Source organism: Microcaecilia unicolor, chromosome 3, assembly GCF_901765095.1.
Source record: "Microcaecilia unicolor chromosome 3, aMicUni1.1, whole genome shotgun sequence".
Classification (NCBI taxonomy): Eukaryota; Metazoa; Chordata; class Amphibia; order Gymnophiona; family Siphonopidae; genus Microcaecilia; species Microcaecilia unicolor.
In genome coordinates, this window is record NC_044033.1 from 342921967 (window position 1) to 343066145 (window position 144179).

The 144179-nt window shown below is 41.2% G+C and overlaps 1 protein-coding gene across 1 annotated transcript; it reads right to left on the reverse strand.

Moving 5' to 3' along the window:
- Window positions 1-26888: 26888 nt before the first annotated feature.
- OPRM1 (opioid receptor mu 1) lies at window positions 26889-91160 on the reverse strand. Its single transcript, XM_030195504.1, has 3 exons — window positions 90859-91160; window positions 40626-40978; window positions 26889-27415 (listed from the first exon to the last, which is right to left on the reverse strand). The coding sequence occupies exons 1-3, from the start codon at window positions 91158-91160 to the stop codon at window positions 26889-26891; spliced, it is 1182 nt and encodes a 393-aa protein (XP_030051364.1).
- Between the last annotated feature and the right edge of the window lie 53019 nt (window positions 91161-144179).

A 144179-nucleotide genomic window follows, 5' to 3' on the forward strand; every position in this document is an offset into this window, starting at 1 on the left:
AAGTGTCTGTTTGTTTGCTTCAAACAGGCTCTAAACATAACACAGGGACATATTCAGTGAAGGACAAGTATGAGTGATAAGTATTCGAGGGAAGGAGGTTACAAAGAGCAAATGATGAATATTTGAGAAAAATACCAAAGAAAAAGAATTATGTGAAGGTGACCTTAGAGGTCAGAGTTGAAGAATACCAGATAAGTAAGAGAGAAAATATAAGTCATTAAGTGGTTGGACAAAATTAGGCTTCAGTAATCTTACAAACACAACTTGTGGCAGTCAGGTTTTGTTAAGTTTCCAAAGGAAACACAGAGAGAGAGAGAGAGAGAGAGAGAGAGAGAGAGAGAGAGAGAGAGAGAGAGAGAGAGAGAGATTTTATTTTCCTTATACTGAAGTTTGGACTGATATAAATAAGAATTCAATTTTCTGTAATACCGGGATAAAAGAATTTTTATTGTAACCATTTATTTACTCTAATAAATTTTAGCATTACTACAAAACAGAAAAACTGAACTCTAAAAGTGTTTTTCATTTGCCAGAAGGGCTTGCTTTTTTTCAGTCTCTTCTGTTCATCTCCTATACAGTACTTTGTGACCTGCTAGCAATGATTGATGTGAAAGTGTGTGAGTGTGAACGCCAATGTTAGGGGAATGTCAATTATATATCCCATGTCATTGCATGTTGTTATCAAATGAAAACGAGCAGACAAAACACAAAAATGTGTGTTTTATCATTCGCTGATAATAGTGCACACACTTTTGAGAGAGTGCACACTATTTGCAAAAAGGCTGCCCGTTGCACATAATGCTCCTTCTTCCAAAAGAGTGCACAATCAATTATAAAATAACAGATAAAACAAAGACAAGGAATGCCATCATTCATACATTATTTTGTTTATTTTTTAATATATCAATCTTTCCACTCCCTTTTCAAATAGAAGAATAACACTGTGATAGCTTAGGTGAGGCCTCAATCATTCTGAGGTCAATATTCAGACCGCTGAAGTTATACTGGCTAACTCCTGTGATCGGCACTAAGACTGGATTTTCAATGCTGGGCTGTTTCCAGTGACCAGCATTGAATATCCAGTTTAATTTGGGCCGGTTTAAAGATAACTGGCAATGTAGATATTCAGACTTAGCCGGTTATCTTTAAACCGGCTAGAGATATACCAGGTTTTCAAGTGGCCAAATATGGCCATGAAACCAGCTTTTAAAATCTATGGATAGCCAGTTATATCAGCTGATATAACTGGATATCTTCTAGTCACTAACCGAAGTTATTCAGCGTGGGATTGCCCATTTTCCCCTCTGAATATCGGTAGATAGCCGGTTAAGTGCTATTTAACCAGCCAGCAGCCTTTCCAGCCAGTTAAATAGCACTGAATATCGGGAGGGGGGGACTACATTTAACTGGTGTATTTTAGATGAAGTCTTAGTATTTTTATGATGTATTTTGGTGTGTTAATCTCCACAGATTTGTGTCTTAAGTGGTTAATCAAGGGACCCTTTTTCCTAAACTGCATTAAGCACTAATGTGTGCTTAACACGGGAAAAAAAGGGTTTTGATGTAATGTGCCTGTCAGCATCAGCTAATCTCATGCTACTTATTTTTTTTTGGGGGGGGGGGCAGGGGAGTCATAGGTGGGAAATGGGTATGGAAGTGTTATCCAGGTAACACATTTTCATTAGTGTGCGTTGATTAGCTAAGATGGAGTTAATGCAGGAGGACTTAGCGCCTCCTAAATAAGAGGCAGTAAGTGGTCCTGTGTTATTTTATTTGCAATTCCCAAACGTAAAGGGAAAAATCAGTGTGGGACTTTCAAAAAACAAATTGGAAAAATCCATAATATACTGCCATGGTAAATCTGGTCTTAGCACATAAGAAAGTCCAGGCTTAGCATGCTGTGGCTTAGTAAAAGGGCCCTTAAATTTGAAAATAAACCAAATGAAACTAAATGATAATCTCTCTCTCTCTCTCTTTTTTTCTTCCTATTGCTAATCACTCTTTTGCTTCCCATCTGTTCCAAATTCTCGTAGGAAGAACAAAGACATGTGAGACAGACAGTTTCATAATTTCACCATTGTTATTAGCTTGTGTGATAGTTATGTCAATTTACATAGCCTTTTGTTTACCCCTGTTCTGCAAGCATAACTAATCAGATGCAGTATCTGTAAAAACATTTGACCTTTATTAGTTATAAATATTCTTTGCCAGTGTTGTGAATGTTAACTCTTGGCCACAGATGAGGTAATTGTATAAAGTGGCTGCCAACATTTATCTGCCAAATATGTGCATGAGTGATTAGAATACTGGACTATGTGGGTTATGCAGCATAACACGAAGCAGACCAACCAATGTAGGAGTATGCAGTTTATTAAATCAAACACCCAACATGGCCATGTTTCGCCCTAAGTTGCTTCAGGGGTTAGAGCTAAAAGGGTTTGAGACAATTTTTCCCTAAAAGCTGAATTCAATCCAAAACAACAAAATAGCAGACACTCTTAAAAAAAAAAAGCAGTGCACAGGTAGAAGCAGTGAAAATTTGTCTCAAACCCCTTTTAGCTCTAACTTCTGATGCAGCCTTAGGGCAAAATATGACCACATAGGGTACTTGATTTCATAAACTGCCAACTCCTACTCTGGTTGGTCTGCTTCATGATGTGTTGATATGCCTTTTGCAGATCATTGCCTCTCATTTGTGTCTCTACCTGAGCTATGTACATGTGCACATAAAAGCTGAAAACTGGCTTAAGCACTATTCTGTAAATACGCTCATATCTTACAAATTGCGTGTTTGACAGGCGGTTGTATACATGGGCAGAATGTGGGCAGAGCTTAGATGGGTCTCACAGTTGCATGCATAACTTACAGAAGAACGGTACATGCAACATATCTCCGACATCTGGGTTCTAGCATATGGCTGGAGTGTTTGCACCTAACAGCTTATGTATGTATATACTTGGTTATATTAATATTTTATAAAGGAAAGTAGGCATCTACTTTTCTTTATAAAATAGGCTCCTATCAGTCACCCTCTAGGTGCTTATATAGACACACTGTTATAGAAGTGGAATTCTAAAACTTTCTAAGAATTTAGGTATAGCAGCGTTAGCAATTTAGTGAGATGATAACTAAAGATCCTTTAATTGCTATTTAGCTAATTCACGATTGGGGTATTTAGCTCACTCATGAATGGGGCTCATAAAAAGAAGGTTGAAAATAGAGAAAGAGAGATGGAAAGAATGGGTAAATGTGAATTGACTGTTTATTCTTTTGAAAACTACAAAGACTAGTGAACACTCAATGAAGTTAAATGGTAATACTTTTAAAATGAATAGGAGGACTTTTTTTTCACTTGATGAATTGTTATCTCTGGAACTCATTACTAAAGGATATGGTAACAGTGGTTAACACATCTGGGTTTTAAAAAGGTTTGTACAAGTTCCTGGAGGAGATAAACAGGGGCAAGCCACTGCTTTGCCCTGGGATTGGTACCATGGAATTCTGCCATGTACTTGTGACTTAGATTGGCCACTGTTGAATGCAGGATACTGGGCTAAATGGGCCATTGGAGGCAGTCAGTGTTTTTTCAAATCACTGACCATTGTTGGTTAGATTAGCCCCCGATATTCAGTGTTGGGCCAAGTGCGGAGGTATTGAGGGCAGGAGAAAACCTACCTTTCTCCTGCCCCTAGTAGCAGCATCTGGAAATTGGCAGCTGTGACTTCTTGCAGCAGCCTTAAGATATCCACTAGACCACTAGAGCTTAAAGGTAGGCATAGGGGAGCCTACTGAGATGGGGTTGGGGTAATTGCAGGGGGCTTAGGGAATGAGATATTTAAGTTTGCGGGTCAAAGGTCGAGGGGGAAGGATGGAGGGGGCATTCTGGGGTACCTTGGGGAGGGGGCTAAGATAGAGAAGTAGCCCGATGGTTAGCTGAAATCCTGGAGAACTGGGTTCAATTCCAACTACAGCTCCTTGTGATCCTGAGCAAGTCACTTAACCCTCCATTGCCCCAGGTACAAAAAACAACTTAGACCGTGAGCCCACTAGGGATAGAGAAAATACCTGCTTATAATGGGGCAGCTTGTGCTGTCTGTGTATAACAGATAACATTTCTGTATATTTATTAAGCTTTGTATTATGAATCAGGTCCCTGCTGTTCTCTGGTCCTCTCTGATTAGCCTTTATGAATATCCATTTGTAGCTCTCAGTATCTTTTTGAGCTTTGGTGTTTCTTCTTGCATCTAGGCATGCTGAGAGGAACAGAATTCCCTTCTCCCTCTGATTGCTCTCTTGAGGAAAATTGAGAGAAATGGTAGCTGTATCTAGGTCATGTAGAGAGCTTGAACTCTCCATGTTGAGGCAATAAACTGTTGCTTGTTTTTTCCTCTCAGAGTAGTAATTTATAGTGATTTTTTACCTGCTGTGTTTGCTGTTACTCTATTGCCCTTGAAACAGCTACAACGCAAGATGACAGGGAGAGCCAGCTTAATCACATTACCATCAAAGATCCTGCTCAGCAAGCAAAGCCTATGTGATATCTCATGTCTCAGTGCACATCACACAGTCAGAAGCCGACTCAGAGGAGTCCTCATATTCTGAGGAAGCATGTTCCTTTTTGTCACTGACTGGCTTGCCTGACAGAAGCAAACCTAAGGCCCAACATGACATAGAAGCTAAGTACCACCACAGTGATCCACATACTCGCACACATATGGACGAGCTACTACTGGCTCAGGTATACGCACCAAGGACTGGGCACAAGAAAGAGTTGGGCAGTTGTTCTCATGGAGAGATCACCAGCTAAATACCCTTTGCTCAAGCAGGAGGCACCTGATCAGCCACACCCCACCCCACAATGATTAATCATTCAAAGAGAAAGTCTCTACTTGAAACTTCAGAAAAAGAAGAACTAGTACAGTATCTGGCTTGCAAAAACCTGGGAGACACAAAGCTTACCCAGTTTAATGACTGTCCTGAGCGCTACAGGAGATGGATATCTGACTTCAAGGAAGCTATTTTAGATATGAAGCTCACTCCAATGCAAGAAATGAACATGATACTGGGAAAGGAGTCAGCTAAACATGTGGAAGGGTTGAAAATGTATATCTGAATGACCTTGCAAAAAAATTAAAACGGATTTGGGAAAGACTTGAACACTACTTTGGCAGCTCAGATGCTATAGAAGACACACTGTTCAAAAGAATGGGCAACTGTCCAAAAATATCTTGCAAAGACAACCATAAGCTTCTGGAGTTAGGACACCTTCTTCAAGAGCTAGTAGCAGCCAAAGCTGAATAAAGCTTCCCAAGTCTTGATCAGTTGGTTACATCTTCAGGTACAAAGTCCATTTTAGTAAAGCTACCATATGATATAAGAGAGAAATGATCAGCTGTTGGTACAAAATATGAAGAAGAAAACTATGGGAAGTTTCCTACCTTCACAGTCTTCACAAAGTTCATAAGAGGCTTAGTGAAAAAGAGAAATTATTCCAGTTTAATGACTGAGACCCCTGAAGCAGTAATTCAAGCCACTTCTTGAAGGAGAAGCCAACCACGGAGTATGGTAGCAACTAGAAGCCTGTATCTATCAATAAGACAAAGGTGTCACCCAGAGCATCTACACCATCTAATTGTCTCCTACTTCAGACAAAGTAGAGGATCCAAATTGGCAGTATTCTATACACAGGAGACCTCATTCTCTCAAAACATTTTGAGGGTTTAGGAAGAAACCCTTGAAAGAATGCAAAGTACTGTAAAAAAGTACAGAACATGAGTAGCCATACTGAGTCAGACCAGTGTTCCATCTAGCCCAGTATCCTGTTTTCCAAACAGTAGCAAGCCAGGTCACAAATACATGGCAGAAACCCAAATCGTGGCAACACTCCATACTACAAATCCCAGGGCAAGCAGTTGCTTCCCATGTCTGTCTCAATAGCAGACTATAGACTTTTTCTCCAGGAATTTGTCCAAACCTTTTTTTAAACCCAGATACACTAATTCCCCTGGCAAAGAGTTCTAGAGCTGAACTATTCATTGAGTGAAAAAATATTTCCTCCTATTTGTTTTAAAAGCATTTCCATGTAACTTCCTCGAGTGTCCCCTAGTCTTTGTGCTTTTGAAATGAGTAAAAAATCGATTTACTTCTACTCATTCTACATCACTCAGGATTTTGTAGACCTCAATTATATCTCCCCTCATCCATCTCTTTTCCAAGCTGAAGAGCCCTAATCTCATTAGCCTTTCCTCATACAAGAGGAGCCCTTTATCATTTTAGTTGCTCTTCTTTGAATCTTTTCTAATTCTGCTATATCTTTTTTTAGATAAAACAACAAGAACTGAACGCAATACTCAAGGTGCGGACACACCATAGAGTGATAGAAAGGCATTATAGTATTTTCGGTCTGATTCACCATCCCTTTCCTAATAATTTCTAGCATCCTGTTTGCTTTTTTGGCTATGGTGCACACTGAGCAGAAGATTTCAGTGTAATATCTACAATGACACTTAGATCTTTTTCATGATCACTGACCCCCAAGGTTGACCCTAGCATCAGGTAAATATGGTTCAGATTATTCTTTCCAATGTGCATCACCTTGCATTTGTCCACATTAAATTTCATCTTCCATTTGCTACAGATGTTGTTGTTCTTCAGACAAACATATGGCTAAAGATTGCAAAGTCACCATCAAATGTACAGAATGTGATACTGATCAACATGTCTATACCCTGACAAAGTTTTAAAGCTGTTCCTCCTGAAGCCTCAGCCCCTGAGTCAAGCCACAGTGGGGAGACAGGGACAGAGCATGGCATGTCAACATTTGATGTCACTCCAAATTGCACATGAGTATATGCAAAGTCATAAACCAAAATATGCTCAGTCAGAATATATCCCAAAGAGTATCCCAAGAAAGCAGTTAAGATGTATGCTGTCATAGACAGAGTAACAAGTTTCTGTCAAGGTCAGACTTGACTTGTTTGATATCTATAGAAACTATCATTCCTACACCCTCAGAACCTGTTCAGGAGTGGCAAGAGGGACAAGGAGAAGAGCAAGTAGGTATATCATAGAAGCAATGGATAGCAGTAACAAGACGTGGAGGGGCATAATCGAACGTCGCCGGGATCTATTTTGGCGGCGGCGCAACAGCTGGCCGGAACCATATTATCGAAAAAAATGGCCGGCCATCTTTTTTTTTTTTATAATACAGTTTAGCCCTGCCAAATGCCAGAGTTTGCCAGGTTTGAGATCACCAGTTTTGTTTTTCAGCAATAATGGAAAAAAATACCGGCCATCTCAAACCCGGCGAATTCCAAGGCATTTGGTCGTGGGAGGAGGCAGCATTTTTAGTGCACTGGTCCCACTCACATGCCAGGGCACCCTAGGGGGCACTTCTAAAAATGTTTAAAAAATACAAAAAAAACCTCCCAGGTGCATAGCTTCCTTACCTTGGGTGCTGAGCCCCCCAAATCCTCCCCAAACCTCTACTCATTACCATAGCCCTTATGGGTGAAGGGGGGGCACCTACATGTGGGTACAGTGGGTTTTTGGGGGGGTTTGGAGGGCTCAACACTTACCACCACAAGTGTAACAGGTAGGGGGGGATGGACCTGGGTCTGCCTGCCTGAAGTGCACTGCACCCATTAAAAACTGCTCCAGGGACTTGCATACTGCTGTCAGGGACCAGGGTATGACATTTGAGGCTGGCATAGAGGCTGGCAAAAAAGTGCTTTATTTTTATTTTTTTTCATGTGGGAGGGGGATGGTGACCACTGGGGGAGTACAGGGAAGTCATCCCCCATTCCCTCCAGTGGTCATCTGGTCAGGTGGGGCACCTTTTTGAGGCTTGGTCGTGGAAATAAAAGGACCAAGTATACCCGGTGAAATACTGCTTAACGCCACTTTTTTTTTTCCATTATCCGCGAAAGCCGGCCATCTGGTAGCCACGCCCATGCCTGCCCATGTCCCTCCTTTGCTTTGCTGGTGACACGCCCCTTTGAACTTTCGCCGGCGAGGTGACGGGAAAGCGGCAATGCTGTCAAAAAAGCAGCTTTCAATTATACCGATTTTGCCGCTTTTCCGAGATCGCCGGCGATCTCCCGATTTATGTCGGAAGATGGCCGGCGATCACTTTCGAAAATGAACTGGATAGTTATCTACTGTCATTGAGTGTAATCAGATACCCAATAACTGGGATGAAATTCCCACACCATAGGTTGCAAAGCACTACAGGTCAGTGCCCATGGTGACAATGAAGTGCTTTCAAACAGTATGGACTGTTGTCTGTCTGATAGATAGGAACTGAGCCAAGCAAGTACTGCTCCCTTGATACTGTTTCTGCCATTCATGCTACCAGAATATCATGATCCATAGTGTTAAAAGCTGCTGAGAAATCTATCAGTACTAACACCAATGTAAATCCCCATCTCAGTTTCTGTGAAGATCTTCCGGTAGGGATAGAAGCACTGTTTCTGTTCGATAATCTGGTCTGAATCCAGCTTGACATGGATCTAGCCAGTTTCTGTCTTCTAGCCAATCATTGTATAGAACACAGACTGTTCGTTCTATAAGTTTACCTAGAAATGGAATACTAGATACTGGCTAGTATCTACCAGAAGAAATGAGACAAGAATGGGAAAAATTTAAGGATTACCTAAAGACTCTTAAACAGCTCCAAATTCCACGCACATATATTCCTGCACCACTCAGAACTGCTAGCTGCAAGGAGATTTACATTTTTTTAGTTGCTTCTGTAAAAGCCATGACTGCAGTGGCCTACTTGAAAGCAACAGATGCAGAAGGAATATCTCACATGGGCTTCATCTTCAGCAAGGCTAAATTAGCACTACAGCCCAATCACACTATTCCATGCTTAGAATTATGTAGAACCAGTGGCGTTCCTAGCCTTGACGACACCCGGGGCGGATCGCCGATGCGCCCCCCCTCCCCGGTGAAATGACACCCCCCCCGGGTGCACGCCGCTAGGGGGGGCTGCCGCGGCACGCGCCTGTCGGCTGTGAGTTCAAATCGCTACGCTAAATTCTCTCGTTCGCTGCAGCTCCCTCCCTCTGCCCTGGAACAGGAAGTAACCTGTTCCGGGGTAGAGGGAGGGAGCTGCAGCGAACAAGAGAATTTAGCGTAGCGATTCAAACTCGCAGCCGACAGGCGCGCGCCGCGGCACCCCCCAGCGGAGTGCACCCAGGGCGGACCGCCTCCACCGCCCCCCCCCCCGGTACACCACTGTGTAGAACAGTGCTGGCAGTGGAGACAGCAGAGCTGATACCGAGTGAAATGGACATTCAAGTAGGCACAGCAAATTTTTACGCTGACAGTAAAGTAGTACTGGGCTACATCTATAATCAAACCAGGAGATTCTATGTATATGTCAGCAATACCTACCAATTAACCAAAATCCATCAGACTGTGCTACAAGAACTATGCCAGCATTCCAACTAATGGAGATCATATGGTTTACAGGCTCAGATTTTTCTTTTAAAGCCTGGTCACAGGTCTTCAAATGCAAATCACTCCTTTAAGCTCCTAGATCCTGATTCTGCCTCAGAGGTTCATCCAAGAATGGAGTGGAGGAGTGGCCTAGTGGTTAGGGTGGTGGACTTTGATCCTGAGCAACTGAGTTCAATTCCCACTTCAGGCACAGGCAGCTCCTTGTGACTTGGGGCAAGTCACTTAACCCTTCAAAGCTGCATTGAGCCTGCCATGAGTGGGAAAGCATGGGGAACAAATGAAACAAACAAAAAAAAAGAATAACTGCTCTTGCAACAATCATTGTTTTTGAAGTAATCTGGGAGCACATCAGTTTTCTTGCTTCTCGAGCTGGGTAACACTCAGAAGAGCCATAGCGCATCTCATACATACTGCATCTTCATTTCATCAACCGAGAAATGGAAGACCAAACACCTGTCACCAAAGTGTCATCATAGATGCATATTCAGAAATCATCAATGACAAATTAGCACCACCTCGGAAATTCAACACAAGACTCCCGCAGGAGAAAACAAATTTCTTCACCAGAGTCATCACTGAACCAGTGATCCACATACCTCACAAACAGACATGAACTCTGTGGACTGTTGTCCACTTCAGAGACTCAGATACTTGTTTCTCTCTTTCTTTCTTTTATGTTTTTTGTTTTGTGTTGTCTGTTTCTCATTTCGGCTCCTGCGAGACTGCGAGAAGAAGTTGCCTGAGTGAAAGAGAGCCTAAGATGACAAGAACAAAAGCTTTTCTCAAGCAACAAAAGCTTTTCTCAATTAACAAAAGCTTATATAGACTTGTATACCTAAAATATTGGTAAAGGGTTAATAGTAATATCTACAAATACCAGGCTGCCCCCATTACATCGGGCAGCTTGTACTGTCTGTGTATAACAGATTACTTGTCTGTATATTTATTAAGCTGTGTATTATGGACCAGGCCCCTGCATTTCTTTGGTCCTCTGTGATTCTATGATTAGCCTTTATGAACACCTGTGTGTTGCTCTCAGTGTCTTTTGAAGCTTTGATGTTACTTTCTGCCTCTGGGCATTCTGGGTAGAGAATTCTCCTTCCTTCTGAATGTTCTCTTGAGGAAAATTGAGAGAAATGGTAGTTGTCATAGATCCGACATATAGAGAGCTTGAACTCCCCATGCTGAGGCAGTAAACTGCTACTTATTTCTGTTTCTGTGGTCACTGTTGTTGCTGTGTTTCAGTATTTTATATTTTCCAAACACTGACAGGTCCTCCTCTCTAGAAGAGGGGCTAATTACAGACCATAGGCTCACTATGGGCCCTGTTTACTAAGCTGTGCTGTAGACGCGCACACTTTTTAGCATGCGCTAATGCTAGAGACACCCATAGGAATATAATGGATGTCTTTATCAGCACACATTAATTTTTAGTGCACGCTAAAAAGTTTGCATGCCTACAGCACGGTTTAGTAAACAGGTCCTATATATGTACAGAATCCCTAATCCAGCTCAATGCAACTGAAAGTGATTAATTTGTTTTATATCGTCATCAACTGGATTAAATGAATCATTTGATTAAGGATTAGCATGTCTTCTTGGCAATAGCATCCCAGGTGTAATTTTCTGAATAGATTCAGTACTTGACATTGAGTTAAGGTCAGAAGAATGCTATAAAATGATTCTTAGTAGTAGTAGTACTAGCTGTAAAGGTTGAGTCTTTGTACTTCAATAAACTCCTTTTACCAACATACATCTTCTAGTCTTTGGCAATCTTGGTCACCCTCCCACTTTTTTTTTGTTGTACTAAGGTTGCCTTCACCACATAAAGTTAGGACACCCTTTTTTCTGTCCAACCTTTATGTGGTAGATTCAAAATCTCTGCTGACTAGCTTGCCTTACTGCCCTATCTCCACCCTACTCCGTCCCTGCATGACTTATAAATCAACAGGTTTCAGCATGGGCAGTCAGTGGGTCCAGTGGCACTGTCCAGTTAAGTGCTACTGAATATTTCTGGTTAGCCCCAGACAGGTGATTTTAGCAGACAGGAGCCTCTCCTGGAAGCTTAAATCATTTTGAATATCAACCCCAAGAAGTTAACTTGTGATCTTAAAGTATTAAATATCTTTACTTCTTATTGACCCCTAAATATTATCCAAAGTACATTTGTCAAGAACATTATATTTGACGTTTTCATAGTAAACTTTAAACTTGTTTTTTTTTTTTTTTTTTGTGAATGTTTTAAAAAATGATTTTGAAATTCTGGTTGGAACATGATTTGTTTTGATATGGTATGAATTGTGTGGTCCTGCCTGCTTAAACCAATTCCATTTTGTAAAGGCCTTTTATCCACTATGGTAAAAGGGGGCCTTGGCGCCAGTCGCGTTCCTAGGGGGGGGTGGTGGGTGCGGTCCACTCCGGGTGCACGCCGCTGGAGGGGGGCCGCACGTGCCTGTCCTTCTTTCGTTCCATGCTCCCTCTGCCCCGGAACAGGTTACTTCCTGTTCCGGGGCAGAGGGAGCATGGAACAAAGGAAGGACAGGCGCGCGCGGCACCCCCCCCCCCAGCGGCGTGCACCCGGGGAGTTCTTTCACGGGGGGGTGTCCTTTCACCGGGGGGGGGTCACACTGCATCCGGGGGGGGGGCACTGCACCTGAGGGGCGGTGCGCATTGGTGATCCCCCTGGGTGTCAGCCCCCCTAGGAACACCACTGCTTGGCGCACGGCATGTCCATGCACTGATGCCACCACAAGGGTCCTTTTACTGCAGCTTGGTAAAGGACCCCTAAGTTTGGACAGAAAAAGTCTGTTTTAATTTTGGGGCTCCTTTTACCAAACTGCGGTATAAAGTGGCCTTATCATGTCCATATGCGGGTCATTCCTGCATGTTAAGGCCAGAGTAAAATGGCCATTTTTTCTATTTCCATATTATTTATTTTATTTTATTTATTTATTTGTTACATTTGTATCAACAAAAACGTTAATACTGCGGGTCTACTAACATGGAAAGTGAGACTAGAACAAAGAATGGAGGGAGGGGAGAGACCTCAGACTGGTGAAAATCCAGCACAAACGCTGGTAACACTCTGATTAGTGAATCACCATAAATCAATCATTGGTCTCGGTCCAACCATCTCCCTTTACATGGAACAAAATATATACAGTGGGGGAAATAAGTATTTGATCCCTTGCTGATTTTGTAAGTTTGCCCACTGACAAAGACATGAGCAGCCCATAATTGAAGGGTAGGTTATTGGTAACAGTGAGAGATAGCACATCACAAATTAAATCCGGAAAATCACATTGTGGAAAGTATATGAATTTATTTGCATTCTGCAGAGGGAAATAAGTATTTAATCCCTCTGGCAAACAAGACCTAATACTTGGTGGCAAAACCCTTGTTGGCAAGCACAGCGGTCAGACGTCTTCTGTAGTTGATGATGAGGTTTGCACACATGTCAGGAGGAATTTTGGTCCACTCCTCTTTGCAGATCATCTCTAAATCATTAAGAGTTCTGGGCTGTCGCTTGGCAACTCGCAGCTTCAGCTCCCTCCATAAGTTTTCAATGGGATTAAGGTCTGGTGACTGGCTAGGCCACTCCATGACCCTAATGTGCTTCTTCCTGAGCCACTCCTTTGTTGCCTTGGCTGTATGTTTTGGGTCATTGTCGTGCTGGAAGACCCAGCCACGACCCATTTTTAAGGCCCTGGCGGAGGGAAGGAGGTTGTCACTCAGAATTGTACGGTACATGGCCCCATCCATTCTCCCATTGATGCGGTGAAGTAGTCCTGTGCCCTTAGCAGAGAAACACCCCCAAAACATAACATTTCCACCTCCATGCTTGACAGTGGGGACGGTGTTCTTTGGGTCATAGGCAGCATTTCTCTTCCTCCAAACACGGCGAGTTGAGTTCATGCCAAAGAGCTCAATTTTTGTCTCATCTGACCACAGCACCTTCTCCCAATCACTCTCGGCATCATCCAGGTGTTCACTGGCAAACTTCAGACGGGCCGTCACATGTGCCTTCCGGAGCAGGGGGACCTTGCGGGCACTGCAGGATTGCAATCCGTTATGTCGTAATGTGTTACCAATGGTTTTCGTGGTGACAGTGGTCCCAGCTGCCTTGAGATCATTGACAAGTTCCCCCCTTGTAGTTGTAGGCTGATTTCTAACCTTCCTCATGATCAAGGATACCCCACGAGGTGAGATTTTGCGTGGAGCCCCAGATCTTTGTCGATTGACAGTCATTTTGTACTTCTTCCATTTTCTTACTATGGCACCAACAGTTGTCTCCTTCTCGCCCAGCGTCTTACTGATGGTTTTGTAGCCCATTCCAGCCTTGTGCAGGTGTATGATCTTGTCCCTGACATCCTTAGACAGCTCCTTGCTCTTGGCCATTTTGTAGAGGTTAGAGTCTGACTGATTCACTGAGTCTGTGGACAGGTGTCTTTCATACAGGTGACCATTGCCGACAGCTGTCTGTCATGCAGGTAACGAGTTGATTTGGAGCATCTAGTCTGTAGGGGCCAGATCTCTTACTGGTTGGTGGGGGATCAAATACTTATTTCCCTCTGCAGAATGCAAATAAATTCATATACTTTCCACAATGTGATTTTCTGGATTTAATTTGTGATGTGCTATCTCTCACTGTTACCAATAACCTACCCTTCAATTATGGGCTGCTCATGTCTTTGTCAGTGGGCAAACTTACAAAATCAGCAAGGGATCAAATACTTATTTCCCCCACTGTATTTTTTTATGTTTTCTAAAAAATGCTTGATTCACTGTGAGGGGCATAATCGAATGTTGCCGGCGATCTATTTTGGCGGCGGCGCAACAGCTGGCCGAAACCGTATTATCGAAAAAGATGGTCAGCCATCTTTTTTTTCAATAATACGGTTTAGCCTGACCAAATGCCAGAGTTCGCCAGGTTTGAGATTGCCGGTTTTGTTTTTCAGCAATAATGGAAAAAACTGCCGGCCATCTCAAACCCGGCGAAATCCAAGGCATTTGGTCATGTGAGGAGCCAGCATTTGTAGTGCACTGGTCCCACTGACATGCCAGGACCCCAACCGAGCACCCTAGGGGGCACTTCTAAAAATGTTTAAAAATACACAAATAGCTCCCAGGTGCATAGCTCTCTTTCCTTGGGTGCTGAGCCCCCCAAATCCCCCCCCAACCCACTCCCCACAACTCTACACCATTACCATAGCCCTTATGGGTGAATGGGGGCACCTACATGTGGGTACAGTGGGTTTGGGGGGTTTGGAGGGCTCAACACTTACCACCACAAGTGTAACAGGTGGGGGGGGGGGCGGGGATGGACCTGGGTCTGCCTGCCTGAAGTGCACTGCAGCCATTAAAAACTGCTCCACTGACTTGCATACTGCTGTCAGGGAGCTGGGTATGACATTTGAGGCTGGCATACAGGCTGGCAAAAAAGGTTTTTATTTTTATTTTTTTAGTGTGGGAGGGGGTTGGTGACCACTGGGGGACTACAGGGAGGTCATCCCCCATTCCCTCCAGTGGTCATCTGGTCAGTTGGGGTACCTTTTTGAGGCTTGGTCGTGAAAATAAAAGGACCAAGTAAACCCGGCGAAATACTGATTAACACCGCTTTTTTTTCCATTATCCGCTAAAGCCGGCCATCTGGTAGCCACGCCCATGCCTGCCCGTGTCCCACCTTCACTACGCCGCTGACACGCCCCCTTGAACTTTCACTGGCGCGGAGACGGGAAAACGGCGATAGTGTCAAAAAAGCCGCTTTCGATTATACCGATTTGGCCGCTTTTGAGAGATCACCGGCCATCTCCTGATTTATGTTGGAAGATCGCCGGCAATCACTTTCGAAAATAAACCTGTGTGTGTCTCAAAATTCAAACAACATATAATGAGTAAAAACCACTTAGCTCTATGCAGACTTGGAAACGGGGTTCCCCGCCCAACAGTCCCGTTTTGCCGAAAGGGCTTCTTCAGGGGAAACACGAAAACCCAGTCTAAAAAACGCTGCTCAAGTGGTGGTCACCAAATTATTTAAACAGCCTGACTCACGGCTGAAAAAGCTTGAATCACAGCGGGTTCCCCCACTTTTTTTGAATTTGTTATATTTGTATCCCACATTTTCCCACCTATTTGCAGGCTCAATGTGGCTTACATGGTACAGTAGAAGCAATTGCCAATACCAGTATGAACAAATAGAAAGTGAGGTTCTGACAAAGTAATGATCAGGTGTGATAAACACATTGAGGGTCATAAGGGGAAGAGTTAGGTTCTGTCCAGTACGAACTTTTATATTGTGTTGCAGGGTTAAGGCATTTAGGTTGGATCGTTGGGGTATGCTTTTTCGAGCAGGTTAGTCTTTAGGAGTATCCAGAAGTTTAGGTGGTCGTATGTGGTTTTTACGGCAATTGGTAGTGCGTTTCATAGTTGCGTGCTTATATAAGAGAAACTGGATGCATAGGTTAATTTGTATTTGAGTCCTTTGCAGCTTGGGTGGTGGAGATTTAGGTATGTTTGTGTTGATCTTGTTGTGTTTCTGGTTGGTAGGTCTCTGAGGTCTGTCATGTATCCCGGGGCATAGCCGTAGATGATTTTATGAACCAGGGTGCAGATTTTAAATGCAATACGTTCTTTGATTGGGAGCCAGTGTAATTTTTCTCGTAGAGGTTTGGCGCTTTCAAATCTTGTTTTTCCGAATATAAGCCTGGCTGCTGTGTTTTGAGCAGTTTGGAGTTTCTTTATGATTTGTACTTTACATCCCACATAGATTCCATTACAGAAATCTAGATGGCTTAGTACCATGGATTGTACCAAGCTGCGAAATATTTCCCTCGGGAAAAAAGGTTTCACTCTTTTGAGCTTCCACATTGAGTGAAACATGTTCTTTGTTGTAGCTTTCACTTGACTTTCTAGTGTGAGATTTCGGTCTATTGTAACTCCGAGAATTTTCAGGTTATCTGAGATAGGGAGGGTGTAATCTGGGGTGGTTATGTTGATGGGTTTGATTGTGTTATATTGGTATGAGAGGATGAGACAGTGTGTTTTCTCTGTGTTAAGTTTCAGCTGCAATGCATTCGCCCATGAGTTCATGATGTTCAAGCTGAGTTTGATTTCTTTGGTGATTTCTGTTAGATCCTTTTTGTAGGGGATGTACAATGTGACGTCATCAGCGTTTATGAAAGGGTTAAAGCCTTGGTTGGATAAGGACTTGGCTAGTGGGGTCATCATTACATTGAATAGGAGCGGTGATAGTGGCAATCCTTGAGGTACTCCACAGTCTGCTTTCCATGGTGATGATATGGTCGATTTCGATTTCACTTGGTATGTTTTAGTCATTAGGAAGATATGAAGCAAAAAAGTGAGGAGAATGCAATGGAATAAAATAAAAATGAAAATAATAAAAGTGAATAAGAAATAAGGTACAAAAAACGATGTGAAAATGTGTTATGTGTGATATTGTAGAGTTCCAAACTGAAAAATTTTTTTTGGAAGAAATATGCGACTGTGCAAAATTATTATGAAGAAATGTACAGTTTTTCTAAAACATAATGGTTGGATAAAAACAATTGGGACTGAAACTATATATCACAGAGATGGGTGAATGTGTTAAGATCTACACATATGGGAGAAGATCCGCCAGAAAAGCGGAGAACTCAAGCACCCCACGGTTAAAACAATGTGACAGAAAAAGTGGGAGAGCGACCAAGGATACCAGAAGCTGGAGGATGTTGAATGATAAACAATTTAATTGATAAATTTGAAGACTCGACACAACGTCGTGTTTCGGCCGTCAGGCCTGCATCAGGAGTCTCTGGGACAAAATATTACAAAATAACGTTGAAAATGATTGTTCAGACGTGAACGTTGTAGTCTTTAAAAAGACTGTATTTGAGAAAAAGTTGCCGTCAGATGCGCTGCGTGCGCTATACGTAATGCAGTTCGGAAAAAGGTTCATTGAAAAAAGCCAGCGTTTCTTGACATGGTTTTATTTTTTTGCTTATAACGCTGGCTTTTTTCAATGAACCTTTTTCCGAACTGCATTACGTATAGCGCACGCAGCGCATCTGATGGCAACTTTTTCTCAAATACAGTCTTTTTAAAGACTACAACGTTCACGTCTGAACAATCATTTTCAACGTTATTTTGTAATATTTTGTCCCAGAGACTCCTGATGCAGGCCTGACGGCCGAAACACGACGTTGTGTCGAGTCTTCAAATTTATCAATTAAATTGTTTATCATTCAACATCCTCCAGCTTCTGGTATCCTTGGTCGCTCTCCCACTTTTTCTGTCACAAGATCTACACATATACTTGTAGGGAACTGAAAAGGATTTTTTTTTAATCCAAAGATGCTGAAACATCAATTGTGACAAGAAAACGACCAAACACAGCTACATGTAATAACAATAAAAATATTATAAAAAGACATTATAATCAATTTCTGCATTAAGACCATTGGGATGTAAACTATTAAAAAAGAAGATAAATCTTTGCTCTTCTCTTAGAAGAGTTATGTCCAAATTGCCTTTACGCCATTTGGGGATGAATTTTCTGAGAACAAGGAATTGAAGATCTTCTATAGAATGATTATGTGACATCCAGTGATCTGTCAAAGGTGCTGATGTTTGGTCGTTTTCTTGTCACAATTGATGTTTCAGCATCTTTGGATTTAAAATAAATCCTTTTCAGTTCTCTACAAGTATATGTGTAGATCTTAACACATTCACCCATCTCTGTGATATATAGTTTCAGTCCCAATTGTTTTTATCCAACCATTATGTTTTAGAAAAATTGTACATTTCTTCATAATAATTTTGCACAGTCGCATATTTCTTCAAAAAAAAAATTTTCAGTTTGTAACTCTACAATATCACACATAACACATTTTCACATCGTATTTTGTACCTTATTTCTTATTCACCTTTATTATTTTCATTTTTATTTTATTCCATTGCATTCTCCTCACTTTTTTGCTTCATATCTCACGTTTTCGTGAGGGTTTTTACCTCCTGTTTGTTTTTCCTAGTCATTAGGAAGCCCTTGATCCAGTTAAGTACAATTCCACCAATTCCTAAGCATTCTAGGATGTTTAGTAGTATATTATGGTTCACCATATCGAACGCACTAGACATGTCGAATTGTAGAAGAAGTACGCTTTTGCCTGTTGCAATTTCTTGTTTGAATTTGGCTAAGAAGGTAATTAGTACTGTTTTGGTGCTGTGGTTAGAGCGGAATCCTGATTGTGATTCGTGTAGTATTGTGAATTTGTTTATGTAGTCAGTGAGTTGTTTGGTTATCACACTTTCCATCAGTTTGTCTACCAGTGGGATTGACGCTACTGGGCGGTAGTTGGTGATATCGTCTGTTTTTTTCTTGGTATCTTTTGGTATTGGAGTGAGTAAGATATTGCCGTTTCCCTTAGGGAAGAGACCATGTTGAAGCATGTAGTTTAAGTGGGATGTGAGGTCTGCTATGAAGCGGTGGGGAGCGGATTTTAATAGGTAACTGGGGCAGGTATCCAATTTACAGTGAGTCTTAGAGAACCTATTAAGCGCGTGTTTGACTGTTTTAGCAGTGAGGGGAGCGAAGCTTGTCCCCGTTTCTGACACAAATGAAACGGGCGCTAGCAAGGTTTTCCTCGGCTCCCCTGCAGCCACCCATGTCCAGCGAACCTCCTCTCTCCCCTGCCCCTCATGTCCAGTGACCCTCCTCTCTCCCCTGCAGCCACCCATGTCCAGCAACTCTCCTCTCTCCCCTGCCCCCCTCCAGCCACCCATGTCCAGTGACCCTCCTCTCTGCCCTGCCCCCCCTCCAGCCACCCATGTCCAGTGACCCTCCTCTGGACATGGATTAGCTGTGAGGCATGTTTTTTTTTTTCCCTGGGTTCTGAAGTTGACATCATAATGGCTACGGTGCTGTCAGCCTGATCTACGGAGCCTAGCAGACCAACTCGGAATGAACCACGGTCCCAGGCAGCAAGTCAGAACGTTGGAGGTGAGAATTATTATATAGGATAAATGTTTAAATAAATATAAGTACATAAATAATGGCGCTCATAATTCGGCACCACAAAAATTCAGCACTAAGCCCGATTCTAGAAAGGGCAAGCATACTTTATAGAATAGCACTTAGGGGTGGATCCTGCACCTACCTTTTTGGGCGCTGGACTTAACCAGCTGAACCCAGGTGTAAATGTCGATGTCCAAGTTAGGCATGCTTAGGTCAAATTCTGTAATTCCATGCACAATTTTTGGGAATACCCCCTAGCCATTCCCCCTTTTCAGATACACTAGAAAAATTAGGAATATATTAGATGATGACGACTGAATTTTAGCATTTCCAGCTCTCCATGGAGTAGAGGAGTGGCCTTGCTATCTAGAGGTAGTCTGTTCAAATCCCACTGCTGCTCCTTGTGATCTGAGGCAAGTCACTTCATCTTCCATTGCCTCAGGTATGAACTTAGATTCTGCACCCTCCAGGGGCAGAAATAGCCAGTGTACCTGAATGTAACTCACCATGAGCTACTACTGAAAAAGGTATAAATAAATTAAAATATGTTTTGTGGATTCACTAGGGATCTGATTTGTTGATTTTTTAGCGTCATTCCTGGTGCTTCTTTACTTATTATTTTTATATTTTTTATGTAGTCTTTATTGCACAGATATTAAGATAACAATTAGTTTCTTGACATGGTTTTATTTTTGTTTAATCATGTAGGACACTGTTAAATTTACTGGCATAGTTCATATGTCATCAAACAAGCTGCGAGGCAGAAAGATGCTATTGGCACACATTAGATTATGGTGACTGGAACACACATGAATTAGGTTTTTGAAGCTTTTTAAAATTAGGTTTATTTAGATTTTTTGTGAGCATGGGGATTCAAGTTTGCCATTTAATATGGATTGAGGATTTCACAGGTTGTCATTTGTTTTTTCAGTGTCTGTCTTTGCTCGTTTTTCTATTTCTTTTATACAGACATGTATAAAACATCTTTCTGTAAGATATTTTTCAATTTATTATTGTGCTTATTTATTTGACACCTATTGATTATTTTGTGTAAAATAGTATGTTTATAATGTTTTAGTTATCAATTAGCCTTTGAACTGGAAGGGGTGCTTAAAAACAACCAGTCAGACAGTACGCTGAAATGCTGCTGGTCAACAAGACAGGAGTAGAACAAGCTAGTTAGAGAAGTGTGTTGAAATTAAAATTTCCCGATTTGTCTCTTTGCTTCCAAAACAATTTTAAATGTAGGACTTCAAGGGGTTTTGTTGCAAAAGAGGTGTGTTGAGCAAGTTAATGTTCTGATTGGTCCCTTAAACCAGCTTTTAAATGCAGGAATGCAAAATTGAGACTAAAGCATTGAGTTCTTGTTGTTTTCTGTTGTTGGTGAAATGTTTTCAGTTATGTTTTTTCATCTATGTTGCTATTTATTTATTTATTTTAATTACGTTAATAAGGAGATTTATTATGTATGTTTTTATTTTGTAGTTTTTACCCCTGATTCAGCCTGTGGGCAAAACGTGGCCACGTCAGGTAACTGTTTTACTAAACCACTTCGCTTTTAATTTACTAGATCTGCTTTGTATTTTTCTATAACCTTTATAGAATAACACAGAGGCAGATGTGCACAGAACTTCCAAACAAAGCCAATTAACTACAATAATTGATTGTTAATGCTCAATTATTGCTGTTAAGGACTTGTTAATCAATTAAGTTACTTGTGCATCTTGGACATCTGTCCAAATTTCAGCATGCAACTTTGTGCTTGCTATATAGAGTCCAAGGATATATTTATGTTTTATAAGCTACGCCTAACCTTGACATTTTCACATATACGTTATGATGTGTGTGCTTATGTTTGTTGTATACATTGCTAACACTGTTTTATAATCAAATAGGGATTTATTGCATGAAATAATAAAATGGTGAAGTACTGATCTTGATATAAATTATAGTCTAGAGACTCAATCCTTTTATATTGTTGAAATCCAAATGTGTACTACAACTTTATTCTTTCGAAAATAGCCCAAATGGGATAATGCAGTAGGCTAATTAAGACTTTCTGTGAATAAAGTCCCAAAAGTGGAACCATGTAATCATACAATACAGAGAAAAGTCTCTGAATTGCCCTCTTACATGTTTCCCAGATGCTTTATAACTGCTTTTATCTAATAAAGTGGCCCTTTTACTAAAGTGTGATACATTTTTGCACTTACTGCAAGTTAGGTGCAAAGACTAGCGTACAAATAGCACAAAGGATGTGGAGTAACTGTTGGGGGGGGGGGGGTGTCCAGCATTCCGTATTGCACAGATAAGACTAGGGGTGTGCTGGTAAACTTTTAACAATGGGCTCTCTCTCCGGGCATAGTCAGCCCTGCAATTTGAGGATGGGGGGCAGGGGTGAACAAAATCTAAATAAATAAATAGCGAAGGACATCCTCAACTGCCGTCACAGGGACGGAGGCATAGCGAAGGAGGTTCTTCACCCATACTCAAAAAAAAAAGACAAAAGTTTTTAAAGCTGTTTTTTTTCAAGGTGGGAGGTGGTTAGTGACCACTGGGGGAGTATGGGGAGGTCATCCCCTATTCCCTCCGGTAGTCATCTGGTCATTTAGGGCACATTTTTGTGGCTTGGTTGTAAAAAAAAAAAAAGGACCAAGTCGGCCAAGTGTTCGCCAGGGACGCCCTTCTTTTTTCCATTATCGCTTGAGGATGCCCATCTGTTAGGCACGCCCCAGTCCCGCCTTCGCTATGCCTCCGACACGCCCCCGGGAACTTTGGTCGTCCCCGTGACGGGAAGCAGTTGGGGACGCCCAAAATCGGCTTTCGATTATGCCAATTTGGGCGACCCTGAGAGAAGGACGCCCATCTCCCAATTTGTGTCGAAAGATGGGCACCCTTCTATTTCGAAAATAAACCTGTATATTATTTAATAAAGCTGGGGCCAATGACTTCCCAACTATTGTCCTTATATTTTTATTGATTTAATTTTGTTCTGAACATTGAAACTGCAAGGAGGTGGTGTGATTGCCAATACAATTTTAAAAGACAATTGCTGTAGTTTGTGGTGGATGCAAATTTTTTTTTTCAAAAATGGATTGTAGCATTAAATTTTATACAATATTCTAGCTTTCTTTCTGGATTTCACTATGTGATAGTTATTTTAGTATTTCTGCTATTATGACTTTTCATGATCCCTACCACTTTCTAAGAACCCCACATGATTTCTGCCATTCATCATGAGTCCTCAACATATTTACAATTTCCCAGGTCTTGTTCTAAATATGGCTGTTTGGCAAATTAAGTTTTGCACTGTATTTTCTTATACTGTAACACTAAACAGGGAGAAGGAAATTCTGAAGTTAAGGCTAAGTGAAGCAAGCAACTAAAATAATTTACATGACATCTCATACTGTTTAGTATTGCATATTATTTGTTATATGTAAAAATACATTGGTGCTGACAGTATATACAAGGTACATTGGTAACTGTAACTTTGACTGTGAAAATGGCCTTGCTTGTTTAAAACATAACTTTCATAACAAGTCAAATAACTGATTTTTATGAGGTATTATGGCTTGGTAAATGTTTATAAAACTTTGAAGGCTAAAACAGCTTTTCAAACAAACAGCACAGTGTAATATGTTTGCCATCCTTATTTCACAAGGAATTCTTATACAAGCAGGTCATGTTACAAACTCTGCTCTACACTTGAAGCTTTTAATAAATAGAGATATAAAAAAGCCAAAAAATAGCCTTCATCATTAATCAAGCTCAAATGTGAAACACCTTATAAACAACAATTTCTTTTGTCTGTGAAATATAAATATATACATTTGCATGTATATATTCCATATATCTAGAGTAAATATTCATCCCATGAATTAGTGCAATTTTAATTTATAACAGGAAGGAATAGAAAGAATACACCTATCTTTTAAATATGTTATCTTTTCAAAAGCGTAATCCTCAGAGCTTAGAGACCCTTTTACTAAAAGGTTTGTGGTTAGCAATGCGGCCGCTGGCAGTAGTTCCAACTCAAGCATGCGCCATTTCTGGCGCTATGGAAAATAATTCTGTAATTTTTAGCATGGCTCTAACCCGGCGGTAATCCTGTGGAAGCTCTTACCGCCATGTAAATGGGTGGCGGTTAAGTGCTCTCCCCCCTGCATGGCCACGTGGTAAGAATAATCTTACTGCATGGTTGTGTCATTTTTAGGGGCTTTTTACCCACTGCGGTATAAAGGACCCTGGCACACGGCAAAAATGGCCCCCCGCCACTGCTGTAGGGCCCTTTTTATCACAGCTTGGTAAAAGGACCCCTTAGTGTTTACCATTGTAAAGGATAAAGAGTCATAGATTTGATATATTGCCTTTCTGTAGTACAACCAAAGCGATTCACATATATTATATGCAAGTATTTTCTCTCTCCCTATTGGGCTCACAATCTAAGTTTTTGTACCTGAGGCAATGGACAGTTAATAGGCCCTTTTAGTGAATTGTGTAAAGCACTAATGCGTGCTTAAGGTGGGAAAAAAAGGCTAACCACTAAATGTATTAAACCATTTTGTGGTAATTTGCCTATCAGCATGAGCTAATTTTGTGTTGTTGTTTTTTTTTTTTTAATTTTGTTCAGGAGGGGGTGTGTCATGGGCAGGAAATGGGAATGGAAGCATTATCCAGAAAGCGGATTCACATGAGCTCACGCTAACTGAATAATGGAGGGTTAATGAGGGAGCAGTTAGCACCTTCAAAATAGGAAACAGTAAGTGCTCCTGTAGTTTTTTTGCAAGTCTTGTCTGCTAATGGGAAATGAGTGCAGGACCTGCAACAAAAACAAAGACAAAGAAAGAAAAGAAAAGAAAAGAAAATCATTAAAATACGGGCGCCTTAAATATGTGCTTAGCATGTAGGAAAGTCCTTGCTTGAAACATATTTAGGGCCAACTTCTATAAATGGTGCATTAAAAATCAGCACTGAAAACCCATGCGGTTAGCGTGATTCTATAAACTATACCTAAAGTTTGGCGTAGTTTATAGAATATGCCTACGCACCATTCTTGAGACTAAAATTTAGATGCACCCATTTAGGCCACCTAAAACCAGGCCTAAATTCTGGCCTAAGTTAGGTGCAGAACAGGTGTAATTCATAATAGTGCGTATAGTTTTTTTGAAGTGCCCAGAACCCACCCATTCCATGCCCATGGCCACGCCCCCTTTTTGACTGCACGCATTAGAATTTACACACACCACGTTGTAGAATTGATCTAGAAAGTTATGTGCATAAATTCTAATTAAAGCTAATTAGTTCTGCTAATTGGTTATGTGTTAATTATTGGTGCTGATTGACTTGTTAATAAATTATGTTGTGTGCAGAATTTGAAAAAAAACTCTGGACTTGATTTCAGCAAAGCTCAACTAGATAATCAAATGCCGAGCTGAATCTTCATATGCTAAATATAGATTAAAATCTATGTATGGTGTGATATCTTTTCTTATTTATTTTTTCTATTTTTAATAAATTTTAATTCTAATCCCAAAAGAAATGGAGAAAAAAGACCTCATCAGTCCCAGCTCGACGATATTTTTATTCGATTTCTCAATCAATTTAATCGTCTGCTTGTTTTCTCCATTTCTTTTGGGATTAGAATTAAAATTTATTAAAAATAGAAAAAATAAATAAGAAAAGATATCACACCATACATAGATTTTAATCTATATTTAGCATATGAAGATTCAGCTCGGCATTTGATTATCTAGGTGTGCAGAATTTGGCCATGCGGCCTAATAAGCATGCACAACTTAAGCCGCCATATATAGAATTTGAGGATAAACCCATATTTTAGCATGTTTTATTAAAAGAGCTACTGATGACCAGATTCTATAAACGGTGCTCAAAATTAGACACCATAAAAAAATCATCTGCTATGTGCTATTCTGTAAAGAGCATGCACCCTTTACAAAAGTGCACTTAAAGGCAGATGTCATGCCAAAGTTTGGGCACCAGCTGAAACTTGGTTTAAATGCTGGTGCCCATGTTAGGCACACTTACCCAGTATTGTATAACTGTGCATGCAAATTTTCAGAATGTTCCTCCCATGGCCACACCCCTTTCAAGAGACGCCCTGCCTTATAGAATAGTGCATGTGCAAATTTAAGAGCAATAATTATTGATGTCATTGAGCTCATTGGGTGTCATATGTAGAATCTGGGGGTAAGTGGCTTTCCCAGAATCACAAGGAGCCACAGTGGGAATCAAGCCCAGTTCCCCAGCTTCTCGGCCCACTTTGCTAACCATTAGGCTACCCCCCAACACTTGCTTGTGTGAGTCCTCCAAATATCATGTATGCCAAACAAGAGGAAATCTTGCTTCAAGGAATTGCAAACTTAATTATATTGTTTCCTGTTTTGCATGACCAAAGCATTAATAGCTCTGCCACTTGGATGTGGCATTGTCAGGATCTCCCTATAATAATTATATTCAAGAGAGCTGATACCACAGATTTCATAGAATTTCTTTTTAAATTTTGTGTCTTACAAAAATAAACATAAGTGGTGCTCTCAGTAGACTTATTTTTAGGACATATGAACATAAATGCCATCACAATCACATATATATATATACACACACACACTTGGCCCCTCAGCTATATGGTAAGCAGTATTGTAAAGAAGCATTAGTATCATAGCAATGTTATTTGAATGTTCTAATTGTGTGCTTATTAGATATTCCATCGCTATATGCTTCCATTATGCTTATTATATCTCTGTTATTTGAGTTTTAGTACTGTTAAATGTGTATATTTTTGATCCTGTTTCATGGTAGTCCTATTATTAGGTCTCAATTTGCTGCTTTCAAGTTTTCCTCTTTAATTCTGTGCCTTTACTTGTTCAATTTACTATTGTTATGCTGTTAACAAAGTTGTAAGTTTGATGTTAAACTGTACCTATTGTACACCACCTTGGGTGAATCTCTTCATAGAGGCGGTTAATAAATCCATATATATATATATATATATATATATATATATATATATATATATATATATATATATACAAGTTTTATTAAAAGAGCTACTGAAGACCAGATTCTATAAACAGTGCTCTCTCTCTCTCTATATATATATATACATATACCGTGCATTACTTTTAATGTGTTAGTGTTTGTCTATAAGTATAGCTAAAGGAAGAGAAAATCTGTATATATACATAGAACTATATGCATAAATATAAGCATATAGTAATTCACACATATGCATTTGTTTACATATGTTTACAAAATCCACAAAAGCAAACAACTTGTGCAAACAGTGTTTTTTACTATGGAATCAAAGCCCTGTAGAAATCTCAGTAACTTCAGAATTCACATCATCCCCTGTAAGAATGCTTGAATCTAGTGAAGACATTTCAACGGCTAGTCATACCTGATGGTTAGTCCTATCCACAGTATTTGCAGTGGAGGGGTGGTCACGTGTATTGTGACGAATTCGGGTGGAGTTTTGGTGCTCAATAGTTGAAGAAGTGGGGATGCAGAATTCTCTGAAACATCTTTTGAAGTTTTCGTCAAGGAAAGCATACAGAACTGGATTAAGGCAGCTATTTGTGTACCCTAAAGCAATGCAAAAGTGCCAGGTGACAGTTTGGAAAAGAGAAGCGGGCACATTGATCAAGGCTTTAATAATGACATAAATGTGAATGGGAGTCCAGCACACTATGAATACAGCAACCACAACCAGGACCATTCTCGTTATTCTTCTCAGGTTTCTGTCCTTCTCCTTGGAACCTGATAGCATTCGGACACTTTTGAGACGTAAAATCATCATGCCATAACACACTGTGATGATGAGGACTGGCATTATGAAGGCAAAGATGAAAACACAAATTTTCAGAAGGTTGTCCCAGTACCAAGAAGGATGAGGGAATATAAGAGTGCAATCTGTGGAACCTAGAATAAATTGACAGAGCAGAATTAGGAACTGATGTCATCACATGTTCTGTTAATGATGTCATATACAATATACTCTGGGGTATGTTTACTACAGATCGTTAACCCCTAATGAGCGCTTAGTGAATGTGAAAAAGATTATTGCAAAATGTATTAAATCATTTTTTGGTAAGTAACCTTTTATGCGTATTAAGTGTGCGTTATTTATATATTTGTATTACATTTTTGAGGGGGCATGTCAGGGGCAGAGAATGGACATGAAAGTGCTATTCAGCTGAAAAATCAATAGTTGTGCATGCTAACTGGTTAGCATGTCCATAACACAGGAGTCCATACCATCTCTTAAATATGAACATTAGTGTATGACCTGAAAAGGAAATACAATACTTGAAAATGCCCTACTTCCTGGGCACACTAAAAATGGGCTTAGCGTATGGGAAAGTCCAATGTCAGCACTTGATAAGCCCATTTACTAGCACACTTTAGTAGACCTACCCCATATTTATTTATTTATTAGGATTTATTCCCCACCTTTATGAGGAAACTCATCCAAGGCGGTGTACAGCAAGAACATGGACATAAGCAATACACATTTAGGGGCCCTATTACTAAGCCATGGTAAGCTCTATGTGCAAGCACCCAAATGAGAGTACCTCCAGGCCAGCATGCCCTCCTGGCAGTAATTTCAGATTGGGCATGTGCACATAACGTGTGGACGAATTTATTTATTTCCTCCCAGAAGTAATTGACACTTAGTGCATACCAACCAGTCTCCGCGCATGTAGCGGGTGAGCCTTTACTGCTAGATCAATGGGTGGCATTAAGGGCTCAGGCCAGTTTTGGGCGCGCGCTGGTTTCATTTTTACCACAAGCCCTTTTCCCATCCCATTTTTAAAAAGCCATTTTTTGTAGATGTGGTAAAAACTGGCCCAGCGTGCACCCAGTACACGCACCTACACTACCGCAGGCCACTTTTTATCGTGGCTTAGTAAAAGGACCCCTTAAAGAGCAAAAAAATGTTCACTAGTTAGCTATGTTCTAAAATAATGTAAAAAAGGATGTCAGTTTTCTAAGCAATGTTTTCTCAATGCACGTTTGTACATATTGCACGGTTAGTTTAGAAACACGCAAGTGTAAATAGCAGCAGTTACACATGTATTTCTCAAATATGTGAGAGCAGCTACTTACACATGGTGATTCCACACCATGAAGGAGTGTGATTTGGGTGTAGAATGGGTATGGTTTGTGTGGCACTAAAATCTATTTTATAAAGGGAATACAAGTGTATGGGGACAAATGTCTATCTTGGTTTTCCAGCTCAAAAGCATGCAGGGCTTTACACAAGGGGTAAAGAAGAGTCATTTAACTTAATTCCATTTATTTAAGTTTTACATCCCAAATCAAATCAAGTTAAAATGGCCTCTACACATGAAGGTTTATAAAATGGGACAGCTACACATGTACTGAATTCTCCATGAGGAAGCTACCGGGTCTGTGCCATTCATTTTCTAAACCTGGTCAATAAGCAAAAGATGGTTATTCAGAGCTGGGCCCTATCCAAGCACTAACACTGCATATTTGGGTCTTTGTTCGCATCTGAAATCTATCATGGTATGGCTGTACTGATATAGATAACCAAGTTTAGTTATTTTACTAATATTATAAAAGTTTATTTCAGAAACATTTAGGTTGAACTTGGATACTTGTATGTTCAATTATGACTATTCTTTCTTTGCAACATTCCATACATATATTGCAAATCACTTTGAACCAACTGAAAAGTTATCCCAGAGGATAAAGCAGTCTATAAATGCTTTAGATTAGATTAGATTAAGACTGATTTTATGTAGTCCTATATGTCTGGCTGGCTATGTGGACACAGGTACTGAATATCCCCATTGCCTGAATAACTTCTGGTTCCTTTCTGACTCCGCCCTGGACCATCCAGCATTAGCCAGAAAGTGCCGCAGTGATCAGAATGAATATTGAGTGGCACTGTCTGGTTAAGTGCCGCTGAATATTGGCTTCTGGGCTGACCAACATGATTTAGCCAGGCAGGAGCCTCTCCTGCTTGGTTAAATCACTTTGAATATTGACACCAACATGTGTGTTTGTAAAATGGCTGCTTCCACTGAACATGCTAGCAAAAATGCATGCCTGCCGATATTGAGCCCATGGCAGTCAGCATTAATTAAAATGTTGACTACCGCAGGAAAATTTATCCTCAGATATTCAATGCCAGGCCATGTCCAGGCATTGGCACTGAATATCCAGGATTAAATGGATGTAAGGAAGCTGCTGGGGCTTATGTGGGTTCCAGCTGAATATCAACTGGGACCCACATGCCCTCTGTTCCTCTGAAGCACCCTCCCTCCCTTGTGACCTGATCCTTCCTCCTTCCCACCAGGCATGCCATTAAGGGCTGATCAAGGCTGCCTCTGCCCGAACCCCATCTCTGTTGCCCCTATGGGCCTACTTGTACATATCTGGTGGTCCAGTGGGACTCACTCGCTCCTACTTGTTGTGCCAGCAAGTGAAAAATATCTGCCATGGCCTCTAGTGGTAGCCTCATAGTACTTGCTAGTACTGCAAGGCTTCCACTAGAGGTTGCAGCAGCCTATTTACCCTGGCTGCCATGATGGGCAGGAGTGAGTGGCAACACTCCTACTCATACAACCATACTGGACCACCAGGTATGTACAAGTAGGCCCAAGGGGGCTTACAGTGGTGGGAACTGGATGGGGGCCCTCAGATGTCCCTTAAAAATGTGCCTGGTAGGAGGGAGGAGGGTTTGGGATATAGGAGAGGGAGGGTGAATCCGGAAGCTAATCGGGCACTGGCTGATATTCAGACCAGTGCCCGGTTAGCTTTACAGCTAAAGTTAAGATAGACTAATGGTTAGTGCAGTGGCCTGAGAACCAGAAGAACTGGGTTTGATTCCTCTGGGCAAGTCAAGCAGCCCTCCATTACCCCAGGTACAAAATAAGTACCTGTCTACAATATGTAAATCCTTTGACTGTAACCACAGAAAGGCGGTATATCAAATCCCCCCCCCCTTTTTTTTTTGCTGTCCTAACTTTACTTGCTTACTTAAATGATTAGCAGTCTGAATATAGCCACTAATTGGGTAGGTCCTGGCTCCTCCCAAGTACCACCCATGAACTGTGCTGGCACTAATTAGACAGTTCAGTGTCAGTCTGTGGTGATATTCAGTGGCACTGTCTGGTGGTCAGAAACGATTTAACCAGGGAGGAGTCTCTTTTGCCTGGTTAAATCACTTTGAATATTGGGCCCATGCACTCCTGCAATTAATTTAGAAAAGACTCTGTGACCTTAGATCCACAAAAATACAAGATAGCAACACGGAAGTTGATATTCAGCAGGTGATGCTCAGTGTTTTGCTGACCACCTCCAGTCTTATAGCCAGAAATTCAATGCCAGGCCATGTCTAGGCTCTAGCATTGAACTTCCAGGTATACGGAGCCAGTGAAACCATAGCTGGTTAGGTGCAATATTCAGCACTTAACCAGCGACAGATGCAGAAACAAGATGTTCTTGAAAGGCAGGTTGGAGGTACAAAACTGATTTTATTTAACGTCTATGCCCCCACTTTAGACTCAATATAGTTTTTTTTTTTCCAGTCTAAATAGTTAAGTGTTAGAATGAAGGTCATCCCAATTATAATGGGGGGGGGGGGGGGGGTTACTTTGGTACCTGATCGACAAAGGGAAAGGGAAAGGGGACTTGATATACCATGTTTCTGTGTTTTTTGCAACTACATTCAAAGCAGTTTACATCATATATGCTTAGGCGCCGACTCCGTGGGTGCTGTGGGTGCTCGAGCACCCCCAATATTTTAACCCACCGTCTGTTCCGGATCCAATCCCAGCCAGCCCGACCTGCCTGCCCTCTTCTCCCTCAACAGTCCTCCGTCCTCGTCTTCTTGCCAGCCAAAATTTAAAACTCATCTTACCTCAGGTCCCGGCAGCAGTGAAAGGCGAGCAGGCTCGGCTTCAGCCTTCCCTTCTCTCTCAGCTCTGGTCCCACCCTCATTTCCTGTTTCCGTGAGGGCGGGACCAGAGCTGAGAGAGAAGGGAAGGCTGAAGCCGAGCCTGCTCGCCTTTCACTGCTGCCGGAACCGAGCAAGGTAAGATGAGTTTTAAATTCTGGGCGGCAGGAAGGTGAGGACAGAGGACTGTTGTGGGAGAAGAGGTCGGGCTGGGGTTGGGACTGGCACTGTAAAAATAAAAAAAAATGTCAGCACCCCCAATCATTTTGAAAAGTTGGCTCCTATGCATATATACAGGTACTTATTTGTACCTAGGGCAATGGAGGGATAAGTGGCTTAGCCAGAGTCCCCTGGAGTTATAGTGGGAATTGAGCCCAATTCTCCAGGATCAAAGTCTGCTGTATTAAGCACTAGGCTACTCCTCCATGGGTTATCAGCTTCCATTTTTTACATCATAATTCCACCTAAAGGGATGATACAGTTTTACCCTAATTCTATAAACTTGCATGCTCAAATTTATGCCTAGTGCACAAATTTATAGAATAAGGTCAGTTGCTTGAGTAACTTAATTTAATAATTGGCTCTTAATTGGAGTTAGCTAATTTTGGCTTAAATTAATGTTAATTGGTGTTGATTGGCACCAATTATCAGTTGCGTGCCCAAGCGCCCTAAATCGCCATTCTAGATGTTGTGCACACAAATGCAACAGTGCATAAAAACAATTAAAAATTACCAATAAAACAAGGGCATATTAACCACTACATCAGAAGCATAGCAGCATGATGCATATGAAAACACTAATTCACACATTAACTACATATTGCTTTAAGGGGCAGGAACTAAGTGGGTCTTGGGTGAAAATGGGTGTGGGCTGCATAATGCGATGATAACACAGTAATTAATGCACACTAACTTTCATTGTGCAGTTAGCGTAGCTTCACTTGGTACCTCCTCAATAGGAGATACTAAGATCCATCGCACTAATTTTGACCAGGTTCTATGCATGCTAATACACATGTCCATGTTTTAATTTCAGAGGACATGCTGGGCATACCAGCAACAATTACCCCCTAAAGTCGTCAAAAATTGTGTATTCAAACTTGTGTGCATTCTTAATTTGCATGCTCAATTTAATTGGATGACAAACTAATTAGTGCAAATGATTAGCTTTTTAATAAGCAATTATTGGCACTAGTTAGATTTAATTGGCATTTGCGTGCATAAATTTAGGCATAGGATCTGTGCCTAAAATTTACAAGTGATATGGGAAAGGGGGCACGGAAATGGGAGGGTCATGGGTGTAACGGGGCCATTCTTAAAATAAACGTGTGTTGTTATAGGGATGCACGTCTAATGTATGTGCATACAGTTGCACCACGTTTCAGTTCTATAAACTGCGCCTAACTTTACATGTGGCTTATAAACTACCGATGTATTCAGCACTGACTTTTTTGGTGTCATATATAGAATTCAGCTCTTAATGTGCAGCCTTTGTACCTAACTTGCACTGATATTTACTGATAAGCTGTATTAAGTGCAAAACCTTAATGACTCCTTAGGTCTGTAGCCCATCATCTTCAGAACCAATGGAGGGATCAGAGCAGAAGTACTTGATAAGTTCATTTTGTTCCAGTGAATAATTAAGTGCTTTTTTGTAGTCCATGTGGTACTCCTCTCCAGTCTTTTATCTTTTTCCCATGGTCTTTTTTCTTTTTCTTTCTTTCATTGTCCTCCTAACCTTCTGTCTTCACTCTTTTAACATGGGATACCACAGGAGTAAACATGGTCATGTTTACCCCTAATGAAATTACATTGTTTACCTTTAACTAATTTATGAGCAAATTATTATGTGTGTCTGACTCTTCTTGGTAATTGGTGTTTTATATGTAAATTTCAAGGGGCTGGGTTCCGGGCTTTTCAAAATACAAGCAGTTACACCTAGAAAAACTGAAGGGGTCAAATTTGCCCCTTTGACATTTCAGCCATCTTACTATTTCTTTCTTTAAGGTGTCTGTGTGGGACTCCTTTTTTGTAACACTTCTCAATCGGGGTTGTTTGATGTAGGAAAAGTGATTTGCATGTTCTGCTTGTGCTGTTTGCAAAATCAATCCAAACTCAAGCCCACTGTCAAAGTACGTCCCGTCTAAACATAGTGAGTACCTTCCCACCAAGCAGTATTCTATGAGACCTCTTATACATATAAATGATTAGAATATTGCCATGTAGGCACATGCCTATCACCTTAAGCTGGGCAGCTCCTTATAGAATTACCCCCAAAAAGGACATATTTTTTATGCATCCATGTATGTGCGAATATCAGTATTTTATGTGTGAAAATGGTTTAAAAATTCCCGTCACAAAGGAAAAAAACTTTTATGGATCAATTTTCAAAGCCAATGCTCATGAGATTTATTTAAATGCCAGCCTGACCTTTCCTGATGGCTGGCCATTATCTGTATAGCAATCTATTTACTTTAAGATCTTATCATTTTTATGTGTTTATTTTGCTAGTATATGGTCAGCATTTACATTTATATTAGATATGTAAAAAAACCCAAACTAACATTTTGCTAATACATTTCTTTAATGACTGCAGATAAATGGGTTTTCTAAATCTATCTAATGAGATAAAGGGAAAGGGAACAAGACTTGATATACTGCCTTTCTGTGGATTTTGCAACTACATTCAAGTGCAGCTTAGTAAACGGGGCCCTAAGTGAACTGCCCAGAGTCACAAGGTGCTGCAGTGGGAATTGAATCCAGTTCCCCAGGACCAAAGTCTGCTACATTAACCACTACAGTGCTCCTCTATTACAAACCAGCAGATTGGTAGAAAGACGGATCCAATTTTATAATCCACATAAAAGCTAAAACATGAAAAACTCAGATGCTCGATACAGCCATGTTTTACCCTATCAAGGGCTGCATCAGGGGCTCCATAAAACTGTTAATACATACATAAAAATGAGTCAGTAAAACCATAACAGTACCAATGAAATAAATACATATATACATACATAAATAATTAAATAGTCAAATCATAAAACCACGATCAAGGAATATGAGTGTAGATCAGCAAGACATCCCAGGGAACCAGCTGGGAAAGATCTTGGCAAGTCCTTGGGAGATCTCCACAAGTTTTACAAGTTTTTGAACATGCTGGAAAACAATATAACAAATACATTTCCTTTCCAGTTGACAAAAGTCAACTGTTTCTGATTACACTATGTGGAAAGTTATTAACAGCACTTCTCTAGGAAGATGGATCCAACGTAATTGGAGAAACTCCTGGACCAACGCCCTATGCCTAATGTAAAGTTTTAAAAGATATACTGAAGCTGTAGCAAAGATATAGCTTCAAGATAACAACTCAATGTCTTCATTGCAATTTTATATGCCTGCCTACAGGCATGTTTTTCACTGACCTTATGCCATAAAATAGATTCCAGGAAATTTTACAATATGTGCAGTGTGACATAAAGGGCCCTGTTTACAAAGACAGTGTATCAAGGAGTAGGCAGTGATCAACAGTGTCAAAAGCAGCAGACTGACTGAGAAGGATGAGGATAGAATAGAGACCTTTGCAACTGACAAGGAACAAGTCATTGGAGACTTTTAGCAAGGGCTGTTTCAGTTGAATGATGAGGGTAAAAGACAGATTGAAGTGGATCAAGAATAGCTTGAGAAGAAAGAAAGTCAAGACAATGGTGGTGAACAGCATGTTCCAGTATCTTGGATAGGAAAGGGAAAAGGGAGATGGGATGATAGCTGGAAGGAAAGGTTGGGTCCAATGAAGTTTTTTTTGAGGAGTGGTGTAACTATGGCATGTTTGAAGGCATCAGGAACAGCTGCAGTGGAAAGTGAAAGATTGAAGACAAGCAGATGGAGAGTACAAGAGCTAAAGAGGTCATGGATATAGGAAAGTTTGTTGTAGACAGAGCAGGCTTTCCACAGAGCATATGAGAAAGGCAGAGAAGAAGAGGAGGAGAGGAACAGAAATTAGTTTGGATGAGAGCAGATGTGGAGGACAAAGATTAATATCCTCAGCGGAGAGCAGGCGAAGGAGCAAGTGAGTGCAGAGAAGAGTTAGGAGAGGCAGGATGACAGCGATGAAGACGAGATGTACTCAGACAGAATGGAGATGGTTGAATGAAAGGCAGGAAATGTTGAAGATTGAGATCTGAGAAGAATGGAGAAGACAAAAGGGATGGTGAGATGATGAAAGCAGAAGGTGGGGTTTCAGATGGAAAAAGAGATTGGGAAGGGAAAGTACAACAAGGAAAAACTGCACTAGAGCCTTAAGAAATAGCAGAGAGAAAATACAAACAGTATAGAGAAGATGTTTCGGTGCATGGCACCAGGAGCGAAGGCCCTGGGTGGATCAAAGTGGACCTGGGAGTCACTCCAGACTAGGCTATGAGAATATGCAGATAGGTTGCAATTCCTCAACAGCACCTGGAAGACAGCTGGTGGAAGCACTAGTCACTTGGAGCAAAGGCCCTGCATGAATCAGGGTGGACATGGGAGTCACCCTGGACTAGGCTGTGAGGATATACAGATAGGCTGCAAGTCCTCCACAGAACCTGGAAGGCAGCTGGTGGAAACACTAGGCACCTGAAGAGGAGGCTCTGGGTGGATCAGGGTGGACCTGGGAGTCACCCTGGACTAGACTGTGAGGATATGCAGATGGGCTGCAAGTCCTCCACAGCACCCTTGATCTGGCTACAATCCATGAAACAGTGTTGTACAATAAAGCTACCAACAAGAAGATTAATCGACATGAGTCTACCCTTCAGTTAGCTTTGGAGCTTCAACACCATTACACCTCCTTGAGAAAGCATAGGCTAGAAGCACCTGTTGGCCAAGAAGAATTTGAGAGAACTGCAAATAATACAAGTGCCAGATTATGATGTACAATGGAAACAAAACCATGCAAGTTTGTGGAGCATGCAAGAAGCCTGTATGTGGGAAGTGTTCCAGAAAAGTTGAGAAGCACTGTGTCTGTGTAGCAGGCATTCCAGAGTAACTGACATTTATAGATTGGCTCTCACTTTTGAAGCACCTTTGATTTTTACTTTCATTTAATCAGTTATTTGTATTTTATTTTCCCTAATTTCCATAATTGTTTGAAAAATGAATTACGAATGACTAACAATGAATAAACATTGGTTTTATTTATATTAAAATATCATATTTAATTGCAATTCTGTTCCATAGCTGTAAGTTACATCTCCTATTTTTGCATAAGAAACAATATTAAATTAGGGTCAAAATAACCCTGTTTGTCATTCTAGGAAGGAAAAATTATTGTTAAGTTCTAGTATTAAATGTCCATATCCAAAATGCTATTCATTTCCTTTTCTATATTGTCCTCTGTTATTTTTATTTTTGTTACATTTGTACCCCGCGCTTTCCCACTCATGGCAGGCTCAATGCGGCTTACATGGGGCAATGGAGGGTTGAGTGACTTGCCCAGAGTCACAAGGAGCTGCCTGTGCCTGAAGTGGCACAGGCACTTGCTCTCCCTCCGTTACTCAGTCTTTGCTGCAGCTGAGCTGGTAGCTCAACTTTTAGCTGGATAATCTCTTCATTGGCTTTTTATGGTGTGCTAAAGACATCCTATTATGAAGCAATTCTTCAGCATTCCTTCCAACTATCTACCTACAACCTCCACTCCTCTGTAATATTGTTCCCTCCATAAGCTTCTCTCCCCATGTCGAAACACTCTCATTCTTATTCCTCCATATTCATTCTGTTTCAGGCCCCTGTGGAAATGCTGGCTTCCATGCTTGGCATCAGATTCTGCAGGTGGCATCCATGACTAGCATATGTTTTATTGCATAGAGGGATCTATGAGCTGCCTTCTTGCTGACCCTCTGGTAGATGCCAGGAACACTGGAATGACATTACTTGGCAGAAAAACAGCATTAACAGAAGCAGCAAAGGTTAGTCTGCCAAATGTGAACAGCAGGTGCTGGTAAAAGAGTTTTTACAAACCACAGTGAGAACTTTCTAATGTAAATATTAACTCCTAACAAGCCGGACATAACAATATGCCAGTATGTTAGAAGCAAACTTTTTATACAGTAAAGAATTATTATTTTGCTTGATTGCATTCATTTTTTTTTCAGGCTCAATGTTTACTTTAAATTCCTGAACAATTCAAATAAAATAATATTTTTGAGTTGTTCTTGCTGTACATCGCCTTGAGTGAATTCCTTCAAAAAGGCGATAAATCCTAATAAATAAGGGGGTCCTTTTACAAAACTGAGGTAAAATGTGGCCTGCGGTAGTGTGGGTGCATCTATTAGGTGTGCGCTGGGCTATTTTTTACTGTGGCTGGGAAAAAGGCTATTTTGAATGGGCCGGGAAATGGGTCTGTGCTAAGATTAAAACTAGTGTGTGCCTGAGGGGCGGCTGACGGGAGATATGATAGAGGTCTATAAAATAATGAGTGGAGTTGAACGGGTAGATGTGAAGAGTCTGTTCACGCTTTCCAAAAATACTAGGACTAGGAGGCATGCGATGAAGCCACAATGTAGTAAATTTAAAATGAATCAGAGAAACGTTTTCTTCACTCAACTTGTAATTAAACTCTGGAATTCGTTGCCAGAGAATGTGGTAAAGGCGGTTAGCTTATCGGAGTTTAAAAAAGGTTTGGACGGCTTCCTAAAGGAAAAGTCCATAGCCTGTTATTAAATAGACTGGGGGAAAATCCACTATTTCTGGGATAAGCAGTATAAAATGTTTTGTACATTTTTGGGATCTTGCCAGGTATTTGTGACCTGGATTGGCCACTGTTGGAAACAGGATGCTGGGCTCGATGGACCATTGGTCTTTCCCAGTATGGCAATACTTATGTACTTATATTTATGGCCTGAGCCCTTACTGCCACCCATTGACCTAGCAATAAGGGCTCAAATGCTACCCGTGCAATAACCATGCAGCATGCACCAATGTAGGTGCACTGCCAGTTACCACCTGGGACCAGAGCTGAGAGAGACGTCAGAATGGAAGACTGACGCGCCCAGCGTGCATCTTTTTGCTGCTGCTGCTGCCGCAACCACGACCAGGTAAAACTTCTTTTAAAATTTGGAGGGAGTGAGGGGGGACCTTGCAAAACGAAGCGAGGGAGCGAGGGAGGGACCTTGCAAAACGGACTTATGGTGCTTTTAAAACTACATTTGGACTATAAGACACCCCCCCCCCCCATTTTCCTCCCAAATTTTTTTTGGGAAAAGTGCATCTTATAGTCCGAAAAATATGGTATGTGATGAGATAGGTAACTCACACAACTAGGAACACCCAGATATACAGTGTAAGTATCTAGCTACAGAGTTAACGCTGCTTAAAGAAAGAGAGAAAGAGAGAGAGAGAGAGATGAGAGAGCAACAGAGCACAGGAGGTTGCTGTGAGCAGAAGGCATTGTGATCAAACTGCAAGGCAAAGAGAGAGGAAGTGGCAATGTTATGTCTTTGTATAGCTTGAATAAAGTTGTGTGTTCAGTCTACATGGGCTATTTTGAAGCGACAGTATAATGACTTCAGCCTGTAACATTCCCCCCCGCTGCATCTCCAATCAGCTGATCATAGCTGAGAAGTGCAGGGGGGAAAATGCCCCTGTCTCCTCATCCTGTTAACTTTAACTGCTGATAGAAACACAGAAACATAGAGAAATTAAGGCAGATAAAGACCATATGGCCTATCCAGTCTGCACATTCAATACAATCTACTATCTCCCCTTCTCACTTAGAGATCTTATGTACTTGTCCCAAGCTTTTTTGAATTCAGATATAGTCTTCATTTTCACCACCTCCACTGGGAGGCTGTTCCACATATTCACCACATTTTCCAAGAAGAAGTATTTCCTTAGATTACCCCTATCCCCTTTCACTTTCAACCTGTACCCCTTCATTCCAGAGCTTCCTTTCAAATGAAAGAGATTTGCCTCCTCTACATTTATGTCATGGAGGTATTTAAAAGTCTCGATCATATCTCCCCTCTCTTACCTTTCTTCCAAAGTATACATTTTGAGATCTTTAAGTGTGTCCCCATACATTTTATGACAAAGATCACTGACCATGTTAGTAGCTGCTCTCTGACCAACTCTATCCTATGCGTATCTTCTCTGACCAACTCTATCCTATGCGTATCTTTTTGAAGATTGTATACAATCCTCTAAATGAGGTCTCTCAAGAGACCTATATACATGCATTATCACCTCATTTTTCTTCCCCATTTTCACAGCTAATGGGGGAAAACATCTTATTAATGCCCAGGTACTTCCAGCTTCACCACAGTGAGTGTTCTGTTTCCTTCTAAGGAGCCAGAACAGCTGATTAGGCTAGTATCACTGCTTTGACCTGATGGCCTTAAACACTGGACAGGACTTGGCTCCAGGTGACTTAGCATGTTTTCTGCATTTCTTAAGGCCTGCTATTTAAAGAGACAAATACAAAGGGGCAGGGCCCAATATTCAACCATCAGAAGGCAGAACATTTGCTGTCCACTGCCAGTGTTAAACCATTGAATATCTGGGTTTATTTTGGGTGCTATAATGTTAACTGGCTAAACCGATATTCAGCGCAAACTGGTTAATTTTTTAGTGGTCAAAGACAAGCCTGCTATTTAAGTGGCCTATTTTGACTGCTGAACATAGCCATCTCAAAACAATTGCAAGCAGGGTTATAGAATACACCTGCTCCATGCCTAACTAAGGCACTGGTATTTACACAAAGTTTTACTTGGAGTAAAAGATGTGCCTAGAGTTAGGCACAGGCATGGCTACTAGGCATATTCTATAAATCCCGTCAACATATTCTATAAACCATGCATAGATATAGGCACGGTTTATAGAATACACCTAGGCGGAAATTTTTTCAGTGCCAATTTTTCAGACGCCATAAGAATCTAGTCCTATATGAGTAATTCAAAATAATATGTAGTCAGAATATATTCTGGTTGATTATTTATACTACAAAACCTTCATATTAGTCCAAGGATTAGCTTTCAGTTTCACATTCATTTGGAGACTAAGGAATTCTTCCAGTGCTTTTGAACATAGAAAAATTGTCCAAGCATTTCCCTTCCCTATTAATTTATATATCGTTCTTAAAAAAGTTGCAAACTGACTTTATATTTACTGTACTTAACGCATGTCAAATCAAAATTAAAAACAAAAGAAGTCACTCAGCTGCCTCACCTCTTTCATATTTGGTTGTTGCCATGAACATCACTGGCAAACCTATGGCCGAAGAAAGAATCCAGTTGCAGACGTTGACAATTTTGGCATTTTGTGGTGTGCGGAAATCAAGAGCCTTGACAGGATGGCAAACAGCTATGTATCGGTCCACACTCATAGTAGTTAGTGTGAAAATACTTGTAAACATGTTATAGTAGTCTATGGATAGAACAATTTTGCAAAGGATGTTACCAAATGGCCATGTCCCCATCAAGTAATTCACACTCTGGAATGGCAAAGTGCTAGTTGCCAGAGCATCTGCCAAAGCGAGATTGAAAATGTAGATATTGGTAGCTGTCTTCATTTTAGTGTACCTAAAAAATGGAATTAAGAAATCAGTGGAGAAACATTCATAATGTTGTAATAGCACTTTCTTCACTATTGGTCAATTACAAGGTATTTCCAGTTTACTGCCATGCCATGCTATTATACAATTTTGGTTGAGTTCTTATCTTCTAACATCTATACCAATACACTCTGATGTGTGTTAAGACTGCAGTTACCACAAAGTTCACCTGCTCATCTTTCATTAATGAAACTCGTATCATTGTAAGCCGCTCTGGGGCTGCTTTACGAGGCAAAAAGTGGGGTATAAATGATCTAAAATAAATAAATATTGTTATTAAAAATGCATTAAACACATAACTGAAAGGCACATAAACAAATAAGAGAGAAACACAGCTCTCAGGCGAAGGAGATTATTTATTAGGCACCAAAATGGAGACCCGACAGAGGCCAGTGTTTTATATATATATATATATATATATATATATATATATATATATATATATATATATATATATATATATATATATACAGTGGGGGAAATAAGTATTTGATCCCTTGCTGATTTTGTAAGTTTGCCCACTGACAAAGACATGAGCAGCCCATAATTGAAGGGTAGGTTATTGGTAACAGTGAGAGATAGCACATCACAAATTAAATCCGGAAAATCACATTGTGGAAAGTATATGAATTTATTTGCATTCTGCAGAGGGAAATAAGTATTTAATCCCTCTGGCAAACAAGACCTAATACTTGGTGGCAAAACCCTTGTTGGCAAGCACAGCGGTCAGACGTCTTCTGTAGTTGATGATGAGGTTTGCACACATGTCAGGAGGAATTTTGGTCCACTCCTCTTTGCAGATCATCTCTAAATCATTAAGAGTTCTGGGCTGTCGCTTGGCAACTCGCAGCTTCAGCTCCCTCCATAAGTTTTCAATGGGATTAAGGTCTGGTGACTGGCTAGGCCACTCCATGACCCTAATGTGCTTCTTCCTGAGCCACTCCTTTGTTGCCTTGGCTGTATGTTTTGGGTCATTGTCGTGCTGGAAGACCCAGCCACGACCCATTTTTAAGGCCCTGGCGGAGGGAAGGAGGTTGTCACTCAGAATTGTACGGTACATGGCCCCATCCATTCTCCCATTGATGCGGTGAAGTAGTCCTGTGCCCTTAGCAGAGAAACACCCCCAAAACATAACATTTCCACCTCCATGCTTGACAGTGGGGACGGTGTTCTTTGGGTCATAGGCAGCATTTCTCTTCCTCCAAACACGGCGAGTTGAGTTCATGCCAAAGAGCTCAATTTTTGTCTCATCTGACCACAGCACCTTCTCCCAATCACTCTCGGCATCATCCAGGTGTTCACTGGCAAACTTCAGACGGGCCGTCACATGTGCCTTCCGGAGCAGGGGGACCTTGCGGGCACTGCAGGATTGCAATCCGTTATGTCGTAATGTGTTACCAATGGTTTTCGTGGTGACAGTGGTCCCAACTGCCTTGAGATCATTGACAAGTTCCCCCCTTGTAGTTGTAGGCTGATTTCTAACCTTCCTCATGATCAAGGATACCCCACGAGGTGAGATTTTGCGTGGAGCCCCAGATCTTTGTCGATTGACAGTCATTTTGTACTTCTTCCATTTTCTTACTATGGCACCAACAGTAGTCTCCTTCTCGCCCAGCGTCTTACTGATGGTTTTGTAGCCCATTCCAGCCTTGTGCAGGTGTATGATCTTGTCCCTGACATCCTTAGACAGCTCCTTGCTCTTGGCCATTTTGTAGAGGTTAGAGTCTGACTGATTCACTGAGTCTGTGGACAGGTGTCTTTCATACAGGTGACCATTGCCGACAGCTGTCTGTCATGCAGGTAACGAGTTGATTTGGAGCATCTACCTGGTCTGTAGGGGCCAGATCTCTTACTGGTTGGTGGGGGATCAAATACTTATTTCCCTCTGCAGAATGCAAATAAATTCATATACTTTCCACAATGTGATTTTCCGAATTTAATTTGTGATGTGCTATCTCTCACTGTTACCAATAACCTACCCTTCAATTATGGGCTGCTCATGTCTTTGTCAGTGGGCAAACTTACAAAATCAGCAAGGGATCAAATACTTATTTCCCCCACTGTATATATATATATATATGTGTGTGTGTGTGTGTGTGTGTGTGTGTGTGTGTGTGTAAATGAACATGGAGATAAAAAGTGTCTATATTAAAGAGGAAACATATAAGACAATAACACTTTAAAAGCATTACTAATATAATGAAATACAAGCCACCTTAAAAGGAGAAATGCTTGTACTCAAATAGTACCTAAAAATGTATCCACACAGGTTGAACACTATGGAAAGAAATATGAAAAAAGAAAAATGTAAAAAAAGAACACATACAAAAAAATCATGAAAGCCACTATTGAAATAAAGACCTGCTAGGGTCTTAAAACTACAATAAAACTTGGCCAGGATATAAAGGTCAGTATAAAACACCAGGTAAAAAGGTAGCTGGATACAGAGGTAAACCAGATAAACCAATATGTACTAACAGGTTATTATATTCATGGTTAAAAAATGACATTACTGCATAGCGCAACTGCAGCATGAAAATGCTGTTGAACCCACAAAAACATAGCGAAAACTGGAGGAAGAGGGAAGCAAAATGTCTGCAAACAAAGCCTACTGTGTGTGAACAATAAAAAGGAGGAGACTTCTACTAATAGATCCAGACAGACTTAACCCATGAAAAAGGATTAAAATATACCTTAGTGCAGCTATAGAGGAAAAGTGAGGGGGGGGGGGGGGGAACGGTCCTCTAGCTGCACAAAAAAAACAACTCATGTTAGAAGAAAGAGAACAAAATCTTACCAGTGTGAATACTGCCAAAATGCTATATTTGAAAAGACTGTCATCACACTGACATCACAAATAGTGGTTCCAGGATCAGAGAATTAGATTTAAATGACCAACCATAAATATGCAAGAGTGGATCATGAATATGGCTTATGGAGACTCGCAGACACCAATGTGAAACTTTATACTTAAGAAAAAGGGAACAATGCAGTATGTACAAACTGGACTTTCTAAGACTGTCAAAAATATAACCGGTTATAGAGAATGAACGGTTAAGGATGTGAAAAACTAAGATCAATAATTAAAAAATGAAATGACTGAATGACTAAAGAAATAAAAGTACGTAAAAGAACAATATAAAACTTAATATGCTCATAAAAATAGTCTTAAATCTATTTCTGAGTTCAAACCTGATGGTGTGCATGTATCAAGACATAGTGAATAACTCTCTGCTCCTCTCTTAGTAGACTTAAATCTACGTTGCCACCCTTGCAAGATTGTTGCAAAACCTTGAAAACCAAACATTTTTAGTCACTAATTGTATGTTTGTGTGTGTACCAGTGTTCTAGTGCTGATGTGATATTCCTGCTTATAATGCTTCTATGGTCAATAATTCTGGTTTTTACTGGATGTATATTTTTTTCCCACATAGAGACGATCACAGGGACACCTAATAATATAAATGACATAGGCAGTGTTGCAATCTGAATTGTGTCTCAATGGAAAATTCTTTTTTGACGTGGATGTACTAAAACATCGGTGTTGATGACATATGGGCAAACGCTGCATTTGCCGCAAGGTTTATGGTCCAAGATTATCCAAGAATCCTGAAGTGAATTTCAAGGAGAGCAGCTGGCACAATTTTTCTTTTAAATTCCTGCCTATTGAGAAGGCTACTACCAAATTCTCATCCCTGAAACATTCGTGGCCATCCAGAATCTTCCAATTTTTTTTCTAATTCTTTCTATCTGAGATGCCAAGTGAGAGTAACATAATGTACATACTATGTCTGGGGCTTTCTTCTCTCTACGTGCTGTTAGCAAATCACACCCTCATTTTTGTTTAGCCTTGTACAATCCTTCCTGAACACAGTTGACAGGATACCCCCTCTTATAGAATCTCTCAGCCATTATTGTAGATTGTTTCTCAAAATCTTCATAGTCAGAGCATATCTTCTTCAATCTTAGGAACTTACTGAATAGAGGTTCCTTTTAAAGGATGGATTGTGAAACTAGTATAAGTTAAAAAGGCATTTCTGTCTGTGGGTTTTCTGTACAGTGACATTTTGAAACCATAGTCTTTTTTCTTAATCTACAGGTATCAACTGATTTCTGATCTTTCAATCCAGTGGCGTAGCCAGACCTAACATTTTGGGTGGGCCCAGAGCTAATATGGGTGGGCACTGTGTATATAGGTGTGAGTAGTGTTTCTTGCTACAAAATAATGCATTAGAATGCACTTGATGATGGATTTCTAAGTAGTATGCCCAGCATCAACATATGGAAAAACCAATATTTTAAAATATAGTTTACACTGTCGCACATCTTAAACTTGACCAGGCATAAGTCTACTATAATGGCAAACATATCAACACACGACAGGATCCTACAGTATAATTTCAGAAATGATATCCTTCAAACTTTGCTTCTCTACCCCTTCATCCAACGCTGTAGCTCGGCATCAGCCCTTCTCATCTCTACCAAGAATTTGTGGCCATTCTTTCTCTCCCTCCAGCCCCGTGCTGCCTGGTATCATCCCCTCCCCCTAGTCTTCCAATCCCTCGAGTCGCCCCGCAGTTTCATTGAGAAAGCAGTACAAACACTGCTTTAGACCTGTCCCTGCCTGGAAGCCCTTCTCTCTCCTACAACTTCCCGCCTGCACGGGAACAGGAAGGGAAGTTGAAGGAGAAAGAAAGGCTTCTCGGGGCAGGTCTAAAGCAGCGTGTGTACTGCTTTCTCCTGACGCGACCGGGGGATTTGAAGGCTCGGGGGACGAGGGGGGGGGCGATACCTGGTGCCGCATGCTGGAGAAGTGCTGCTCTTTCGGCTGCGGGGCTAAAGGCTGGCTTGCACTGCACTGATTGGAGGAGCAGGGAAAACTGGGTGGGCCTAAGCTGAGATTGGGTGGGCCTGGGCCCACCCGTAGCTACGCCCCTGTTTCAATCTCCACCTTGAATTTGAGATGTTCGTCCTGCTGGTTTTTCTTGTAATATACTGACAACCCCTCTCTAGAGAATAAAAATATCATATCATCTATGTTTCTTTTACAGAGATGACCTGATCTTTGTAAGGGTGATCCTGTAGGTAGAGGTCTTCAAAATTTGCAACATAAAGGTTTGCAACTTCAGGGGCCATAGTGACTCCCATGGCCGTGCCACGTATTTGTAGAAAAAAAACCTCTTCTGAAAACAAAAGTAATTTTTAGGAAGTGCTGTGATTACCAAAACCAGAAAAAACCACGTGGGTATCCTGTGATGGGTGTTGTGGATTTGAAAAGCTTTCTCAATGATGTTGAGTGCTTGTAATTGAGGAATATTTGTATACAAGGCATCAATGTCAAGGGTGACCATGATAACATCTTCTAAGTCAGCATCAAATTCTTCTAATAGATTGATCATGTGACCTGAGTCATGTACATATGATTTAATTTTGGAACCAAAGGATGCAGGAATTGATCCTCAAAAATAGATAACGGTTCAAGAATAGAGCCTTTTCCAGAGACAATTGGTCTTCCCGGAGGATTAATGGTGGATTTATGAATCTTTGGTAGAGTGTAAATTGTTGAGATGACTGTATATTTGACTATCAAAAAATCTTTCTTTTTGGTAGTTAGAAAACCTTTCATTGATGCCAAGTCAATGGCTTCTAATATGTCTGATTCTGTGGGGTCTGTTTTAAGGATGGTGTAGTATTGTGAATAATTAATCTGTCTTTCAATCTCTGCAACATAGGCTTGTCTGTTCTGAATGACAATGCTTCCACCCTTATCTGCTGGCTTGATTGCAATGTTCTGACTGGATCCCAAAGATTTCACTGCTGCTTCTTCTGATCTAGAGAGATTAAAGTATAGTTGTTTGCATTGGTTCTCAAGTTGGCTCACCTCTCTTTGGATGCAGCTGTTAAATGTGTGTATAAGATGATCAGTTTGACCTGGTGGTATCCACTTGAACTTGTTCATAACTATGGAGACATCTATATGGGGTATAGCTGTTTTGGAAAAGCTTCTATAATCTGTAACTTTCTTGTGAATTTGAAAAGATTAATCTTGGTTTGAAAGGGATTGTATTTAGTTGTAGGTACAAAGGAGAGATCCTCCTGAAGTACTTGTAACTGCACATCCGAGAGTTGGATATTAGAAAGGTTGAAAAACGATATCTCTATTTCCAACTGTTCCTTTGTTGGTATTGTTGTCGGCCATGTCTCCTTCTACTTTGTTTTTGTGCGTTTCCGGATACTATAGAGGTGATCTTCCTGTTCTTCTTTGGACACATAACTGAGCCACATGAATTACTCTTCAGTGTATAATAGTGCTGCACTAAAAGTGCTCACCCTTTCCCAATAAAATAGCTATTGTTCTTAGTGGAATTTACAATAAGTATATCACAGCTCTGCCTTGCCTCCTGCCCAGTCACACCTCAGCTTTTTCTGTTTGGTCCTGCGGTGTTCCCTATGGTGGGCCTCCGGTATCCTGCAGGGTTCGAGCGGCCTCAGAGCACTTCCAGGTTCTGGCTTCCTAGGGCACACATGCACACCTTTGGACTGCATTTTATAGGGCCTTCAGCGGGAAGCTTTGAGAAGTTCTTTCTGGATGACATCACTTCTGGGGCCTATTTTAGAAGCCCTGGAATGTTATAACCTCACCTTCGCAATGAGGGCTTCTAGTACTGGGTTCTTGACTTGTCCTGCCTACCTTGTTCCAGTTCCAGCATTGCCTTACCTTGGACCTTGCCTGCCTTGCCTCAAACTCAGCTTTGACTTGCCTCATACCCAGCCTTGCCTCGCCTTGGACCCAGCCTTGCCTCGCCTCAGACTCTGCCCTGCCTTGTCTTCTGTTCCATGCCTTGCCTTGTTTCCTGTTCCATGTTTTGCTTTGTCCGCTAGCCTTGCCTTGTCTGTTTTGTAATTTACTCCTACTTTGTGTGGTCTTGTTCAGTCCAGCACAGATCCAGTTCTTGCCCTATCTTGCCTTGCCTTGTATGGACCCAGTTCTAGCTTAGTTTTCTTTGTCTTGCCTTATCCTGTCTGGGTCCAGTTCTAGACCCCTTTGCCTTCCTTTACCTGGCCTCATATGGATCCGGTTCCTGACTTGCCTGTCCTGCCTTGCCTTGTTGAGGTCCAGTTCTTGCCCTGTCCTGCCTAATCTTGTCTGCCTTGTCCTGTCTAGCTCTTCTTATGTTTACCTTGTCCTGCCTTGTATTGTCTGTCCTGTCTGCCTTTGTCCTAACCCTGCCTCAGTTCCTGCCTTGGTTCCAGCCTTGCTTCAGTTCCTGCCTTGAATCACCTTGCTTTTGTTACTGCCCTGTGCCAGCCCAGGGGACATATATGCCACACTCAGGGTCTGGCTGTGGCCCAAGGGATCACCTTCCCTGTGTTCATGAAAAAACATAACATATCTGGTATTAATCACTAAAGCACAGCCACATATATATATATATATATATATATATATATATATATATATATATATATATATATATATATATATATATGCAACATCTGAACCTGCTCATTTCTAGATGGAAGGAGCCAAAAGATGTGATTGTCTTCTGGATTCATAACTAATGAGTATTTTTAGGCTATTTCTTCAACCACAGAGAATTAAAGGGCAATTGTATCATCTAAGTGTTCGTATGTGCGAACCCCTTGAGTGTGTAAATGTCTAGAATAGTAGCACTTATGGGCTTATATGTGCACATGCCCATGTAAGTGCTAACAGAGTGCCTAAACAATATTCTGCAAATACCAACTTAACTTACATAGCACCTGTTTGTAAGGGAGGGGACATACACAGGGGCAGAGCATCGATTGGACATAGATAGGGCTCCCACTTATCTGCATAATAAACAGAATACTGTAAGCATGCCCTGTTGCATTTAAGTGTCTCTACTTATTCCAGCTCTATGGCTGGTGTAGCTGTGGACACCTAAATGTTAGGTGAATAGAGAGCAGTTTACATTAGTATTCTATAGTGGAGCCTATTTGGCTGGGTTCCATTATAGAATAAACTTCATAGAACAGGCTCCTGCTGCATGCCCTCAGGATGCTTAAATGGAGGCATCCTGTTGTGCTTCCTTAGATCCCAGATTCTATAGATGTGCCTCATTGATTTTAAGGAAACAAGGAGACCAAAGGAAGCAAAACAAAACAATTATAGACATTGCAGGTTTTTTATACCTGGATATTCAATGCTGGTATTCAAATACTAAATAGCATTTAATAGCTGGTCATAGGTTGTCAGGCGCTATATATCCGATTTATAGGTGCCTAACTTTACCAGGGCAATTACCAGTTAGCAGACTGAATATGGGGCTCCATGCAAAATATCTGAAGAGGGTCCTCAGATCAGGGGCTCCATCTCAGAAGAATCAGTAGATAAAAGTGGTCTATTTCATTGTATGTGTGGAATTTATACCATTGATTTGTCTCCTTCGTTCTCCATTTGCTCATCTGTTTCTCCAACATCTAATTTTGTGGCAATTCTCCCCTCCATTCACTTCTTCTACTCTAGTTCTCTACAGGCTTTTCTCTTGTCTCTCCTTTCCCAGCTCCTCCTCTCTAGTACTCCTTCTCCTTTTAACACTGTAATATCTCTCAGCTCTCAGGGTCCTTTATGCTGGAATTTTAGCTTCACCACCCATTACAGATTCTACTCTTCTTCTTCTTCAATAGTGTCCCTCTCCCCTCCCCCATCAGTTCCTCACAGATTTTTCTGTTTGTCCTTTGGGCTCCCCAGATTTCATTCTGTATCTCAGATCTACCTCCCTGCTTGCCCTCTCCCTCCCTCAGGTTCTCTTTCTTTTCCTCTCTCTTTCCTCTGTTTTTTAATCTCTTTATCAAACCATTCCATATTTCTTTACCAGCAGTGTCAATCAGAAAGGCAGCATGTGCCTAAGGTATGTAATACTGCTGAGTGCTGTCCCCATAAACTTATCTTTCTTGCACTCTTGTATCTACAGCACTAAGCTTCTTTTGTAAACATGAAATGCATATCGTATGGAGAAGAGCAGCATAGTTGCAGACTCTTGTAGTATTCTATTTCTCAACACAGGCATTGGTTGCCATTCCTCACTTGTTCTGGAGCTTGTTCTATGGTGATCCGGGAGACTGACTGGGGAAATTGGGAGATAATCAGCAGGCCTAGGTATTTTATGGGAGATCTAGAAGACTTGCCTATCAGAAGACTATGCATAACAAAATTAGGCCTAGAGTAAACCTCAGCTCTGTACAAAGGATATACATTTGCTTGAAAATTAAATTTAAAAATCCAGTGAAACAGGCTTCAATTTCATATTTTGCAGTCCACATAAGTTTGATTCATTAGTGTTTTTCCCTTCTACAGAAATATTCTGCAGAAATGTGGTAATTTAGATCAGTCCCAAACCAGTCTTCTTGGACCTCAGCCAGCTGACAAAGAGTATGTATGCAGTGGGGGTAATAATCAGCCTGTAGCAGTCAGCATTTCTTTTTAATGCCAGCCATTGCAGCGTTTTTTTAAATACCTGGATATTCAGAGGGGGAAATTATCAATGTGAGTTACTGTTTTTTGTTTAGCACTAACTTGTACTATTTTAACACAGGTCCCATTTTATGTAATCAGACCTAGTTACTAATAACCTGGGTTAACAGTAAAATAATCTATCTTAATGGTAGCCCATGTTGATAACTTCCCCCTAGTAGTGGTAATAGTCTAGACTATTTACCATTGCCCTTTGGCTTACACTATGTAAACAGATCAACTGACATTTAGAACATTTGCTGTCCCCTGAGCCTTATATTTTATGCATGCTCTGTTGCTTTGTTATATAAGTTGATTTGTTCAGATCATGTAGTATATGTGTGATTACTATATGCTCATTAAAAGAAAAACCTAAAAAGAAATTAAGCACAGCATGCTCATCTGGGTTATTGCTGGCTGACCCAGACAGGCAGGATATGAATCAGGAAGAAACACCATTAAATAACTAGGCTGTAAAGTTCTAGAAGTTGAAGTGTTATCTCCGGAGTTCGTGAACAATTGAACAGTCAGAGAATTCCTTTAACATCACTTTGCCTGCTGGTCATAGAGACTTTCCCAGCCTACGATGAATGAAGTGATTAAGCAAGGATGCTGTCATTTGTTGCACTGATGTACTGTTAATATTAACTATAAATATATTGCATTTGCTTTAAAGGCTTGTTACTAGCTCTAAATAAACTGCATTTATCTTTGGGAAAGATTGTGTGCCTTCTCCTTTCTGGGCATCATTCCAGGCCGAAACATATGGTGCCACAGTCAGGATACAATGCTTAGATGAGGAAAACCACAAACTACTGAAATGCCTCCTAAGGGGGTGGAAATTTAAAAAAAAAATGTATTCTAGGTTGGAACATAGATTCTGGAAAGATTCTGTAGAATATGGGGAACCAATATATGTGTATCAATATATTTTTTAAAAAATCCCAGTTGAAAAGGAGAAGTAGTTAGACTGTTTGCTGATGAGGGTGGATGATGTTGACAGCTTTCAAGAAAGTATGGGAAAGGAAAGAGGAACATCTTTAGCAATTTGGGGAAATAGGAAAGCAGTTATGTCAACAGAATAACCAAATAGTGTTATTTCAATGTCAGAATAAATTTCTTTTTGATAAAGCTAAAACATATCTGCAAGTGACAGAAAGAGCTGTAGTTAGAGTGGCTCAGTACAAATATCGTAAAAGGTGAGGAAAAGATTTGAATGTGTGGATATTTACAGATTTTTATTTTTTTTAATTTCTGAAATGTATTACTTACAATCCACCAACAAGATAACTTATACACAGAAATGTACATTCAGTAACAAATTAATTAAAAGGAAAATATAAGTGCTTACAGTCCACAATAAGAGGAGATAACCCAAGGAAACTAAACCCTTGAAGCCAGGGTAAAAAAAAAAAAAGTTACAAAATATATTGAAGGCATCAAACATCCATTAAACGCAGGTTTTACACAGCTACTTTTCCAGGCTTAGGAGAGTCCAACTTCCTAGCTTCCTGAAATATTTTTAACTGGTCCAGGTCAAAGGAAGTATATTTGAGGAAAATTGAAATACTTTTGCAGCACTGAAAATGGCACACGCTGGGGAAGGGAACTACTGCCGGGCTGCTGCAGTAGCCTGGCGGTACTTCCCTTTTAGCGAGCGTTAAACCCGTGTTGGCCTTACCCCCTTCCTAAAAGGGCCACTAACTGCATTCAGATCCCATTGGTCTAGTGCTTTCCTGCAAAGACATCCCTGGAGCAGTTTCATACCACAGGTTCTCAGCTCCACAACCCTTGCACGGTCAAGTGCTCCAATGCTGGAAAGGGAGGTGCCTGTTACTGCATTGAGTTCAAGTTGGTATTAATGCCTCCCATGGCTGTTGCTTCAGAAAGTACCAGCAGGAAAGACCAAAATTTGCATCACTGCAAAGACCTCAGCGATGGGAATTTGCCAGTAAGGAGCTACCTGCTGAGACTCAGAGGGAAAATCTAACAGTTTGTCCTTACATTTTTTTCTCATAGCAAAAGCAGGGAAGTGCAGAGCTGCTCCTTTGCGTGACCTCCCTCAAGTAGTCATCTTGGATTCTGATATTTACAGAAATGTAAAAGGCATAAAGTATCTATAGGTGGGTTGGGGAAAAGATAACACCAGCAGTTTCTAATAAATTACTTATGCAGATTGGCAAATTGCCCATGAGGGAATATTTTGTTTTAATTATACCTATTAAAGAATATATAATTGGAATTGATGTTTTAAAGGGGTTTGTTTTAAAATTTAAGGGATGGGCAATATTAATTTGGGAGGCCATTACAATACATGATTGATCCATAGTAGTGGGTAATTTACAAATGCCTCCAGTTCATGTTGCCAACTGTAACCAAAGTTATTCAGATGAAACAATATAGAATACCTGGGGGATATGATGAAATACAGAATACTATCTGAGATTTGTTGGAAGCTGTGGTATTAAGATACACCATTTCATCACATAATAATCCAGTCTGGCCAGTGAGAAAATTAGATGAGATCTGCTCCATGACAATACATTACTGAGAATTGAACAAGTACACTTCTCTTTTGATTGCTGCTCTATCAGATATGATTACATTGGTAGAACAAATTCAAACACATGAATCAAATTTTTTTCGGGGGGGGGGGGGGAGATACCCTTCAGATTTTATAGAGTGCAAATTGAGTTGAGTGCGCAAATCCAGGCGCATTCTGGATTTACACATGCAACTTAATTAGCTTAACAAGCCAATCAACACCAATAACTGAACGTAAGCAATCATTGACACTAATCGGCATTAATTAGAATTTACGTTCACAAATGTCTAAGCATATTCTATAAAGAGTTGCATGTAAATTCTAAGGTGTGGATCTGAAAATGGGGTGTGGCTATGGGGGGGGTCATAGGCATTCCTAGAATTTATGCGTGCTGTTATAGAATATGCCCATTCCACATGTAATTTAGGCGTAGGCATTTACACCAGGTTTTCATTGGCTTAAATGGCTACGACTAAATATAGTCACAGAATACGTCTAGGCATATTTTCTCAGCACCAATTCTTTTAGGCATGTAGAATCTAGTCCTATACCTTTACCAGGTTACCCCAGTGATATTCTTGTGGTGATGCATTATTAATATTAGCTATAAATATATTGCATTTGCTTTTAAAAGGCGTGGTACTAGCTGTAAATAAACTGTATTTATCTGTGGGAAAGTTTGTATACTCTCTCCTTTTTTTGGGTATCGTTCAAGGCCAAAATGCCCCCTCAATGCTGGCATTCAGATACTAACATAGTAATGTGAAGGGGCATTTTTGAATGGATGTCCAAGTCATTATAGCGGCATAAATAAAATAAATAAATAAATAAACATCCAAAACAGACATCCATCTTACACATATTTTCCAACAGAAAATATGCCAGGATTCCTTGTTTGAAAATAAATGAGATAGATGTCCATGTGCATGACCAGCCATTTTACGAACTGGAATGTTCAACATATGAACATCAAGAAACCAGGGACAAGAACATCTGTCTGGCAGCATTCTTAGAAGCATCAGTGACTTTATCCAGGTATGGACCTATCAGTGGGACTGATGTGGCTAGGAGCTGCTCCTACTTGGATAAGTCATACTAAATGTTGGCCCCAATATATTTTCATATAGTTGAGCCAGTACGAAATCTACTACTACTACTACTACTACTTATCACTTCTATAGCGCTACAAGGCATACACAGCGCTGTACACCATACATGAAAAGACAGTCCCTGCTCAAAGAGCTCACAATCTAAATAGGACAGACAAACAGACAGAACAACTAAGAGGTAAGGGAATTAAAGAGGTGGAGATAAAAGGGTACAGGGCAAGTGAGTAGTGGTTAGGAGTCAAAAATCTTCTTTGCAAACAGAGATAAAATTTCATTTCATTCCATACGAGTAAGTATAGGAAAAGTATTTTCATGCTGTGTTTTGGAAAAAGAGAGAACAATAAGGAGAAGGGTAAGAACCTCTATAATTACCGTACTCTGAGTCTTTTAAAACAAGATGCCATTCATTCTCTGTGCCAAAATACTTGTCACTTTGAATTTTGCATTTCAGGAACCCCTACTTCCTTTCCCACTGTTCTTTTTCTCCACTGCTTCCATTTCTAATTTGTCACAAATGCCCTTACTGAGACTCAACCTTGTAAAAGATCCATTAGGCTGGATAGCACCAGCTGAACAGTTCAGTCAATCTAGATTTTTATTTGATATACTCTCCTAGGGGAAACATTCAACGAGTGACTGTGGCTGGAAAATGTGATTTGCACATAATTCTGATTAGTTTTCAGTTGCTCTGCAGGGGAAGGAGAATTAATATGGTGCTATAAGCTCAGATCTTCATGCTTTTTCTCTGTGTATTTCCATCGGATTGTTATTCTGATTTCTTCTGGCTTCAGTAGACTTGCTGATTTTCTGATGAATTAGATGCATGGATGCAGAGCCCTGGTTGATTGACATTGGTAAATGGAAACGGTGAAAACTTAAGAAGCAAATCTTGTTTATAAACTAGTTATGAAAATTCTAAGATGAAAGTTTTAGTACCTATTTGTACTATAATCATCAGAAAGGAAGAGACAATATGAACTGTGTGGTACTCCGAGCACAAATGTATTATTTCTGCCATCTCGACCTTTGCTGAGTGTAAAGCAGAGTAAATGGCTTTTTCAATCCCCTGCTGCTGCTGCCTGGTAATATTACTGATCTCTAAGCGTAGCAAAGAAATAAATTGAGCGAAAACTATTGCAAACACTATCTCCATTCTTTTTTATTTCTCTTCCAAGAAAACCCAGAAGGACTGCCCCTTCTTGTGATAACCTGCCATATGGCAGAACATTTGAAATAAGAACGTCTGGTGATATGTGTATCCCCAGCCTAAGGGTTTGCATATTACTTGCTCAGGGTATAGTCTTTTTTTAACCTTCAGGTCCCTGGGGGGGTCATTTTCTATAGTTAGTCCCTGTTCACTGTTCCTTAAAGAATTTTATCCTGCTCAGTGTTCCTCACACAGACACACACAAAAAGAGGATAAGAGAATATAATCAGGGATTCTTTTCTTAGATGTTTATAAATTATCAATAGCAAAAGGAGGAGCAGGATGATCTGGCACCTTCAATAACCCAGGGAGACGTATGTAGCAACAAATTCTTTATTATTGGTCATCAAATGACTTGACACAGCAGCTGTGTTTTGATGCTTGTGTGCCTGCTTTAGGAGTCTTCTGATGTTTCAGGAAGATTTATTTATTTAGGTTTTGCTCACACCTTTTTCAGTAGTAGCTCAAGGTGAGTTACATTCAGGTACTCTGGATATTTCTCTGTCCCAGGAGGGCTCACAATCTAAGTTTGTACCTGAGGCAATGGAGGGTTAAGTCACTTGCCCAAGATCACAAGGAGCAGTAGTGGGATTTGAACCAGCCACCTCTGGATTGCAAGACTGGTACTCTAACCACTAGGCCACTCCTTGCTGAGTTTGCCACTGTAGGCTTTGGAAGTATCTTTTTTCATTGATTTGGATTGTGAAAATCCATTATTTTGTCATACAGGAAAATTTGTTTTTCTCCTAAATCTTCCTGGAACATCATAAGACTCCTGAAGCAGGCGCACAAGCTCCGAAACATGGCTGCTGTGTCGAGTCATTTGATGACCAATAATAAAGACTTTGTTACTACATACATCTCCCTGGGCTATTGAAGGAGCCAGATCATCCTACTCCTCTTTTTGCTATACAAAATAAGTACCTGAATATATGTAGACCGCTTTGAATGTAGTTGTAAAAACCTCAGAAAGGCGGTATATCACGTCCCATTTCCTTTCCCTTTCCCCTTTTTTTTGACTGGTTTAAATTTAACCAGACAAGCCGATATTCAGTGCAGAATGGTTAACTTTACACCGGCCAAAGATATGCCTGCTCTTTCGGCGGCTTAATTTGGCTACCAAACTTAGCTGGTGATGTGCTGAATTTTAGCAGATAGCTGGTTATATCAGGTATAGCAGGTAATTTAGATCCAAAATCAGGAAAAAGTTACGAGAAAAAAAATAAAAATAAAAACTAACAACCTAGATTATTTCAACCCATAAGGCTCTCCCCAGCCTATTACTAAGTACATAAGTACATAAGTAGTGCCATACTGGGAAAGACCAAAGGTCCATCTAGCCCAGCATCCTATCACCGACAGTGGCCAATCCAGGTCAAGGGCACCTGGCACGCTCCCCAAACATAAAAACATTCCAGACAAGTTATACCTAAAAATGCGGAATTTTTCCAAGTCCATTTACTACAGAGTGCAAATGTGACTTATACAGTGATATTTATCTCTTCTTTAGCCACAAGAAATTCCTCCAGTTGCTTAGGATACTGTTTAGCTTGAAATAATACAAAACATAAACAGGGAAACTTAAGTACAAAATTGGCACCCAAGGCCAAAATCCTTGGTAGAAACGCCCTTTCTGTGTTTCTCTAGAGAGATCAGGAAATATTCTAACTTTAGATCCCAGGAACTGTGTGTCTAAATGTCTAAATGAAAGTCTCAATATGGCGTTGTAATCCATCTCCAAAGCAAAGGATACTACCATAGTAGTTCTCTGTGTAATCACTTCCAATGAAGACTCCAAAAAGGATGTTAGGTTCATACTATCTCCAACTTGGCTTTGAAAATTCTCACCAACAGATATTTTTGAAATCACTAAATACTGAGCTCGAGTTATTGGAGGCAGTGAGTCACCTGACATCCCCAAAATTTCAATCAAATATTTCTTAACCATATTTATAGGTGCAATTTGAGGTGACCTAGGAAAATTGGATAGTCTCAAATTAAGCCTCCTAACTTGATTTTCCAAGTTTTCCAGTCGACGATGAGTGAAATTCTTATCCTTAATTGAGACTGTTGCCAATGATTCCAAAGTCTGAATTTTTGATTCTAGAAGTTTTACTTCAGTGGACTGTTGAGCAGTCACCTGTGGTTGAAGAAGGGCAGCTTCAGACAAAACCTTTATATCACTAGTATTTTTAAAAGTCAAAGATTGTAAAGAGGAGTGCATATCAAATGTTAAGTCCCAAACAGGGGCGTAGCCAGACACCCAATTTTGGGTGGGCCTGGGCTCAAGATGGGTTGGCAGAAGAACCCCACCCCGTCCCACAAGTGATTTGAGTCTCTCCCTGTCTTGCCTGCATGCCATATGGTCTTTCAAGCATCCCCCCTCTCCCACATACCTTTTAAATAGTAGATTTTCACCAACGAGCAGCACCCAATACACACTTTCATGTTGGCCCCACAGCCTTCCCTCTGATGCAAATTCCTATGTCTGCATAGGTGGGAATACATCAGAGGGAAAGCTGTGGGTCTGATGCAAGCAGTATGTATCAGTTGCTGCTCACTACTGGCGAAGATCTGCTATTTACAAGGTATGCAGGAGGGACAGTTGTTAGGAATTTTCTGCTGGTGAGGCTTGGGGATCCCTGCCAGCCACATCATAGGTATGGTGCTACTGGGTGGATCTGAGCCCAAAGTGAATGAGCCTGGGCTCATCCGGGCCCACCCTTGGCTATGCCACTGGTCCCAAAGTGACTCCATTGTCACAACGGCAGGTTTCTTAAAAGCCCCTGAAAGTATACCAGGAGAAGGCATATTGGAAGTCTGGCTTAGAGTACTCACTATCTGATGAGGCAAAACTTGTGCAGCACTTTGAAATTCTTCCGAACCAGACGCCAAACTTTCCCTCGCTGTGGGTAAGTTCCCTCCCTGCTCACTTGGTACCTCAATTTGAAAGGATCCAAGGGCAGGACTTCCCAAGCAGCATTTTCTCCTGGTTGTGAGGGAGCTGCTCTCATAACAGCCACGTCGACACTGCTGGCTGACGCCGATGTGGCAGCACTGATGGAAGGAGAGGACGCCTGTAAGGGTCCAGCCGTTAACCCAAATCTTTCCAGGGTCGTCTGCTTCGAAGCTTGGGTCCCGGTGGGGGCTGAGGGAAACTCCTGCACCTTCCCTCTCCTTTTCCCCATAGTCAAGGGAATAAAGAGCTTCTATGGACAGCGAAACAAGGTAAAATTTGGGAGCAGCTGTTGCAATGTCTCTTTACGACGCCATCTTGGATCTGCGACCTTTAGAACAGACTTAAAGATCTCAATATTTATACTTTGGAAGAAAGCAGAAGAGGGGAGATATGATAGAGACACTTAAATACTTATGCGGCATAAATGCACAGGAGGTGAGTCTCTTTCAACTGAAAGAACGCTCTGGAATGAGGGGGCATAACATGAAGGTGAAAGGGGATAGACTCAGAAGTAATCTGAGGAAAACAGCATCTGAATTTAAAAAAGCTTGGGACGTGTAAATAGGATCTCTAAAGGAGTGATTGGGAGAGTAGATGGCATGAATGGGCAGACTAAATAGGCCATGTGGTCTTTATCTGCCTACATGTTTCTGTTTCTATGTAATCTGTCATTTTTTTTCTTTCTAAATCAAAGCTATGTACAGAAGAAAGGTCCCAGGTAACCTTTTTTTGAGGAGTTCTGAGAGAAAAGGACATTTCTCTGGGAAGGGAGCCTTTGTAGACAGATATCATAAACCCTGGAAAAGAATGAAAGAGCTTTAACTAGAGTTTGTTGTGGTTTGAATCACCCAATGACTCAAGTTCACACGAACTAAAGAATTTTTAACAAGAAAATCTGTACCAGAGAAAACTATATATCAAACAAGTGAATTAACTCTGTAGCAGGAAACATTTGACCAGCACACCCAAAAAAGTGGAGAAAAAAGTTTGAAGACGGTGTGAGTATTCACCCGTTTGGGATTACAGTGACTGCGATTTGTGTTTTCTAATCTGTGGATGTACAAGTGGTTTTGTACTCTGTTTTGGGAATGAAATAAATTGATGGACACTATGGACACCTATGTGTTCATATAAAACAGTGCTTCCTAAGTCCAGTCCTGAAGTACCCCCTGCCTGTCAGGTTTTCAGGATATCCACAATAATGGAGGCAATGCATGCAAATCAAGTTCATGCTCATTCATCGTGGATATCCTGAAAACCCAACTGGCAAGGGGTACTCCAGGACTGGACTTAGGAAATACTGATATAAAACAGGCTGGAAATAGGGGCCTACTTGGCTTTCCTACATGGGCAACATTTTATAAAATTGCTATGTTACTGTGACGTTTTAGAGGTGATCTTCCAAAAGGCATGCACCTGAGTATATACTTTGATGGTAAGTTCATAGGGCATTTGGATGAAATGTCACCATCTCCGGGAAAAGGTGACAAAAGTTGTGAATCCAAAATGTTGAGTCTGGCCGTTTTTTCATGTTATGGGTCCATAAGCTGTCTGAAAAAGTTACAAGTTTGAAATTCTGTGTAACCTTTTTATTTTTCCAAATAAAAGGATAGGGTTTCAACTATTTTATTACAAACTGTTTGCTCTAACAGAATTAATTATAATCACATTTTATGTTGTTGGTGACTTTAGTCGCCCTTTTCCAGATATGGGTCACAAATGTTCAAAAAGTTACCTATTTTAAGCCTATTTTATTTATTTATTGCATTTGTATCCCACATTTTCCCACCATATGGCAGGTTCAATGTGGCTTACATATTGCTAGAAGTGTAGTTCCACTGCAGTTTCTGTTTGGAGATTGTCTTGCCTGGTCCTGTTGGAGTTCCTCTGTTTTGCCTGGATTTCTGCAGTTCCCGTTTGAGGATCACCATGCCTGCACCTGTTGGAGCTGCTCTGTTCTGCCTGGATTTGTATCATCCCATCTGGCTGTCCGCCGTCCGTCTTTGTCTCTCTTCCCTTCCCCTCTCCCTTCTTCCCTGTCCTTTTTGCCCCTATCTAATGCAATTGTAATTGATTTCACTTCCCTTCCTTTCCCTTCTTCCTCTGTTCCTCTTTCTCTTTCTCTTTCTCTTTCCCTATCTTTGTAATTGTAATTTTTCCAGTGACGAAGAAGGGCAACTTTCGAAAGCTAATCAAGAAATGTATTAAGCTATGTCCAATAAAAAAGGTATCATCTTATTTTCTTTTCCATGTTTTATTTTGTTTGATTTCTATTGATAATCCCACTTCATTGTAAACCGCTCTGAGGCTGCTTTCAGTGGCAAAAAGCGGGATATAAAGGTGCTAAAGTAAATAAATAAATAAATAATACAGAGATAATATAGCTACTAATGAGCCACTATAAAATAGCTCCCCTCCCCCCAATTCAGCCCCAATACTCCACAAATACTGACAAACATATTCATGCTTGCTCCAAAGATGGTGTGAATGTATGGAACACATATGTACATCACAGCTTCACCTCTCCACTGCCAAAACTAAACTATAGGAATGCGTACGTATAATTCTTCTGATTCTCTAAAGGGCACCAAAAATTGCACATGCAAATTTAGGTATGACCCCCAATTTGTGTGTGCAATTTAATAGAATAATGAGCCAATTAGTGTCAACAATTGACTTTTTAGCAAACAATTATTGGCACTAATTAGAATTAATTGGGACTAATGTGCGTCAATTTAGGCATGGGATCCACACCTAAATTTTACACTCGGTTCAAAAAAGGGGGCACAAAAATTGGAGGGTCATGGGCTTTTCGTGGCAGAATGGGATGTGGTTTTGAGTTATATGCATAACTACAGAATATGGGCGCTTTGTGCGTAAATTTAGGCGTGTTCATTTGCACCACGCTTTTGTAGGTGCAAATGGCAGCACCTAAATTTACATATAACCTCAGCACTTTAAGCATACAGGGGTAAATTCTATAAGCTGAATTTAAAAATCAGCGCCAAAAATGAAACGCATTTAGCGCAATTCTATAAAGGTTGTGTGTTCTTTATAGAATCATACTTAGCACAAAGCTGAGCCTTACTGTATCTGGCTGCAATTAGGCTAGCTATAAGCAGGTTTAAATATTAGTACATAAGGGGTCCTTTTACTAAGCTGTGACACAAGGGTGCCTGCACTAGCGTCAATGCATGTGTTTTGACGCTCACTGAGCCCCTTTTTACCACAGCAAGTAAAAGGCTGGTCATGTTTGGGGAAAAGGAATGGCGGTGGTGAGCACATGGCACTGTCCGATTACCACCAGTTAAGTTCCAGAGCTACAAAAATTCCCAAAATTACTGCAGTGCCATAAACGGCATGCGCTGGGGGTGGGAACTACCACTGGGCTCCTGTGGTAGTTCAGGATTGGCATACGGCAAGCCTGTTGCCGCATGCCAACCCTTTACTAAAAGGACCCTTAAGCTAGGTGTAGTTAGGCATGATTCTGTATCAATGTGCATAAAATCTTGGAACACCCCCCAGGAACGCTCCTACACATGCCCCCAAATTGTTATGCATGATAGGATTTAGGTGTACTCCGTTACAGAATCAGATATATGCGTAGATCCTAATTATTGCCAATTAGTGCTGGTAATTAGTTGCTAATTGCCATTTATCAGTGCTGATTGGCTTATTGTTCAATTAAGTTGTATGCACAATTTGGCCATGTGGCCAAATTAAAATGCACAATTTTGCCATATATAGAATTTGAGGGATATTGTATAAACTGTGCTGAACATTAGACACAGCTTATAGAATACTACTTAAGCAGGTATTTTTTGGTTTCAGTTTTTTAGGTGCCATATAGAGAATCTAACCCAATATGCAGATCTTATATGCACACATTGTTATGTGCATACACAATGTACCGTTTTATAAAAGGCTGTTTCCACATGTAAAACTGGTATTACACATGGAAAAACCTATAAAAATACTACCCCCTTTATATCTTTGAATCTGTTCCATATTATATATGCTAGATAATAATCACTAAATACATTTTACTTTATAATTAAATCTGTTGATTTCAAGAGCTGCTGTAATGCAGTTTAAGTGGTTTATGATGTGCAGCACAACCCTGAGAAATGACAGCTTTGTGTTCTCCTATCCCCTAGTGAATATCACCACGTATATTATATTGTCAATTTAAAATTCTCTTGGGATTGCTTGGGTCTCCCAGAGTTAAAATACAGGATAAGGCATCTAACGCTATGAGGCTGAATTACTTTCGCAGTATTGCTAACTTTTGTTTCACGTGCAATGCAATTATAATAATGATTTCAATTTATATAGCACCATTTATTCAAACAGGATCCCAATGCACTATCTAATTTAATGCTCCAGTAACATAGTTGCAATCACTTCGGGGCTAGTAGTACATTTCCCATATAACCTTCAAAAGTCCAAAAGAGTGAAAGAGGGAAGAAACAATTTATTATTATAATTAATCAACCACACTTGGATAAGTTGTAACGCACAGCAATACTGTGCAGTGCTCAATTAATTTCTCCTCAGATGAGTTTGAAACATATTTGAGCACGTGTTTATAATCCAAATGTAACAGAATCATTGAAACAGAGAGGAAAAAAAACAGCAGATAAAGATCATATGATTTATCCAGCATGCCCCTCCCCCCCAATGCAGTGGTAAGCAAAATGGAATTTGTAACCAGTAGCAACACCCTCTTTTATCAGCTCCAAGTATTCACCCAAAACACTGACCCCTAAGCTCCCTTAAGTCATACCGAAATACCGCTTCCCCACCTCCTCTTTCTACCTTTGTTGAAATCTGTTCTGCTTCACCAGTAACCTCAAAATTCACCCATTCTATTCTATCCTACCTACAATTTTCCCTCCCCCCCCCCCCCCCCATTTTCTTATACCCTATCCTCAAACTAGTGTCAGGCCGACACCTATTTTTTGTGTCTGACCTCCCTATTTAGTCTTGGTCTACTCCTTTTCCATTATAACCTTCAAAAATCCCAAAGAGTAATAATTTCTTATTATAATTAATCAACCTCACTTGGGAAAGTTGCAGTGTAGAGCAATACCATGCAGTGTGCAATTAATTTCTTCTCATATGATTTTTGAAACATATTCGAGCACGTTTATAATCCAAATGTAATAGAAACAGAGAGGAAAAAACAGCGGGTAAAGAACATATGGTTTATCCAGTCTGCCCACCCAAACCAATTACTAAGCTCTGCAATCCTTCTCTTGTAGTGATCCTCTGTGCTTTTCCAACGCTTTCTTAAATTCAGATACAGTCCTTGTCTCCGCCACCTCCACCTCCACCGGGTGGCCATTTTTTGTACTTAATATTTTATTGAATATCTGGTTTATTTTTGGCCGGTTCAAACTTAACCAGCCAAGCCAATATTCAGCACTGGCTGATTATGTTTAAACCAGCCAAAGATAGGCCTGCTATTTTGGTGGCCTGATTTGTCCGCCAAACTTAGCCAGTGATTCACTGTATATTAGTGGATAGCCAGTTATATTGTAAAATATAACCAGTTAGCCACTAATTGCTGACATGGGATATTCAGTGAGAAATAACCAGCTATCTCCCACTGAATATTCCCAGATAGCCAGTTAAACACTAACTGGCCAGGAGCCCATTTGATTACAGCACCGAAACAGTGCTGATTACACTCTTGGCTAACTTCAAAAAGGAAATCTCAAACAGAAAAAACATCCTTCTACTACAATTCGACATGTCAAGTGCATTTGACATGATTGACCATCTAATCCTCAAAGGAATACTTAATAAAATTGGCATCAAAGGGAAGGTGCTTGAATGGCTCCTAGATTTCATAACTACAAGATCCTATCAAGTGAAGACAACTTCCTCCTCTCTTCACTTGATAGGATCTTGTAGTTATGAAATCTAGGAGCCATTCAAGCACCTTCCCTTTGATGCCAATTTTATTAAGTATTCCTTTGAGGATTAGATGGTCAATCATGTCAAATGCACTTGACATGTCGAATTGTAGTAGAAGGATGTTTTTTCTGTTTGAGATTTCCTTTTTGAAGTTAGCCAAGAGTGTAATCAGCACTGTTTCGGTGCTGTAATCAGGTCTAAAGCCTGACTGGGATTAAGTATGGAGAATTTGTTGATGTATTCAGTTAGTTGGTTGGCCACTATGCCTTCCATTATTTTGGTCATTAGAGGTGTGGATGCCACTGGCCTGTAGTTCATGGTTTCATTGATGTTTTTCTTGGTCTAGAATAGGTATGGGTAATATGTTGCCTTTTTTGTGGAAAATGGCTTTCTTGAAACATATAAATCAAGCGGGAGGTGGGTTGGTTTATGAATTGGTCCGGGGCATCTTTTAATATGCAGTTGGAACATGTAACTGTATGCAGTAGGCGGAGGAGAATTTTTTTAACGCATGTGCAACTATCTCAACTGTGGGTTGTGTAAAGGTGGTCCATGTTCTGTCTGCTGGGGCTTCGTCTGGGGGGTGATCGAGTTCATCTATGAGGGTTTCGAAGTTTGTGTCATCATGTGTTAGGTTCTTTCTTAGCTTCACCAACCATGTCAAACTGAGCGCCGCTGCATAAATACCCTTCTGCCTTCACAATGTCTACATAAGTACATAAGTTTTGCCATACTGGGAAAGACCAAAGGTCCATCGAGCCCAGCATCCTGTTTCCAACAGTGGCCAATTCAGGTCACAAATACCCGGCAAGATCCCAAAAATGTACAAAATATTTTATACTGCTTATCCCAGAAATAGTGGATTTTCCCCAAGTCCAAACCTTTTTTTAAACTCTGCTAAGCTAATCACCTTTATCACATTCTCTGGCAACGAATTCCAGAGTTTAATTACACATTGAGTGAAGAATTATAAGGCTGCTGTTTCCTTCTATAAAAATAAAATTCTTCACACAAATAGAACTTACTATTCAAATAAAATCTAAAAGGCCTCTAACTCAGCTGTATTATATAAAATTCTGAAAACTCTAACCACCTATCACACTCCTCCAGATGCTGACCCACAGCCTTTATAAACACAACTATTAGTTGTTTATTTCCATGATAAAATTATTAGACTTCGGAGCACTTTTCTCACACTACCAGTTTTCTCGTCTACTAGCCCAGATCCATCAGAAATAATCCCCACTGCTCGTTAATACTCTCAACCTTCAGTAGCTCCATGACTTCCTTTCACATCCCATCTGCTCCAGATCTTAAGCTTATATTATGTTCCTTAATGCCACCACATCTCCAGCCGACCCTCTTCCATCAACATTTATTAAGAATTTTATGCATACATTTCTTCCATTTATTCACACTATGGTTCGTTTTAGAATTATCTCAGGATATGTACCCGATGCCTGGAAATATGTGACTGTATACCCTAAAATTAAAAAACCATCTCAATCTCTCATTGATCCTAATAATTTCCATCCAACAACAAATCTCTCATTTCAAGCCAAAGTGGAGGAAGCCATAGTCCACAATCAACTTCACTGACAAAACTAATGTACTTCACCCACAGTCCAGTTTTTGCCAGTACCATAACACAGAAACCACTCTTTTGGGTATCACTACATATATCCATATACAGATTGATAAATCAATTTCTGTTTTTCTTCTCTCTTTAGACCTTGGTACTGCATTTGACTTGACTGATCAATCACACTTATTGTAACGTTTTCATAGTATAGGTCTCTCAGGAATAGTCATAAATCGGTTCCGATCTTATCTCACCAACTGTATTATATCAACTACAACAATTCTATCTTGGCCCCTTATTCTCCCACTTCTGGAGGGTTCTATATTTTCACCCATTCTATTTACCCATTTTATTTATTATTTTTCTCTCTCCTTTGCTTACACTAGCTCAATCTCTAGGTGCTAATTTACTCTGAACATATGTACATCAAACCCCAGATTCTATATATGGCGTTCAAAATTATGTGTACACATTTGAGTGCATGCCCAATTTGCATGCACAATTTAATTGAGTAACAAGCCAATTAGCAGCAATAATTGGGTGTAAATCAATTACAGTAAAACCTCGGTTTTCGTTGACTTTGGTTATCGTCGGTTTCGGTTTTCGGTGATTTTTTCAGTGAAAATTTTGTCTCAGATTTCATTGGGTGCCTCGGTTTTCACTGCTAATTTTGCAAAAACAAAGGACGACCCATGCATTCTCCTGCTCATTGTGGCATTGTTTCTTGTTGTGTGAGCATCACCCTGCACGTCTAATGCAATGCACGCAAGATAAAATCACATGTGCTCAAATCTCATTTTCCCTGTTAAGTGTTTCCCTTGCTAATAAGTTATCCCTTTCCCTTTAGCTTCATCATGGGACTATATTTATTCTCTATAAAATGTGTTTTTGGTATGTATTTTGGAGTGTCTAGAACAAATTAATTGGATTTACATTGATCCTTATGGAAATAATTGCCTCGATTTTCGTCTGTTTCGGTTTTCATTGATTGTTTTCGGACGGATTATCAACGAAAACCGAGGTATCACTGTATTAGCATTATAGGCCAAATTCTATATATGGCGCCTAAAACACTCATGCAGTAAACATTTACGCCTAAGTATACTCTATAAGCAGCACCTAGATTTACGCACAGTACATAGAATACGCTTAGGTGATATTCCAGCTCTTAAAACTGCACATAGATTTATACACACTCGGCCATATTCTATAACTATGCATATAAATTTTGGAACACCCACAAAACACCCATTTCCCCAACTATAGCCATGCCCCTTTTGAGCTGTGCACATTAAAATTTAGGCACAGTACGTTACATAATACACGTAGCGATTTATGTACGTAAATTCTAATTATTGCCAATTAGTACTCATTTTTTAAGTGCTGTTAGCGATGCTGATTAGCTTGTTAAGCCAATTAAGTTATGCACATAGTTATAGAATATGCTTGGATTTCGGCACGGAACTCTAGTCGCACTATATAGAATCTGGCAATAACTGGCTATAATTTGGATTTATGCACACATCCTGCTAAGCGTTATTCTATAAAGATGTACGCATAAATCTTTTAGCTGAGCTAAAATGCTAGAATAGTCCTGGTGACTACTTTTCAGCGCCATTTCCAGAATCCGCTCTATAGTGTGTATATGCACACATACACGTAGAAATGGCAATATTCTGGCTAAGCACTAATCTATAAAATGGCACCTAAATGCCCTGGTGCTCAATTTGAAAGTGGGTGTGAAAATGGGAGGAGTCTGGACACAGCAAACAATTATCCCCAAAAAAGGGCATGGACATGGGAGGCGCATGGGCGGGTCAGAAACATTCCTAAAATTTGCACGCAGTGTTATAGAATACCAGGGATGTGTGCCGAAAATGGGCACCACGAATTACATCTAGTTTCAGTAGATGTAAGTCCTGGACCCAAATTTGGGCGCCAAAATTGGCACTCAATGGTATCTCTATAACTTGCTTAGATACATCTACAGTAAGCCTGAAATGAGTAGTCAATAATTCATTTTGATAAACTAATAGATCACATGGATTCTACCTCAGATCCTGAGTCGGTGCAAAATTTGTAGATTTTTCTTAATGCTCCAAAATCCATACATCATTTGTATAAGCTACAGGTGAAGTGGGTGACATCTTACTGAAAGAAGATGGGAAAATCTGTGACTTGAATTGGTATCTAAAAAAGCTGCAACTGTTCAAAACCTCATTCTGCTTGAATGTAGGGCTTAATTTCCAGTGTCAAAATCTATATTGCAATTGGCAATGACAGAGAAAACCACACAGTGAAATACACATTGACATTTCTTGCAGTGCCTTTCACAACAATTTAAAATTGATTTAAAAAACATCCCAGGATAGCTGCATAATTTTGTATATTTAAACACATTTGAAATGATTTCTAACTTTAATGGGCTGGAAAATGAATGGAAGTCTGTTTTGTAATCTGCAGTTTTGCACGCAGCAGTCATATAAATGTTGTTAAATCATGCTTTGCTGTGGATGGCTTCATGCTTAAGAATAATTAGGAGAAATCATAGTAAAATGAGTAAAATGTGAAATAATTACTTTGTAGCAGCCTTAGAAAGAGAAAATATACATTTGTAAGTAAAGTAAGTAAGTAAGTAAGTAAGTAAGTAAAGGAGGGGGAGCATTCGGATGATAAACTTTTCTATTTGTTTGTAAGCTATAGATGAATAATTCTAATGTGTGAATTTAAACTGTAGATTTTAAACAGCATGCACATTAACCTCTGGATTCTGTATAGGTTGCCCAAATTTGGCTGTGGATCCCAGATCTGCGCATAAACTAATTAGTTAAGTGTTAATAATTTGTAATTGGTGTTAACAAGCTGTGGTTCACTCCCTACTGAAAAAGAACGCCCATGACTAGGTCAAGCCCAAAAACTATCGACCAGTCTCTAACATTCCTTTCCTAGCAAAACTTAGTCTGCATTCAACTCACTGATTGGTTTATTTATATTATTTATTTATTTATTTATTTATTTATTGGGATTTATTAACCGCCTTTGTGAAGAGAAAGTAGGAAGGAAGTAGGAAGAGAAAGTAATTGGCTAGAGTAGACCCATGTCAATCTGGCTTCAGACCTGGGTATGGAAAAAAAAGCTGTTCTTGTGTCCCTTCCTGATGATCTGCACAGAAAACATGATGGGACCTGCCTCGATATTAGTGTTGCTGGATTTCTCAGCAGACTTGGACATTGTGGATCATAATATCATGTTTACAAGGCTGGCAGAAACAGGTATCAGTGGCACAGTATTTGCATGGTTCAAATCCTATTTGTCAGACAGACAACAATCAATTCTATTTAGCAACAGCACATCATTGCTTCGGACACTAAACTGTGGGGTTTCACAGGGACCCATACTGTCTCCCATTTTATTTAATATCTATCTCAAGCCTCTGGCTGAGCTGCTTTGGTCAATGGACACAAAATTCCACATCTATGATGCTGACATGCAACTACTCATACCCACTCAACCAGATCTACCCCCAGCCTTGAGCATATTGGCTGCTTATCTAATCACAACTCAGGAACAGGTAAACAATAAATCTGCTTGAACCCAAACAAAACAGAGATTCTTTGGGTACCTAACACAAGTGGACACATACCTGACTTCAACATACCTTTTGGGAAATATGAACTTCCACAATAATCACTGGTCAGGAATCGTGGGATACTGCTAGACTCATCACTCACTCGGATCCTGCAGATTCAAACAACCTTTAAAAACTGTCTCTATCACCTGCAGCAACTACAAAATATCTCTCCAAATATTGAAAAGATGAGTCTGACCACTATGGTCCATGCCATGATAACATCACGACTAGACTACTGTAATGCTCTGTACACTGGCCAAACCAAAAAAGAGTTTGCATCAGCTTCCACTAATTCAGAATGCTGTAGCATGACTGATAGAAGGCTGCAAGTGGTGTGACCACATCATACCCTTAAGAGCATAAGAACATAAGGATAGCCATACTGGGTCAGACCAATGGTTAATCTAGTCTAGTATCCTGCTTCCAGCAGTGGCCAAACCAGATCACAAGTACCTGGCAGAAACCCAAATAGAAGCAAAATTCCATACTGCCAAACCCAAAACCTAGGGCAAGCAGTGGTTTCCCCCATGTCTATCTCAATTGTAGACTATGGACTTTTCCTCCCAGGAACTTATCTGACCCTTTTTAAAACCCAGATACATTAACCACCATTACCCACATCCTCGGGCAGCAAGTTCCAGAGCTTAACTATTCTTTGTGTGAAAAATATTTCTTCCTATTTGTTTTAAAAATATTTTGATATAATTTAATTGAGTGTCCCATAGAGGGGCATAATCGAACGTCGCCGGCCAAATAGATCGCCGGTGATCTATTTTGGCGGCGGTGCTACAGCTGGCCAGAACTATATTATCGAAAAAGATGGCCGGCCATATTTTTTTTGATAATACGGTTTAGCCCGGCCAAATGCCTTGGATATCCCCAGGTTTGAGATGGCCGGGTTTGTTTTTCAGCGATAACGGAAAAAAATGCCTGCCATCTCCAACCTGGCAAAATCCAAGGCATTTGGTTGTGGAAGGAGCCAGCATTTGTAGCGCACTGGTCCCCCTGACATGCCAGGACACCAGCTGGGCACCCTAGGGGTCAGTGCGGTGGACTTCAGAAAAACCTCCCACATGCATAGCTCCCTTACTTTGGGTGCTGAGCCCCCCAACCCCCACCCAAAACCCACTACCCACAAATGTACAACACTACCAAAGCTCTTAGGGGTGAAGGGGGCAACTACAGGTGGGTACAGTGGGTTTTGGAGGGTTTCCATTACCAGCACAAGTGTTACAGGTAGGGGGGTGGGCCTGGGTCCGCCTGCCTTAAGTGCACTGCGGTACCCACTAAAAGTGCTCCAGGGACCTGCATACACACAGGCCTCTAGGACTTGCTGCTGCTGTATAACCTTGGCACACCAGTTGACACCTGAAGACTAATCTCTTTGAAAAAGTCCTTTATTTGAATAAGCACGTTTACTCACAGTTAACTGCAGATCAGAGGTTGTGCCCCACTGGCAAAGAGTCTCCCTGGTACTGAGATTAGCAGTAGGTCAGAGCTGGCAGAATGGTGTACAATGCCCTCTTTCAGCCACATTCAAGGTAATAACGTTCTCTAACGTGGGTGACACATGAAAGGGATCTAATGCTCCTGGGAATTGAAAGTGCTGCCTTTCTCTAAGATAAGTCTGGTGCTATTATGCACGCTTATGATACTGATCTCAGTACATTAGAAAATATTTTTGCTAAAAGAAAAAACAGTACTATATATACAATTTCAAAAAAATGTTTTAAAGGGTGAACCGATGAAGATTTGCACCACAACCATTTTTTCCTTCACAATTGAAAAAGGAACAGAAGGTTCCCTATGGTGTGAGTTGCTATAACATCTGACGGTCCCCGTTGTCTAAAAAAAATGTTTAAAAAAAAAAGCGTGTCAAATGTTTGATTACGGTGCATGTTACAAATGAAGAATTAATGTTTGGGACACTCTATTTAGTAAACACATTATTTAGCCCCCACATTCTTACAGTTTTTGTGGTCTAACTATTAGAATATCAGTTGAGGGTGAGCATTTACACCAACTTTTGGTAAGTGTAATGCTCACGCCAAAAGTCAGGCATAAAATGCACACTAAGGACCAGATTCTGAATAAGGCACCTGAAAAATCCATGCGATAAGCATTTTCGCTTAAGCGTGCTGTACAATTCTTGTGCTATATAGCAGTGTTTCCTAAGTCCAGTCCTGGCGTATCCCTTGCTAATCAGGTTTTCAGGATATCCACAATGACTATACATGAACTTCATTAGCATACACTGCCTCCATTGTATGCAAATCTCTTTCCTGCATATTCATTGTGGATATCCTGAAAACCTGACTGGCAAGGAGCACTCCAGGACCGGGCTTAAGAAACACTGGTATATAGAATACGCTTAGTTGGTATCACAGAACCTAAAACTAGGCACATCCATTTACACCAACGAAAATGTGACATAAATCCCTGTGCATAAATTTATGTGCAGTGCCCCTCCGAAGGGACACCACCTTGTAGGGGTGGAGGGGCTTCCGTGTTTCAATGACTATGCTGAAGGGTTACCCATATTAGACAGGCCTCTGAGGAGAAACCAGACAAAGAGTGTCCCAAACTGGAGGATCCAAGATGGCGTCGAGGGAGGACGTACGTTAGTTGAGTTCCCATTTTACATCAGAATACCTGAAGAAGTAGGCACGCTCCCCAGAGAATGGGAAAGAGAAAAGGCAAAGCCGTGGTGTTGTCCTCCGTGAACACGGCTGGGGTTCCCACCACTTCTCAGCCTACTTTGGAGAGATTTGGGGTCATAACGTTGGGGATATCGGTTTCTGCCTTGGGGAACAGCAAGGTTTTATCGCCGAATCTCAGTAGAGAGGGAGTGACTTTGAGTCCCCCTGCTGGCACGACCCCTCCAAGACCCAGAAACAGTAATGCTTCGCTATGGAGTTCGACAGTGGAAACGCCCGAAGTGGGTTAGGATTTTCACGTGACCCGAGGAGGTCCTGGCGCAGCATCGACTCCGGATAATAAACCAACTGGGGGATTGGAGAGTGAGCTCTTCCCCCCGAAGATATCTGGAGCGGTTTCTGTGGAGAAATTGGATCTGGTGAAGCCAATAATGTCACAATGGACGTACTATGGGAAGTGCTGCAGAGTGTGAATAACTCTCTTCTTCAGAAGTTTAAAATTTTTCAGGAATAAACATGTGAGTTAAAGAATTTATATTAATACTTATCTAACAAAGTGGAAGTCCAAGATATAAAAATAGAGACTTTGACTACGGAAATGGTTTCTCTACGAAAATCAGTTAATTTCGTAATGAAGGATAGCCATGTTTCTTGTAAAAATTGGAATTTCTGGAGAACCAATTAAGGAAAAATAACTTGAGAATAATAAATTTTACTATAATATCCTATATATCAGCTACTGAATCATTGAAGAAATATTTATCTGATATTTTGCAAATAACTTCTGATAGCCACCCTCTGGTGTCTAAAGTGATTTATATTTCCTTTAAAATTTTCTTTATCAGAGAAAAGAGATGTGAACTTAACTGACATTTTGGAAAATTCAGAAATTACAGATACAGTTATATTATTAGTGACTTTCGCCTTTGATTTAGATAGGAACAATGTTTTGAAATTGTATTTCCGACACATGGCTGATAGTTTTTTGGGTTCAAAGATGAATATATTTCCTGACATATCAAGGGAATCGCAGACTAGGAGGTGTGAATTCTTGGCTTTTAAGCCAGGAATCATTACCCTAGGTGGGACCTTCCTAGTGCGATTCCCTTGTGTTTTATTTCCTTATTACTTATTTGTTGAACCCAAGAAATTACAAGAGTTTGTGGAGTTGAAAGAACAGATGAAGAACCCTCTGCAGCAACTTCCTTTAGTTACCACTGTACCGGCTGCAATTACGATTAACCTTCCTCCCTCAGAAAATGTGAATTGTAAGATTAACCATTTTGAGTTTTTCTTATTTTTTTTTTAGATTGTTTTCCTGATCTTGGATCTCCCAATTGTGGACAATTATATAATACATATTGATGACAGAAAATGTTTTCTTTTTCCTTTATATTAATTTCTGTTTTTCCTTACATTTATGTGATAAATGTGAATGTAATTAAGTAAAATGATAAATAAAATAATAATAAAACAAAATGTATGCGCAGTGGGCCATATTACGCAGTGTATGTAAATTTTGGAATGCCCACAAAATGACCATTTCCCTACCCATAATCATGCCCCTTTTTGTCTATGCATATTAAAAGGTTAGGCGCAGTGCATTACAGAATATGCTTACGGATTTGTGCGCATAAATTCTAATTATTGCCAATTATTGCTTGTTTAATGCTGTTAACAACATTGATTAGCTTGTTAAGACAATTGTTATGTGGGTTGTTATAGAATACGCTTGGATTTTGACATGGAAAATTGGGCACACTATATAGAATCCAGCAGTAAGCGAGTATTGTATAAAGGTTGCTCTTTGCAGAGCTACATTTACAGAATACTAGCTTAGATCATAATGGCACCTAACTTTGAGTGCTACTTATTGAATCTGCCCTTAAGGGTTTTTTTTTTTTACTGAAGTGTTATTGATTAGTGTAGCTGTGCTGTCAGCATTCATGATAACCTATCATACAGCACTGACTCATGTAGTAACTGCAAGACACAGCCATGCCCTGTCAACAACCAAGTCCTGTTTAGACCCTGCCCTTAGCAGCACTAAGGGATTTTTATTGCACTGACTAGATTAATCATGCAGTAGCTCTTTGCGGGGGTCTGCGCTAATGGCTACCACATGCTAACACCCATGCCAGCTGCTTAACACAGCTCAATAAACATCCCCTAAGACAACAAAACATCAGGAGCCCTAAAATATATCTCTGCATTAGTTACGAGTTAGAGAAGTGATGAAAACCTGTAGGGTAAACATCAGTTTTGTGTAATTGTGCAACAATTTGCATTCGTTAACAACATGTTATAGCTGTTTGATAGCGCATATAAAGAATATCAATAACTGACAACCAACAAATGTACCTGCATTATGATTAATATTCTCTAAACTTAAAATGAGTGTAAGCACCAATTCATTGCTTTCAAAGCAGAATTCTTCATCAGTCATGAAGTCAGAAATTACTCACTATAGAAATAAGCAAACACCACTGCCCCTCTTTATACCAAAAAGAAATAAGATATAAGTGGGAGGGTAAGGAGAGGCTTCAATTTTGGTAATCATAATTTAAAAAAAATTGGATTGCAGAGAGCTCCATTTATCTATCAAGCATTCAAAGACTGATCAATGTGGAAAGGGTTGTTGGGTTGTATTGCACATAGCAGAGAAGTCGATATCATGCATTGCTAAATTGGCATGTTTATATATGCCAATGAGACCACACTACGGTTATTGATTAGTGCATAGTGATTGTTCCCCACTTACTCGGTTCCAACTTGCAGCAGTCCTCTTTTTGGGAAATCTCCAAAGTGGCCCTTAGGAGTGAGATCATTGCCTTTGTTTGTGCCCAAAACAACTATTTAGCCCAAGGGATCCTTCTCTTTGAAAAGCAATACCAAAAGGCTAAATGGGACTTTATACGTTTCCCCCTTGTACAGCACTCGAGAGGCGATGATGTCTTCCTTTAGCAGCCTTCAATTCTTTGATCCATGAATGGACAAAGAAACAGCTTTTCCATCACAATTTTCAATTCCACAAATTTGGTAATAAAGGCAGAAAACTTTTAGCTTGAGTGGTGAAGGAATGGTCCCCCAAGAATTTATTCCTACTATGCTTACTAAGGATGGGTCTCGGGTGAACACGCCCCTAGCCGTCACTGAGGGTTTTTTAATGATTAATTCTCTACTATGTACTCTGCTGATGCTAGTAGCCATGGACCAGAATTGATTGATTATTTACCGGACTCTGGTCTACCTAAACTCTCCTCACAAGTGCAACAGCTCGCTACCCCGCTACACGCATTGGAGGTTCATAAAGCCATTAAATCCCTTTCTATGGAGTACTGCACCCAGCCCAGATCAATTGTCGTCTATTACATATTAATGTCTCCTCATATGACGAGGCATCATCCCAGGGTGCTTTTCCCCCCTAAGCTAATGAAGCATTAAATAACAGTAATCCCCAAACAAGGTAAACCCCATGATAGGCCTGAGTCCTTTCATCCCATTCTTTATTAAATGTGGACTTAAAGATCCTGACCGTCCATCTTTCATCCCTGGTTGGAGATCACCAAGTGGGCTTTGTTTGTGGACGTCACTCAGTTTTAAATGTTCATAAGTTCTTTTATCAATAGCCCACAGCAAGGTTACTCAAGAATCTTCGCTGCTGGTCAGCCTGGACATGGAACTTTCATCAGATGCGGTGGGATTATTTATTTCCAGCTCTTCAGTATGTTGGTGTAGGAGAATGGCTCTTCAGTGCTGTGCAGACTTTATATACCAATCCCAAGGTGGCTTTGCTTGTGGATGGTGTGCACATGTAACAAGAATTAAACTTATATCATGTTACACACACAACAACCTTTGATGTTCAAAAAGATACCAGGAAAGGCTGTCCTCTCTTGCCTCTTCTGTGTATACTTTACCTTGCATCCTGTTTCAGATGTGACACTCCCCTTTTTAATTGTTAAAGTTCGAGTATTCACTGATAACCTACTGCTCACGCTCACCCATCCCCAGCAAGTGCTCTCTCCCTTTCTTAGTATAATTGATGAGTTTAATTTTTTTCAGGAATTTGTCTTAACCTCCACAAATTAATGGCATTACCAATTCCTTCATCCTTGGGGGAGGACTGGGAAGGGGACATCCGCTTACAATGGGCTTCAGGTACCTTAAAGTACCTTGGAGTGTACATCCTTACCAACCTTAATCAGCTATACACTTGTAACATTGGCCCTCTCTTTACATCCATAACTCACACTCTATGGAACTAGCGTACTTTGCCAATTTCTTTAAAGGGTGATTCTGGTTCCCAAATGGGTCTATGTTCTTGAAATATTCTCTTTTACTCTATAGAGATGAGCAATTTTTGCTGAGGATTGTAACCTCTTATCTTTGGCAGGGTAAATGGACATGTCTCCCTGCAAAAAAGCTGATGCTTCAATGCCCCCTGGGTGGCCTGGGCCTTTTGAATGTCAAACTTTTCTTGATCATCAGCTGCATGCATCACCTCTCAGACTGGTATAGAAGCAATCACTATTTTACTTGCACTACTACTGAAATATAACAGTTGAATCCCAATCATTTTGGGTACTGGCTTCATGCCTGGGGAGGAAAGGTTAAGACTCCTCAGGGTTATGGCCCTATTTTTGGACCTGGCATTGACTTTGCAAATTTCATGGCTTATCTCCTGAGGTTTTGCCTTTGCTTCCTTTGTGGGGAATCCTGCTTTCCCAGTGGGGGACACATCTCCAATACTTCAACGCTGGATGGTGGAGGAGAATAAACGACTTTATCATGCGTTGGATGATGAGGGTCGCATTTGCTCCTTTAATGATCTTGACCTGGAATATGGCTTTGACATCAGGGATCGATTTGCTTATATTCAACCTCATCATTATAAACACTCCTTGCCAGTCATCCATTTGACTTCCACTGTATGGGACCTTTTAGATGGAATGTATGGTTTGATGCACAACTTTCTATCCCCTTGAAATATTATCATGGACACATTCGAGAGCATCTCCCTGAATGTGATTATGATATTCTAGTGGTTAAGTGGGTGGGAGAACAGCCGGTGTCACTCAGCTCCCACCAATTAAAGACTTGTTTACTGAATATTTATCATACTACTGACAGTGCCTCATTATGGGATCTTCATTATAAGTTTATTCTGAGACTGTATATATCTCCATAGCGGGCTTTTAGAGTGACGCTGCGGAAGGATGACATGTGTCCTAAGTGTCAAGGGAGTGGAGCCACCTTGATCATATGTTTTGGTCTTGTCTGGCCATACAGCACTTCTGGACTCAACTCAATTACTATGTCTCCTCATTTTGGAAACTTTGTTGGACTCCTTCCTGATATCCTTCCTTGATTGATATCTTTTCGTTGCGGAGGAAATCCTCCTTCGGGGATGCGTGTCTTCAAACTGAGTGCAATCTTGATAGCCAAGAAGGTGATTTTACAATAATGACTCACTGTGGATACCCCCGTGTATCTCACTGGAAGGCAACTATGATTCAGCTTTATGCTTTGGAATGCAGAGGTATTCCGGAACTAGTTTCCTCTAAAGCAGAACTTTTCCTTTGGGTCTGGTGGTGGTCCTTTGTGGTGGGAGGCAGGGATAGTGCTGGGCAGACTTATATGGTCTGTGCCAGAGCTGGTGGTGGGAGGCGGGACTGGTAGTTGGGAGGCGGGGATAGTGCTGGGCAGACTTATATGGTCTGTACCAGAGCTGGTGGTTGGGAGGCGGGGATAGGGCTGGCCAGACTTATACGGTCTGTGCACTGAAGAGGACAGTACAAATAAAAAAGTAGCACATATGAATTTATCTTCTTGGGCAGACTGGATGGACCGTGCAGGTCTTTTTCTGCCATCATCTACTATGTATGTATGAGAGGGGGATGGGGGAGGGGCCTTAAAACAAAAACTATTGTCATTTGTATTTGATTCTCTGCTTTGTTGGCCTTGTTGATTATTGTGCTTTGTGACTTTTGCAGACTTTGTTCTTTGTATTGGCCATTTATTGAAGTCAATAAATATGATATTGAAAAAAAAATAACCGGCTAAGTCTGAATATCGACATAGCTGGTTATCTTTTAACCAGCCAAAAATAAAACAGATATTCAAGGCTGGTCACCGGAAACGGCTTGGCATTGAATATCCAGGTTCAGCACCAACCACAGGTGTTAGCTGGTCTAACTCCCACGGTCTGAATATCAGCCCCTTGCCTTTAGGTGTGAGCACTTATGCCAGCCATAGAACTGGTATAAATGTCCATGCCTAGATACTAGAGATATATGTGAAACTTTCTATAAGTTACATATGTAATTGTGCATCTCACCCATTCTTCACCCAGACCCTGCTCATGTCCATGCTCACCTTCAAACTAATAGACTGCAGTAGGAATGCTGGCATTTAAACACACATATAATATAACATATGATTGTCTTTAAATATACCATTTCAACCCATTACTCAAAATGGTTTACGACTATAAATGTTTTTAAAAGTACGACTTTTCAAATTAGTAAGACCTGTACATGAGAATATATTCTAGACCTTGAATCACATAGACCAAATTAAAATATTGATTGAAAAGACAAGTTTTTAGTCATTTATGGAACCTTAAATAATTTTGTGCCAATCTAATATTACAATGGAACCTATCAAAGCAGCATTGCGAGAAGATTTCAATTGCAAAATCAATTGAAGCTTATTCCCATGAATCAACTTAATGGAACAACCAATTCTTAGCTATATTAACAAAGAACATATATAAAGACTATTACCACAGAGAATCTTATGCACCATATATAACAATTTATAAAGTCCACATGAGATCTTAGATTTAAAGCAAATTATTTTCACAGCTATATTTTGAAGCAACTGAATCCTAGATAATAAATTCCTCGTAATACCTTAATATAAGGAATTATATGCAAGCATATATGCCAGGACATTGGAATTTTATGGTTATATTTGGCACTTAAATGTTGATGCACACTTCAAAGACTTACTTCCATAGTGCCTATATGAGTACATGTTAAAAATCAGTATTTCTATGAGGGTTGAATCAAAAGTAATGTCTCCACCACAATTCATGAACAGATGGCAGCACTTACATTTTACACGTGCTCATTTTTTCTTTGAAATCTCTTCATCTCAGTTGGTGAGAAGCGTCTGTGTGAAGAAACTGTTTGCTATTGCTTGTGAAATGGAAACATACCGTGAGCGCAACTTAATCAAAGTGCCATGATGGAAATTCCGACTGTTAAAGGAGCCCCTCCAATTGAAATTCATCACCACCACATGTAGGATGTTTATCATGATGTCTGTGTTGATGTGAATATTGTGTGTCTGTGTGACAAATAATGCAAAGATTGTTGACTGGAAAGGGCTGATTTTTGTGATCACAAATGAAGTGGATGACGTATGACAGCAATGGATAAGTCTCACATGAGAAAAGGCAACGAACTTGTAAAGGACAATCGGATGACCACTCAAAGGGAAATTGATAATACAGGAATAGTTCAGGGGCATCTGTTCAACTGGAATGAAGAGGAGGAAAGGACTGTGAGCAACTGATTGAACTGACAAGATGCACAGTTCTTCAATGATGCCTTTCAAAAACGTGTCCATCCCGAGCATTTTATAGGTAGGAAACGTGAAGGAGGACACTAACCTGCAGATTAGTACATGAGCATCAAAGTCCTCCCTCCCCCTCCAAAAAATGGGCCTGATACTCAAAACGAAATATGATTTGGCCAGCAGGTAGCAAGCACACAAGCATATGAGTATAGGTACTTTTAACACTTATTCAGATAAAATTCAGCTATTTAATTCACTAAACAGGCAATTCTGATCTCTACAAGAAGAGGCTGGCACCGAGGTGGAGCAAAGGCATAGTTAGCCCTTATACCATTAGTATCAATATTCAGCCTCTAAGCAGATGAATTGCACATTTTAAAATTAGACCTGCAAAATAGCACAACTAACTCTAAATGGATAGTCACTAACACAGTTGCTGGTTAGACACCTATTCAATGGTACTAGTTAACCAGATAAAGGGGAAATTCCATAACTGGGTGGTCACATTTTTTAGCCACATGTGTGCATAAATGTACACAATACCAGCAATTTGACAGGTCAGTGTTCACTTATGTGTGTAGAATAGTAACACAGTAGATGATGGCAGATAAAGACTTGTGTGGTCCATCCAGTCTGCCCAACAAGATAAACTCATAGCATAAGGTATGATTTGATATTACATATATATACTTTATCTTGATTTGTCCTTGCCATTTTCAGGGCACAGACTGTAGAAGCCTGGCCAGCACTTGCCTTATTCTCCAACTACTGAAGTTGTCATCAAAGCCCCACTTCAGCCTATCCAAATCTCTCCAACCATGATCAGGGCACAGACCCTAGAAGTTTGCCCATCACTGGCTATCTGTCCAGCCAAGATAAGGGCACATACAGTAGAAGTCTGTCGAGCACTGGCCTTGATCTCCAACCACTGAAGCTGAATTTGTCTAGCCATGATCAGGGCACAGACTGTAGAAGTCTGCCCAGGACTGGCTTTGCTCCTCAATTACTGGTGTTGCCATCTAATCAACCCTAATCTTCTTTGGTTCCATGCTTTCTATATAGGATTTCTTTGTTTTTATCTCATGCATTTTTTAATTCTGTTACTCTTTTCATCTCCACCACCTCCCGCAGGAGGGCATTCCAGGTATCTGCCACCCTCTCTGTTGAAAAGTACTTCATGACGTTATTCTTGATTAAGCCCTCCTGCAATCTAAATGCATGCCTTCTAGTTCTACCACTTTTCCTCCTCTGGAAAAGATTTGTTTGTATATTAATGGTAGTAATGCAACTAATAAGCTGTGTTCATAGGCACCTCTTGGGATGGACCAAGGAGGTGCCATAACATGGCTGAGCCAACCCTTCACTCTCCCATTCTGCTGTTGTAATAGCTGGACAGGTTAGGAATAGTGCTAGAGTCTGTTTGATGATTGAGGTAGGTCAAGCTCCAATCAGAGGGAGGGAAAAATCTTTGTTTAGGCTTTTGATGGGCTTGACTGAACTTGTGAGGAGTCTGAGCAGTATGGAGGTTTACCAAACCACTCTGGTGTCACTGGTTCAGGAGAGGTGAGCCTTTGGACTGTAGCTGTGGACTGGCTAGCGCAGGTGAGTCACTCAGGCTAGGCACAGCACTAAGCAAAGTACTAGGCAAGGCAGGCTCAGCCAGGAGACAGGCAGAGCAGGCAAGACTTGGCTGAAGACAAGGCAGGTAGGCTTGGCTGAAGACAAGGCAGGAACTGGAGACAGACGAGACAAGGCTGGATAAGGCAGGCAGGGCTTGACTGAAGACAAGGCAGGCAAGGCTTAGCTGTAGACAAGGTGGAAACTGGAGACAGATTAGGAAAGGCTGGACAAGGCAGACAGGGCTTGGCTGAAGACAAAGCAGGGACTGGAGACAGCCGAGGTAAGGCTGCATAAGATAGGAAGGGCTTGACTGAAGATGAGGCAGGCAGGACTTGGCTGGAGATGGAGATGAGCAGAGCTGGGACTGGAAAAAGGCAGAGCTAGCGCTTGAGCTGGAGACAGGCAGAGCTAGATCTGAGGAAGAGGCTGGAACTGGAAACAGGCAGGGCAGGAGCTGGAAACAAGGTAGGGCTGGAGATGGAGATGAGGCAGGGCTAGAAATGGAGACAAGGCAGGACTGGAACTAGAGCTGGCAAGGTTAGGCTGGAGACAAGGCTGCCAATGCTGGGCTGGAGCCAAAGCCAGGCAAGCAGGAAGAGGTCAGACAAGGCTAGGCAGGTGGGAGTCAGGCAAGGCTGGAAATGGTCAAGCAGGGTTAGGCTGGAGACAGGCAAGGCAGAGCAAAGATTAAGCAAAGCATCTCAAACCCATTGCAAAGGCAGTGGGTTTGTCTTCCTTAAAATATGAACCACAGGAAATAAAGCTCCTCACAGGGATCCCAGTGTCACTGCTGCCAGTGCTAAAAGTGAGCCCCTCCTGTGTGCTGGTGACTTATGAGATCGGCGTGGGGCAATGCTACACAGGAGCAGGATGCCACCGGAATGTCGCAGAGGCCTACCACTGCGGAAAGAAGGCGAGTCAGGCGCAGGGCATGGCAGAGCCATGATATTTGGTAAATTAGATGTAGGGCAGTTGGGATGGAATTGTAGGGGTAGGGACAGGTAAGGGAGCGGGGTGGATTAGGGTTATGTTGCAGCTGAGTTGAGCTTCAGATGCCATTCCTTGCAGGATTAAATAAGGGTTTCAAAGGGAAAAATAGTTTGTTCAAGGAGCTTGTTTAAATGGCATTGGTTAGTTTGGTACTGATTAGCCTGGAGCTGATAATTGTATGTTAAAGGCAGAAGCTGACTGAAACCGGTGGCTTTGTTTCCCGCCGAAACTGAATCTGTGGGCAAAATTTGCTGCTTGGTTTCAGCTGGAACCAAAACCATGACCCCACCTCACCGACACCACCATCACCACTACTGGTGCCACAAGTCCATCCCCCTGAGTCAGCCCTCCCTCCCAAAAGAACCACTCCTCATTCCCCTACCTTCTAAAAGCTGGTGATCTAGTGGCCTCTTTGGGGAGAGAGCATCCCGAGTTACTCTTGCCCTCGATGGCTGCATTGTGAAAATGGCACTGTGGCTTTCCACGGCAGCCTTGTGAGACTGCAGCAGGAGGTCACAGACACCATTTTGAGATTGGAAATGGCATGAGCAGGAGTGACTGGAGATTGCTCCTGTCCATGTTGTTTCCAATCCCAAAATGATGTCTGTCACCACTTGTGGCAGTCTTGTAAAGCTACTCGTGTTTTTTGGTTACCTGTTCATTCATCACCTACACTTGGATATAAAGGACTTGATCCGCTCATGTGTTTTTGATAGCGGCAACTGTTTCCGGTTCAAGCGCTCACGTGAATTCAGCCCAGAGTTGCTGCACGGCGCTATAAAACAAGAGGAACTTGGAACAGATATTGTAATCTGTAATCTGTGGAACAGTTGGATTAAACAACTGCTGAGTGGACAAATTCTTAAAATAGATCATTAGGATATTTAGTTTGTGTTTCAGTAATATTCTATTGCATGAAACCATATGAACATTTGAGATGGAAATATAGGATTTGTAAATGCATATGATGGTGGATTTGAAGGTGTAGGCGATTGAGTGAAGGAGGTATGAATGAGTTGAAGGTTAGATTTTATTATATATTGGGATTGTTTACTGTATGAATTCATACAGAAGCAATAAAAGATTTAGTTGGTATCCATATTTATGACTGGAGCTTTTTGTAAAGAGTAGATTTAATCACTCCAGCTGTTATAAAAGTTTATCCCCTGTTTAAAAATAAGTCTTGTAAAGCTGCCACAGGAAGTTGTGGCAGCTATTTTCATAACACATCCAGCAAGGGCAGGAGCAACTTAGGATACAGGCTACTAGACCATCAGGGCTTTTAGAAGGTAGACCCAAGAAGGCCCTATAAGTCGTAGGGTAGACAGTCCAGGGGGGTTAGGTTCTCTGTTAGGGGGAAGCCTGGCACAGGAGGATAGACTTGCAGTAGTGTTGGCGGGGGGGGGGGGGGGGGAGGTGGGGGCTGGGTCACAGTTTCGGTTTCCACTGAAAAGACAAAGGCAATTTTGGCCAAAACTCAAACCCGGATTCTGAGTCAGTTTTGGTGCCAAATCCAAAACTGACACCAAAACCAAAATTCAGTTGGCCTCCAATCAAAAGATTATTAATTTTTTTTATATGCTGAAGTTTCTGGTAATGAGAATGGCACACATATATATTATATGCCGTGCTCAATTGTGTTAGTTATTGCAATAAAGATGCAGCCAGTTCATTTGCCATATGTTAGTTGTTAAGTCAGTTATTTTAAAATAATAACTTTTTGTCAATGAGAAAGGGGAAGTGCAAATGCCAATATTATGTAAGAAAGTGCGTAACTCGCTTAGCTCATAAGGCGTTCATATGGGTGGAGAATGGGAGGGACATGGGCATGTCTCCCACTCATTCATATAATTTACAGAATACTGTAAGTTACACACGGTGTTTGCCACATTTAGGTGCCCACAGTTACACCATGTCTATAGCTGGTGGAAATGGAAGAACCTAGATTTTAGGCCTGCCAATCCCAGGTTATGCTAGTATTCTTTGGTCAGGTTTTCTCCCTTTTCTGTGCCTTGCCCCATCTTCCGCCAGGGTCGCTTTACTCATACTACCCCTCTCCTCAAGACCCTTCACTGGCTCCCTATCCATTTTCGCATCCTGTTCAAACTTCTTCTACTAACCTATAAATGTACTCACTCTGCTGCTCCCCAGTATCTCTCCACACTCGTCCTTCCCTACACCCCTTCCCGTGCACTCCGCTCCATGGATAAATCCTTCTTATCTGTTCCCTTCTCCACTACTGCCAACTCCAGACTTCGCGCCTTCTGTCTCGCTGCACCCTATGCCTGGAATAAACTTCCTGAGCCCCTACGTCCTGCCCCATCCTTGGCCACCTTTAAATCTAGACTGAAAGCCCACCTCTTTAACATTGCTTTTGACTCGTAACCACTTGTAACCACTCGCCTCCACCTACCCTCCTCTCTTCCTTCCCGTTCACATTAATTGATTTGATTGGCTTACTTTATTTATTTTTTGTCTATTAGATTGTAAGCTCTTTGAGCAGGGACTGTCTTTCTTGTATGTTTGTGCAGTGCTGCGTATGCCTTGTAGCGCTATAGAAATGCTAAATAGTAGTAGTAGTAGTAGTAGTAGTAGTATTCTAGAATGGAATCTGGGTGGCTAAAAGCTGTTATAGGATAGGATCTCTCCACACAGCATTGGCAGCATAAAAAGAGGCACCCACTAATAGAACTTCCCCCTCCCCCATAGCACTGTTGCCAGTGCTTAACTTTAAGCATTGACAGGTTTAGCTGAATATCAGACCTAATTTATTTAGGGATCCTTTTACAAAGCTACAGCAAAAATTGGCCTTAGTGCACCCTTACGTTGGTTTTTCCCACAAGATAATGTCATTTTTACCTCAATTATAAAAGCCCCGATTTTCTATTTATTTCATTAATGGTCTTGTGCTAATGCTACTATTAGCATGCAGCCATTTTTTAAAATTACTGTGGGAGGACTTACCACCACTTTTTTTGAAGGTGAGTGGGCTCCCATGCTACCTACAGTAACCAGTTAGCACGGTAATACCCACTCTCCATCCCAGACATGCCCCTCAAAAAAATAATACAAAAAATATGTACATATTCCAAAACTAACATGGAATACATTACCATGTCTTGCATGAGTACATAAATAATGCCACACTGAGAAAAGACCAAGGATCCATCGAGCCCAGCATCCTGTCCACGACAGCAGCCAATCCAGGCCAAGGGCACCTGGCAAGCTTCCCAAATGTACAAACATTCTATATATGTTATTCCTGGAATTGTGGATTTTTCCCAAGTCCATTTAGTAGTGGTTTATGGACTTGTCCTTTAGGAAACCATCTAACCCCTTTTTAAACTCTGCCAAGCTAACCGCCTTCACCATGTTCTCCGGCAACAAATTCCAGAGTTTAATTATGCGTTGGGTGAAGAAAATGTTTCTCAGATTTGTTTTAAATTTACTACACTGTAGTTTCATCGCATGCACCCTAGTCCTAGTATTTTTGGAAAGCGTGAACAGACGCTTCACATCCACCTGTTCCACTCCACTCATTATTTTATATGCCTCTATCAAGTCTCCCCTCAGCCGTCTCTTCTACAAACTGAAAAGCCCTAGCCTCCTTAGTCTTTCTTCATAGGGAAGTCGTCCCATCCCCGCTATCATTTTAGTCGCCCTTCGCTGCACCTTTTCCAATTCTACTATATCTTTCTTGAGATGCAGTGACCAGAATTGAACACAATACTCAAGGTGCGGTCCCACCATGGAGCGATACAATGGCATTATAACATTCGCACACCTGTTTTCCATACCTTTCCTAATAATACCCAACATTCTATTCGCTTTCCTAGCCGCAGCAGCACACTGAGCAGAAGGTTTCAGGGTATGACTTGACCTACCATAAGCCAACAAAAGCAACCCATCCATTTACCGGTTCATCTAATCATTAACAACAATGGCTCAGAAATTACCTCCTACCAATCTTCTTACCCTCCATGCTCTTCCCCTACCTCTTCTTCATCGCTCCACTTCCTTACCTATCCCTATCCTTTCTCTCATACCTCTTTTATCCCATTTACCCTTGTTCATTTGTCCTACCACATACCTCCTTTGTTGATTCAGATACTACAGATTGTATTCTCTTGTTACTATGTAAGCCGCATTGAGCCTGCGATGAGCGGGAAAGCACGGGATACAAATGTAATAAATAAATAAATTATCGACAATGACACCCAGATCCCTTTCTTGGTCAGTATCTCCTAATGTGCAACCTTGCATGACGTAGCTATAATTTTGTTTTTGCTGCACCTAATGCAGCTTAGTAAAAGGACCCCTCAAAGAGTACTGATTCATGTGTCAAAGTATACGATGAATTTTGCTCACAAGCCTGACCATTTCATTATTTAGAACTTTATTTAAACACTCTACTTTTTGAAGCCAACATTCTAGGATTTAAACAAATATCTCACTGCTCCTACAGAAAGAACAGCAGCAATCTCTAGAGTGTGTAAAATAGAAAACATTACTATATATATAAATGCTATCAGACTCATTTTCAAAAAAAATAAAAACATCCAAAAAGTGACATAAGTCTACATTTGGACGTTTTTCTCACAAAAACTTCCAAATCAGTATTTTCGAAACCTCTTTTTAGACATTTTTCTCTGAAGTCCGTCAGAAATGCATCTAAGTCTCGAGGGAGAGTGCCAGGGGTGTGTTCAAGGCGGGACTTGGGTGTTCCTAAGACTTAGATGTTTTTCAGCCATAATGAAACAAAACACAAATGTCCAGGACTAAAACATTTTAAGCTAGACCTGTTTTTATTACGAATAAGGCACAAAAAGGGATGACCTCCCCTTACTCCCCCAGTGGTCACTAACCCCCTCCAACCCCCAAAAATTGTGATTAAGCCTCTATGCCAGCCTCAGATGTTATACTCAGGTTCATTAGAGCAGCATGCAGGTCCCTGGAGTAGTCTAGTGGTGGGTGCAGTGCACTGCAGACAGGTGGACCCAAGATCCTACCTCCCCCTACCTGTTACAGTTGTGGAGGAAACTGTGAGCCCTCCAAAACTCACTGTACCCACATATAGGTGCCACCCTCACCCGTAAGAGCTATGGTAGTGGTGTACAGTTGGGGTAGTGGGTTTTGGGGGGCTTAGCACACAAGGTAAGGGAGCAATGGTCAGATGTGTATCTGGGAGTAGTTTATGAAGTCCACTGCAGTGCCCCTAAGGGTGCCCTATTGCTGTCCTGGGATGTCAGGTGGACCAATCTACTAAAAATGCTGGCTCCTCCTACATCCCAATGGCTTGATTTTGTGCGTTTTGCACATGGACATTTTTTTTCCGAAAATGCCCCCCCCCCCAAAAAAAAAAAAATCCAATTCACAAAATGTCCAAAAACCAAAACATTCATAGTATTTTTGAAAAAAAGAATAGATGTTTTTCTTTTTCAAAAATGACCTTCTTCCCTGTTCAAAATTTGGACATTTTGTGTAGATTTAGATGTTCTATCAAAAATGCCCCTTTATGGGGCTCATTTTCAAATGAGAAAAACATCTAAAAAGTGGCATAAAGCAGCATTTGGACATTTTTCTCATAAAAATATCCAAATTGGTATTTTCGAAACCTATTTTTTAGACCCTTTTTCTATGCTGTTCATCTGCAGTGCATCCAGATCTCAAGGGGGGGCATGTTAAGGACGGGATTTGGGTGTTCCTAAGACATGGACATTTTTCAGCCATAAAGGACAAAACAAAACCATCCAGGACTAAAACTAAGACAGTTCGAGCTAGATCTGTTTTTATAACGAATAAGGCACAAAAAAGATGCCCTAAATTAACAAATGACCACTGGAGGGAATCAGAGATAACCTTCCATTATTCCCCCAGGGGTCACTGACCCCTCCCAACCCCCAAAATTGTGATTAAAAACATTATCAGCCTGTCTGCCAGCCTTAGATGTTACACTCAGGTCCATTAGAGCAGCATGCAAGTCCCTGGAGTAGCCTAGCGGTGGGTGCAGTGCACTGTAGACAGGTGGGCCCAGGCTCACACCTCTCCCTACCTGGCCCATGTGGTGCAATCTGTGAGCCCTCCAAAACTCACCAGAAACCCACTGTACCCACATATAGGTGCCCCCTTCACCCATAAGGGCTATTGTAATGGTGGTATTAGGTTTTGGGTGGGTTTTGAAGGGCTCAGCAGACAAAATAAGAGAGCAACAGGGAGATGTGTACCTGGAAGCATTTATTTGAAGTCTACTACAGTGACTCCTAGAGTGCCCCATTGCTCTCCTGGGATGTCTGGGGGACCAGTCTACTAAAAAATGCTGGCCCCTCTTATATCCCAATGGCTTGATGTTCTAATTTTTCACTTGGATATTTTCTTTTTCGAAAATGGTTAAAGAAAAAAAAACTTACAAAGCACAAAACCTTGTTCAAAATGGTATTTTTGAAAAAAAAAAAGATAGATGTTTTCCTTTTTTCAAAAAATGACCTTCTTTCCTATTCAGATTTTGTACGCTTTGTGCAAAATGTCCAAGGTCGGTCTTAGATGTCATATCAAAAAATACCCTGCCACAGTAACTACCACCTTTCACCCCTGGATAAAAAAAAAAGAATCATTTTCTCTTTTTATCATCTTTTTTTTTTCAATAGATGGAGCTCTTTGAGCACACTTCTTGAGTCCAATTTGTCTTCTCTTGAAGAGCACACAAATGCAGCAAGCACATGAGATACATTCTCCCTCTCTCTCTTTGAGAGAAAAGAACGCTTGCCATCCAGCTAGGAAGGGATAAAGCCTAAGTTTCTATAGAGTACAAAAAAAATCTACTGTAAAAACAAACAAACAAACCAAAGCCCTTGCTTTAGATAGAAACCACCTGTCAGATATGCACTGGCCTCTATTATGCGACCAATTGAAAGATTTATAGACATTTACAATATAGAATGGAGGAGTAGCATAATGCTTAGAAGAGCAGACTGAGAACAGAGGAAAGCAGTGTTCAGATCTCACTGGTGTTCCTCTATTACCTCCGTAACATGAGTGGCTTCTAAAAAAAAAAAAAAGTGTGAACTAAATCCAAGCAGATATAAGAAGGCAAAAGGAGAGCAGGAGCAAGGTGATAGAAAGATGTATTCCTTCTTGAATTCCTGATGCACCATAGAGTGAAATAATAAGGATGTCACAGGAGTATAATAACCATATTTTACAAGCTGTTCTACCGAAGCATGTAAGCTTAAATTGCTCGCAGCTAGCCTTTTCCTTATTGTTATGTGTGTGTAAGAAGCAAGAAAGTGGATCTCTAAGCCAAATAAAAGAATGAAACTAGCTGAAGAAGAGGGCAACAAGAGGTTTGTGTAGTGAATTAGAAACCAGGAAGCTTAAGTTTAAGTCTTGTTTCTGCCCCTGACCCCTCCCTGTGACCTTGGGCACAGAATTTTCCATCCTCTTGCCTTTGCTTAAGGGTGAAATTCACTGTACAGAGTTCCTGGTACAGCACTCTTTTTTTTTTTTCACACCAGTTCCTGAGTCCATTAGTGACTGCTGGAGGGCCAATGATGCGTGGTGAAAGGCTGTCCCATGACACTTGGAGGAGATTGTGCCTGCAGTTAGTTATGAGAAAGTTCACCCCAGATTGCCATGGGACAACTTCATGACTCTTTCTTATCCTAGCTTTACTGCTTGGAAGGTCACCTCTGGCATGTGGCATTGTTGTTCATGAACAACATACAAACTTTATTAGTGCAGAATGGACTATGATATTCTAATACATTGATCTTTATATATAGTTCTGTTCACCTGATTGAAGCATCCTGTGGTCTACCCTCCTTATTGTTCTAGAAAAGTCTGCATTTCATACTACATTATCAAAATGAAATGTTCCTGATCATCTGCAAGCCTAAGTGTACAAATATAATATATATTCCAGTTTTGCAGCTCAGTCAGTGTTTGACACATTCTTTTAGTACACTTTGAAAATTTTATATATATATATATATATATATATATATATATATATATATATATATATATATATATATATATATATATATATATATATATATATATATATATTAGGTGTCAGTTTCCTGGAAACCTTTATTAGCTCCCAAAATTAAAATCAAGAATAGTGATGCTTTCCTTAGTAAAGGACTAGCAGTACATTCACTCAGAAAAAAAATGCAGATGGTAACTATTTCACTATGCACCTGAAATTACTTGAAATCAGCCCTTTTGGTTATAAAGAACTTTCTGATTTAGAAATGAAAACACGTAAAGAACATTTTCTTGATTTGCACAAAATGAAACATAGCTGATTGATTCCCAAATAAGTTTGCATGTAGATCGTCATGACAAACTATTAAAAATAGGTAGAAACGTCCTTTCCAATCACTTACAAAGACTGAAAACTTCTGCTGATTCTCTGATCAGTGCGTTTGCACCATAGAACTGCTTCTCATGTTTGATCAGAATCCCCTCTTTTTTTTTTTTTTGTGGGGTTGCTAAGAGAGGTTAGGGATTGAGGTTTTTAATCTAACCTCGGCACTGCTTACCTGATGATGACATACATGACCAGGACATTTCCAAAGAGCCCCACCACGCAGACGATGGAGTAGAGAGCAGTGATGATGATCGCAATGATAATGGAGGTGGTATCATTGCTGTAAACCTGTGTCCGGTTGCACAGGTAGGATAGGTTCCCCTCCAAGCTGGACAGGTTTCCTAAGCTGCTAACTGGGCACCCTACGGAGGATAAAGGATTCCTGTTGTCCAGACTGCTGTTTAGGACAGCAGGTACAAAAGTGGAAAAAGAATCAGCCAGGCTGGCGAGTGAACGATTTTGGAGGTAAGACATCTTTTGTTGGCTAAGAGAGTCTCTTCAATACTTCTGTCCTTTCTTCTTCCTCCTTCTCCTCCTCTTCCTTCCCCCTGTCGGAGAGTGAGACCGTCCTGCTAGCTGCAAATAACAAGACAAAGAAACAGAGAGTGAAGAAGAATTACAAATCCACTCTGATACAACTCTCTTAGAGTCTCCTGAGGGGTGTAATCTACATCATTCAGCTTTTCTGCTGCTCAATTATAGGGACTGATGAAAATCCTTTATTACAAAAAAACCCCAAAAAACTGTGAAAGCAAAGGTGAAAAAAGATTGATAAAGAGCTCAGCTCCGGTGCTGTACTTCTCCTTCCTCCATCCAGAGGCTTTTGCTTCACAGTTACCGGTATATTTGTAATTCGTACAAAATCTGCTTGTGCACCTACCATTTGAAAAGCTGGTATTTCACAAGCACCTTTTCTTTGAGTTGCAGAACTTGTTCTGAACAAAGTATCTTTTATTTTTATCACTAGGACATTTGCTTTGCATAATCAGCACACAATTTCCTGTCAGAAACACTTCTGGTCAGAGAAAGAACAAACCCTACCTGGCAACCAAAAGTAAAAGGAGGCATCGGCAAGGAGAAGCGATCCTCATCTCCTCACTCAGCCCAGAGCTTCTGAGGAGGGGTCAGGGAGGCAGAGAGGCGGGGAAGAGGGGAAGGAGCACCGTGATTGGCCAGGCAACATTCTCCAGCATCTCACTGACGGAAAGCCCCCTCCACTAGCATGTAACCCTAAAAACGCCTGCTCGTAGCATACAGCAATGAGAAATGTTGCTGGAAATGAATGGGCATGGCATATGTTATGAAAGCAACGGGACCTGTTAATTGAATTTCACTGTGCAATGACACACCAGATCTAACAGGAAACAATCGGAGAAACCAGGATGCATGTGCTGAGATAGGTAGATGCATTATCTATCATTCCACTGAATGCTGCTAGTGTCAGAAATTGATGATCCCTGTCACATTTGTGTTGTACAAGCACTAATGTCTATTTTTCCTAATTGAAGTTACATATCTCACCTAGCCCCCCCTTCAACCTGAGTCTTGCCCCTCTGTTACAATAAATGTATGCATGCATAAAACACTGATCTATGAAAATTAGTGCAGCAGTAAAACCCAATGCATTAAAGAATATAAGGCTTTGCTCAGGTTTGGTGCAGTTTCTTCTGAGGATTTAATGCTCATCTCTTCTTTTGCTATGAGCATACTGGACCTGCAACGTTTTTTCTGACCTCCACGAAGCGCATGGTTAATTAAAAAGACAGAATTGTGTGGGGGGGGGGGGGGGGGGAGTGCTGGAAGAGCTGGGCTGTTGAGAGCACAAGTTTTGCACTAAGGGCAGTTACAGCAGTGCATGGGTCTGAGCAGAAGAAATTTGTAATAGCATACATCTGCACGTATGCTATAATGTTATTCTGCAAAGAAACATTGATGGAATGGATAGGCAACATATAAGTTTGATAAATAAATACATTTTATGCACAGAATAGCATTCTAACACCTGTGCAGATGTGTGCCAATACTGTTTTTCTGCTCAGACCTCTGCACAGCTATGGCTACTCTTAGCATAGAGACATGTGCATGTGTCTCTGGTGTTCTTGCACTGGTTAGCGCACACGATTTGCGCATGGTCTGTTTGCATACAATTTTGCTACTGCATCAGGGAGCAAAAACGTGACATTTTGCTTGCATTAGAAAGCTGACCACTGAGCTGTCAGCACATAGATCTAATGTAAACTTACTACACCAGCCCCACTGGAGAGGTGGACAGTGGGCTGGCAATTTACATAATTTATTTGCCTTATATGCAACCACTCCCCCAAGAGTCTCTCACTTCATGCTCTAGCAGTCATCAGTGATAATTGCCCCAGGATTCTATATATTGTGCCTTAATTTCTGCGTGGAAATCAACGTGTATTCTATAACAATGTGCATAACGTACTTGGTTAACTAGCTAATCAGCGCTGTTAATTGTATGTTAACAAGCAATTAAGAGCAATAATTGGCATTAAGATTTACACACACTCAACTTGTTAAGTGTCATTTGTGTATGGTGTACAGCACTGCGTATGCCTTGTAGCACTATAGAAATGATAAGTAGTAGTAAGTAGTAGTAGTAGTAAGTGTATTCTGTAACGCAGTATGCCAAAATTCTATTGAAAAAGGGGCATGGCCATGGGCATCATGAGGACATTCCTAAAATCTATGTGCGTTATTAAAGAATACACCTGCTCTGTGACTAATTTACTGAGCAAAGAGTCAATCCCTTAAAAAATCCCTCTCCCGGGATCCAAAGACCTATTCCAAAAGCGCATACCACTCACTAATAAAGAGTAATGAAATTAATAATTTACAATTTATACTTTGTGAAGGGGTACACAGAGAGTTCAGTATAGGTTGAATCCACAACCGAGTTGATTTTCAGTGAGTCTAGCCGCAAAAGCGGCTCACTACCAGGCTCTATACATCATGAAGTACTCTCTTCAAAGTGTTTCCCCCAATTTTTTTTTTAATGTGTGAATACACCACTACATACCAAAAGTGAAAAATAATAAAAAATTTGTTGGTACCCGTCTTTGGTATATGTCCAAAAATATATAAGCAGAACGCTTCTCAAAAACAACTCAGATGGCTCAACTTTGAACCTATTTGGTTATAACAAGTACATAATCTTGTAAATGCACTGGAAAATCAAGTTAAACAGGAACAAACTTATCTGAGTTTAAAGTTCTTTCTGACAAGATTTCCAGGCTTACCACTCGCTCTTTTGGGACTTCCGTCAGCCCAGTGGGGCTGCCGGCAGTAGTCCCACCCCAAGCACATGCCATTTCTGGGGGAAAAAGAAAATGTGGCGATACCCCGGCGGTAATCAGGCATCACCGCGCTCTGCCCAGTTACCGCCGGGTTAGCACGGGAGCCCTTATCACCACCTCAATGGGTGGCGATAAGGGATCCCCGTCACATGGCCATGTGGTAACGATGACATAATTGAAGCTGAGTACATAGGAATTCATTGGCATCTCTAGCGTTTAGCACGTGCCTATTTTTAGCACATGCTAAAAACGCCAGCGCGCCTTACTAAAAGACCCCCCAATGTGCGCTAATTTTAAGAATTCCCCCATTCTGCTCATGCCCCTCACATTTCTGCTCCTTTTCCAAATCACATGTAAATTTTAGTCGCAGGTCCCGTACCTAAATTCATGTGCGTAAATACCAATTAAATCTAATTAGTGCCAATAATTGCTTGTTAAAAAGCCAATTATTGGCATAAATGAGCTCGTTATTCAATTAAATTGTGCACACACACACACCCAAATTTGCACACATGGTTTTTGGTGACTTTTATAGAATTAGGGGGTCTATGGGTTGTGCGCCACTTGGTGACGTGCTTACAGTGCTCCCATGCTCCAACCACATATACATTCCCTGACAGCAGTGTGCTAAGCGATTTAAGCACACTGCTTGCACCTAGCATTTAAGTGTGTACCTGCCAGTTAATGGTGCTACTATCCTGTTTGCTAGTCACATTGTTGGTGCCTAATAGAGGTGTTAGTTTACAGCATTGCCTTTCACATGTATAATTTTTAGCTTCTTTGCAAACTGTGCATGCTGTGGATTTCGAAAATAGCTATTCATAAGCGTTAGCCATTTACTGCCGGATTCTATATAGCACGCCTAGAAATCTGCACCAAAATCCAGGTGTATTCTATAACAACAGTGCACGTAACTTAATTGGCTTTACCAGCTCATCAGCATTGATAACGTCACTTAACAAGCAATAATGAGCACACTGGCAATAATTTGAATTTAATGCACACAACTCGCTAAGCAGATTCTGTAATGAACTGTGCCTGAATTCTAGTGCACACAGTTCAAAAGGAGCATGGATATGGGCGGGCAAATGAGCATTCTGTGGGCGTTCCTAAATTTACAGGTGTTGTTATAGAATATGGCCCAGTACTCGTAAATTTATGTGCAGGGATTTACGCCACGTTTTTGTTGGTGTAAATGGATGCACATAGTTTTAGGTGCTGGGATAACAACTAAGCGTATTCTGTATACCACGCCTAAATCTAGCCCCCCTCCCCCTTATAGAATACATTTAGGCGGAAATGTTTACCGTGTGGATTTTTTAGGCGCCTTATATAGAATCTGGCCCTTAATGCTTACTGCATGGTAAAAGGCACTAGTTCTGGGATTGGTGCTAGTTCTGGGACTGGTGCTAGTTCTGGGATTGGTGTGTGCTTCTTATGTGCTAAAAAATAGGATTTTTAGCGTGGGGTGCATTTAGTGGCAGAGAATAGGGTAGTATGAGTAAATTGCTGCATGCTGCCTGATTAGTGTAGGGTTAGCACTTGAGCCCTTATCACCTAGTAAATAGGTGGCAGTAAGGGCTCACGTGCTAAATGGGAAATTTATGTGTGGAGAAATTTACGTGTGGAGAAATAGAAATTGCAGCCATTTTACAGCCACAGTAAAAGTGGCCTCAGCACGCAGCTTAGTAAAAGTGCCCTTTAGGGTGTGCTCTGAAAAAAACTTAGCTTACATAAACTGCTTCAAGTGGATGTTGACGCAATATGTGAAGTTGATGCTAATTTTTTTCGGACCACACCCTGAGGCAGCATTTGCGAAACATGCTGCATGTTGGTGGTGGCGTCCGTGTGTTGCTATGCTTGAAAAAAAAGTGTCAAAATGAAACCAACAGTGAAAAGCTAAGCTTGTTTTACCATTGAAAGAGTCCTTTTCTAAGCGAAGAATTGAAAATGATGTTTTAAAAGGTTATTCTGGATATCTTTTGAATAAATAACATATGAAGAAAATGGAAGAAGTTGCGCTATAGAATGGGCTGAGATATAGTATTTAGCTGGTAATTTGTAGGCATTATAAACAACCAGCACTACTTAGTAAAGAGGGTTATAAGCAAAGTCCAAAAAAAATTGTGGACCCCTGTTTCAGGCTTAGGAAAAAGGAAATCATAAATATGGCTTTTATTCTTCTGACCACTCAGCATTATCCAGATAGTGCCGGGGCGGAGTGTGGGTGGAGAATGAGCAGGCTCAGGAATTATCCAGATACCAGTGACTTAGGACAGGAAAAAGCTGGCTAACTGATTAGTGCAGAACACACTCACTCTCTGCCCCCAGACATACCCCTTGCACAAAAAAAAAAAGAATAATTTTTAGCACGTGAGTAGCGTTCGCACATGGCAAAATTACGATGGGGCACCTCAGTGCAGCCTGTAGTATGCTATTTTGTGCTGCGGTAAGCACATGTTAGTGCTTTCCGCAGCTTTGCATCGAAGGATACTTTATTGATGCTTATTGGTTTAAAATCAGAAGCCCTAATCAAATGTGCCCATAAATAATACATGACTAGAATGAATTCAGGAAAATAGATATGTGGACTAAGATCAGGCAGAATTGCTGCTGGTTTTCTTGCATGCCATCTTTCGTTTCGATAATACGGTCGGGCCCGGCCAAATCTCAACATTTGAGCCATACTTAGAGATGGCCGACATTGGTTTTCGCCAATAATGGAAACTAATGGCGGCCATCTCAAACCCGACCAAATCCAAGCCATTTGGTCATGGGAGGAGCCAACATTTGTAGTGCACTGGTCCCCCTCATATGCCAGGATACCAACCGGGCACCCTAGGGGGCACTGCAGTGGACTTCAAAAATTGCTCCCAAGTCCATAGCTCCCTTTCCTTGTGTGCTGAGCCCCCAAAATCCACTCCCCACAACTGTTCACCACTGCCATAGCCCTTTTGGGTGAAGGGGGCACCTACATGTGGGTACAGTGGGTTTCTGGTGGGTTTTGGAGGGCTCACATTTACCACCACAATTGTAGCAGGTAGGGGGGGATGGGGATGGGCTTGGGTCCGCCTGCCTGAAGTGCACTGCAGACCCACTAAAAACGGTTCCAGTGACCTATATAGTGCTGTGATGGAGCTGGGTATGATATTTGAGGCTGGCATTGAGGTTGGCAAAAAATGTATTTTAATTTTTTTTGGGTGGGAGGGGGTTGGTGACTACTGGGGGAGTAAGGAGAGGTGATCCCTGATTCCCTCCAATGGTCATCTGCTCAGTTTGGCCACCTTTTCAAGGCTTGGTCATGAACAAAATGGGACCAAGTAAAGTCGGCCAAATGCTCATCAGGGCCAGCCTTCTTTTTTCCATTATCGACCGAAGACGGCCATCTCTTAACTATGCCCCCGTCCCGCCTTCGGTACACTGCTGACACGCCCCCTTGAACTTTGGCCGGCCCTGCAATGGAAAGCAGTTGAAGCCGGCCAAAATTGGCTTTCGATTATACCAATTTAGCCAGCCTTTGGAGAAGGCTGGCCATCTCCCGATTTGTGTCGGAAGATGGCCGCCCTTCTCCTTCAAAAATAAGCAGGATGGTCTCTTCTTTCCTGCATGGATGCACGTGACCTACAACAATGTAATAAAGGATTTTTATTCTCCAGAAGCCTTGGCCTCTTTCCTCGAAAAAGTTGCTCCCAGCAGGATTGATGCAAGTTGACTCATTATTTTACTGCAGTGCTTCCTAAATCGCTCCTAGAGTACCCCCTTACCAGTCAAGTTTTCAGGATATCCACAATGAATATGCCTGAACTTAATTTGCATATGCTGCCTCCATTATATGCAAATTTCTTTCATGCATATTCATTGTGGATGTCATGAAAACCTGACTGGCAAGGGGTACTCCAGGACTGACTTGGAAAACACTGTTGTACTGCATGAAGCAATTACTTTTACGATGCTGGCTTGTCAGTTCCTGTTGGCTGCATGGCTCTAACTTTCTAGTGTACAGCATGTAGCTGCAATATTTCTAAAAACTATACTACTATACTTGTTTTTGTTTCTCTTCTTGTATTGCTGCCTACCTGTTTTACTCCATAGGCATATTTTTGCAACCACTACGAAAAGGTTGTTAATTTCAGTTTATATATCTTTATCTACATCATTTCATAGAAGTCAGTGAATGACTGCTGCTGAATCTGGGACTCCACATCTCATGATTGGAGCAATTTGGGCTAATCTTAAACACAATGCTGTGTTTTTTATGTGTACACTTATTATGCATGCATTATTATTGCTTACTGCCTGCTTCATTAATTTCCTATGGCTATTTTATTATTCTAGCTTGTTACACAATGCAAGTATTATTGCTGCTTTATATAAATGACCATTACTTTTATATCCCTAAATGTTAAGGGATTTAATAACCCTATTAAGAGGAAAAAAAATCCTGAGTTCCTTATCCAAACATACTCCTGATATAAAGCACTAAAGACAGGCCTGTTCAGAAGAGCATACACCACCGACCCAACATAAAAAATACCTGGTCACTTGCGACACAATGTAACCAAAGACTGTAATGGACATCACCTGACTCTACTTCCCCCTTTCCCTCTCTAAGTTCCCCTCAACTGTACCTACCATACATGTACCTCATTCCGCCACAATATCACTTTGTATTCATTCATACCATGTATTTGTTCAGACCGGAATCGGCTAACGCCGTTAATGGTTATATGTAAGCCACATTGAGCCTGCAAAAAGGTGGGAAAATGTGGGATACAAATGTAACTATATATATCAAACATATAAACGGCGAGTGACCGACTCACTCGCAAATGCGCAGTAGAGACTTCCCTCTCTGTCCCGCCCCCGCGTCAATACGTGATGACGAAGGCGGGACAGAGAGGAAAACTGCGCCGCCGAGGTTGATACCGCTCCCCCCGCCCACCCGCCTGAGATCGCCGCTACCGTTCCTCCCCCCCACCCGGCCTGGGCCCTCTCTCCGCTACTAAACTTACACATCCATTCGCCGGAACGCAGCATGCACATCAGCTGAGCTGCCATCGGCCTTCCTTCCCTGCCTGTGTCCCGCCCTCGCTGACATTATGTCACAGGAGGGCGGGACACAGGCAGATAAGGAGGGGCCGACGGCAGCTCAGCTGATGTGCGTGCTGCGTTCCAGCGAATGAATGTGTAAGTTTAGTAGCGGAGAGAAGGCCCAGGCCGGGTGGAGGGATGGCGGCAACTCCGGGGGTGGGGGGGGGGACGGTAGCGGTGGCGACCTCGCAGGGAGGGAGAAGGAAAACCCCAATACCAGCCAGTTTTTACGGGCTCAACGGCTAGTATATATATAAACCCTAAGGGGTTAAAATAATCTTACCTGGGCTCCTCCAGAGGGAAAAAAATAAGGGTTCTAAAGTGACATCACTATGGGACAACAGCTGAGCAAGCTGAGTCCTGGTTGCCTTGGCAACAGCTGGCTGTTCAGTTAAAAGTTGGGCAGAGAAGAAGCAGTTGAAGCAGAAGAGGTAGAGGTTGTGTGCTGCAGTGTGGCTGAGACTGGCTGGCCCTTGTAGGAGTGTTTAAATCACTAATTGACAGTATGAAGAATTTAGAGAGAGAGACAGGAGTTGTGGGGAGAGCCTGAATTCCAGTTTACTGAGAGCTTGAGTGTATTTTATTTTTGGAATTGAAAACTAGGAATATTGGGCTCTGTATGTATGAGCAGCAGCAGAGTAAAAATGGTAGAAGGGAATGGATGTGATTTAGTGGGGAATTAATTGTGAGGGACCTTAATCTGGTCTCCAGTGTATTTAAAGGTTAAACCAGTGTTAAAGTGCTTGTGTAAGGGAGGGGGACTCTAATAGAATGTTATGGGAGCAGGAATGTAGAGGGTGAATGCTGCAGCAGAAAAAGTGCGAATGCGCTTCAGACCTGCTTCTATAAGAATAGGGTAACAAAGTGAGATTAGGATTTACAAGCAAGGGTACTTTAATTGAATTTTATTTCAATTAGCAAGAGGCCAAAGAGTTGATCACATAAACGTAATGTCACATGCAGGGAAACACTATTTTAAGATAGGGAGAGAGGATATTGCCTCCCATTTATTTTATTAAGGGAAGGTGTAGGGTGAAGAAAAGTATCCTAAGGATCTGGCGGTTGAAGAGGTTCTGGGCCCCCATGCAAGAAAGGTTTTCACCTACACTGACAAAGAGACTGAGTTCTCCACGGCTAAGTGACATCTACCTCACCACTAAAGAGAAAGAGACAGCCGTTGTTGCCTGCGTGTAGGCGCATATCTCGACATCAGTGCTGTCATCAGCTGTTTGTAGATCGTAATCAACAGCTACGTAGCAATGAAACTCCTCTTCAGTAACACTGGCTGGGATGTCAATAACCTCTTCATCTGCCGCGTTTGCAACAGCTGCATCTCTTTCGTCCCTCTCCACATCCTTAACAAAGCTTGCCCGCTTGTAGCAGTTCAAATTGGTTGCCTATGTAACATGATTCCAGGCTTCTTTCTGCATATGTACGGAATCCAACAGTGATAGATTACGAGCCAGTTCAACAGCACGTTTATCCTTGTCAGTCTGGTCATCCATAATGCTCATCAGACGACGTAGCACAAGAACCCGATAATGTTGTTTGAAATTGGCTACTATGCCCTCATCCATAGGTTGGATCAGAGAGGTAGTGTTTGGTGGCAAGACCACCTTGATGTTAGACAGCCTGACATCATCCCTGTGTGCAGCACAATTATCACAAAGCAGCAAAATCTGACACTTCTGTGCCCGCATTCTAGTGTCTAACTTCTTTAGCCACTGCTTCCAAATTTCCCCAGTCATCCATGAATTGTGTTAGCCTCGTGTGACACAGGAAGTTGCCTAACTTTCTTGAAGCAACGGGGCTGTTTGCTCTTTCCAATGACAAGGGTTTCCAACTTCTCACTCCCATCCATATTGCAGCAAAGGAGGATCGTCAGTCGGTCCTTCGACGTTTTACCTCCAGTAGTTTCGGCATGTCTGAATGCAAGTGTTCCATCAGGAATCGCTCGCCAGTAGATACCGTTTTCGTCAGCATTGAAAATGTCACGAGGTGCAAACTTGTTGAAGATGGTAGGAAGAACTGAAACAACCCAATTTTCAGCACCAAATTCATCAGCGTCTTGTTTCTCACCATGCTGTTTCTTGAATTTTATATTGTTCCTCTCCTTCCATCTTTCCCACCATCCAAAAGTGGCTTTGAATTCAGTTAGTCTAAGACTTTTGGCTAGCTGGTTAGCTTTCTCCATAAGCAGTGGACCACTGACAGGAAACTGTCTGCTCCTGACTCGAGAAAACCACCGAAGAAGAGCATCTTCTACCTCCTCAGCTTTTCCCGCCCGTTTTCATTTCCGTTTCCATTGTGGATTTGTATTGTTTTGCCAGTCTTCCAGAAGCTGGTCTTTCTGTTTCAAGACACATGAAATTTGACTGGGATTGACACCATATTCTTTAGCAATAGATGCTTGACTTTGTTTGTTTTCTAATATTTTAATAACTTCTATTCGTTCAGCCAGAGTTAAAGTCTTACAGTTGCGTGACAACAACAACAATGACCCCAGTGTACACTCTAACAACATTCTTTCACTTATTCTGCCTGTGGCAGTTAAAGGGGCGGTAAATTTGAAATCTCGTTGGTTGTCATGCGCCAATCTGCTTCCATATTTCGTGCGTGCGCTTATGCAGTGTCTTTCCTGCAGAGGAGCGGTCTTAAACCATGCATATAAGCAAATCTTGCACTTATCAGTGGTGCACTAAACCAAAGTTTGTCCCCATAGAAATTGATGGATCCAAAAATGGGGCTGAAGTACGGCATGCAGTTAAACAGAGCATGCGCTTATCCGACGTGCACTTAAATGGATTGCACTGTATATATATATTTTTTTTTCAGGTAATGCACCTGTCAAAGTCTGAGTATCTTAAGCTACTCACTAAATTGTTGTTAAATATATATGCCCCTAAAACAGACTGTCCTGAATTCTTTCACTCTATTGCTGATATCATAACTTTAGAAGGTAATAAACCTATTGTTTTACGTGACAACTTTAATTTAATCCTTAATCCTGACCTTGATAGAAAATCTGCTTTCCCTTTTAAGAAAACTAAAGCTGGGGTTGCTTTATATAATGACACAGCTTAAACTATGTGATGTCTGGAGTATGATGCATGCCACTGAACGAGATTATTCATTTTACTCCATATCTCACAACTCTTACTTCCAAATAGATTATTTCTTGATATCTGAGACTCTGCTTAACAAAGCTTGCTAAACTAGCATAGAGAACATCAACCTCTCTGATCACGCTCACATTCTATTACAATTTATTGACTGAGGACAGGAGCAGCCCAATAGCTCTTGGCATTCCAGTTCAGGGTTATTGAACAATCCCAAATTTCACAGTTATTTCTAAAGCAATTAAAGAATATTTTCTATTTAATACTTTATAAGACACTAACCTCCAAATTCTATAAATGGCGCCTAAAGTTGTGTGTGCTAATTTGGCTACATGGCCAAATTGCACGCACAGCTTAAATGAGTAACAAGGCAATCAGCACTGATATTTGGTACTTAACAACCAATTAGTGATACTAATTGGCTTTAATTAGAATTTACATGCACAACTTTCTAGGCATATTCTATAACGTGGCGTGCATAAATTATAATGTGCACAACTAAAAAGGGGGCATGGCCATGGGCATGGAATAGTAGGGTCATGGGTATTTCAAAAAACTATGAGCAGTATTATATGATAAACCTGATCTGTGCCTAAGTTAGGCACAGGTATTTAGGCCTGGTTTTAGGTGGTCTAAATAGGTGCACCTAAATTATAGTTGCAAGAATGTCCATGAAGCATATTGTACAAACTACACCTAACTTTAGGCGTAGTTTATAGAATCACGTTAAGTGCATGGTTTTTCAGTGCTGATTTTTAAGGCACAATTTATAGAATTTGGCCCTAACTTGATTACCAGATGGGATGGTTTCAAAGCATTCATTCATGGAATCATTATCGACTTTTTACCGCCTCCCACAAAAAATGACTTCAATCTGAAATTTGGGCTCTAGAACAAACTATTACTCAACTTGAATGATATCATCAAGCCAATACATCTGATGTGAATGTCTTCGGTAACTTAAAATATTTGCTTTTGCAGCAAGCTAATAGAGAAGTTTTTATAAGATCTGTTCATTATTACACTGGTATAGAGAATGACACGGGGACAGTGTTTGTCCCCATCCCTGCCCCTTCCCCCTGGGTTCTGTCTCAATCCCCACCCCATCCTTGGAGGTTCTGTCTTCATCTCCATCCCGTCTCTGCAGACTCTGTCTCCGTCCCCGCCCTGTCCCCGCAGGTTCTGTTCCCGTGGGCTCTACCTTATCTGCAGAAACCTCAAACACTTATGATTTTATACTTAAATCTTTTTATTAAAGTATAAAAAGGAACAAAATGCTGTGCAACTATTGTTTATAAATCACAAATAGAAAACAATAATAACACAGAGCAACTATAATAATCTCCCACCACCACCACCCTCTACCCTTCCAACCCCAACAATAGTTGACTTCTACTACCCCAAGGAATCCTAATCCACCCTGTTTAAATGTCCAGGGGTACAAAATACAACCCGCTTTGTATGCCCTAGGGGTGGAGAAATATACTCTACGAAACACTGTTGTGATTTTTAAATCTGTGGATGAATAAAAGTCATCAATAATTTCAGAATTCAGTCTAGTTCTCCTGTCATCCACAGTCCTTCCTGCAATAGAAGACATCTTTCAGAAGATGTGCTGATACCAGGAATGTACAGGATCCCCCATGCAAATTTTGCTAGTTGTGGCCAGCATGTTTGCTTGTTTTTCCAAAAAAATCACAGTAGCATCACTCAAAAATAAATAACAGTCCAATTTATTAACAGGCTTCAAAGTAGAAACTGACACAGGGATAAAGGTTGTCCCCATCCCCGCCCCATCTTTGTGGGATCTGTCCCTGTCCCCACTCCATCCCCATGTCCCTTCCTCATCGCCACGGGATCTGTCCCTATCCCTGTCCCTGTGGTTACCACGGGTCCCTGTCCCCAAGTCATTCTTTTCTCTGGTAGCAACAAAACGGGACACATGCTGGCAATTATCTAAAAACTAGAACTGAAAAAAAGATGTCTCTGTGATTAAAGATGATAGTGATGTATTATTAACTCTTAAATTAGAGATAATAAACAGATTTTTAAAAACGTTACTCTTCTTTATATTCCTCTGAAGTAAATCTTAGCTCAGAAGATCTCTCATTTCTTAATGGCCTTGATCATCATACCTTGAGCAGAGAAGATAATGCCGTTAGCAGCTCCTATAACAGAGAAGGATGTTATTTTCTATCGCATTGCGCTAACTGGACGGTAATTGCAGTGTACACTCGCTAACAATTACCTCCCATTTAACGAGTGAGACCTTACTTCTATGTCAGTGGGTGGCGGTAAGATCTCAGTCCCAAAATGGACGCGTGCTGATTTTTATTTTGCTGCACGTCCATTTTCGGCAAAAAAGGCCTTTTTTTGCAGGTTTGCTGAAAAATGGACCTGTATGCGTCCCAAACATGCATCTACACCAGCAGAGGCCATTTTTCAGCGCACCATAGTAAAAGGACCCATAATTGCTATTTATCCTTCAGCAGACATAGAAGTTGTAGAATTAAGATCCATTGCAGCTAATGTCTCTGCCTGTGCAGACGATGTGCTCTTGTATAACACTCCCTCTTCTATCCCGCATATTACGGAGGTCATTAGAAAGTACTCCACTGTTTGAGGTTATAAATTAAATGTCACTAAAACTGAGATGGTGCCCCTTAATGCTGCTAGCCTTAATTGCGACAACCCAATTTTCATTCAAAGGGTCGCCAACTGGATTGAAATATCTTGGTATCCTATTGGACCCGCTATGGAAGACATTATAAAACATAACTTTGCACATCTCTTAAAATGTGCTACAGATATGACATCCAAGTGGTCTCCCCTTTGCCTTACCTGGAGGGGTAAAATGGACACAATTAAAATGGTGGCAGCTCCTAAAATCAATTACATACTAAGGGTCCTGTTTACTAAGGTATACTAGTGCTTTTAGTGTGCGCTAAAAATACTAGCATGCCTACAACATGGCTTAGTAAGCAGGGCCCTTAGTATGCTGCCTGTTTTGCTTAGCCCCGGCACATACAAGAGTATTGAAAACATTTTAACTACATTTCTGTGGTCCAACAATCCACCTTGAATTGCTAAAAATCATGGTGGTCTTAATTTTCCATGCTTTTATTTATTAGGATTTATTTACCGCCTTTTTGAATGAATTCACGGAAGGCGGTGTACAGTATGAATAAATCAAATGAGCAATAGGCAATTACGGCAGTAAAAATATGATGTGGAGGGGCATAATCGAACGTGAACGCCTATCTCCATGGGCGTCTATGTCTGAAAACGGGTACATAAAGAGGCGAGACAGACCGCATTTTTGAAAAAAATGGACGTTTTTCAGCTGGGCATTTGTTTTTTTTAGCGATAATAAAATAAATACGCCCAGCTCAAAAACATCCTAATCCGAGCCATTTGGTCGTGGGAGGGGCCACAATTCGTAGTACACTCGCCCCCCTGACATGCCAGGACACCAACTGGGCACCCTAGAGGTCAGTGCGGTGGACTTCAGACAATGCTCCCACATGCATAGCTCCCTTACCACGGGTGCTAAGCTCCCAACCCCCCCCCCCAAAACCCACTACCCACAAATGTACAACACTACCATAGCTCTTAGGAGTGAAGGGGGCACCTACATGTGGGTACAGTGGATTTTGGAGGCCTCCCATTTACCAGCACAAGTGTTACAGGGAGGGGGGATGGGCCTGGGTCCACCTGGCTGAAGTGCACTGCGGTACCCACTAAAAGTGCTCCAGGGACCTGCATACACGCAGGCCTCTAGGACTTGTTGCTGCTATATAACATTGGCACACCAGTTGACACCTGAAGACTAATCTCTCCAAAAACGTCCTTTATTGGAATAAGCACGCTTACTCACAGTTAACTGCAGATCAGAGGTTGTGCCCCACTGGCAACGAGTCTCCCTGATGCTGAGATGAGCAGTAGGTCAGAGCTGGCAGAATGGTGTACAATGCCCTCTTTCAGCCACATTCAAGGTAAGAACTAAATTCTTTAACGTGGCTAACACGTGAAAGGGATATAAAACTGGCTTACAAAAATGGCCACTACCTCATGGACTACCGGAAACAAAACAGGGCACACTCTGACCCAGTAAGCAGGGGGGAAAGCACCATGGGAGTAGAGCTTACCAACTACCAACATCGTGAGCATTTGCCACAAGCTAGTGGAATCACAGAGCCCAATACCCTACACCCACCACAATGCATTGCTGATGGGACTCTGCAGTGCGCATAACAGAAAAGGTGTCACACTCACCCGAGAGCCACATCAGAACCAGGGAAAGACTGTCAGAGGATAGAACACATTCTGCTGTCATGGAGTTGGGTACGGAATTTGAGGCTGGCATACAGGCTGGAAAAAAAGTTTTTAAAGTGGGTTTTATTTTGGTGGGAGGGGGTTAGTGACCACTGAGGGAGTCCGGGGAGGTCATCCCTGATTCCCTCCAGTGGTCATCTGGTCAGTTGGGGCACTTCTTTGGGACTTGTTCGTGAAAAAAAAGGGTCCAAAAAAAGTGACCCAAAATCGCGGTCAAAATGCCTTTTTTTTCGATTATCAGCTAAAGACGCCCATCTCTCGGCCAATAACCACGCCCCAGTTCTGCCTTCACCATGCCTCCGACATGCCCCCGTCAACTTTACCCATTTCCGCACGGATTGCAGTTGGAAACGCCTAAAATCGGCTTTCGATTATACCGATTTGGGCGCCAACGGGAGAAAGATGTCCATCTCCCGATTTGGGTCGCAATATAGGCATTTTTCTCTTTCAATTATGAGCAGGATAATATACTACTTACAATGTCATCACAATCCGCAGTACAACATTTTAATTGACAGTGAAGGGTATAAGCAAAGATGGAACATGTGGAGGGGCATAATCAAATGAAAACGTCTATCTCCATGGGCGTTTATCTCCGAGAACGGGTCCGTGAAGGGGCGGACCGAACCGTATTTAAAAAAAAAAATAGACGTCCATGTTTTATTCGACAATTTGTGAGCTGGGCGTTTTTGCTTTTCAGCGATAATGGAAAATGAAAGCACCCGGCTCAAAAACGAATAAATCCAAGGCATTTGTTCGTGGGAGGGGCCAGGATTCGTAGTGCACTGGTCCCCCTCACATGCCAGGACACCAACCGGGCACCCTAGGGGGCACTTTTACAAAAACAAAAAAGAAGGTAAAAGAGCTCCCAAGTGCACAGCACCCTTCCCTTGTGTGTTGAGCCCCCCAAATCCCCCTCAAAACCCACTGCCCACAAGTCTACACCATTACTATAGCCCTAAGGGGTGAAGGGGGGCACCTACATGTGGGTACAGTGGGTTTGAGGGGGTTGGACGACTAAGTATTAAGCAGCACAATTGTAACAGGTGGGGGGGGGGGGGATGGGCCTGGGTCCACCTGCCTGAAGTCCATTGCACCCCCTAACAACTGCTCCAGGGACCTGCATACTGCTGCCAGGGAGGTGGGTATGACATTTGAGGGTGAAAATAAAAAGTTGTGAAACATCATTTTTTTGTGGTGGGAGGGAGTTAGTGACTACTGGGGGAGTCAGGGGAGGTCATCCCTGATTCCCTCTGGTGGTAATCTGGTCATTTAGGGCACTTTTTGGGGCCTTATTCATGAAAAAACAGGGTCCAGGAAAAGTGCCCTAAATTCTAGCTACAAACGCATACTTTTTTCCATTATCGGCGAAAGGCGCCCATCTCTGTTCAGGTGATAACCATGCCTCAGTCCCGCCTTCACCACGCCTCCGACACGCCCCCATCAACTTTGTACGCTTCCGCGGTGGAGTGCAGTTGAAAACGTCCAAGTTCGGCTTTCTATTATACCGTGTTATTCGTTTTTGTGAGATAAACGTCCATCTCCTGATTTAGGTTGGAACTTGGGCGTTTTTCTCGTTCGATTATAAGCAGGATAGTATAGATAGGTTAATGTTAACTGGACCAGCACCATTATCTCTCACACCAAGTCCTGCAAACTTGACTTAAAATTGCGCCCCCCCTCATCTTGGTCCCTGAACCAGATGCTTCATGAATTTGTCATTTATTTCATCTAGGAACTTTACCTCCTAAAGTATTGTCCGATTTGACATTTATCCAGTCAATATCATATTGCTTTTTTAATAAGACAAAATGCTAAGCGGGTTACAATTGCTGATATCCTTTATCTTGTCTTCCTCTCTTCAATAGTCCCTTTCCCTTTGTGTCCTATCTGTCTGTCCTACCCTTATCCCTTATTTATCCTGTCTGTCCTGATTTAGATTGCATGCTCTTTTGAGCAGGGACTGTCTTTTCTTCATGTTAAATTGTGAAGCGCTGCATACGACTGGTAGCGCTATAGAAATAATTTGTAGTAGTAGTAGTAATTTGAATCTGAGTTCTGGAATTCTATTCCCATGCATTCAGGGGCCTTTTTACAAAGACGCAATAGGCTCTACGCACACGCAACACATACCAAAATGAGTCTACTGCCAGGCTAGAGCACCTCCTGGTGGTAATTTCAGATTTGGTGTGCGCCTATAATGCTGGGACAAATTATTATTTTTTTACTTCCTATTGCGTGTGGTGTTTCCAGCATTAATTAGCAGTTGGCGTGCACCGATCGGTCACTACACATGTGGCATGTGAGCCCTTGTCGCTAGGTCAATGGGTGGCGGTAAGGTCTCAGGCTGAAAATGGACATGCGCTGGTTTCGATTTTAGCGCACATTCATTTTCCGGCCCCTTAAAAAAGGCCCTTTTTCCTAAATGCGGTAAAAAAACGGTCCAGCGCGCACCCAAATGATGCACTCACACTACCGCAGGCCACTTTTACTATGGCTTAGTAAAAGGACCCCGCACTTTCCTGGGCTTACATTCTCCCTCATCTTAATGATGCAATTTAATAGGCTTCTCAAGCTGCTTTTAAGTTGCTAGATTCTTTTGTTCAACCTCATTATCTCTCTCTACTGTTAATACACATATTTGGAATAATCTTTTATTTGAAATCAACAATAAACTGTATTTATTGGATTAATTGGATAGAAACTGATATATGTTATGTTCATCAAATAATAGACCAAACTAGTTGGCTTTCCTTTGCGGTTTTACAAAATAAATACAAATTGCCTTCCCAGTTCTTCTTTCAATGACTCCAGCTCAAACACTGTATATCTTCCAAGCTTAACATTTCCACAGTAGCCAGAGTACTGCCTAGCTGCTGGGTTTTATGTCATCAGTTATATAAAGGCTCTGGCACTGAATTAAACTGTTACAACATTGGAAATATCATTCTCTATCTGGCCTAGAAGGCATTTGAGAAAAAGAACTTGGTTCTAAGCTAGCACCAGTACAGTGGTGATCAGTGTGGTCATCAGTAAATAAATCCACCATGTCTGCGGCTTACTCCCAGCGCCTTCTTCATTATGCACAGAGCCATGTGGACTCCTAATAAATTGTCCAAATTATCAACACCTATGGATAACATAGAGGGGCATAATCGAACTGGGTGCCTATCTTTAAGGGCGCCCATCTCTAAGGACGTCCCGGCGAAGGGGAGGGGCATCCTATATTATCGAAACAAGATGGGCGTCCATCTTTCATTTTGATAATACGGTCAGGGACGCCCAAATCTTGACATTTATGTCGACCATAGAGATGGGTGACCTCGGTTTTCGCCGATAATGGAAACCGAGGACGCTCATCTCAAAAACTACCAAATCCAAGGCATTTGGTCATGGAAGGAGCCAGCATTCGTAGTGCACTGGTCCCCCTGACATGCCAGGACACCAACCGGGCACCCTAGGGGGCACTGCAGTGGACTTCAGAAATTGCTCCCAGGTGCATTGCTACCTTACCTTGGATGCTGAGCCCTCCAAAACCCACTACCCACAAGTCTACACCACTACCATAGCCCTTAGGGATGAAGGGAGGCACCTACATGTGGGTACAGTGGGTTTCGGGTGGGTTTTGGAGTGCTCCCATTTACCACCACGTGTAACAGGTAGGGGAGGATGGGCCAGGGTCCGCCTGTCTGAAGTGCACTGCACCCACTAAAAAACTGCTCCAGGGACCTGCATACTGCTGTCGTGGAGCTGAGCATGAGGCTGGAAAAAATGTGGGGTTTTTTTGGTTGGGAGGGAGTTGGTGACCACTGGGGGAGTAAGGGGAGGTCATCCCCGATTCCCTCCAGTGGTCATCTGGTCAGTTTGGGCACCTTTTCGAGGCTTGGTCTTGAAAAAAAAAAGGGACCAAGTAAAGTCGGCCAAATGCTCATCAGGGTGGAATAGAAGCTTGATACTGAACCTTCTTTTTTCCATTATCGGCCGAGGAAGCCCATCTCTTAACCACACCCCCGTTCCACCTTCGGTACACTGCCGACACGCCCCCTTGAACTTTGGTCATCCCTGCGATGGAAAGCAGTTGAGGATGCCCAAAATCAGTTTTTGATTATGCTGATTTGGCCGACCTTAGGAGAAGGACGCCCATCTCCCGATTTGTTGGAAGATGGGCGCCCTTCTCCTTCGAAAATAAGCAGGATATTGATCTTGCAGGTTTGAAGTTGGAACATTGGGACATTTATTATCAATGCCCATTTTTGAAATCCTACTGGTCCCAGATAAGAACATACAGAAGAGTAGCCATACGGAATTTAAAGGGGGTTTGGACAGATTCCTGAGGGAAAAGTCCATTGAACATTATTTTTTTTTGGGGGGGGAGGGGGTTGCCGGGTTTTTGAAGCCTGGATTGGGCCCTGTCGGAGACAAGATGCTGGGCTTGATGGACGCTTGGTCTTTCCCAGAATGGCGGTGCTTATGTACTGGGTCAGAACAGTGGTCCATCTAGCCCAGTATCCTGTTTTCCAAACAGTGGCCAAGCTAGGTCACAAGTACCTGGCAGAAACCCAAATCGTGGTAACACTCCATACTACAAATCCCAGGGCAAGCAGCTGCTTCCCATGTCTGTCTCAATAGCAAACTATGGACTTTTCCTCCAGGAATTTGTCCAAACCTTTTTAAAACCCAGTTTCGCTAACTGCTGTTACCACATCCTCCGGCAAAGAGTTCCAGAGCTTAACTATTCATTGAGTGAAAAAATATTTCCTCCTATTTGCCTTAAAAGTATTTTTGTGTAACTTCCTCATCTTGGGAGGCGGGACTAGTGGTTGGGAGGCGGGGCTAGTGCTGGGCAGACTTCTACGGTCTGTGCCCTGAAAATGACAGATACAAATCAAGGTAAGGTATACACAAAAAGTAGCACATATGAGTTTATCTTGTTGGGCAGACTGGGTGGACCGTGCAGGTCTTTTTCTGTCGTCATCTACTATGTTACTATACTATGTTACACGTTATCTTTATCAGAACTGCTCACAAACAACACCTTAATCGTTGGAGATATTGGTTTGACCTCTTCTATTGACCCTCATGCTGCTAAACTACTATATGTATATTAACTCACATTGCCATTGTCAGAAAGATCTGTATAAACTGAATTATAATATGTGGTGGTATAACGTTTAACAGCTAAATATGAGCGTGTGGCAGCAGAAAAGTCTGTATCGCTTTCCTCTTATGATAAGGTATGGCCGCTGCTTCAAGATTCTTCTGTCATTTTGTAACTTGCTAATATTCCATCTTATCAAGGTCAGTAATTTTTGTTTTGCAATAGAACTGTTGTTTGCATCCTATATTCATAAGTGTATGCATACACTTTTTGTAGTTTATTATTACACTCAGTTTTGTACTTTTTATTGTAATCTTAAAATTGTGGAGTGGGGAGAGAAACAGGGAGAGATGAATGGGTGATCAGAGAGTGACAAAGCAGTATAATTTTATGGTTTATAAAATGTGATAGGAAACCCAAATCTTTGTAAGACAGCATTTTGCAAGACCAAAGCACTGCACTGAGGACTTTATGGTGAGAATGCTAAAAGGACATTTTAAAGCCATCCAGGAATGTAAAAACCTTTGAGGTTAAAATGATAAAATATTTTGACACCCAGTAGACAGGACTTAACAAAGATCTGGGTTTCCTATCACATTATAAACCATAAAATTATACTGCGTTGGCACCCTCTGATCACCTATCCATCTCTCCTGTATGAAATAAAATACTAGGGGAGTGCAGGCAAAAATAAATTATTTAGTTTTTTTTTCTTGTCAGCGGATTTTTTTTTTTTCTTTTACCAATTTGTTTTTATAAATTTCTATTTTAGGGCAATTTTATTAATAAAGAAGAGACTACAACTGCTGCACAAAAACAAAACAATAACAACAACAACAACAGCAACAGCAAAAACACTCCAATGCCCCAGATTACAATCTGTATCTATATCTATCTATTTATTTATCTATCTATCTTCGTTTATTCATTGCAATTGTTACATTACTATTCATTGTTAGGAGACACACTAGTTTCTCCATAGCTGTGTCTTTCATTATAGGCTTTAGTTTTTGGATGTTTTCTGATAAATGTTTATTTTGCCATTTGAATATCATATCGAAAAGTTATTTAAAGTTGCTTAGGGGATATGGATACTTAAACTATACTAAAGTTCCTTCAGAATATTAAGTATTTTATGCTTGCTTATTACTGAAATGCAAAGGACCTAGAATTAATCCATTGCTAAAAGTTAAACATTTGCTAATCACTTGCTGATGAAAATCCCCAATTAAGCCTTTTGGTTTAAAAGCAAATCTCTTTATCTTTTTAATTTACTTAAAAACCTATAAACTAAAGATTCAGCTTTCAATGGGCAAGATTGTGTGTGTGTGTGAGTGTGTCTAACATCTGCACACTACCCACATTTAAAAAAATACTTTTTATTTTTTAAGCACTGGGGGGGGGGGGGGTGTTTGAGGGTGGAGAGTAGGTGTGCCCAGCACTAATTGGTTAGCACAGCTACATAGCTGCACAATAACCAATTAGTGAATGGTTAACAAATGAACCCCCTAATGCATAGATAATAGGTATAGTTAAAAGCTCATGTGCTAATGGCCACAATGCTAATGCGAAAAGTAGCACATGGCCATTGTTGCCAAGATGGGAAATGTGGGTATTTTACAGCCATGCTAAAAGTGGCCTCAGCTTGTGGGAAACCCACATGCCAGTCATAGCACAGGCCACTTTTTAGCGCAGCTTAGTAAAAGGTCCCCATAATGTCTGAAAAGAATTTTCCATCTTCCTTACTGCAAATGTAGCCTAGTTATACAGTTAACACTTCATTGATTAGCAAATCCATCCACAGAAGGGACTTTTTTTAAGAAAGCTCTTCAGCCATGATGGCAGAAGAAAAGTCACAGTACACAATTAAAGATGCAATTTTCAATGTGACATGTTCCTGATCAGCTTTAAGAAATAAAATGTTAGGGAAGGCTTGGCAACAGCTGTGAAGAAATTTGTGGATTGGTCTTCCCTATTATGAAAAGTCTCAAGGTTTCTATAGTACGGAACTCCAAAGGGGGTGTTAACTTGGGAAGAGCATGAGTAGGTCAGGGGCATGTCAGGCAACTTATGCACAAAATTTATACTGTCTGTTATGTGTGTAACTAACAGTTTTTAGACACAAGCATTTACACCAGCTTTTGACATGAAGTAAATACTTGTGCCTAAAGTTGAGTGCTCAAATGCTCACTTACACTAGTATTCTACAATGGCTTCAGTACCCATCTTTGCCATTAAAGAATATTTGCTTAGGGTTCAATTTATTGTGCCTAACATTTGCCACTCTTTCTTGAATCTACCCCAAAGCTGGCAATTTTAAACTTGACAGGAACCTGAAATGGCAGCCAATGGAGTTGCACCATCAAAGGTGTAACTTTATTGAACTTTTGAGATCTAAAATTCAACATTGCAGCCATTATTTTTGTAACGTGAGCTACCCTGTACTGTAATTGCTTAGAAATTTCTGAGTATAACAAATTACAATAGTCAAGTTGAAGCATATAATAGCTTAAACTAAAATCCTAAAAATGTTTAAAATCGATTATCTAATGGAGTGCAACTGTCTCAGCCTAAAAAAAAAGATTTTTGTAAATTAAACTATTCACTTGCATTTCCAATGAAAGTCTTGATTCTAGGGTAATGCCAAGTATTCTGGAAACAGTATCTATCTGCAGTGATTCTCCTGAGGTTAATGTAATCACAGATGGAATAGAAGCTTGTTACTGAACCAAAGCAATTTTACTTTGGTTTTGAGCTTCAGAAAATGTCCCTGAGCCCATTTATCAACAAGGTCAATACATTTTTTTTCACATTATCCAGTACGTGTAATGGTTTATCTAATGTTGGTATTAAAACAAAAATATCTTCTGCATAGGAAAAGCTCAGTATCTCTATACCTGACAGGTAAGAACCAAGTAAGGTTTCTACATTACTTTATAGATTTGACTTAAAATACTACTACTACTACAAATCATTTCTATAGAAGTACATAAGTAATGCCACACTGGGAAAAGACCAACCAGCTCATAATCGAAAGTGATCGCCGGCCATTTCCCGACACAAATCGGGAGATGGCCGGCGATCTGGGAAAAGCAGCGAAATTGGTATAATCGAAAGCTGCTTTTTTTCACAGCATCACCGCTTTCCCGTTGCCTCGCCAGCGAAAGTTCAAAGGGGCGTGTCGGCGGTGAAGCGAAGGCAGGACATGGGCGGGTATGGGCGTGGCTACTAGATAGCCGGCTTTCGCCGGGTTTACTTGGTCATTTTATTTTCACGACCAAGCCTCAAAAAGGTGCCCAAACTGACCACATGACCACCGAAAGGAAGCGGAGATGACCTCCCCGTACTCACCCAGTGGTCACTAACCCCCTCCCACCAAAAACACTTTAAACATTTTTTTTCCAGCCTGTATGCCAGCCTCAAATGCTGTACCCACCTCCATGACAGCAGAATGTGTTCTGTCCTCCGACAGCCTTTGCCTGCTTGTGATGTGGCTCTGGGGTGAGTGTGACACCTTTTCTGTTATTTGCACTGCACAGTCACATCAGCAAAGCATTGTGGTGGGTGTAGGTATTGATAGTTGGTAGGCTCATCTCCCCTGGTGCTTTCCCCCTGCTTACTGGGTCAGAGTGTGCCCTGTTTTGTTTCCTGTTGTAGTCCATGCGGTAGTGGCCATTTTTGTAAGCCAGTTTTAGTTCCCTTTCCTGTGTTACCCACATTAGAGAATGTAGTTCTTACCTTGAATGTGGCTGAAAGAGGGTATTGTACACCATTGTGCCAGCTCTGACCTACTGCTCATCTTAGTACCAGGGGACTCTTTGCCAGAGGGGCACAACCTCTGATCTGCAGTTAACTGTGAGTAAACGTGGTTATTTCAAGAAAGGACTTTTTCAAAGAGATTAGTCTTCAGGTGTCAACTGGTGTGCCAAAGTTATACAGCTGCAATAAGTCCTAGAGGCTGTATGCAGGTCCCTGGAGCAGTTTTAGTGGGTGCAGTACATTTGTGGGTAGTGGTTTTTTTTTTGGGGGGGGGGTTGGGGAGGGGTTGGGGGGGCTCAGCTCCCAAAGTAAGGGAGCTATACATGTGGGAGCTTTTCTGAAGTCCACCGCAGTGACCCCTAGGGAGCCCGGTTGGTGTCCTGCCATGTCAGGGGGGCCCGATATCTTTCCATTATCGCTAAAAAAACGAAGCCGCCCATCTCAAACCCCGGCCAAATCCAAGGCATTTGGCTGGCCAGAACCATATTATCGAAACAAAAGATGGCCGGCCATCTTTTTCAAAAATACGGTCTGGCCAGCTGTTTGCGGCACCGCCAAAATACATCACCGGCCATGTATTTCGCCGGCGCCGTTCGATTATTCCCCTCCAAGGGTCCATCGAGCCCAGCATCCTGTCCACGACAGCGGCCAATCAAGGCCAAGGGCACCTGGCGAGCTTCCCAAAACGTACAAACATTCTATACATGTTATTCCTGGAATTGTGGATTTTCCCCAAGTCCATTTAGTAGTGGTTTATGGACTTGTCCTTTAAGAAAACGCCTAACCCCTTTTTAAACTCTGTCAAGCTAACCGCCTTCACCATGTTCGCCGGCAATGAATTCCAGAGTTTAATTAATTAATAGCGCTACCAGTCGTACGCAGCGCTTCACAATTTAACATGAAGAAAAGACAGTCCCTGCTCAAAAGAGCTTACAATTTAAATCAGGACAGACAGACAGGACAAATAAGGGATAAGGGTAGGACAGACAGATAGGACACGTGGAAGGGACTATTGAAGAGAGGAAGACAAGATAAAGGTTACGAGCAGGTGACAAGTTAGGAACTAAAAGCAGCATTAAACAGGTAGGCCTTTAGCCCGGATTTGAAGGCGGCCAGGGATGGAGCTTGACATAATGGCTCAGGAAGTCTATTCCAGGCATAAGGTGCAGCAAGATAAAAGGAAATGAGTCTGGAGTTAGCGATGGAGGTGCCATAACCAGATCCTATAGAGAGTGCCCTATTATTAAATTACCCTCTTCTTACCTACTGGTTAGGCAGTAACCAAAAAGTCCATTTCCATGAGAAAATATTATTTTACCCATGGAGAGGGCTTTGACTGTTTTCTTAAAATACTTTAGGTTTTTGCTTATTCCAAGTTAAAACAATAAATACAGAAATAATCTCTCCTTTCAAAAATTGTGAAAACTCCATATAAAAGAGGAGTAGAAAATGCTAATTGTTTATGTTTCTTCTTTTCCTAGTTATCTCTTGGTTTTTAGATGCTGATTAAGGTAACAGTACTTGTCAGTGAGTGTGTGTAATAAAGCTATTATCTGACCTGGGGCTCCCCATGATCCTCTGATTGTTAGCTCCTTCGTGCCACTCTATAGGCATTGCATAATCCACTCCATGACATCTAGCTTTTAATAAGACTGTGAAGCCTTCAATTTAATTTCATATGTACTGCTAACACAAGATAATCATCTGATCAAAGACTGTACAACATGTATATAATAGGATTATCTTCCCCTTCAGGAATCTCTATTACAGTTGATAAAGGGAGGTATAATAAGCATTGTGGGAAAGGGAGAGAGAAAGGTCTTGGGGGAGGAATGATAATGTTTTAGTGTACTCTCTGTTTATTAGATTTGGTAAGGATATGAGCTCAGGGGTGGGAATGCAAGGTGGGATCAGATGTCTGCTGATCAGTGTTCAGCAGACTTCTGACCCCACACTGTACAGTGTTCAGTGTGTTCAGAATAAATTGCTTATTCTTAATGATTTAATACAGAATGCCATGGTCTACAGCCTTTCAGGTATATCCTCCAAGGTTTTGATATTTTGTTTTTGTCTACAAATTTGGGGAAGGCAGAGGGTGTAACTTATTTATAAGGTTTGCTTGGGGTAGATAAGAGTAGTGGGAACTTATTGAGTTGATTCTAGAGGTAGCTCTTAGATTTATGGGTCTTGTGGTAGTAGAATATTTTAATCTGCACATTGACGAGATGGGGTGTGCAGAGTACGATATTTTATTTCAACAGATAGTGAGCACCCCTTATTGTCAGGGTAAGATTTTAGATTTATATGACCCAGGACCAAGGGGGTCTCCTCTCGGCCACTGTTCTGCCACCAAACACCACCCCCACTGGGTCGGGCACACAAATGAAAGGATGAAAATAGGATACAGGCCGGGGCTGGAGGTAAACTTTGGTAGGTTGGTGGGTTTTGCCAGTACCACTCAGTCCCTCTGAGGTTTCACACAAAGAAATCTGCTCACATACCTGCTTTAAAAAAATATTGCAACTTTACTGGATTAAAAACAACAACAACAACAACAACAACCAGTCTTTACCAATTCAAACAGGTTACAATTTGGAAAAAAAACCACAACAAATAGTCTTAACTGGAATGAGGTGGTTGTCATTCCTCACACATGGCATTTACTGTCCCTTCCTGCTTGGCAGAACAACTGTGGCTGTCCTCCTCATCACTACTCTCAGTCCCACCAGACTTTTCCCATCTGCCAGACTTGCTTATGGACCAAACCTCCTTTGTCTGTCCTCTCCTCAAAGTGCAGGTCTCCTCACCCACCTCCTCCACCAGCTGGTCACTTTCCTTGCAAACTCTCCCATGAAATACCAAGTTCCTGGTCTCTCCTTGCTAGAGGGTTAGCTCAACGCATCAGGTTGCCCCTTCTACTGGGCAGAATTGGCTCTGGCTTTACTCCCTCGGTAGCCACTTATTTTACCAGGACAGGATACACTCTCAGTTCTTCAGGTCTTGGTGAGGATTCGGGCAACCAAACACCCTGCTTAGGTCTATGTTAATAATTTTATAACTCAGGCCCCACCTCCAGTTTAATAGGTTTTGTCAATCATATTTCCCATCAACAATCATTTACTGTACTCAGCTACGGCTCCACCCCTCTCAATCCACTGGGCTATTCCCAGTGATATAAAATCCCATTATCTCAGCCCCTTCAAACTACTTGACAGGCTTCCTCTCTAGTAACCCCCAGGTAAACCCACTCACTCCTTCCCAAGCCCAATAAGGTTTTCCAGAGGGGGGTTACATTTAGTTTTAGGGATTAGATGTTTGTTACCTCAAATGGTTATGCATGGATTGTTCATTTGGTTCCTTGGTCTGCTCACGTACTGGTATAGTTTTCTTTTAAGTTGTTGGGAGAGACAGTAAACCTTATGGAAAGTAAGGTAAGGTAAGGCTTACCCAGGGGAAAATCAATTCTTTAAATTTTTATGTACCTTTTATATAAATTTTTTTATATAGACTCCTAGCTCCTGATAAGATATGGCAAATCTATGAACTAACTAACTTCCGCAAACTATTGAAGACCCATCTCTTTAACAAGGCATACCACAAAGATCAACAAATGTGATCGCCCACACGGATATCCAGTATTGCCTTACGATACTTGCTTGATAAACCATTATCATCCTTTATCATTATCATGGTACCCAAGATCCTTATGTAATACTAAATGTCTATTTTACTATGTATTTCCACTACTCATGATGTATTGTAAGCCACATTGAGCCTGCAAAGAGGTGGGAAAATGTGGGATACAAATGCAATAAATAAATAAAACCACAGCAGATGGGGCAGATGTACTGTAGTTTGGAGGGCTTTTTCTCCCCAGCTCCTTGCACCATAGAAAATATGTTGCCTGTAATTGGCATTAAATCATACATCACTTAATGTGTTCATTTAAACCTGTGGTTGAACATTATCTAAACTAAGCACCCGACTTTAATCTTGCTGAGTCAGTTTTCATAATCTACCCCCGCCCCACCACTCTGCAATCGCCCCTGTACTAAATCTAAAATCAGAAATCAAATTGATCAATTATATGTTCCACCATCTAGCAATGTTGAACCAGTGGAGCTTCTCTTTTCATTGTTCAAGCAACAATTATAGGGGTCCTCTTACTATGATAAGGTAAGCACTAATACGTGCTTACCACAGGTTAAAATCCACTGCCACAGGGCACACTGAAGTGTCCTGTGGTAGTTTTGTATTCGGTGCACGATATTTATGCGCTAAAAAATAGAAACTATTTTTTTGCGTGGGGGCATGTTTGGGGGCAGAGATTAGGCATACCCATAGCTAATCGGTTAACGCAGCTGCATCACCACACGTAACTGATTAGCACAGGGTTAGTACGTTAGTACGGTTCAAAACTCTGCTGCCCGTCTCATCTTCCGCCAGGGTCGCTTTACTCATACTACCCCTCTCCTCAAGACCCTTCACTGGCTCCCTATCCGTTTTCGCATCCTGTTCAAACTTCTTCTACTAACCTATAAATGTATTCACTCTGCTGCTCCCCAGTATCTCTCCACACTCGTCCTTCCCTACACCCATTCCCGTGCACTCCGCTCCATGGATAAATCCTTCTTATCTGTTCCCTTCTCCACTACTGCCAACTCCAGACTTCGCGCCTTCTGTCTCGCTGCACCCTACGCCTGGAATAAACTTCCTGAGCCCCTACGTCTTGCCCCATCCTTAGCCACCTTTAAATCTAGACTGAAAGCCCACCTCTTTAACATTGCTTTTGACTCGTAACCACTTATAACCACTCACCTCCACCTACCCTCCTCTCTTCCTTCCCGTTCACATTAATTGATTTGATTTGCTTACTTTATTTATTTTTTGTCTATTAGATTGTAAGCTCTTTGAGCAGGGACTGTCTTTCTTCTATGTTTGTGCAGCGCTGCGTATGCCTTGTAGCGCTATAGAAATGCTAAATAGTAGTAGTAGTAGTAGTAGAACCCTTAATGCCTAGTAAACAGGTGCTGGTAAGGGTTCTCACACTAATGGCAATGAGCTAATTGGAAAATTAGGGTCCCTTTTACTAAGCTGCGTAGGGGCCTATGCGCGCCCAACATGCGCCAGATTGGAGTTACTGTCCGACTACCACGTGCTCTTGTGGTAATTTAATTTTTGGTGCACGTCCAATACAAACGTCTGAAAAATATTTTTTATTTTCTGGCGCACGTAGCGGACGTGCGCCAAGTGGCATCTGATGTGTGTAGGTCATTACCACCCAAATTCTTTAACGCTAGGTCTATGGCTGGCGGTAAGGTCTCACACCCAAAATGGATGCTTGGCAATTTTGATTTTTGCCGCCTGTCCATTTTTGGCCAAAGAAAGGCATTTTTTGTAAGTGCGCTGAAAAATAATTCTGTGCGTGGCCAAAACACATGTCTACACTACTGTGGGCCATTTTTCAGCGCACCTTAGTAAAAGGACCCCTTAGTGTGTGGTGATTAATGGAGGAAATAAAAACATGCAGCCATTTTACATCTGCACTACAAATGGCCTCAGTGCACGGGAAACCTACCTGCTAGTCATACCACATTTTAGTGCAGCTTAGTAAAAGGACCCCATAATCTTTCTTGAGTGACAAAATTATAAAAAGTGTCTAAATCTAATGAATATACATGGAGAATGGCAAATAATGACATGAAAGGCAGGTATTTTTTCAACATTCAAGAGACAACATGGTCTTTAATGTTATGTTTCCTGCTAAATAGAAAACATGATGGGAGATCAAAAATGTAATGCCATTGCTGTCCAATGTTGTTAAATTATTTAACTTGGAAGGTCATAACATGTATATTATAATGGAGTTATTTTCTTGCCACTTGGAACCCTTTAACAGCATGTGCTAACACTATATAGTATATTTTAATATTTTCTACTATAATTTGGATAACCCTTTCTGAGAAATACCTTATTATACACAATTAATGTATAATGTATAATTATTATACACAATTAATGTATAATGCAGAAGCGTACTAAACGAAATAGCGCCCTTAAAGACCAGAATATCAAGAAGACAAAACTTGATATCATGTTTCAATGACGAATTAAAAAAACTCAAAACACAATCCAGGAAACATTAACGAGCATGGAAAAAAACAAAAGATGAACATACACTCAATGCATGGAAACAAGGACACAGAAAATACAAACACGCAATAAGACAAACCAAAAGGTCCTACTACAAAACTAAAATAGGACCGCATTACAAAGATATGAAGAAACTATTTCAACTCATAAATAAGCTACTAGACACCACCTCTATCACCACAACCAACACAGACATCCCACCCGCAGACAAACTTGCCAACTACTTCAATGAAAAAATAATAAAATTGCACAACGCAATTCCTCAGCACAACAATGACATCGAAAACTTCTTTAACGACCTGGACCAAATCCCTGGTGGATGCCCAGCTGACCGTTTCTGGCCAACATTTACTCTCCTCACCACTGAATCAGTCACAAAACGACTCATAGGTTTGCCAACACCCACTGCAAACTGGACACATGTCCCAGTCACCTACTCAAATCCACCCCTGACCGCTTCATAGCAGAGCTCACATCCCACCTAAACTTCATGCTACAACAAGGTCTTTTCCCCAAGGAACATGGCAACATCCTACTCACCCCAATACCAAAAGACGCCAAGAAAACCACAATATACTACTAAGACTCCTTGGTCATTTTGGGATCGATGGGAACGTACTTAACTGGATAAAGGATTTTCTAACTACCAGAACTTACCGAGTAATATCAAACTCAAACATATCATCACCATGGAAAGCTACCTGTGGAGTACCCCAAGGATCACCACTTTCACCAATATTCTTGAACATGATGATGATCCCACTGGCAAAGACCCTATCCAACTGAGGCCTCAACCCGTTCATCTATGCAGATGACGTCACAATCTACATTCCCTTCAGTCATGACTTGACAGAAATAACCAATTAAATCAATGACAGTCTGAACATTATGAACATCTGGGCAAATTCATTCCAATTGAAAATAACTCTGAAAAAACACACTGCCTTATCCTCTCATCTCAACATAACAAGTACAAACCCACAACCATAAACACTCTAGAACACACACCCCCTACCTCGGACAGCCTAAAAATACTCGGTGTCACAATTGACTGCAACCTTACCCTTGAGAGCCAAGTAAACTCCGTAATAAAGAAAATATTCTATTCAATGTGGAAACTTAAACGAATAAAACCTTTCTTCCTGAGGGAAATCTTTCGAAACCTAATACAATCAATGGTCCTAAGCCATGCAGATTACTGCAACGCAATCTATGCGGGATGTAAAGAGCAACTTGCAAAAAAACTTCAGACTGCCCAAAACACAGCTGCCAGGCTCAAATTTGGTAAATCACGCTTCGAAAGTGCTAAACCCATCCGATGCTGGCCATCTCAAACCCAGCTATCTCTGACATTTGGCCGGCGCCAACCGTATTATCGAAACGAAAGAGGGCCGGCCATCTTTTTCGATAATACGGTTCGGGACCGCTCTTTGCGGCGCCAGCCATATAGATGGCCGGTGCTGTTCGATTATGCCCCTCTATGTGATTTAGACTGTATGTGCACCACATCACAGAATACGCTTAACAAGTAGCATGCATAAATTCTAATTAATGCCAATTAGTGCTGATAATTGCTTGTTAACACCCAATTGTCAGACCTGATTAGCTTGTTAACTAATTAGCAAGATTGAAAGTGGGCAATTTTCAAATAATTTACTTGGGTAAACCATTATTTTCCTAGGTAAACGGACCTGGAAACTGCCTCTCTTGTTAACAAAGGGGGTCTTTTACTATGCTGCAGTAGCGTTTTTAGCTCGGGGTGGAAATCAGCCGGTGGTAAACACCGAGATGCCCATAGGAATATAATGGGTGTCTGGGCATTTACTGCCAGCTGATTGCTACCGTGAGCTAAAAACGCTACCATGGCTTAGTAAAAGACCCCAAAATTTGTTCTACAGAAATATTAGATGATGTGGTAGTTTAAATATGGATTTTGACCTTGAAAGTTAAATCATAATAGATGTGGACTTAATCCCTCCAAAAATCTTCATTTCACTACTGAAATTGGATCATCTTCTGAGGAAGTTCTCCAGTTTAATGAATCAAATGATGCATAATTAGAGTGTCAACTAGGACATATAAATGTTACTCTTTGAGCTCACTTTCTGCATTATGCATCAATTCATAAAAAAGTAAAGCTTATGGAGGAAATAAACCAGTTGAGGTGGACAATTTCCTTTAAGAATTGAAGACAAATATATTACCTCAAGCTATAATATGCTTTTCCTGAAATTGCTCTTACAAATACAAAGCTATTAGTACAATGAATGGGACAGCTAGACTGAGTCTGATTAAAGTGAGATATCACACTGACACCAGCTAAGCTGGTTAAATTGTAGGAAATCATTTGAAAGAAAAATTGAAGCTTCTTAAAACCCAGGTCAATTCTTTGTGATTAAAATGATAAAATCATACACTTGAGTTAAATGGGACAATATCAAATAGTTACTCTTCAAAGTTAAAAGTTAACTGTAGTGAGATCAATGTTCAGTAGTGTTAACAGGATAAATATTGAAATGTATTTTTTCCTTAATTGGTTAAATTTTAAGTAGACAAATTCCTTGCTCCTATCAATAGCCTTGGAGACACCTTCAAGTTCTGAGACTGCTCCATTCAAGGGTGTAGAATTGAATTTTAACATCCCAACACCTCTCCAAGAAGTTCCAGCCCAATGTGCTACTGTGGATTTGGGTATTAACTATGAAGGTAATTATCTTAAGCATTCTTATATGTTTCACAAGCAGAAATAGTCTTTTATAAAATTTCTCTTGCAATATGCATGCAAACTTATCTATATATAGGAGCCATTTTTCGAAAACATGGCATGCTTACTGCGGGCTTGCTGTGCAGCAATTCAGCTCTACTGCCAGACTCCCAGAAAAACAGAAAGAAACACGTTGCTATACACTGCAAAATATGATAGCAGATGTAAATTCTCAAAGTGGACATATTCCAAACACTAAAATGAAAATAATTTTTTTCTACCATTGTTGTCTGGTGACTTTGTTTTTCTCATCATGCTGACCCAGTATCTAATTCTGCTGCTCTCTATCTGTTCCCTTGACTCCGTTTCCAGGGCTTCCTTTCCATTTATTTATTTTCTTTCCTCCTTTCTTCTTCATTTCTGGGCCTCTGCAGACTTGACTGTCCAGTGGATCCAGCTTCTTCCTATTTTCTCCATCCATGTGCAGTTTTTCTTCTCTCTTCCTTTTCCCTCATCTCATCTTCTTCCTCTCTCTTCCCTCCATGTCCAGCATTTCTTCTCTCTCCCTTCCCTCTCCTCCATCCATGTCCAGCATTTCTCCTTTCTCCCCTCCATTCATTTTCATCTCACTTCCTCTCTCTTCCCTCCCCTCCATCCATGTCCAGCATTTCTTCTCTCCCTCCCTCCCTTCCCCTCCATCCATGTGCATCTCCTTCCTGTCTTTCCTCCCCTCCATCCATGTCCAGAATTTCTCCAGCCCTCCTCTCCATCCATGTCCTGAAACTCTCCTCTCTCCCCTGCCCTCCCCTCCATCCATCCATGTCCAGCAACCCTCCTCTCTCCCCTGCCCTCCTCTCCATCTACCCATGTCCAGCAACCCTCCTCTCTCCTCTGCCTTCCCCTCCATCCACCCATGCCCAGCAATTCTCCTCTCCCCTCCCTTCCATCCACCTATGTTCAGCAACTTTCCTCTCCCCTGCCCTCTCTTCCATCCACCCATGTCCAGCAACTGTCCTTTCCCCTGCCCCCCTCCAGCCATCCATATCCAGCGATTCTCTTCTCTCCCCTGCCCCCCCTCCAGCCATCCATACCCAGTGATTCTCTTCTCTCCCTTGCCCCCCTCCAGCCATCCATACCCAGCGATTCTCCTCTCTCCCCTGCCCCCTCCATCCATCCATATCCAGCAGCTGTCCTCTCTCCCCTGCCCTCCCCTCCAGGTTCAGCAATTTTTCCTTTCTCCCTGGGCCCTGCCTTTGCATCCATATCCATCGATGGCTTCAATGCTCCTCTCTCCCCTGCCCTCCCGCTCCAATGCCCACCTACCCACCTACCCCCCCCCTTCTCCCCCCCCCCCCCCAACATCCCTCTTTTTGCTCCTGCCATCCCGGGGAGTTTAAATCGTTGATTTACCTCTGTCGCAGCAGATGCAGTGAAAGCCCATCTCTAGCCTTCCCTTCGTTTCCTGTCAGTGTCCCGCCCTCGTGGAAAGAGGAAATGACATCGGAAGAAGACACTGACGGGAACGAAGGGAAGACTAGAGTTGGGCTTTCACTGTGGCTGCTACGATGGAGGTAAATCAACAATTTAAACCCCCCCAGAGTGGCGGGAGGTGAGGTCAGCATGGCTTGTGGCGCCCTCCTGCCATGCAAACCTCACTTACCGTTGGGTAGCACCGCCCCTGGGAGCCGGCTCACCTGCCAGAACAACTGGCTCGCAAGAGCTTTAAAAATTTTACAACCGGCTCCAGCACACCACTGTCCCTCCCATACATTCACACACCCACCCACATATACATAGAATAGCATTTTAGAAATGATGTCCAACTCAGATATAGATGTCCAAGTCTATACATCACATATGAATGTCCATTTCTCATGTATTTTAGTACAGGGTCTGATGACATACAGTCTTTTCTACACTACATGAAAAATGGACATCCATGCATAGGTGACATCCAGCATGAACATCCATTTTAAAATCTGAAATGTTCAAATTATGAATAGGGAAAACAAGAGACATGGATGTCTTTGTGCCAGTATAGGGCTGTCCATGTTATAAAATGGCTACAGAGAGGATTATGCAGAGCAGGAGGGTAGTCTAATGATTAGAGCAGTGGGATGGAAACCAGGGAATGCAGGGTCAAATCTCATTTCACTTTGTGTTTTTTTTTTTTTTTAATTGTGAGCCGTCCATGGACAGAAAAATACCAACCTTACCTGAACACTCAGAGAATGACACAGGGACAAAGTTTGTCCCCGTCCTCGTCCCGTCATTATGGATTCTGTCTCCGTCTCCGCCCCATCCCGGCAGGTTCTGTACCCATTCCGTCCCCATGGGCTCTGTCCTCATCTGCAGAAGCTTCGAACAATTATGATTTTATATTTAAATCTTTTTATTAAAGTATAAAAAGGAGCAATATGCTGTGCAACTGTAGTGTATAAATAGAAAACAATAATAACAGGGAGCAGCTATAATAACCTTCCTCACCAGCACCCTCTACCCTTCCAACCCCAACAATAGCTAATTTCTACTACCCCAAGGAATCCTAATCCACCCTGTAAAAAAGGCCATGGATACAAAATACAACCTATTCTGTATGCCCTAGAGGGGATAAATATGCCCTATGAAGCACTGTTATGATTTCTTAATCTGTGAATGAATAAGAAGTCATCAACAATCTCAGGATTCAGTCTAGCTCTCCTGTCTTCAACAATCCTTTCTGCAATAGAAGATGTCTTCTTAGAAGATGTGCTGGTAGCAGAATATATAGCATCCCCCATGCAAATTTTGCTAGTTGTGGCCAGCATGTTTGCTTGTTTTTCCAAAAAATCAAAATATCATTGTCTGCATCACTCAAACATAAATAACAGTCCAGTTCATTAACAGGCTTCAAAGTAGAAAATGACACAGGGATAAAGTTTGTCCCCCATCTGTCATGTCCCCTACCTCAAGACAAGCGGCGTCCTCGGGCTGCACGGTGTCCTGTTGACACGCACACTTGACTGACACAGCCCTGAGCCATGTGTGTATAGTTTTTCTCTGGCTACAGGCTCCTTGATTGCTTTGCTTCCACTCACCTGAGTCTGCTCTCTCTCTGTCTGGCTTCCCTTGCTTCTCTCCTATTGGTCTTCTGGTTCCTCCTTCCCCTGCTCTTGTCCTATGGCTGTGCTCCTTCTCCTTGCTGGTCCCTGCTGATGTCAGACGCCAGCACTTTATCAGCTGAACTCTTCCTGGACTTCATGCTTTGGCTTCTACTTTGGTAGGTGTTACTTGCTCAGTAGTGTGCTTCTTCTCTACTTTGTCCCTTGTTACTGACTTTGCCTGTACCTGGATTACTCTCTTGACCTGCTGCCTGACTATTGACTTTGCCTGTACCTGGATTACTCTCTTGACCTGCTGCCTGCCTACTGACTTTGCCTGTACCTGGATTACTCTCTTGACCTGCTGCCTGCCTACTGACTTTGCCTGTTCCTGGATTACTCCCTTGCCTGCTGCCTGCCTATTGACTTTGCCTGTACCTGGATCAATCTCTTGCCTGCTGCCTGTCTGGCCATTATGTTCACCACCCTGCTTCCTGCTCTATCTCGTAAGTCCTGTAGGCCGCCTGCACCTTAGAGCTCAACCTCTGGGCAACGGCGGTCAGCACAGGTGAAACCCGGGGTTATCCAGCCACCAAGCAGAGCCTGGTCTGAGTACCAGGCTCAGCAATGCTCTACTTGGTAGAAGGACTCACAAGTCTGACACCATCCCTGTCCCATCACCATGGGATCTGTCCCCATCCCCACCCCATCCCCACAAGCTCTGTCCCCATCCCCATCCCCGCGGTTATTGTTATCCCATTGCAGGTGGGTCTTGATCAGGAAGTTGATAAAAAGGCACTGATGAACATTACAGAATGTTACTACTACTAATAATAATAGCATTTGTATAGCTCTACCAGACGCACACAGCGCTGAACACTTGACATAAAGAGACAGTCCCTGCTCAAAGAGCTTACAATCTAGGTAGAACACACAGACAAGACATTAACGGGCAAGGGAATTAATGGGTAGAGAGGAGGAGGGCAAATGAGTAGTGGTTAGGAGCCAAAGGCAGAAGTGAAAAGGTGGGCTTTCAGCATAGATTTAAAAACAGGTAGAGATGGAGCTAGACGTATGGGTTCAGGAAGATGGTTCCAGGCACAAGGTACTGCGAGATAAAAGTAGGAGAAGGGGGACGATGAGAGAGATTTGTTCAGAGAGCGGAGTTCACGGGAAGGAATGTGGGGAGAAATGAGAGAGGAGAGGTAATGTGGGGTCATAGAGTGGATGCATTTATAGGTCAGTAAGAGGAGTTTGAACTGTATATGGAAGCGAACAGAGAGCCAGTGAAGTGATTTGAGGAGTGGGCTAGTGTGGGCATAACGATTTTGGAGGAAAATAAGTCATGCTGCAGAATTCTGGACAGATTGGAGAGGAGAGAGATGATTGAGTGGAAGACCAGTGAGAAGTAAATTACAATAGTCCAAGCGAGAAGTAACAAGGGTGTGGATAAGGGTTTTGGTGGTGTGTTCAGAAAGGAAGGGACGAATTTTGCTAATGTTGAAGATAAAGAAGTGACAGGTTTTGGCAATTTGCTGAATATGATCAGAGAAGGAGAGAGAGGAATCGAAGATGACTCCAAGGTTGCGAGCCGAGGAGACAGGAAGGATATGAGAGCCATTAACAGAGATAGAGAATTCTCTTATGCAGCCCCGGTTGAATATTGTCTGGGCCCACATAAGCTCTGGTGCCCAGCCTGCCCAAAATTAGCCTCTAATATTCAGTGCTGGTGCCCAGACATGGCCCTGCACTGAAGATTAGGGGCTAATTTACCCATGGTAGAAGGGGTAATGTCATAGCAAAACCCAGATAAAAGTTTGAACTAGGGTCAGTCTGGGAGTTTAGAACAAAAATTGGAAGCAAGTGGATACAGTAAAGAAGACCAAACTACTAGACTTCAGATATTCAATGTTTCTCCCTTGTTTTGCTGTTATGAGATTTATAATCCCCTTTGTTCTTGACCACAAGATGCTAACTGTGATAAAAATGGAGCCCAAAGTAGTAGCTCTGCTCCCATGAAGTCACACCTTCACTGATACACCAAATCAAGACCTACCTATAAAGATGGATTTCTGTTTTAATTCTGAAATTGTTGCTTGTTTGAGATCTGTTAAGAAAAAGTGTAGTAGAGACACCCAGATCATTGCCAATTAGAATAATTTGGGGTAAAGGCAGGTGTGGAAATCACTATCAACTGAAGTATCCTAAAAAAAGGGGGTGGGGCCTTTGCTATCTCCGTACTCCTCTGAAAATGCTTGGAAGCTCTCAACAGTTTTGCATGGAGCTGTTAGGCTTCCATTTCACCTTGAAGGTGATTTATTTTGACTGCAAAATCTTTATATGTTAAAACTTCTGACAGTCAAGATATGATTATTTATGAATGCTTTGACCTTTTGTAAAATAAGCATTAGATACTGGCAAATATATGTATACTAGTAAAAAAAGGCCCGTTTCTGGAACAAATGAAACGGGCGCTAGCAAGGTTTTCCTGGGAGTGTGTATGTTTGAGAGAGAGAGCCAGAGTGAATGTGCGGGTGTGTGACAGAGTGAGACTGTCTGTGTGACAGTGTGTGTGTGAGAATGAGAGTGTGTGACAGGGCCCCCTCCCCTGTTCCTAATGCCCCTCACCCCGTTCCCTCCTCTCCATTTCCTCCTCCTTCCCACACTTTGGGTTCCTTAAGGCTTTCAAAAGTCTATGTACCCCCGTGGCCCTAACGCCCAGTATCCGGATACCCCACCGCTTTCCTCCTCTCCCCTCCCCCAAGATGTAATACTTTCACGTCCTTCATTTTTTAAAAAAAGTGTCCTATCTACCCTGTGTACAAATGCCCGGCATTCAGATTGTGTTCCTCTCGTAAATTTTCATTTCTTTCATTCATTCAGAACTCCCCCCCCCCCCCCCCCCCCCCCTGAACACTTTTGGTTCCTTCAGTCTTTTAAAACTGTCCTATGTACCCTTTGTGCTAATGGCCAGCATTGAGATTGTTTTCCTGTCCCAAATTTGCATGTCTTTCAGTCATTCACAATTCCCCCCCCCCCCCCCCCCCTTCTCCAGTTTAACACTTTCGATTCCTTCAGTCTTTTAAAACTCTCCTATCTACCCTTTGTCCTAATGGCCAGCATTCAGATTGTTTTCCTTTCCCAAATGTTCATGTCTTTCAGTTGTTCAGAACTCCTCCCTCCCCCCATTTAACACTTTTGGTTCCTTCAGTCTTTTAAAACTCTCCTATCAACCCTGTGTCCTAATGGCCAGCACTCAGATTGTTTTGCTTTGCCAAATTGTCTGTCATTGATGTCACTGAGGTCAGTGCTTGCCTGCCTAGCAGACCACTTCCGGCAGGCATGGTCCCAAGCACATCCTGTTGGAGGTGAGAATTATTATATAGGATTTGCCAGCACATACAGCACGAGCAGAGATCTGATAAAATGCATGCAGAATAAAAAAGAATGGGCAGCTTCCACTTATAAGTGTCTGTGATTATACCTGGCAGTGATGATTTTGTAGCTCCTTGAAAGAGTGCTAGCACTTATGCTTCTAGCAGCCTAGTTTCAAAACACTTTAAGTATCTGTGGTGCCTTAAAAGAAAAAAAAATGTTAAAGACAAAAAAAAATAACCCAAATTATTTCCACCCAAAATGAACAGTTTTATAAAACCTACACGTGCCTCAGAGCTGATGGAAAAAGCTCATGAGGAATTTTTTTGTTTTTAAATATAAATGCATTCTCATTTTAAAATGGGAAGTACATGAATACATTTTCAGCCTGCAAAAATCTTAGAAATCTCAACATCTAACGTGTGAAAATAGACATTAATCTCATTGTGAGGGAGTGAGTGGCACAGTGGCATAGTGTCCTTAAGAACACTCCCTCACTGAGGGTGTAGGTTAGCCACCTTAAAGCAGGTGGCATTAGACTTGCCATGTCAGGGGTGTTAGGCCAAGGCCAAGGAAGTTAGATTGAGAACAGGAAATGATACGAGGCCATCTAACCCATTAAATGGGTTGAAGTCAGTAGGCGGAGCTTGCTGGCAGTAGGCAGAGATTGCCACCACACTGGTTCACCCAAACAATAGCAAATGCTAGTGAAAACAATGGTAAAAGATTATTAGAAATAAGTGACTGCCTATGCATGGTCCTTCTATAAAAAGTCAAAAGTTGTTCCAGTTGGATAGGCAGTGCCTTAAAAGGTGGAGGACAAAAGATTTTTTTTTTTACTTATTTGACAGCTTTTTAATTTATTTGAAAGCTTCCCATACGTAGATACAAATATCATGAAATTAAAACTGAATATAACTAAAATAGCTTCAAAAATGTTTTTAGCTGGTGGAAACAGCACTAATAAAGGCTGTATTTTGTGCTCATTTTTCTATACTGTTCTATACAATACAGTAATACATGGCCAAATCCTTCAGTGAGGATATCCTGTTTACTGATTGGTTCATCTTAACTTGTTGTAATCTGTGTTGGGAAGATTGGAAGTAAAATTAAACTCTTCTGTCATTGGGGCACATGGAATCATATCTTCACCTCATCTCTTTTGTACAGATGGATTATTCTGCTTTGAGCATGTTTCAGGGACAAGTTGTTTTCATAAGTCAAAATAATAAAAATAATTATTTTCTTTCATGTAGACTCCTCATTTGTTTAAACATAACTAAAAAAAAAAAAAACTAATGCAGTCTATTGGATTTTGTATATATTTTGTCCTTGTGATGACTTATACTGTGCCAAAACTGAAAATAAAGTGATACAGAATAATAGAATTCAGTAACATCCAAAATGCTATTAAAAATGACTTGAAGAAGAAATGAATATATACCACAGAACTGGAAAATGCTGGCACATTTAGACTTACTCTGGACTTCTGCATGAAGGTAGCTATGCCCTCATTATTGAATATCTCTCTTTTAAATAGTAGCAATAAACAATATTAAGTGCATTTTTATAATATACCACTGCATTCCACAAAACAAAAGGAGCAAGTTCCCACAAGCCATCTTTCTCTTTTGATCTAGGCATAGGAAAAACAAAGGGGCACTTTTACTAAGCCGTGTAAGCGTCTATGTGCGCCCAACGTACGCCAAATGGAGTTACCGCCCAATTACTGCGTGGCTCTTGTGGTAATTTCATTTTTGGCATGCGTCCGATATGCATGGCTGAAAAATAATTTTTATTTTTGAACGCGCACCAAGTGGCATTTGACGCGCATAGGTCATTTCTGCCTGGTTACCGCGTGAGACTTTACTGCTAGGTCAATGGCTGGCGGTAAGGTCACAGACCCAAAATGGACACGCGGCAATTTTGATTTTGCCGCATATCCATTTTTAGCAAAAATAAAAAAGGCCTTTTTTACAGGTGCGCTGAAAAATGGATTGGCGTGCGCCCTAAATCCATGCCTACACTACTGCAAGCCATTTTTCAGCATACCTTAGTAAAAGGACCCCAAAGAGTTTAAATGCTCCCAGGATTCAACTGAATTTTTGGTTAATGTGTTATATAAATATCATAAATAATAAATAGATAAATAGAAACTCTGAATGTTGAGCACCTGATTCTCATAAGATGGTCTGTTTTAGTGGCCCTTTACCAGGAAAAAAAAAATCTCTGTACAAATATAACACATGCTAGGGTGTCCCTATAACTAGCCCCTCCAAATGACACACTGTTTATGATTTATAGCAAATTACTACTCTACCTAAGAAAATTTATTCTATTATTATACTTCCTCTGTATATAGCCATATACTGCACAAGCTGGCATGTTTGAAAATATAAGTGAGATTAAATAAAAATGCTACCAACAATAAAGAATGATAACGTGGATGCAGAGGCTCATAGGTTTGTTTGCTTTGTTTTGAGTATACGCAGAACAAAGGCTACGCAGGGAAGAGGAAACACAGACTAACCTAAGTGGTTTCAACGTTTTGACGCCATGCCGTCTCCTGTTCTCAATCAAACCTACTTGTGTTAGGCTGCCTGACCAAGAAGGAAGGGCTCAACAGTGAGCAGAAAGTAAAAGCCCTCTGACCCCTATGCTGCTTAATCTTTTCATGAGCTCCCTTTCTCATATCGCTTTGTATTTGTTTACACCGGAATCGGCCAACGCCACTCCGGCACTATGTAAGCCACATTGAACCTACAAACAGGTGGGGAAATGTGGGGTACAAATGTAACAAATAAATAAATAAATATTGTTATGGGTGAAGGTGAGCATTTATTTTCATATGCTGATGATATTTTAATGTTGGTCCCTGTCAGTTCTATGTTGAATAAAACGTCTGATAGAATTTTTTGTGCTATGAATACAGTTCAGAAATGGGCTATAGAATACATGCTTCAATTGAACCAGGCTAAGACAAAAGTGTTATGGTTTTCTAATTCTGTGAATGATATTCCTCTTAAATTAGTACTGCCTAATGGAATAACTTTAAATGTGGCAAAGCAATCTATGGTCTTGGGAGCCATTTTGGATTCTTCGCTGACTTTTGAAGTCCAGATTAGTCAAGTTTGGAAAAAATCCTTCATCTATATGCGTCAACTGAGGTTGAACAGGTCCTATTTTCAAAGGTCACATTTTGCTGTGTTGGTTCAGATGCTGGTACTATCTAATTTGGATTGCTGTAACTCTTTATAAATTGAACTGAGTAGTATGTTGTTAGTCAGACTCCAACTTTTACAGAACACTGCAGTACAGATGATCTTGCAATTAAAGAAATATGATAGTTTCTCTAGTTATCTTATAGAGTTGCACTGGTTTTGCATATATGTGTGAATTACTTTCAAAACAGGTGTCATTCCCCGGATTCTATATAGCGCACCTAGAGTTATGCACGATTCCGCGTGTAAATCTAAGCATATTTTATAACTACACATGTAGATTTATTGTTTTAACAAGATGTTAAGCATTAACAGCTCTTAACAAGCAATAATGAGCACTAATTAGCAAAAATTAGAATTTACACACGCACATTGCTAAGCGTATTCTGTAATATATTTTAATGCACACAGACAAAAAGGGGCATGCTTAGGGGCATGAAAATGGGCATTTTGTGGGCATTCCAAAATCTATGCACGTAGGGCTGCGCCTACCATACACCATTTCCAGTACAACAGAATTTTTGTTTCACCGGGGACTTACCCAGTGGTAATCTGGCAGCGCTGTGCACTGCCCGGTTACTTCCAGGTTAGTGCGGGATCCCTTACCATCTCCTAAATAGGTGACAGTAAGGGACCCCCCCCGGAAATGGCCATGCGGTAAGTGTGCACTTAATGCACAACTATTTCAGTTTTTCCCTTTTAACTGCAAATCCATGTGCCGATACTACTGCAGGGTCCTTTTATGCAGCTTTGTAAAAGGGCCCTTAGAGCCTCTGGTAAAATATGTTTTAAGTTGATCAGGTGTGCACATGTATTTGCCAAAGTCAAGAGAAGTGATTTATTAAAAAACTGAAAAAAATAATGTTGTTATTAAATTAGTTCACAATTCAACATGATTTAATATACTGTAAACAATAATAAAATATCTAAGTGTTTTACAGATCAAAATTTATTACAGTTGGAGCAATGGGTAGAAGAAGAAGGTGAGATTAGGTTACATGGGGGATTTAATAAAATCCAAGAGAGGAGTAGAATTTAATTAAAATTGAAACTAAACTAGGGAAGGACATGAGAAGGGGAAGGGCAAGTGAAAAGAAGAGACAATAGACATAGTAGATGTGCAGGGGATAAACTCGCTGTGAAGGATGGCAAAGAAAGAGAGCTGTAATCATCGGGGAGCAGAGGTAAATGCTTTAGTGAAATGGTGAGCTTTAATAATAGCTTTACATCTTAGAAGTAAAAGTTCAGTTCATAGGTGCAAAGGAATATGATTCCATAGGGTGAGTGAAATAGTTGAGAATGTGGTGGTTCTTGCAAAGATGTGAGTGCAACTGAAGAAATTAAGGTACTACTAGAAGTTACTATACTGAGGAATGTAAAGAACATATTGGAAAATAGGGTATGAGATGTTTGACTAGGAAGAGTGGGAGAACAGAATGAAGAATTTAGAAAGTGGTAACAATAATCTTAAAGAGAATTCAATATTGGATAGACAGTCAGCGTTCTGCTTGAAGAAGAGGGGAGACACTATCAAACTTTTGACACCATGTATCAATGTAACCATTGTGTTTTGAACCAACTGTAGTCTAAGTAACTGGTATAATGGCAGACCATGCAAGAAGGAATTGCAATAACTAAGGTATGAAATTACCAGGAATTGAATAAGAAGATGGAGGGAGGATTTATGAAAGAAAGATCTCGCAAGGTGTATTTGGCAAAGTTCAAAATATGATTTCTTCACTATCGAAGTTATCAATAGAAATCAAACAAAATAAAACATGGAAAAGAAAATAAGATGATACCTTTTTTATTGGACATAACTTAATACATTTCTTAATTAGCTTTCGAAGGTTGCCCTTCTTCGTCAGATCGGAAATAAGCAAATGTGCTAGCTGACAGTGTATATAAGTGAAAACATTCAAGCATTACTATGACAGTCTGACAGGGTGGGAGGGTGGGGGTGGGTAGGAGGTATGTATGGGGACATCAAAGCATATCATTGATATTCTAACAGGATGGGTGTGGATAGGTGAGGGGTGATCAACAGAGACTTACAGCTTTATGGTTTATAATGGGCTAGGAAACCCAGATCCTTGTTAAGTTCTTTCTGTTGGGTGTTAAAATATTCAATCATTCTGACTTCAAAGGTCTTACGTTCTTGTATGGTTTTAAAGTTACCTTTCAGGATTCTCACTGTGAAGTCACTGGTACAGTGTCCTGGTCCTGTAAAATGCTGACCAACAGGGGTGGGAGCCCTATTGGCACCAGTCTTGTTCATGTGATGTCTATGTAAATTGAATCTTGTCTTAAGCATCTGGCCTGTTTCTCCAATATAGCATCCTTCGTTACATTTTTTACACTGAATGATATATACCACATTGGAAGATGAGCAAGTGAAAGATTCCTTTATGTTGAATATCTTTCCTTTGTGGATGACTGTGGGGTCTTGTGAAATATTTTGGCATAGTTTGCAACTGGATAAATTACAGGGAAGTGTGCCCTTCTGTTCCTTTTCAGTCTGTGATGGAAGTTTAGTTCTGATTAGCTTGTGTTTTAAGTTGGGTGGTTGTCAGAAGGCCAGTACTGGTGGGGATGGGAATATCTCTTTCAGTAATTCATCCTCCTGGAGTATAGGTTGTAGATCTCTTATGATTTTCCTCAGTTTTTCCAGCTCTGGATTGTATGTCACTACAAGGGGGATTCTGTCTGTGGATTTTTTCTCCTTGTACTGTAGCAGATTCTCCCTGGGTGTTTTGAGGGAGGAGGCAATATTCTTGGAGATTATTTTGGGGTTGTAGCCTTTCTGTTTGAAGGATGCAGTCAGGCTTTTAAGGTGTCTGTCTCTGTCCCCTGGGTCAGAGCAGATACGGTGGTATCTTGTGGCTTGGCTGTAAATGATGGATCTTTTTGTATGTGAAGGATGAAATGATTGAATATTTTAACACCCAACAGAAAGGACTTAACAAGGATCTGGGTTTCCTAGCCCATTATAAACCATAAAGCTGTAAGTCTCTGTTGATCACCCCTCTCCTCCCCTCACCTATCCACACCCATCCTGTTAGAATATCAATGATATGCTTTGATGTCCCCATGCATATCTCCTACCCACCCCCACCCTCCCACCCTGTCAGACTGTCATAGTAATGCTTGAATGTTTTCACTTATATACACTGTCAGCTAGCACATTTGCTTATTTCCGATCTGACGAAGAAGGGCAACCTTCGAAAGCTAATTAAGAAATGTATTAAGTTATGTCCAATAAAAAAGGTATCATCTTATTTTCTTTTCCATGTTATATTTTGTTTGATTTCTATTGATAACCTTAAGAGTGGACTAACATGGCTACCACAATGTGAGATTTGAAGCTAACACAATTGTAAATAAGAACTCCAAGGATTTTAATCTCTTCTTTAATGTCTATAGGTATCCCAGAAATAGAGGGGCTCCAAGTGAGTTCAATAACGAAAAGAACAGAGCCATGGTTTTGGAACGATTCAATTTTAGTTGTTGCAAAGAGAACCAACCAGCAATCATGGTCAATTTATTTGAGATATCCAAGATTAGAGATGAACCATTATTATCAAGGGGGAACTGAAGTTGGGTATCATCAGCGTAAATAAAGAAGGTGATATTCATAGTTTTGGAGAAAAAGGGCTCGTGGTGGTAGAAAAATATTGAAAAGAATAGGCTCTAATACAGAACCTTATGGGACTCAGCATAAAAGGTTGTAGATTGAGGAGTAGACATCAGACCTCAGTATTTTAAATGCTCTGCCTAGAAGATACGATTAGAAACAGAGAAGGGGGGGCAAAAGTTACTCCTACCTCTTTGAAATGTGAGAAGAGGATGTCATGATCTACTAAATCTAATGCTAAACTAAGGTCAAGCAAGATGAGAAGGACTTCTCTACTGTTGTCAAGAGAATGATGGAAAAATCTGTGAGAACCATCATGGTGTGTTCAGTGGAAAAGTGGTTGCAAAAGCTGATTTGACAGGAATGGAGACAATTTGTTGCATCTAGGAAAGAGACAAGTGGTGTGGTCACAATCTTTTCAGTAAATTTGAAATAAATGAAATTGAAAGCTGTGAAACAGGGCAATAATTATTGGTATCCGAGGTGTTAGTGACAGCCACTTTGAGGCATTGTTGTATCCAGGAGCCTTGCAGCAATGAGATAGCAGGCCACAAGTCAGGCCCACGATCTGTGAAAAGAGGCAAGTGAGGTGTATCAGATTGCCCCCAGATCCCCAACTTCAATTATACTCCCTCCCCCTCCAAGACTCTCCCTGACATCAATCATACCCCCTTCTCATCCTCCCCAGATCCTGCTAACATCAATTATATCCCTTCACCCCTCTAAATTCTATTGGATTTTAATGGTGTCTAGTGGGGGAAAGAAGTGAATCCAGTTGCACCTATCCCCTTTGACCTTTTAGCTGGCAAATAGTGTTGTGATATTTTGAGGACAAGTTTAGGCACTCACCCTATTAAATTTTCAAAGAGACCAATTTAGAAGTCTAACTTTCAAAGGAGCCTTTTTACTAATATATGGTTAGTGCACCAATGAAGGCTTACCACAAAACACATTAAAGCGTTTTGGGGAAATTTGCTTGTTAATCATGCCGCCTTTAAATTTTTTTGTAATTTTTTTCAGAAGGGGAGTGCCATCAGTGGGGAAGGGGTGTGTAAGTTTTATCTAGTTAGCATGTTCTGATTAGTGCAAACTTATTGGATAAAGCAGACTTAAAGCAGGAGTACTTAGGCTCCTGCATTATTTTTTGCAAGTTCCATGCACTAATGGTAAAATTAGCGTGGAATTGCAAAAAAAAAAAAACAATTATTTAAAAATCCCTAAATGCTGCCATGGACAATCTGGGCTTAACGCATGGGAAAGTCCTGCATTACAATGTGTTAAACACAGATCTTAACGGGTTTTAGTAAAAGGGCCTCAAAGTTAGGTGCATAAACCCTTTGAAAATTGTCCTAATAATTTACTGGGTTAATCAGCAGCACAAAGAGTTCATCTGTTATTTTCACAGACATGAAACAATCACATTCAAAAGTATTAAAAAAAAAAAAAAGACACTGGTTCTTGTCACCTGAAATCTTCCTCTTGATTCTTCTTTTCTTTTCATCTAGCACATGGGCCCCCCAACACAGATTCTTCCATAGTAGTTTCTCCACTCTTTAAATGGTCTCCTCATTCTCTGGGAACTGAAGTGACACTTCATTCACACATACTTTATGTGTGGGGTAAGATCAGTAGCCCAAATCCAGACTCAGAAGCCCCTGTACTCCCTCTTGTGTGTGGCAGAAAAAAAGGCTAAATATTTTTCTTTTCCTGGTCTTTCTTCTTTGTTTATCTCAATAACATAAGAACATAAAAATAGCCATACTGGGTCAGACCAATGGTCCATCTAGCCCAGTATTCTGCTTCTGAAAGTGGCCAATCCAGGTAACAAGTACCTGGCAGAAACCCAATTAGTACCAACATTCCATGCTACCAATCCCAGGGCAAGCAGTGGCTTCCCCATGTCCATCTCAATAGCAGACTATGAACTTTTCCTCCAGGAACTTGTCCAAACCTTTTTTTAAACCCAGATATGCTAACCACCATTACCACATTCTCCGGCAATGAGTACAAGAGCTTAACTATTCTTTCAGTGAGAAAAAATATTTGTTTTAAAAGTATTTCCATGCAATTTCATTGAGTGTCCCCTGGTCTTTGTACTTTTTGAATTAGTGAAAATTTGATTCACCTCCACCTGCTCCACAAAACTCAGAATTTTGTAGACCTCAATCATATCCCCCTCTCCCTCAGCTGTCTCTTTCCAAGCTGAGGAGCCCTAACTTCTTTAGCCTTTCCTCATATGGGAGCAGTCCCATCCTCTCTATCATTATGGTCATTCTACTATGAACTTTTTCTAATTCCACTGTATTTTTTTTTTTTTTTGCTCAAGGTGAGGTCGCACCATAGAGTGATACAGAGGCATTATAATATTTTTGGTCTTATTTTGCATCCCTCACCTAATAATTCTTTGCATCCTGTTTGCTCTTTTGGCTGCCGCCACACATTGGGCAGAGGATTTCAGGGTATTGTCTACAATGAGACCTAGGTATTTTTCTTGAGTGCTGACTCCTAAAGTGGACCCTAGCATCAGATAACTATGATTCAGATTATTCTTCCCAGTGTGCATCACTTTGCATTTGCCTACCTTAAATTTCATCTGCCATTTGGATGCCCAGTCTTCCAGTTTCCTAAGGTCTTCTTGCAATTTTTCACAATCCACATGCATTTTGACAACTTTGAATAGTTTCATGTCATCTGCAAATTTAACCATCTTACTCATTCCGATTTCCAGATTATTTATAAATGTTAAATAGCACCAGTCTCAGTACAGATCCCTGCGGCACTCTACTATCCTCTGCAAGGTCTTATACTCATGGTTTCTACATTTTTAGCCTGTTTATGGTATATGTAGATCATTGAAAAGATAACTTTCCCTCCAAATCTTAGTTATTTATAATCCCTTTTATATACACCCGGATTCTATAAAAGGTACCCAAAAAAGGCATGGATCACAGATCAGCACCCAAAATAATTAGTTCATGGGCCCCAATGATTTAATTATTGGAGTTAACAAACACTTAATAGGCACTAATTATGATTTGGACACCAATCTTGCAGCATGCTATTCTGTAACAATGGGCTCAACTCAAAAAGGGGTGTGGCTATGGGAGGGGCATGGTTGGGTCAAGGGCATTCACAAAAGATACCCTTATTGTTACAGAATAGTAGTGAACCACACCCAACTTGCGTGCCAGGACTTACACCAGGTTTCAGCTGGCTTAAATCCTTGCACCCAAAACGGAGTACAGAACTCAGCATTCAATGCCATATTATAATGAATGCTCATCCCAGAGTGACTTTTATAGAATAATGTTGAGCACTGATTATTAGCGGGGTCATTTATAGAATTTCCACTATAATAACTCCTTCCTTGGCACCTCCGGGTGGGGATACCCAACTAGAAAACCCAATTTCACTCTAATACCTGATCATATAGTTCAAGCAATGTTAATATTCCAGCCTTAAGATCCACAGACCATGCTAATTGGAAATAACATGGGTCCAATTTTAGTGCCCTGGCCACACATATCTGGTGTGAACTTTATAAATACTTTCCAACCCGTCTGAGGAGAGCATTTTTAGACAGGACAATTTACCCAAGCAAGCAAGTCACTTTTTATATGCATTAATGGCTTTGCGAATTGTTCTTACTATGTCAAACTATAATATTCATTGACTACAGAGCAGAAAATTCCCATCACAAGCCTGTGAAGCAATCAAAATTCTTATAAGCCTGACTGTAGCATGAGGAGCACTCTAACAGGTTGTAAAATATTGAGGTCTAGTCATGACCTCTAAGTCACTTGGAGTACATGGTTAGTTGGATAAAACAAAAATGTAACTCAAAGTGCATGTGTAATTGTGAGATAAAGAAATGAAAACCACAGTGAGACAACTGTGTCATTTTCAAAAGACATTAAAAAACATAAATGAAAAAAAAAAATATATATATATATATATATAGTTTTTTTTTTATTTTGTTTTATTACTTTTCATTTGCCATTAAAATCTGTGAGGGTATAGAAATGCTTCAGATTTACTTTGCAAACCAGATGCTACTGGACAAGGCAGAGAGGAGTCGCATGCATTTTACGAGTGACATCTGGACCAGGCAGAATGCCATTCTCACCTAAATCTCCCTGACCGCACACTGGTTGCAGTTGGATGAGGCAGGTGCAAGCAGCAGCTACTTCAGGGACATGTTGTTGCATACTAGGATGGATTCTTTCTAGATGTTGCTGTTCTGTAACCTGCTCCTATAGGCTTCTTGCTTTTTTTAGTTCAAAGCCTCCCTCATTTGCCAGATTAGGGCATGGATCTCTCTGGACATGCCTATACTGGTGTCAGAGTGACTCTAGGTCCCGGTAGACCCCAAAGTGCCTGCAAAAAACAAATTGGCGAAGATAGGGTTCAGGTGATGGCCATTCTTGGCTCACACACATTATTATTTTTTAAGAGATGCTGTGCAATGCTCCTCACATGGCCTGTAACAGAGGACTGAAATAAAAGTGGGAGGACGACCAAGGATTCCAAAGACTGAAAGGATATATAATAATAAAGATGTTTATTGAGGTATAAAGACTCGACACAACGTCGTGTTTCGGCCGTTAGGCCTCCATCAGGAGTCTTAATGCCGAATGCTTTTGAGAACTATTTGATGAAGGCAAATCCTCAACAAACGGAGGTCTTTTGTTTTGCTTATTGCAGCATTCTATACAAGCGTTGTGTCAGAGGAGACAACGAAGCATGCTCACCTTCACAACGGTCTTTCTAAAGACCTCCCTTTGTTGAGGATTTGCCTTCATCAAATAGTTCTCAAAAGCATTCGGCATTAGGACTCCTGATGGAGGCCTAACGGCCGAAACACGACGTTGTGTCGAGTCTTTATACCTCAATAAACATCTTTATTATTATATATCCTTTCAGTCTTTGGAATCCTTGGTCGTCCTCCCACTTTTATTTCATTTCTTGTTGTTGTCCGTGGGGCGTCTAGAGTTCTCCGCCTTCTGGCGGATATTTTTTTTCTTTTCCCTGTAACAGAGGACAACAGACAGATAATTGTTGGGGGGGGAGGGGGCTGAGGGGGTGGATATGCATTACACAGGCCCAGATGCTGTGTGAGATGAGGTGGCCATGGTGACAGAGAGTGACATGGTGGTCTTTTTGTGGAGCATGCGCACTATTGCTTGAAGGTAGGGATGGGCAGAGGAGTAAAGAAGGAATGTGTTTGGGTGACTCACTGAACTTTTATAAGTTGTTACCAACAGTTTCATCAGTAGGCGTGGCCAGGAGGGGGGAAGGGTACAGATACGTGCAGTCCCTCATGTTGGCATTGCATGGTTAATGGAGGGGGGGGGGGGGCATAATTAGTTGTCATTGGATACTCTATACATTGTGACTTTGCACTGATTGTTTTTCCCTTCCTTATGTATTGGAACAACAACGGGACCTATTTGCATGTGTCCCTGCCTATGTATGGTGCTTGTGCATGAGTGCTGCAGTGACTTTGGGGGGGGGGGGGGGGAATGCTGTACACTCACCTTGCCAAGGTGCTTCTTATTGTCCAGCTTCTCTGTATTGGAGGTATATATATGACACTTTGGTGGATAAAGGTTCCAACTTCTCCTTCCAAGATGACCCATATCGCTTTCCTATTTCCCCAAGCCCCTGAAGAATGAGCTGACTTATGAAATGATCCCGAAAAAGAATTGAACCTGAAAGATAAAATCAGAGAAAAATTTACACATTTACATTTTAGTGATAAAATTCTGAACCTCATTTCAAGGGTTACAATATTCAAGGCTTGAGACTAGAATTGCAATGTCCAGGCTGGGATGTGCTCTATTCTTTTTTTTTAAATACCTGCAGGAGTGCACATGTATTTATTAGCACATACAGAGGAACAGCTAGTTTTAGAAATATACACATAGATAAAATGAACAGCGTGAATACAGCAGCTTCATCATGGTGAATCATCACCTGTAATTGTGGCTTTCTGAAAGTGATATTTACTCATGTATGTGATCTACACATGCAAAGGCTGCTATTTACAAATAGATTCTAAATTCTCTATGTTACACATCTATTAAGAAATATAAAAAAAACATTGCAAAATAAGGTAAGTACTGGAAAAAAAGAACCCAAATGTAAGAATAATAAACAGTGGCATACCAAGGGCAGGGCAGTGGGGGCGGTCCGCCCCGGGTGTCAGCAGCAGGTGGGGGGGGGGGGGTGCTCCGCTCCCACTGATCCCACCCAAAGGACGCTGGTGCCGCAGTCCCCACCTGCCTACCAGCTCCGTCGACAGACCACAGCCCTCTTCTCTTGCCACCGGCACCCTGCCTTTAAAAAAAATCTGTGAAGCGACAGCGCAGCACCTCGTGTCTGCTCTGCATGTAAAAGACACAAATCGCCTCGTCGGACCTTCCTTCACTGTGTCCCGTCCTCGCAGAAATAGGAAGTTACATCGGAGGAGGGCGGGACACAGTGAGGGAAGGTCTGATGAGGCGATTTGCTTCTTTTACATGTAGAGCAGATGCGAGGTGCTGCACCGCTGCTTCACAGATTTTTTTTAAAGGCAGGGTGCCAGTGGCAGGAGAAGAGGGCTGTTGTC

Bases quoted from the DNA above. Each gene is read 5' to 3' on its own strand.
- OPRM1 (XM_030195504.1), bottom strand. From the start codon at position 91,160: ATGTCTTACCTCCAAAATCGTTCACTCGCCAGCCTGGCTGATTCTTTT. The intron at 40,979-90,858 runs GTAAGCAGTGCC...TCCATTTTTTAG, and splicing joins GTCATGTATGTCATCATCAG to GTACACTAAAATGAAGACAG. The intron at 27,416-40,625 runs GTGAGGCAGCTG...AATTTATTCTAG, and splicing joins AACAACCAAATATGAAAGAG to GTTCCACAGATTGCACTCTT.